Raw genomic sequence first — 122548 nt, 5'->3', positions numbered from 1 at the left:
TGACTGTGTGCGATCAATGCAAAAGGCCGACGTGCATGTCAGGATGCTGCTCGACAATGAAAAGAGCAGGAGAATGCAAAGTGAAACAACAGAAGCAACAACAACATGCTGCATGGTTCATGTTGAACTCACCCCGAGGTCCCTGATGGGTGGATGACCTCAGCTGCAAAGTCACTTTGACTCAGTGAATCAGGAATCAGGTAACGGGATCAGGCTTCATTAGGTGACTTCAGCCCAGCTGGCAGACAGCCAGGTGAGCTGGACGCACAAATGGACATTGATTTTTCAATAAGGGGCATGGAGCTGTCAGCCAACCAGGCCATGCTGATATCTTCTCTCGTGGGAACAGCCTTCTCCTGTTGATGGCATGACTGGCACCCAACCACAGGCCACCACATGGGTATCCACTTCATCTCCATCTCCACACATCTCCCTGGGCCAATGCCCCCTTACTGGGGTTAATGGGTATTTTGCTGAAACGCTACCAAATCTATAAAGCTAAAAATGAGCATGGGATTTGTTTGGTCTATCGATGGAATTGTTGTTGATGCCAATATCGCAGAGAATGTGTGTGTTGCGGTTTTCCTACATTGAGCAGTTGTATTCAAAGCTATAAAAAGGTTATTGGTTTAATGTTGTGGTTGATCAGTGATAAAAATAGTGGTGGGTGGTACAGCTGTGTAATCGTCATCACAACACATGGATTGTGCAATACCTTCAGCACTGGGATTAATCAATATACTGTAAAATAAAACCATCTTATTTTCATTGAATGCTTAGTTGTGCTCTTAAAAAGGTTACAGTATATCTTCTAGCAGATTAAAAAGCTAAACATTATCGCTATATCAGCCTATCAGTCACTGCCTTCATGCAGGGTCAATGGTAGAAAGGGTGCAGCCAAGCTAATCAATCAGAGCGTGGTGAGGTCAAGTCAAATGAAGCCATTCAAACCTGAAGAGATGAGTGGAATGTCGTAACCAGATGGGGAAACCCAAAGAACGAGAGGAAACTGTGTTGACTTGGTTTAAATCACCTCACACGGACAAAACTACAGTATTCTGCAAAGGAGTATACGGCTCGGGTCGCAAGCCCAAGAGAAGACTTACCAAGCACGACCCGAATGTTGGGCTTTTCCGTTTGGGAGCATGTGACCCAAACATTTCATAGCCAACGACTGCTGTGTGTAATTGTTCTGCAGATGATAAATAAAGCCTTGAATCTTGAAGTTAAAAATTTAAGTTGTTTGGGGGTTTTCCAGACTCGACGCAGGCCTGATTTTATGTTAGCCTGTTCCTGACACAAATGGTTATTGCTTGTTTTTCCTGGTTATAAGCACATGCAGTTTAGAAAATGAAGTAGATAGTCCAGCCAATGTCACAGAATTCAACCTGAATATTATTATAAAAATGTCTAAATCCGGACCAGGTCCCAATGGCCTTTGGTATAAACATTCTGTTTTGCTGTATCAAGATGGCAACTGGTGTAAACACAAGCAACCTGCTCCTCCACTTGACAAAAACACAATGATTGTGCATATGAAGAGGCAACCTGCACCCGGGCCAAAACCAGCGTCCAGGCACCCAGCAACAGTGGAGCACATCCCAAAACCACACCTTTATCACTCCAAGCATCATTTACCACTGCCACACCACTACAAGACTTTAGATGGAAAATATAATTAGACAGCAGAAGCTTCTACTCTCAAATCTTAAGAATGAAGAAATACAATAACTTTTTCACATTTTAATTAAATTCCGTGGCTTCAAAATTTCTCAGAGCAGCCACAACAAGATACCTGATTTAATACTGTGGCTGATTGTGTCTCACTGTTATAACTGACTACTATTCCACCGAAAGGTTACTCCAATTACAAAATGCTCCAAGTTCTCAGTGGGGTGAAAGAGGTAACAATCATGTTTTCCTCTCAGGTCATCCATATTTCTCTATTTTGGTTGTCTGTTGGCCTTCTTTGACCGAAGCCAGATGGGGTCGTTCACCCGTGATGGTTTCCATCTATCAGGCCAACCTCTGGTCTGATAGACACCTCTACGAGTTCAGCCATCGCTTAGTTGCCCTTATTCTGAACCCCACAGCCAGCAGGGCATCCAGCAGGGAAGAAGGTGGAGGAGAGCCAGAGCTGACTCTACCTACTGTATAAGACTCCAGCATGCAAATGTTAAATGTCGAACAGAATTGATTCAAGGAGGACAGCAGGAATGAAAGAGAGCAGAAAATGAGTCACAGCACCAATAAAGATAAAGAGATGAACTTATCCTGAAGTCATAACTCTTCTGCTGGAGTTTTGACCTTAAAGCTAGAGATGCACAATGACAAGACTTGGTTTCTTTATCTGGAGAAGTCTGAGTTATCAAACACTGGCTTGTCTTTGTGCAAATTCCTGTTTGGTCAGTTTTTTCGATAGTTCTAATACCACACTGGCATCCTCAGATTTACCCTGACAAAGAGTCATGGAGCTACATGTTAAAACCAGAACAAAACACTGAACTGCTTGAACTTTGAAGAAAAATAATAGCTATTCAGAAATGTTTGCAACCAACCACACTTGAATCTAAATAAGTAATTGTTCAATTTTCCTCAAAAGCCAGTTTTCGTGTCAGTTGTTGGTACTTGGTATGCATGAATGACTGACTCTGATGTAACACTGTGGCATCTGTTAAATTCATTATAGTGGCAGCCAAGTAAAAAAGAGAGGTTCAAAATCTGATCCTGCTTGTTGGGCTCAGTTTCTTCAAATTACCTATGTTTTAGCAAAGAATAAGCAGTTCTTATTACATGAATAGCAGTTTATACACGGAAATGTTAAACCAGGAGATTATAAATCTTTCTCTCTGACACGCACGTCCAGCTGAGCAGCGCTTTATTTAGGAAACAAACATCCCTGTAGTAGCAATTGGCCGCTAATAAAACTTCCAGTTTGAATTGGATACCGGGGCTGTAAAAGAATCACCTGCAGGCTTTTGGAACCACTTTACCCTCACACATCAATCAAGTCACAGTTTAGTGCTCGCACTGGCCGGATTTTAATTTCTCTTTGAGCTTTATTGGAATTTGATTTGCCAAGATAAAGTTAAAGCCATTAATCTTGCTCTCCTCACGCGTCCCAACCAATAAACTCACTGAAATGGGCGCAAATGTCTCTTTGCTTAAAACCTCTCCAATGTGAATGAGTGTGTAGGTATTTGCTGACACAATTTTGTGCTTTATTCAAATATTTGCTGTCAGAATCGAACACTGAATGAAACGGCTGCAGATGTTTGAAATGTGGACAAAAACCACAGCGGTAATCGCTTTCACAGCTTTCAGCGTAAGCCCAAACCATTGGGGCTGAAGGAGCTTTCTGCATGTACTACATTCGGAGAAAGTACTAACAGCCTAGCTACTGTATGAATGATTCTTCCAAGATCGATTTCCAGTTTCTCCAAGATTAGAATTTTCCAAATATTTCAGAATGATCCCAAACTCCAAGTTAGCTACGTCAACCTTTAAAAAAGTTATATCGCACGTACTTACTTATATAAAAGAAAATAATAAATCATACCCTTGAAAACCATTAGCAGGCTGTGGTGTGCTGACTTCATATCTATGGGAAGTGGCTCCGCTCAGTCATCTTTACTCAATTGTTTCTCTTTGCATCTTGGACACGTAGTCCTCTTCCACAACTGTCGACATCAATTACCCATGGCTTTCCCCTTCATCTACATAACCACCACCACCCCACCCCCATCTCTGCGACAAACACATGTGCACCCACACTTTTAAAATTACTCTCAATTCTCTTACGTTGTCCTAGCGTGGCCCGGGCCCAGGAGAAAAGTATCTGCCACACTAGTCGCAAGTGGAAGCTGCAGCAAATTCGAGTCCTCTGGAATACACTGCCACTTTTCACCTTGCCTTTGCTTATTACCAACACATTTCTCAAGCAAATTTTTCCAAAACTGTCCAGATTCTTGCAGCAATTAAAGCATTTCTCTCATTCCCCCCTTGCTTTCTTCTCCATCCTTCTGGCAAGAGGCATGAGCATGTTGGTCAGGTTGTTTCAGTGTTCCTGGGCCAAAGCTGACACGACCAATTGGGGGAGGCAACTGTGATCTGACAAGTAAGAGGAACAGAGGATTAAAGCAAGGAGGACGTCTGGGGTTCGAGGAGCAGTGAGAATCGAACAGGGCGTGCCATTGTTTCTCAACCAACGATCGCTTTTGGCAGCTGCTGCGCTTTTTCTTTCCTGAAACCCAATGATCCGTCCTACTCTGGCAAAAGGCTCATAAAAACGACATAGAGAGATTACAGGGAAAATAAGAAGCATTTGTGTGGCTTGAGGGACTGTTGGCGTTTCACACTGAACTGAAATGTAAACCCTCCTCTGGGGTGAAATGTTGATGCCGAGGGGAGGAGTGCTGTGACGTGAGCTCGGAATGCTCTCTGTAAAAAGGATGAGTCACTCATGTTTAGTACAAGTGTACCTGATAAAGGGAAAGTTTTACATTATATAAAGATGACCGAGCAGTTGGTTGCAGTTTCATCCAGTTTTTAATATTTTTAAAGTGCGACACTTTTGGGATCACATGGACCCCTGGTAGCACTTGTTCCTATTGGCCTCATAGACAGACAGGACTCCGAATTATTCCAAATGACGGGAAAATTTCCACTGCGTGTCTACTTTGTTTCCATGGGCCTTTATAGAGTGGTCAGTGGGATTATTTTCCTTGATTAAACCTTTTTCCATTTTTGACTCAACTTCTCCTTCTTCATGTCCCATCCAAGCTAATATTCAAGAAGCTGCATTCAGACATGCACCACGACACTTAATGTGATAGATATTCATCATGTTTGTGTCTGTCTTGTATAATCATGTTAACATAAAGGTCACACTGGCAATGTAACTATGTTGGACCTGGTAATATTTCTCCCTGGACACAAATTAATGTTGAAGCGTGAATGTTGAAACATGCATAGACATGAGGGAAATTAAAGATGTGAGCGCTCCATACATCCATTCATTCAATTACAATCACAGAAAGAAATTGAAAGGAATTGAAAATGAGTTTATGTTTTTGGGAAACACACATACGTACTTTCTTTCCCAGGGTTTAATGAGTAGTTATATTTGTTCGCTCTATATGGATCTTAAAGCCTTGATCTGTACATCAACAGCAATGCATTGCAATACATTATAGAGATCAAATTAAAACCTCTCGCCTTTGGCAAAGAAGGATGGAATGTTGATTTGGTGCAACTAAAGAAAAAATGAAATAATTGAGTATTGACAATTTATAAATAGCTTAAACTGTATCAGAGCTACTACTGCTTCAAAATGTGACATTGGCAGCAACACGCTCCCTGATTGGTTAGATTTGTATCAGAATCAAAATCTTGAACTTGGTCCTAAAAATGCTAAATTCCATCACAAATGTGAAATCTTACATTGACTGGTTACATGTCTGAAAAATATTGATAACATTATTATTTGCATCATGTATGAAAATGCATCTGCTGTGCATAGGCTAGCAACCAATTTGCTAAACCTACGGTTATAGAGGGAAACTGTTGAATTGTTTATACACTTCTGCTTTTGTGTGAATTAATTAATTAATTAATGTGAGCATTGTCAGTGCTTGAAGCTGAATTATATCATTCACATAAGCTGTTGCACTACTTTAAAGATTTTTCCAGTTTGGGATCAATAATGCACTGCTATCTGTCTGTCTGTCTCTCTGTCTGTTTGTCTTTAAAAAATCACATACCTTTTTTTCAAGCCTCACAAGCAGAATAAAAGAAAAGCAGTCTATCGCCTTGTATTTAAATCTGCTTCAATGCAAACTCCATCGTGGTTATTTCTACGTCCTGTCATGTCTGACTGAATACAATTCTTAGCTTTACTATCAAATTCAACTCATGATGGTTATAAATGCATAATTTTCATTGCACCAAATAATTTGTCTGGGAAAAAGCAATCAGGATACAAGTTGAGTGGCTAAATCGCTCATTTATTACAATAACAAAACAGCCATTTACTCCTGCCAAGTGTTCCATGTCATATGTGCCTTGGACACTGATTAAAAATAAATGGACATGGATGAGGCTCTGGCCTCGGTGCATTGAAAGCAATGGTGTAGTTAGGGAACAATACACTTTATCATTGAAACCGAGGACGGAGGGAGACAGAGGTATAGGGCAATGGAGACAGCCTGTGTTTGACTCCTTTTAATATTGTTAACTGCTTGTCCATTTTCATTTGTTCCTGGCTGGCTTGTGTGTGTGTGTGTGTGTGTGTGTGTGTGTGTGTGTGTGTGTGTGTGTGTGTGTGTGTGTGTGTGTGTGTGTGTGTGAGAGAGAGACAGAGAGAGAGCATGTACTATGTATAAGAGAAAGGAGACAAAGGACAAACACAAATTGAACTGACAGCTCTGGACAATGTCAGACCCATCCACATGAGAGTGCATACTTTGGAGGAGATCTGCTCATTATGTATTACTTTACTACTGCTTTCCTGACCATACCAAGCTTCCATACATCATTAACAAACCAGGTACAAATCCTGTCTTATTCATACAGCCAGGTGTACCGAGGGCACAGCAGGACAAATATAAAATATCCTAGCAATCACGCAGCGAGCAGGTTTGACGATGTCCAGGTCGGAAAGTGCTAACTCCACTTAAGGTCAATAAAGTTAATCATAAAAGGCTATTTATTTTAGAGTTCCGATGTTTGGTTTCCAATTCTATTTTCTCACGGGTAAGGTTTATGCTAAAAAAGTGAAACACAAGTGGCTTTCTCTTAAATATAAATTGTCTAAATGATGTTGTTGAAGGGGCTTTTTAATGGACCTTAGAGGATACTCATACACGCCAATATAAGGTCGGAACAGGGTATGGGGTGGCTGGTGTCTCTTATAGCTGTGCAGGTCCTCAGAGGGATCAGTGTAAATCGACGCTGAGCAGGTAAGAGCTCATTGTGAGTAATTAGGGAGAGATGAAATTGAATGCGATTCCTCCAGCAGTACAGCATACTGCGCTGATGTAACAGAGCCCTCGTCAACTGAACGCCACAAAGCCAATATGAAAAACATCTGTTTCAACATCTCCCACTTCCCAAAGCAATGGGCTGAGTGTGTTGTGGCACCGTGACCTTGACAGGGTTCCGTTTCTAATCATCTTCAGTGGCTGCTTTCGTGCTATGCCTCTGTTTCCCCCTGAGGCAGAATTATGGAGGTTTGCTATGGTTCTGTTATGACTGCTGACCATGACCATTACTGCTTACAGTCAGCCAGTTTGCTCGAGGTAATTCTCTAACATTATTACTGGTTGGGGGGTGAGGGTAAGGTCTGTGTACTGCATTATTGGGTTGTTCTCAAACGAGTGTAATCAACACCATTTCCAGAAATTTCTTTCAATGAATAAAGGCCAATGTATGCTTCTCCGTTTTGACGGACACGGACAGATAGGACCGCCCTCTCCAACGTGGAACACCCTCTCCGTGCCTCTCCGAGGCTCCTCGGAGAGCTTTTCGTGCAGCTCTCATTTTTCTAACTACACGTCGACAGCCCACGGATAGCACTTGGCTGTGATTGGTCCGCTAACGCCAGCATTTCGGAATGTAAACTTCCTGCTCCATTCCCTACATCACAATAAACCAAAATCACAACTACGACTCTATGATTAATGTGACAAGTGTGTTAAGCCAGCGGCGTTGTCCGGCTGACGGTGGCTGGTTAGAGCACTTACAGCATGTGTGTACGGTCACATACGGTTATAACGAACTTTGATAACGGGGGTAGCGGGCTAGCCACCATGCTAACTGCGGTGGGAACAGCACAAAAACCCGCTGACTTTAATCCCACGGCTCTCATGACACTGTTTCTCAAACACCGTCAGGTTAGAAGCAAACACTTGGTAGTAGTTAGTATCGGGTGTCCGTGCTGACTGTGTGTGGAAGCTGGGGGGAGCTAGCTGCCTCCGTGTAGCTTCAAGCTGTTGCAGCTGTTGAATTAGCAACGCAGTTTGGAAACAAGACCGGGGAACCGCTGCGCTAAGACACGATAACATAAGCATTATGACTCGCTGGGTGTCACTTTATTCAGCAAAAACTGTCGCGTCATCAACATCCCTTTTCTGTTAGTTGCCATCGTTCACTGTGTGTGAGGAGCCGGGAGGACATAAATAAACCAGCGTGGACTTCTTCTATATACCTCATGAGGTAGGCTTGTCTAAGCTCGACTTCTGTTTCGCCATCTACTGTTCTGGCGGTGAATTGTTTTCACAACAAAAAGGCTCGTAGAACTATAAATCAAAAAGGGTCCGTCCGATCCGTCCGTCCGTCATTCCGAAACGGACTCGGAGAAGCATACTGAGGCCTTAAGCAAGCACTAATTAAGTAGCATTAACAGAACGTTTACAGAGAATATGGACAATTATTCTGGACCTTGGCTTTGGCTCCAGCAGAGGGAACTTTGGGAACTCACAGAACAGAAGGCGGAGTTTTACGGTAGTTTTTTAAATAAAAGTTTTTGACAACTTGGATGATTTGTGTAGTTGCATCCTTTTTTTGACAGTTTTAAACCTAATGGGTGGCATTTCTGTCAAAAACGGAAATCACAGTGCAACGGAAATCAGATGGGACATCTAACTCAGCTTTGGTGACAAAAGAGTCACCAACAATAGATTCACCAATAGTTCATGTAGAGAGCTGTATATGGTACAGAACACCATTATAAAAGAGACAACCGTAAAAGAGCAAAAAGGTTTGTTGTTACTGCCATTTATTAACTGTAAATAAAGAATAGACGACATGAAAGTGAAGCCAAATTGATCGCCCCCTGCTGGCTGGCTGCAGTATAGGTTACAAATCCTGTTTCGTCTATGTTTAAGGGGCCATATTTTACACCTTTCTGGGATTTAGTTTGAGGTATTGGTACCCCTAAGATGATATATCAGTGGTTTAAAGTCTAAATAACTGCTGCAATGTGTATTTCCATGTCCTCTCTTCTGCCTCTCTCTGGAGCTGCAGACAGAACAGGCTGTTTCCGCTTGCCTCCTGAGCCCCTCCTCTGATTCTCTGACTGCTCTTTGAGAGACAGGAGACTAGTTCTATCAACGATCTCACTCTGGCGCATTTATAATCTCTCTGGTAAACACAGCTGAAAGTCACGTTATGTTTGGATACATCTATGGAAGACCAGCCACATATTAACAGTCGGTTACAAAAACATATTTCTGAACGGTAAGTTACACCGTCCTCATGTTTGTTCAAGTTTTAGCAGGAGAGTCGGCCAATGTAGGAGTAATGTCCCATGTTACAGAACGGAGTTTCACAACGGAGTTTCAATATGGAGTAACATAGACTTTACTCCATACAGAGCTCACCGACACGGCACGTCAGAACAAATAAAGCATAACCGCTGGTCTCGAACAGTAAAGTTCTTAGGAGGAATGTGCACGGATACATTCTGTTCATTGCATCCCTCCACGCTGCAGTGTTTCTTCATTGTTCTTTGTTATGGTTAGCCTGTGGTAGCTAACAAGTTCCTAACTCAGCAACATGTCTGCTTGTGTCGAGTTTGGTGTGGGGTAGGTAGGTTTGGAGGCTGGACTGTTACCAGCTGTTGGGGCAATCCTGAATGACATCATAAGGGGGAGGAAGTATGAAACAAGACGTTTCGATAACATATTTCTTAGAATGGACTGAGTGAAAACGTCCGCAGAGTGACAATTTTCATAGTTTAAGGCTCCCTACCGACCCCCTTCAAGTAATTATGCAGTAAAAGCCCAGGAAATTTATTTTACACGATATGGACCCTTTAAGTGGATGGGACATGGACCAAAGTAAAAAGTCAAAGTACAACTTCTACAGGTGCACCATAGAGAGCATCCTGACTGGCTGCATCACCGCCTGGTATGGCAGCTGCACCGCCCTGAACAGTAAGGCTCTACAGAGGGTGGTGAAGTCTGCCCAGCACATCACCAGGACGGCGCTACCATCCATAGAGGAACTCTACACCCAGCGGTGCAGGAAGAAGAGCAGCCGGATTATTAAAAACCCTTTCACCCCAGCCATAAACATTTTTGCCTGCTGCCGTCTGGCCGACGGTACCGCAGCATCCGGGCCCGCACCACCAGGCTCAGAGACAGTTTCATCCCCCAGGCCATAAGACTTAAACTCTTCTCTGTGACATATTTGCATATTTGCACTATTGTTGTTCTATTTTATTTTATTTTATAGGTTGTAATTACTTGAGCATTGTTAGAAGAGAGCCTGAGACTCAAGCATTTCACTGCCAGCGACTGCTTAATGTTATTGTTGTGCATTTGACAATAAAAAATCTTGAATCTTGAATCTTGAACATATAAAATACATTTCAACACTGTTACCAACATGCTAGCAGTGGCTAGTTAGCATCCCTTAAGACTTTTTGAGGTGTACAGAGACATAAAGTTTTAAAGTAATTTTACTTTCCAAACTGAACATTTTAAATGTCTCTCCTGGAACCGTCACCTTATCGTGGTGGAGAGGTTTGCGTGTCCCTATGAACCTGAGGGCTGTGTTGTCTGGAGCCTTGTGCTCCTGGTAGGGTCTCTCATGGCAGAGTGGTCTCAGGTGAGGGGCCAGACTAAGAATGGTTAAAAAAAAAAACCTCAATGAATAACGGAAAAAGAGGAGATGTGACCCGGCCCGGAGGAAGCCCGGGGCCCCCGTCTGGAGCTAGGCCCAGACGGAGGGCTCGATGGCGAGCGCCTGGTGGCCGGGTTTGCCACGGAGCCCGGTCGGGCATAGCCCGAACAAACTACGTGGCACCCCCCCTCTCTTCATCCCATGGGCCCACCACCTGTGGGAAGACCCGTTGGGGTCGGGTGCGCAGCCACATGGGTGGCAGCGAAGGTCAGGGGTCTCGACGGACCAGACCCGGGCGGCAGAAGCTGGCTCTGGGGACGTGGAACGTCACCTCGCTGTGGGGAAAGGAACCGGAGCTTGTGAGGGAGGTGGAGCGCTATCAGTTAGATCTGGTGGGGCTTACCTCCACGCACAGTCTCAGCTCTGGTACCGTACTCCTGGATAAGGGTTGGACTCTATTCTTCTCCGGAGTTGCCGAGGGCGTGAGGCGCCGGGCGGGTGTGGGGATACTCATAAATCCCCGGCTGAGCGCCGCGGTGTTGGAGTTTACCCCGGTAGACGAGAGGGTCGCCTCCCTGCGCCTAAGGGTTGTAGGGGGGAAAACTCTGACTGTTGTTTGTGCGTATGCACCAAACAGCAGCTCAGAGTACTCGGCCTTCTTGGAGACCCTGAATGGAGTCCTGTATGGGGCTCCAGTAGGGGACTCCGTAGTTCTGCTGGGTGACTTCAACGCCCACGTGGGCAATGATGGAGACACCTGGAGAGGCGTGGTGGGGAGGAACGGCCTCCCTGATCTAAACCCGAGTGGTCGTTTGTTATTGGACTTCTGTGCTAGTCATGGATTATCCATAACAAACACCATGTTCGAACATAAGGGTGCTCATAAGTGTACCTGGTACCAGAGTACCCTAGGCCGAAGAACAATGATCGATTTTGTGATTGTGTCATCTGATCTGAGGCCGCATGTTTTGGACACTCGGGTAAAGAGAGGGGCGGAACTGTCAACCGACCACCATCTGGTTGTGAGTTGGATCAGGGAATGGGGGAAATTTCCGGATAGACCTGGTAAGCCCAAACGAGTAGTGCGGGTGAACTGGGAACGTCAGGAGGAGGCCCCCGTCCTAGGTATCTTCAACTCACACCTCCGGCGGAGTTTTTCTGGCATTCCTGTGGAGGTTGGGGGCATTGAGCCAGAGTGGGCGGTGTTCAAAGCCTCCATTGCTGAAGCTGCGGTGGCTAGCTGTGGCCTCAGGGTCTTAGGCTCCTCAAGGGGCGGTAACCCTCGGACACCGTGGTGGACACCGGTGGTCAGGGAAGCCATCCGATTGAAGAAGGAGGCCTTCCGGGATATGATATCCTGGAGGACTCCGGACTCGGTTGCAGGGTACCGACAGGCCCGAAGGGCTGCAGCTGCTGCCGTGTCGGAGGCTAAGCAGCGGGTGTGGGAGAAGTTTGGAGAGGCCATGGAGAAGGACTTTCGGTCGGCACCAAAGTGTTTCTGGAAGACTATCCGGCACCTCAGGAGGGGGAAACGGGGAACCATCCAAGCTGTGTACAGTAAGGATGGGACTCTGTTGACCTCAACTGAGGAGGTCGTCGGACGTTGGAAGGAACACTTTGAGGAACTCCTGAATCCGAATAACACGCCCTCTATGTTGGAGGCAGAGCTCGAGGTTGATGGTGTTTCGTCGTCAATTTCCCTGGTGGAGGTCACTGAGGTAGTCAAACATCTCCGCAGTGGCAAAGCCCCAGGGATTGATGAGATCCAGCCAGAAATGCTAAAGGCTCTGGGTGTTGAGGGGCTGTCATGGTTGACACGCCTATTCAACATCGCGTGGGAGTCGGGTACAGTGCCAAAGGAGTGGCAAACCGGGGTGGTGGTTCCCCTGTTCAAAAAGGGGGACCAGAGAGTGTGTACCAATTATCGGGGTATCACACTTCTCAGCCTCCCTGGTAAAGTCTACTCCAAGGTGCTGGAAAGGAGGGTTCGGCCGATCGTCGAACCTCAGATTGAAGAGGAACAATGCGGTTTTCGCCCCGGACGTGGAACTACGGACCAGCTCTTCACTCTCGCAAGGATCCTGGAGGGGGCCTGGGAGTATGCCCATCCGGTCCACTTGTGTTTTGTGGATCTGGAGAAGGCGTATGACCGGGTCCCCTGGGAGAAACTGTGGGAGGTGCTGCGGGAGTATGGGGTAAGGGGGTCTCTCCTCAGGGCCATCCAATCTCTGTACTCCCAAAGCGAGAGCTGTGTTCGGGTCCTCGGCAGCCAGTCAGTTTCGTTCTCAGTGGGAGCTGGTCTCCGCCAGGGCTGCGCCTTGTCACGAATCCTGTTTGTGATATACATGGACAGGATATCGAGGCGCAGTCGTGGTGGGGAGGGGTTGCAGTTCGGTGGTCTGAGGATCTCGTCACTGCTTTTTGCGGATGATGTGGTCCTCATTGGATCATCGGCTTGTGACCTTCAGCACTCACTGGATCGGCTGGCGGCCGAGTGTGAAGCGGCTGGGATGAGGATCAGCACCGCTAAATCTGAGGCCATGACTCTTAGCAGGAAACCGATGGATTGCTTACTCCGGGTAGGAAATGAGTCCTTAGCCCAAGTGAAGGAGTTCAAGTACCTCGGGGTCTTGTTCGCGAGTGAGGGTACTATGGAGCGTGAGATTGGCCGGAGAATCGGAGCAGCGGGGGCGGTATTGCGTTCGCTTTACCGCACCGTTGTAACGAAAAGAGAGCTGAGCCGCAAGGCAAAGATCTCGATCTACCGGTCGATCTTCGTTCCTATCCTCACCTATGGTCATGAGGGCTGGGTGATGACCGAAAGGACGAGATCGCGGGTACAAGCGGCCGAGATGAGTTTTCTCAGAAGGGTGGCTGGCGTCTCCCTTAGGGATAGGGTGAGAAGCTCAGTCATCCGTGAGGAACTCGGATTAGAGCCGCTGCTCCTTTACTTAGAAAGGAGTCAGCTGAGGTGGTTCGGGCATCTGGTAAGGATGCCCACTGGGCGCCTCCCTTGGGAGGTTTTTCAGGCACGTCCAGTGGGGAGGAGACCTCGGGGAAGACCCAGGACTAGGTGGAGAGATTATATCTCAACACTGGCCTGGGAACGCCTCGGGATCCCCCTGTCAGAGCTGGTCAATGTGGCCCGGGAAAGGGAAGTCTGGGGCCCCCTGCTTGAGCTGCTCCCCCCGCGACCCGACCCCGGATAAGCGGATGACGATGAGTGATGAGTGAGATGAACATTTTAAATGTTAATGGTAACTGGACATATTATAATAGTACGTTTTTAGTCGTTTTGACTTCTCAAAGTTTACAGTACAAGTCACCCATTCACATACACATTCATGGAGCACCTATACACAACACTTTTGCTATCGCACCATTCATGCATTGTCTGAACAGCCATCTGGGACAATTTTGGTTTCAGTGTCTTGCCCAAGGACACTTTGGACAGCAGACATACTAATTGGCCTGTTTGTTGATGACCCTTTCTAACTCCAGAGCCATTGTGCCCCTATACAGATGTGAGGTTGTCTTATTAACTTATTAATTTCACTTTTAGATTTTGTAATCCTCTCATTTAAAACCCCTGTGTTCATGCTCAAATAGCATTCAACAAATGTCATGGTGTTCTATTGGTAATTTTATTGCAAAAAAAAAGAAGTGCAGAAGAAAAAAATCCAAGAGCAGAGGAGAAATCCGAGAGGAGACATTTCAAGCAGGCATAGAACGAAATCATTGTGAAAACAAATAATGTGGCACAATCTGCAGACTGAACTTGCACTAAAACAGAGATATAACATGGCAAATTGAGACTGATTATAAATCTGAAATGCTTCTGTATTAAAACTGAGAAAATAGACAAATGGGAGAATAAGGAAAGTCCTCAGACCAGCCAGATGACGGCTTGGTTCCTCTGGGTCAAATAAAGCCCCAGCATCCTGTTGGAAAATTTACTATACTCACTCTGTTTTGGGAAGATTACTGCAGTAGCATCAACAACTTGACATTTCTGTTGAGATTTTCGCATGGGAAGCCATAAATATGTTTTCGCTGAAATCCAACTGCTCGCAGCTGCTGAATTGACTATAAGTTACTGAGGAGAGACCCTGGGGTGTGTTGAATAGTTTCTGGAGAGTTAGAAAGGTAGAGAGGCACACTCACACCATGTCCTGTATCCTCCCTCCGTCTAATAAGCGTTAAGACACTGTAAGATGAGAAACGACTGCCCAAAGCTACCCGATCACATCTGTAATTTGACTTGGAGCAGTGCACCTCTACCAAATTGCCTTTGCGTTAGATGAGGTTTTCTCATAGATCATATTTAGTGCATGACTTGTGGCATTCTATGGTCGCTATACCTATTTGTTTATGAGGAGAAAATAAGTCTAACACTGCCATATTTAGATCATATTCAGTCATGTATTTTTCCTGAGTAACTACTTAAGAAAGTCATTTTATACTTTCCACATCACGCTGTCATGCTTTATTTCACTCAGAAAACATAATAATTTATTTTCTGAGTGTTGTTTCAGAATGAATTACAAATGCTGTAAATCAAACTCTGTTCGGCTGCAACAGAAACTTAACGGATGAAATGGAGGGAAACACAAGTTTGGCCTCTGGGTATTGTTATACATTCTCGTTGGTTTTGAGGGCCTATCTTTGATATTTTCACATGTTTCTCTTGGGTTTTTGGGCCAAGCAAACAATCTGGACCGAATGCTGGACAGGAGGAGTCACCGGGAAACCCAAATATTGTTTCACAGAAATCCAATACGTGGGTACAAGTATGACAGCTAATATGCTGGCCCTGTCCTCGCTGTGCACCACCCACAGAGCGGCAGCCACTAGCATGTAAAATCCAACCCTCTGTGTGGATGACCTCACAGCTCCGACTTCTGCTTAGGCCAAGGTGTCCAGCCAGCGTCCAATAAGCCACCCCATAACTCGCTAACACTCTTTTCATTCGTCCTCCTCACTCTTTTGGAATACAAACACCACATAGCTGCAGTAGGGTGCTGAGCGTCAGTTGGACATTGCACTAAGTGTGTCCAGATTAGCGTGGGTTGCGGCCTGGCGCCTCCATTGTTCTTCATTGTTATTTCAAACCCTAAAAAAAAAACACATGCAGGATGGTTTTCGCTGGCCGAGCCATCGGTGAAAGTCGTGTGAGCTCTGGTGCAGAGGTCTTTCTTCCAGTTACGTGGCCCCAGACTTCCAGGAGGAGATAGCCACACCACTTTTTTGCTGCGTCATAGCCCTTTGTCAGGCATAATTACAATGTCAGTCTGTTTAAGAAGCAGTCTACCGGGAATGCGAGGGCCCCATTACTGCTTAAAGATCATGTGCTAGGGGCCATGGGGGCCATAAAACACTCATCTGCGACCAGCAGTAAAAGAGGCAGCAGAGCAAAAAAATGGCACTGTGACAACATAATATTTAGTGCAATAATAATCGCACCCCTTTTGCTTTTAGTGCATGTATGCTTGATTGATTCACTGCCTTGAGGAGAGAACACATGGAAATGTACTTGTCACAGTGTGTGTCCATGGCAACACAGTTTCCAAAGACTAACCTTACTCATATAGTGCCAAAGTGTGTCTTAGGTTGGAAACATGGAAGATAAGAGGTGGGTGGGAGGTGTCAGATATATACATTCGATCTCACAGCATATTGCTCCTCATGTTGCAACTTTTGTGTTATGGTCACATTTTGTTATTAAAATGCAACTTATTTCAATACATTTTATTGTAGCGGAGCAAGAAGGTGTTTAATATGTTTCTGGGGACTTTCTAATAAACCGGCTGTCGGGCAGTTTATGGTCACATGTGACAGCTGGTTGAATAAATCTTGTAGCTTTCTAATTATAGTGAGATAAATTGGCTCGGACCAGGCACCTCGCCACTTGTCTTTCATTGTGCTTGTCACCATTTCACCATCCTGTTCTGTTTAAAAACTGGCATCATTAATACAAAAGGTCCATGGACACAATAACACGGGCCAAAATAAAGGCCACAGGATCAAAGGCTGAGTGAAAAGTGAAAATAATTAGCTTCTTATTATAGAACTCGTGCAGTGTCCATTCTAAACCTGCCTGTTTAGAAAGGGCTGCTCTCTTTGGCCAGTGTTAAAGCTCTGGAGCTACTTCAGAATTATTCCACATCAGTGAGTCCTCCAATGCAGTGTCAATATTAGATTGTTTTCATGCTGGATGTTGCATGCAGAGATTTGTATATACACTCTATGGTGCAGAGTGCAGTTAGAAAACTCTGGGTTCATCCTACCTGGTTCATCTGCAAAGAAGATTTTGTAGTCAATGTTTTTCATAAAAAGGAACTGTAATTTGCTTCATTAGTGTTCATGTATTTGGTTTACGATAGAAGGTTAGATGAACAGTTTGTGAGATATGCTTAATTGAAATAAATTCATATGACACTGGACAATTCCTGAACCTGTTGTCCTACACAATTAGTTGATCGTTGGTAACTGTCGTTCAACACTTAAAGGTGGGGTAAGTAATTCTGGGGGAATGACATTCATATTTGAATTCAAGACCAAAGCTAGCACACCACTCCCTACACTGGTCCTTCAGAAGCTCCAGCCCCCCACATCCATGCACGTTCAATACCAAAGCCCACCAGATCTCTTTAACGTACAGAACAAAAGGTGATGAGCAGTAGTCTCTCTCTCTCTCTCTCTCTCTCTCTCTCTCTCTCTCTCTCTCTCTCTCTCTCTCTCTCTCTCTCTCTCTCTCGTAGCAAATCGGTAATTTACAGCCATCACTCGCTGCACATGCACCTTATGTGACCATTTGTAAGGACTGAAATATAGTAAATCAACGATTTCAGTTGTTGATCAGGGCAGTAAGGTAAATATCCAAAAATAAATACTAAAAGTTAATTGCAATAAAAACCACTTATATTTGAAGCCCTCCTGATATGACCGAGATGTGACTTGAACCTGGGTCACTGCTATTAAAGGCAAAAGTACATAGCCCTCCACCACCCCAACCACAACAGCCTTACTTTCCACTGTGCTATTTCTAGCTATTTCTATGTCAAACCACTGCCTGTTTCTTGTCATGTAATCCTTTTGTGGTGGGAAAATGTATTTCTCACTTGTACAGTTTAAGATGTTGGACCCTTTCTGCCAAATTTTAGGACACCACACTCACAGGATTTATTGCTCATTGGAAACGATAACAGTTCATTTCATGCCCTTGATGCCATTTAAAATGGACAAGAATAGCCTGGGATTTTCCCAAGATAGAAACAACTGTAAAGCTGAAGCTGAGGTAGTCTGAGATGTGTTACTTGTCAATCATCCGAAGGAGAGGAATAGCGCCAAGCAGTTCTTTAACTTTGTGGAGCTGGATCTAGAGCACAGGCTGTTGCTTGTGATTGAAATGGATGTGAATGGAGACCCAGTGCTTTATTTCTACAGTCATGTCAGTTTCAATTGGAGCCAGAGCTGTGCAAAGATATGGTTCAGTGTGGTTTTTAAGCAAAAAACAGAGTCTGTAGCAGTAAGGCAATAATAAATTGCAAAAGTAACGGTCAATAACTATGAAACTCATGCAAATTGACAACTTAAATACATATTTTCGATTGTCCAATCTGACAGAACATTGCGTTTAAATTAAATAATGATAGAGCAGAAGGTATTACTTATTGAAATGTAATATTCTGAGAACTTTATAGAGTTCAATCTTCTGTTCAATGTTAAAATCATGAACGTCAGCGGGTCAGGATGACTGTTGAATTCCAAATTTCACCTCAGTCAGAATAAACAAACGCATTGAACTAAGATTCTATCTTATACAAACACACATGGCCGACACCACATGGAATGCTCTAAAATATCTGACAGACAGTGGAAGATTGGCAATTTTAGAATAAGAAACGCTTGAACCCTTCATCCAAGCAAATGTTCGGACTGGAGGCCTTTCTTCAAAGTCTTGACAGTATGCCACAAGAGCAGGCCACAGCAGAATAACAGGTCAATACTGACTGTTACTGCTACGATTGGATGGTTTGTGGTCTGACCATTGAGATGACAGAGCAAAATAACATTTTACTGGGGTTCATAAATGGATGTTTCAATGGCTCCTCCATAAATCCGTAACGTTGAAGGAAAGAACGTTAAAGACAAAATAAATAGATTCAGAAGAGTCTCCAGCACATGTCGGAGAATTAAACATTACAACTGGTGTGATACAGACAATAAAGCCAATAAAGATCAATGACTGGTAAAGGATTATTATGTAGAGAAGATACAGGAAGCCACATTGCAGTGGATGACTGTCAGACTCCTCTTTGCCTGGAACACCACTCAACCCGCTCAGTAATAAAAAAGCAATCTCCTTCTGCCTTGCGCCTATTAAAGTCAAATTTAAATAAGATAATTTGTGAATACACTTACGTTAAGTTTACTATAATTAAAAGTAGTCAGCTAGTTTTAAAGTGAGTTTTACGCCCTAGACAAAAAGCACCATGATGATTTTAGTTAGTTTTGTCTCATCAGTCTTAATCAATGGAAAAAAGAAACCACTTTGGTTTTCAAATTATGATTTCATCCAGCTGACTTTAACAACAACATTAGGAGATCCAGGTCAATCAAACTAAGAACCTTCTACAACTGCCCTGTGAATAACAATATTCAACTTTGTCAAGACTTAGGTCTTTGCCAACAAGACACATTTTCTTCATGTGATTAATTGCACATTATTAATATTTTTCAAACCTGTATTCAGTTCATGCATGATTGGAAAATTCAATGAAGGAAAGAGAAGAATAGAATAGTGACATGAAGGCTTTCACTTTTCTGACAGGTCAATTCTTCCAAGGGTTGTGTGACGTCACATTTTGAAGCAGACAACTTCCTCTTTAATGTGATATCAAGTTTGTGTTGATTTATTCAATATATTTGCCTTCAGCAATTGCTGACAGCTACTTTTGTCTTTAAAAGGTTAACTCCTGCTGAAGAAGATGAATGAACCTGAGATTTTTTTTTAAACAAAAGGGACTGTGATCAAATGGGGGCGGCTGGTTAAAGCTCCTGAACCAAGCATTGAAACTCACCAAGATCACCTCTCTTCAACTAAATTGGGTGTATACAGGTTTGGCCTTTTTTTGCAACATATTGCCTGATGTTGATTCTATCCTTCTTTTCCCAAGGTGCGATTTTTTTTTTAATCCATTATTAATAACACTTAACCAGCTGCAGGTCTGACATTGTTGGCCTGCATTTGTACCATTTGTGATTTCCCTCTGCGTTGCTCCATATCATGATCTGAATCACAGCGTAACGTGCAGAGGGCTGCGGTTACAGGATCGCCTGTTGCTGTCAGTATTGACCATCTGGTTATTTGCTGTCAACACAGATGGAATAGAAACAGCCAGTGCTGGCTAGACACATCCTCTGTATAATGTGAGGTGAACACAGCATGTGAGCCGGTCCTGGATCTGCCAATGACTCAGCAGGCGTCAAAACATGAATAGTGGCATACCAGCTCAACAGCACGCTATGTCTGTTGTAAGTTGTTATCAGGAGTGACATTTAAAACCACTGACTGTATATCACCATTGCTACGTGAGCTTGATAGAAACAATAATAAAACATATAAATGTTTATAAGGTTGACGGTACATCCTGTGACTCCTGGAAACGCCAGTCAACTGCCGCTAACCTGGATTCCAGAGCCTTAAATCTCCCTCTGTTACATGCATACTATAATTATTTAACCTCCGTTTATAAACAATAGCTAGAATTTAACTAGACATGGTGTAAACAACACCGTTTCAAGTTGAATATAAATGTCAGGGCTTGCGGGCACTAGGACGACACCACACGAACAGTATGGAAGCATGTTGTGTTTTTTCTGTTTTATAACATATGAAGCTCTAGTCCAAATTTACTTCAAATGTATTGGATTTGGCTGCCACACGGTTTAGAAGTGTTTTTGGGATCGAACCCTTGTTGAGTAGATAATGAGTGAATTTCAATTTTTGGGTGAACTATCCCTTTAATGAGCCAAAGCTTTCAAATCTGGTTTTCTTCCCAAGTTAAGTCTGTCTCGGGTTAGAAGCGTGATCAACTTGCCCTGACTCTCGCTGTGTATTTTCCTGCTGCATCCTTACATTGGGTCAGTCAGATATTTTGTGTAAATATAAAGGTTATTAAAACTCACAATGTAAAAAAAATCATCTTTTCTATCTCTGCGAGTAAACCTATGAGCCCAGATGTTATTTTTTAAATTCTGGCCTGGTCAGTACATTATTTTTGTCCTGAACCATTAATCTATCTCATGTTTTGAGGGGAAAGTCGTTTTCATTTTTAAGTAACAGATAACACCCGCTGGTCCATCTCTACTATACCCCCTGCTTCAGGTAAAAGTTAACACGCACATGTGGAATTTAGCCCTACGGTGGTAGGAAAGATGATCTTCTGAGAAGTGTGGCGAACTCCGCAACAGAAGCCCAGCTGTGACCAATATATAACCCAGCATGAGTCATCCTGCCAAGACCCCAGAGATATGACGCCTCCTTCCACTGTCCTGTTGCAGCATCTACCCTCTCTGATCGTCTTCAGATGTTCCTCCTCTCCCTTAGGGACAGCGAGAGGGCAGAGCAAAGATGGAGCAGAAACAAGGAGAATCAGTCAACTCCGGAAGGCTCAGAGGGTTTCACTTTATACACTGGTTCCTGAACCTCTGATTGTCTACGCTAGAAATACACTTCAGCACGGCCTTATCCACTCAGCAACGAGAGAGAGAGAGAGAGAGAGAGAGAGAGAGAGAGAGAGAGAGAGAGAGAGAGAGAGAGAGAGAGAGAGAGAGAGAGAGAGAGAGAGAGAGAGAGAGAGAGAGAGAGAGAGAGAGAGAGAGAGAGAGAGAGAGAGAGAAATGGTTGTTCTTTTAACATGAGATAATAATAAAGAATTAGGATAGATAAAATGATAAAATCAATTAGGGTTTGATAGATGACACCATCTCACTTTACAGACACACAGGGGTGATGAGGACCATCTGGCTGACCATTATCTCAAAGAAAAACCCCCGGCAGGTCCCAGAAGCTCCCAGAGCACAGACAGATCCCATGGAAGGTAACCGAGTTGTTGAAAGTAAACAAATTTAGCTGTTGGCGTTTTATGTTGCACTTGCGGTTCGTGGGTTTTCATTAGAGCTGGAAGGACATACAACCACAGGTAAATAAAGAAACTGCTGGACGTCTCCAAAGAAGATTTGGACCAGACCTACAGACAGGACAAAGGAAGGTGAAGACCCACTTGTATTCAGAGAGACTCTATGGATTCAAAATCTTTATGAAGTCATGTTTTAAATCCTGGGGTCTGAACAATTGATCTCACACTTGATTTGCAGCTGAGACCTTAATATCTGTAATGTGACAGTTATATCAACTCAAGGGGAACATCCTTATATGTGTCTTTTGGGGGGGAGTTCTCAGTGATGTAAGCTGTGCTGTGTGATGCGATGCCACTAACACTAGTTACTACTCACAGTCTCCCAGAGAGTGAATGAAAGCATGCACATCCAAACCTGATGCTGGATGGATAGCAAATGAAAAGTAGAAGTCGTCAAGAAATGTCCGCACACCAGTTGAGGCTGCCACGAAGTTTTGAATTACCTCTAAGGTAACCCTGAGCCCAAAATGTATTTGCCTCCCCATAAATGTTTAATATGGAATAATAACAACTACTATGTTGATGTGGACAATCATTTTCCACCTATTCACCTTATTCTGAACAAGATATTACGCCGATTATGATGTTGCTAAAAGAAGATTTAATTCATACATCTATCTACATGTTACAGAGTATAGTCACATTATGTCCACTACATATATACTGTATGTTATATATGTTAAATGTTCTTGCCGGAATTTGAAACCCAACCTGATATATTGTAATGCATAATGATATTGTACATCCGGTTGATTGTTTCGTTTTGATTTTGAAAAGTTTTAACTTTTAGTTTTATCCACCTTGTTCCATCTTGTAACTGCTGCATGTTGATGTCTCAAAATGCTGTGTGAAAACTCGATTGGACGTCATTGTGCGAATGAATGAAAGCCTTTATTGTCAGTGTACAAGATAATACAACCAAATTCTTGGTGCTACTTCTGATCAGTGCAAGATACAAATTAAGAGTTACAACTGGTTAAAACAGACTTTAACCCAGACACAAATAAATATATATATACAAAATATAGAGATGTTTTCTACTATTTCTATGTTTTGCATTTATCTGGTATTGCACTTAAGAGTAATTTGAATTAATAGCATGTTAACTGTCAATGTTGTTGTGAAGTGATCTGATGGCCCATGGATAGAAAAAGTTTTTGAGCCTGTTTATTCATACATATACATGTCAACACAATGCCACTGAAATTGGACATTCGATTATTACTTTGTTGTATGACATTATTCTGGTTAAGCTAATAAGAAAATGCTGTTTACATGGCAGTGTCTAATTCAGTTGTCGTAACTGGGTTAATATTAAAATGTTGCTGTCCATGTAAATGTGTCTGTTGTAGTGTCAGTCTGATCTCTGTTCCTCCAGCCACCGCTTTTCCCGACATCTCCTCAGACCTTCTTCTAACATCATCAGTTTTTAGTCCGTGTAACTATCCCTGTGGTCGTCCTGTTGCCAGTTCATCTGTAAGCCATTGAGAGTCATTCTGTCATGAAAAGTGACTACTGACTGGAGGTCTGAATTTGAGTACCCTGCCTGCGCTGCTGGTCAGCATGTCACAAACACATTTACATTGTTATTTATGACAATTACTCCTAAAATCCAATACCTTCATTGGTACCTTCTGCCCTAAAGGATTAATGCAAGGATACTGCATTTTGTTTCAGTTTTAATGTCCTTGTATGTTTGGTGGCATATGCTTCAAAGACCAAATGTACTAATGGTCATCTTTGCCAGGGGTCTACAACTCATCCTGCCAAGCTCTGTGGAACTCAATTTGAAAATATTAAGTGGAAGTCAGTTTGGAATTTAATAAGAAATATTGTGTTACCGACAAAACCAGAGAATTTCATTTTAAAATTAAACATTTGATTTATCCTTTAAGCCTTTCAAGATTCACAGACGATATTGATGGAAAGTGTGTGTATTGAAGTAATGAAGCTGAGACCCTCATCCATTTTATTGATGCATATGTATTGAATTATTTTAGTTAGATGTAAAATACAACACTGAGACATTTTGAGTGGTTCAACTATTCATTTCAAAGACAGTTTTTATTACAATGAAAATTATATTGATTGTAAAAGACTATACTGATTTGTTTGTATTGGAAATGCTGCATGAGTTAGGATTTTATAAAGAGCGGGATTCAATGTGCACAATCGCCGAGACCCAGGATAAATGTGAGTGTTTATTGATAATAATGGGCTGTAAAGAGATATGGGGAGGCTGACTTGGAACAAAGAGAACTATGGACCTACTGAGGAGACCAGAGTCCAGGCTCCAGGTCAGAGTGTTACCACGGAAAGAGGAGTGTGGCGGCGGAGCTTGCTTATTGTGACAGGTAACTAAAGAGCGCATGAACCTGGCAGACAGTAACAACCATGATAAGCATAGAGACGGGCCGCCACAAAAACAAGTCTGTCAGAACAAAAGCTGGAATCAAACAAGTTTTGGCTGAAGCACAAGAACCATGATGTAAAAGTAGTGGTGTTCAGACTGTTCCCTACTGTACTGCAGTCAGCTGAGGGAGTTGATGGCAAAGTCCACAATCCTATCAACATTTCACCAATTCAAATGGACTAAAGAAACGAAACACACAACAATTCAAAATGTGATTCAGACACTTTAGATCAGGGGCATTCAATTATCAATATTTTGACCTATGCTATAGAGTGATGAACTGAAGAATAGTAAAAAAAGGACAAAAGCCTACACTTTTTCTTTAACGTCCTTGCATGTGTCTAGTTTTGCATCATGCATTTATGTCCAATTAGCCTACCCGAATTTTGGCTGAGGATGATTGTTTGGTGTGAACATGATAAAATAAAGAATCTAGAATTACCGACCTGATGTTTGTTGCCAACCAGTGTCCGTGAGTTCAGACTTAACGATTCTCTCTCGTGTAACATCAGAGGTCCAACTCAGTGTCTTGTAGCCATGCCCTTGTCTCTGGTCCCACGTCAAAGAGGCCGGCTTCCGAGGGTGGTCTGTGTAGGGGGCAGGTGGTCATAATATGTTCGACAGTCTGTTCAGGGGCACCACACTCGCATGCAGCGCTGTCTGCCAGGCCCCACTTCTTCATTGAAGATTTTAACCGACCGACCCCAGTACGCAGACGGTTCAGCAGAGTCCATTGCCGGCGTGGAAGAAGGTCTCCTGTGGCTCCATCTCCTGGATCCAAGATGTAGTGGTGGATTTGGGTTGGCCCAGCCCTCTCCCACTCCTGTTTCCAGGCTGCCGCCAGCCATCCATCTTTGGACAGGTCCTCAGTGGTGGACCGGAGCAACTCTTGTGCCGCCTTGTTGTAAGGGTGGCGGTACTTGAGTCTGCTCAGAGGAGCTGCTGTCTCTGTGGTGTCATGGAGGATGTGCCAGTCATGCTTCCGTGCTTTCCTTGCCAGGACGAGAGTGGCAGCCTCTCGTCGTAGGCCAGCCGGTGCGATTCCTGCTAGGACTGGCAGCAGGACGATTGGGGTAGGCTTCAGGCATCCAGTGATGATCCGGAGGGCGTTGTTGATAGCCACATCCACCATTTTCGTGTGTGGACTTCTGCTCCATACTGGGGCACAGTACTCCGCTGCTGAAAAGACCAGGGCTTGGGTGGATACCCGTAGTGTCTTGGCAGTGGCTCCCCAGGTTGTGCCAGCGAGTCGACGAATCAGTGCGACCCTTGATATTGTCTTTGCCCGGACATCTTCGAGAAGTTGTTTGAAGGTCAGTGTCCAGTCCTGACGCACACCAAGGTATTTAGGCGCTTGCTGGGACTCCAGGCGCTTGTGGTCGGTGTATACCTCCAGTGCCCTCTTGGCGTTGAGATGGTATGCTGCTGTAACAGTCTTGCCGGTGCTGAGTTGCAGGCGCCACTTTCGTAGGTAGGCTACTAGGACGACCATGTCTTGGTTGAGACCGTCTTCCATTGCCTTCCATGTGGGTCTTCTCAGCATGATTGCGAGATCGTCTGCGTAGCCGTACTTTCTGGATGCTGTGTCTGGTAGATCATAGATGTAAATATTAAACAGCATCGGAGAAAGGACCGAGCCCTGTGGGACACCGTTCCGTAGTCTTCTTAGCCTACTGCGCTGGCCATCGCTGGTCTGTAGGACAAAACTGCGGTTAGACAACGTCTCCATGATGAATTTCACCATATGTCGAACGGTTATTGTCCTCAGCAGCTTCAGGTGAAGTCCGCGGTGCCAGACGGTATCGTACGCGGCGGTCAAGTCCAGGTACACTACCCCAGCTTTCTCATTATCCTGGAAGCTGTCCTCGATGTCTTGAGACAGAAGTGTAACCTGGTCCACTGTGGACCTACCGCGACGGAAACCGGCCTGTTCCTGTGGAAGCTGTGGGTCAATCACTGGCTCAATGCGGCAGTGGATCATTCTTTCCAGGATTTTAAATGGAACACAGAGCAGCGATATGGGTCGGTATGCCTTGGGGTCTTCCGCAGGTTTGTTTGGCTTTGGCAGGGCGATTACAGAAGCACGGCGCCAGATCTTGGGCAGCTTGCATCTCTGGTAGCAGGATGAGAAGAATGCACAGAGCCAGCTGGATGTTATTGTGCTCTGGAGCATAACAAACTCTGGGTGGATGTTGTCACGTCCTGGAGCTTTGCCTGGCTTGAGCTTGCTCATGGCCTTACTGAGTTCGTCTGCTGTGAATTCTCCTGAGAGGTTGGAATCCGCACTGGCCACCCTGGAGAGGGAAGTCACCTCCTGCGTTATCAGACGGGCAACATCTTTGTCTGCGTCTGGGAAGCGACCGTTTTTCAGGAGCTCGGACGCGATGGCATCTGCTGTGACTGGGCAGCTTGGGGGCTTTGTGCATCTGCCTGTTAGCCGGTTGATGGTTTGCCACGCCTTCCGACTAGAGTGGGTAAAGTCAATTGACTCAACAACTTCAGTCCATCTGTCTCTGCGTGTGGTGTCCAGTCTCTGAAGCAGTGCTTCTGCAGTCGCATCCACATCTTCCCTGGAGATAGCCCTCTGGTGGGTGCTCAGGAGGCGGCTGCACTCCTCGTCCCAGCCAGGGATGTAGTTCCTGTTGTAGCCGCGTGGGATGGTCTTTTTTGCCGCTCCTAGGAGGACCTTACAGTAGGCTTCATAGGCGGTGTCCACGTTGGCTGCATCAGGTTCTGGCAGACTAGCAATCCTTCTTTCTGTCTCCTGAGCAAATGACTCCCAGTTGGCCTTTCGAAAGTTCCATCTTTTGACAGGTTTCCCTGGTACCGGTTGCACCAGTGATGGGACTTTAATGATGGACGGTCGGTGGTGTGAGCGGGGAAACCTGTCTAGGACGCGTCTCTCCGGTTTCGGGTCATTGCTCCGGCACACAGCGAAGGCCAGGTCCGGGTTGGTAGAGGTGTTCCAGCGTGCAGAGAAGAAGCTTGGCGGCTCCTTGGGGTCGTACAGTAGCAGGGCATCGGTGTTGGAGGCCCATTCACTCAGCGCCACTCCGTTTGATGTTGTGTAGTTGTAACCCCAGTCTGTGTGTTGACAGTTGAAGTCACCTGCGTAGATGGCGGGGGCAGTTATGGGCGGGAGTGACGTAGCAGACAGCTCTGATGGTGGGGGCTTATATACGTTGATGACTGAAGTTTCCTGGATTTTAGTAACCAGCCACTCGATGTTGGAGCCTGGTGGGGATTGGCTAGTGGCTGACCAGGTTAGTTCAGTCCTCACGAAGGTTGCCACTCCGTGCTGCTTGCTGTGAATGGACCCTGCGAGATGGAAACCTGGCATCTTGAGGATGTTATTGTTAGTGCAGTGTGTCTCCTGCAGGAGTACAGCCGCTGCCCCATTGGAATCAGCCAGGTGACGTACGATTTCGAGTTTGGCGCTGGTGAGGCCCTCGACGTTGAGTTGGAGCACTGGAAGACCACGGTTTTCGACGGTCGGGATGACCGTGCGTCCTGAGTGGGGCGCTTCTCCGTTCCTTGGCCTGCCAGCTCTTTGTTTGGTTGGCGACATTCGTTTCACAAGTTGGTCTTGCACCATCTCTTGTTACTCACAGGGAAGGCCGCGTGAAGGCTGTCGTTAAGTCGTCTGACTTAACGATTGACAACTGCTGATCGATTTTCCTCATAAACAGGCTTTTATCTTTGAGTTCCAAAAAACATTAGTAGCTGGAAGATTCAGGCTTAATATTATGAAGTGCGAAGTCGACTTAATAGGAGGAGAGAGAGATCAGAATATTTAAAATCACAAGTGTTAAAAAAATTACTTAGGGTCAAAACCCACTGTAACATGTAACTAATTAACCCCTTCATTCAGGGCAGCTTTGAGATGTTAAAGCCTCTACAACAAACATCGACACTACATTTTCTACATTTACTATTTATTCTGTTAATTATTATCAGTTAACTGTGAGAAATGCGATCCATTACCTGACCTTAAATGTTATAATTAGCTTCCGACTTGCAGTGACACTAATAACAGCTTGCAGAGATAAAACTCATGGGTGTTGGTCTTGTCTACAGCTACAGCCGGCACTCACATCTCACAAAATGATCAATCTTCAAATGGTTATTCTCTGCTGAATATATATTTATTTATGGCAATAAGAACTTTAATATGACTTAACTGTATACTAAAAAAAATTAGATTTTATATACTGTGCTCCAGATCATAACTATAATGGAATTTAACAAATTGACTTAGTCCTCATCAATTGTTTATGGCTCTCGCACTGAGATGATAAAACTGGAAATCACTTGGATTTGGCCCTGAAAAAAAATAATACATTTAACGTTTTATCCTAGCCTTGGTTTCCCGATGTTCAGCCAAAGTCAATGGTCACAAGTTCAAAACATCCAAGACTGAAAACAATGATGAAATAAATTGTTTTACTGACGTTCAACAGCCGCCAAACTACGTTCAGAGGAGGCCCAATGTGTTAGAGCATTCAGAGCAACTGATGGTGTACTGACTTGTGTTCCCTGTCGAGACTGATTAGGATCAAACGCCTTATGTTTTCAGAGAATGACACAATGATACTCACATGTCCTTCTGGGTCATATACATTGCTTAGATTACCTTGGTACTCTAAATCACCCTTCTCCTCTCTCCTCTATGAAAAACAGAGAAAGAGAAACAGAGTGGATGAAATAACATTTTCATACTACACAAAACGATCCGTTAGTTTTGTTCGTCAGGAGACTTCTGGTGGAAGACAGATGCAAATGCAGTGTCGTCTGTGGTCTCGAAATGTGATGAATTCTAAATATTCACATATTTTCCCGGACACCCTATCTCTTTCGTGCTCCGCTACAGCCAGCAGGCCATGTGTATTGGGCTTCACGCTTCCCAAGCCCCTTGCCTGCTTTCTTCTGACCACGACTTCCTAACACAGGACCCCCGCCGTTCAACGAGGCCCTCGGGCCAGACCACTCGTCTTCCCAACATTTATGGCTCTGTTTAGTAACTCTGAGCCTTTTACAATTGAGCCAAACACTCTCCAGGAGTCAGATTTGACCTGGAGACTCGGAGCATTCTCACAGATTCAGAACAGGTCAAATCTCTCCGGTATCTTTCTGCACCATTGTCAATTTATGGTGGTTTAGGTAAAGATTTGCAATGTAATTGTGATGGTCTTTAAAGTTGAAATGCCTCCTTGAAGCACTCTTGGACCAGCACAATGAGCTTGGTGTACTTCTAGAGTCTTCTGATAACAGCTAATCGCACCTCTCAAACACAACTTTTCGAAGGATTGCCTTGAAAATCTGTCCAGACATTTCTGAGCTACATTTTAAATGTATGGAAAAGATCTTTAAAACTGATAGATTAATCCAATGAGCTAGATGCCCATATGATATATTTGAATTGAGTTCTTCTAAATTCTAAAATTATGTTCTAATACCTAAAAAACTAATGACACTCCCATCAGTGCTCCGCCCATAGACGGTATGTAAACATGGACACGAGTCTCAACTTCCTTCCACTGTCACTATCCCAGAGGTCGCGTCAGTCCACTCACAACCAATCACGAGACAGTCTCAGCTGTCATTACTTTGTCTGTTCATTTTAAGTTTCGGCCTGTTTTTGTAGCATCAAATAACTTATATAAACCAAACTTACCTGGAAAATTAACAATTGAATATACAACAATGTGTAAAGAGTGACCTAAAATTTGAGAGAAAAATATTTATCATGTATTTTGTCTTTTTAGTTTGGTTCATGTCCCATCTGTTCACATGGCGGAGACTTTATGTATGACCTATATTTACTATATTTACAGTTGTTAGTTGGATTGTTTGTTTGTTTTACAGTAGGACTATTCAAAATTTATGGAACAGATTTCAACAAAACTTGGTAGAGGGATGGGACGTAGGTTAAGAAAGAACTTATTCAATTTTAGCCAGATCTGGACAAAGGGACAGATCCAGGGTTTGTTTTTACATTTTCATCAATATTCCAGGTAATAATTAATGTATCATGATGAATCAAATCTGACATACTGAGGGGAAAGTTAGTTATGAGTATGTGCAATTTGGTGCGGATCAAAATAATAATTCAGATCTTGCAGATTTAATTTCATTGAGTGCCATGCAAGTGATGTCATGTTAGCATGTTAATATACATAACTTAGATCGTGATGATTTAGCAGGTAAATTGCTGCTAAATTGTAACATTTGATATGATATTGCTGCTTTGACCATATTCCTATTTGGTGCAATGCAATTATTCTTAAGTAAAGTCACACAGCCGATGGCATGGCTGTCGACTCTGAGTCAGGCTAGTGAAATCAATCATATATGTCACAAAAACATTCTTGCATAGCAAAGTATGGTCAGTTGGACATCTCACTTCAGATGGATGATCTGTGGTGTCAGGTAACGACACTATCTCTACAGCAAATACCAGTCAATAGAAGACAGATGGTGCAACACTCTGGAATTTGGTCATCCTTAATAACTTGACCCACATGCAAAACCACAATTATCATGGCACTTGGATCCAGCTAAGATGTTTAATTTTGAAGGACCACCATGATCAGACCGTGTGTTGTGTGTGTGTGTGTGTGTGTGTGTGTGTGTGTGTGTGTGTGTGTGTGTGTGTGTGTGTGTGTGTGTGTGTGTGTGTGTGTGTGTGTGTGTGTGTATGTGACACGACTGCCAAGCCTCAGTAAAGAAAGCGTGGCAAAAGTGTTGGGAAAGAGACACTGCGGGTGTTGATTCTCAGAAATTGGACATTGGACATTTCTGAGAATGTAATGAGCCCAGTGTCCTCAGGTTGGACCACTGGTGTTATAAGAGATCATGTCAACAGGTCAACAGGAAAATCCCGTTGGATCCTCATACAGCACTTTGACACTTCCTGTATTGAACCATCCGGTTCATTGAAAGACAGACAGCCACTGAATAGAAGCATTCAATAAATATACATTCAAACATAACAGTGACCATAAACGACGGATTTGAAAGTAAAATTCCTCATGAACTTTCTAGATTGGCTTTTACAGAAATCCTTATTAAAAAAGATTCAACCAGCTACAAGATGAATCGTGTCCATCAAATATCATATTTGATTTTATTTATTCTGCCATATGTACAGGACAGAGACGGGATTGAAATGCAGTTCCTCTCTGAACCCCAGAGTTGACATATAAGTAGACAGAACATATAAGTACGCAACATATTATGTGCTCAAAACATAGTACACAGTACAACATAGAATACAGTCATAAGGCACATGGTGGATTTTAAGACTGAGGGACTACACATCCCATAAATTATTGTTAACCCACAGGCGGGCAACTGACACTTCAATTCATGACTTGTCGTGACTTCGACCCCTTTGGACTCTTTTCCTCATCTCTAAAAAAACTGCATCATGTTAAAAAGAGAAATCATCGCTGCTCTACGGTAAACCTGATGTAACGCTGAACCATCCGATTCCAGCCGATATGACTACTGCAGTTGTGGTAAACATTCCCATGGTAACATCAAGCTCCTCCAATCAGAGATGTTACACCTAAGGATTGTGGGCAGTGTAGTAGTTTTTATTAACATCGCGTATAAATTCTTAAAATGTAGTTGATATCGTACAGACTCTACAGGGGCATATAACATTGTGTCACAATCTCAAGCTTGTGGCTTCTAGGTAGCTTTAGTCTATCTCAGATGGTTACAATATGGCTGATAATCAAAATCTCTATTCAGAAAAGGAGGTTTTAACTTCTGGAACCATACTCTTGAGCTCTATATTGTATCATTAATTACAGTTTCTAATGTCGCCTTCGTTATAAATTTGTTTTGCCTTACGATAACAACCACAAATGGTATGTATTTTTTATATTTGCGGGGTTAAATTACGGCTTAGAATTAGCATAAAAATAGGTGAATATAGATTATACATAACCAACATTCAGTGTAATTCAAATCAATATATTATATTTTCCATCTCTTCTGTTCCCTTTATCTACTACTGTTTTAAAAAAGCACAACATGTAAAGCATTTGTTATATATTAGTGTGTAAGGACGTAAGTTTACCTGCACACCTACAGCAGGGTCTCCAGTTATCACTAACATATTGTGACAAAGAATGTGCTGCGGTGCAGCCCACTATCGTTGATGTTATTCCTCCTTCCGTGGTTTGAGGTGGAGATGGTCTCAGTGGCTGACCATGCTGGTACAGTTTTGACCAAAATAAACATGCATAGGTTACACTCGTTGACAGAGTGTTGCCGTTTTGCCGATATTTTCAAATGTGGCTTGCGGCACTCAAGAGCAAGGCTGTCTATGCCATCCCTGCTGCTGGAGCTAGACGTCACCAGATGAAGAGCTGTAACAACAACAAAAATTGAGTAGTGATGAGAAGACGATCTTGGAAACGACACTTCTTAAAGGTTATAGAGGTAAAAACAAAAATAAATTACAACCTTTTATCGAGGATAATTCAAGTGTATACACACACACACAGACACACACACACACACACACACACACACACACACCGTTGGCCGACACACCGTATCACATTTCAATGTGTGAAAATAAAGAGATGGCAATTTATTCTCAGTCGCACATATAATATTAAAGATTAATTCAAGTCAGGATGGATTTTCAGAAAAGTAACAGTAGCGAAAAGAAACATCAGGTCATTACTATCAGTAGAAGACATTGTAACTGCTAAAAATAACAGTACCAGCAGTTGGGGATTCACAGCCTATGGCTTGTTGTCAGTCTAACTCTCTCACTTCCAGCATCCATATAAAGCTCTGGCTTCCCACTTGACTGGCTGATGATGAGTGACAGCATCCCTGATTCCCAGACTCCAGAGCCGTCTGGTAGGGAGAGAGGAGGGTGGGCTGAGGGTGCCAGTGAGCAGGATCAGGGCATCTGCTCTGGATGATTTGGTTCAGGCCGCACAGGAAAGTAACACACAAGTCACGGCTTTTCAGATCCTCCTGATGATGGACCATTTGGATTTCTTGTTTTAGTGTTAACAGACTAGAAACACTCGTTCCAACCCTTAAGTCTTGGTAATGTTCAACCCTTACAGAGGGTGGGTACGGCAATGACGTCTGTAGTAGCAGCGAGGAAAAGTAATGAGATGGAATGTCTCACCAAGTGCCAACCCTTGATCTGTCAGTTTGAATTATGTTGGTGTCTATGGGACAGTGTCTGTTGGATTCAGTCTGTTTCATAAATCTCCAGGGAATAGCCCTCACTAAAGCAGCATGGCTCCTTTTACCCTTTATATAGTATATGAGATAAACTGATCTGCATCATCTGATCGCTTATTCATTTCCCCCCTATATCATTTAGCAATTTACAAGTCAAATTCAGCTTTGCAAATGAAAACACACCACAATCAAAGTGTGTGCTTCCATCTGTCTAATTTTGAAACTTGAAGCAGCATTTTCCTGCTTCAAGTTCTACCCACCAAGCTTTCAGGTAGACTTGCAGACTCTGCTCCTCTAAGGGCTTGATAAAACTCCAACAATGTATCAAAAGAAAATAAGAACCATAAGAGTGTTGACGCACGAGGGCAGGACAGTTGTGCTCTCAGTCGAGGAATTTAATAATTTTGGTTTTTTAATCCCACTTTGTTGAGATCTCTCGAAGGAAAAATAGGCCAATTTGGGCTGCAGGGGAAACCGGACCGGTCTCCATCTTGGACTGAATCATACCCTCCACAACAAAACAAATTTGCATCAATGATTATTTTCCAAGAAAGGAGAATAATCTTGCAGAAAGTTTCCAGAGGTAATAACAGAGTAATTATTGACAAACAGTCACCACAAAGGTAACCCTACCCTTCTGATGAGTATGCATCATTCGGCATGTGATATGTATTACTTGTCCAGATCCTCATAAGTGTGGCATTGCTGTACGACACAGTGTGCTTAATGTGAGCAGGCAGGGACGCTTGAGATTACTGAGCTCTGCTAAAGTGTCTCAGTCGCCAAAGAGAAGGTAAACTATATCAGATCTTGCAGAATTTGATATCTTAAAGAAAAACATGATCTCTTCCTTCGGTTCACTGTGGTGTTGGACCTCTGGATGTGCTGATACATAGACACAACACCCTGAGTGGTGTCATTGAAGTAATTCTACCTAAAGCCTGTGTGATAATATTAGGTTAAAAAGACTGCCATGAATCCTAATATTGACTGTATATAGGGTGGATCCATAGCAACAGAAAAGCACCAATACAATGATGTGAAGATATTTGACTGTACTTATCAAAAGTAAAAGGAAAAAGGTATTCTGCAGAAACATTTACTTTATGCTAGCTTGGGTTAGTCCAGTGAATCAGGGGTGGATCCACTGATAGGGTCACGAGGGGCACTGGTCCCATCTTTTTTTAATAAAAATTAGTAACTTAACAACAATAATAACAAACAATATGACAATTTTTTAAGAATGTTTATTTTCTAAGCTTTTTTAAGAACACAATGTGTTTGAACAAGGAACACTTTTCAAAGTATACTCAATGATGTGTGGCTTTGCTCAAAGCTATAGAGCTAGCAGTAAACAAGGGTTGAGTTTCGTGTGCACCTTACTGAATCTGAAAGTGTGCATAGTTTTTGGACATATAATTGACACCTCTGGGTAAATTGAGACCTCTTTATAGCCCCTGAAGTGTTATAGCTATAACACCAGTGGTTCCACCACTGGTGTTATAGCTGCTTTCTGCACAACAAAACAAATGTGAAAATTGTGGGAGTGAGCCAAAGCAGCAGAGGTTTTGTTAATATCTTGAAACATTGGGGGGCTTGGCCCGGTATGTAGGCTTTCACAAAATGAAATCAAAACAAATGAAATTAATGCAATCTGATTCCTCACTCACCTTCATTATTACATTTATTTCCAGTGGCAAGAGTAGAACCACAAGAGAAGTTACAGCAATATCAACAATATCGTATTATTTCCATGGGGAAAACAGGACATGACCTGATCCAACTGAGTATATATATATATATACAGTTCATATATAATGTTTTGAGTTATGGGGCTATTCATAAAACATTTGGGGCTGTAGACTGAGACGCCGAGGCCTAACGGCGCCTATGTGAAGCTGTAAAGTTTCAGCCCAGACAGTGAAACCAACCACTGAAAGTCACTGTAAAGCTCCTTTACAGGAGAGCTTCAGATTTGGATGATATCTCATAGTGATTGACCCCTCTGATTGTTCTTCGTGGGGATTTGACACATTGTTATTAGAAAGACATCGATTACAGTCCTTAAATGACCAGATAACGTGCAGCAGCATTCTAGATATTCAACCAGCAACCATCTGAAGTATATTTGTTGTCTGCCTCCACGTTGTCTCTAATTATTCCTTCTCTGAGTTGCCTTTGATTCATAACTGATGAATAATTAAGGATGGACACAGTAGACATTTGCCAATGGTGATTATAATGCTGTGTGCTTTCTGCAAAGTGAAACCCATCTCTCAATGAAACGTATTACAATCGAATGCAGCAAGATGGACTCTGGAATCTCACCTTAAAGCACCTATAGCCTGATTTAAAGTGAAAGTTCCCACTTTGACCAAAATGAGTGTGTGGTGAAACTAGACTCTACGGTTTGGCTCTCTCAGAAACCAAAGGCAAACTTTAGCCAATACTAATACTGAGGGAAGGTCACACAGGGCAGCCACCATTTAACTGATCAACTAGGTCATTTAGTAAAGGAAAGAGTTTACACCTATGTTGTTGATTGAACGCCTACAACAGTAAATGTTTAAGTCACATTAACTCTCTGCATATCTAGCGCTCCTGGAATGGAGAAATACATAATTAGGAATGCTAAATGTCTGCAGTCCAGATGAACAAAGTATCCATTAAAATGCAGCGATAGGTAATTGATTCGTGGCCTACGTTTATTTATTTTTTGGCAGGGATTCTAACTATTCATTTTGTCGAGGATCCAGCTCCCAAACCGAGGTCTTTTCATTTTGTTTTTCTATTAGTCTGTTGGCTACACCTCACAGTTTCAAGCTTTCTCTCCATGTTTGTGTTCCTTACTTTAAGTGCCTCCAAGAGCAAAGAACACTCCACATGCAGAAATCTTCCCCAATTAGCATTTATTAAAAAAAATCAAAAAATCCCTACCTGGACGTATAAGTGGAAACTGGCTCCAGGATTTACATGGGTAAGAACTGTATGAATAATAGATTCTGTTTGGTTTACAAAAACGACGTAAATGTCTGATAAATGTTCCAGTAGCTGCCAGCGAACTGGAGAAGCACTTTGTCGTTGTGCTGTGGCCCACGTTGTACAAAGTCCAAACGCTGTGGAATGAGGAGTCTACTGCTGTCTGGAAGATAGAGACTGAGTGGAACCCATCACCATTACCTTGGCTGTTTGTGGTCGTCCGCCTGCCATATCCTTCTCCCCACAAGCAGATGGTAGCACCGCTAGCCTGCCAAGTTTACACTGATGAGAATGTGTGTGTGTCTCACAAGTATCCGTTGGTGCATATGTGTGTACGTGACCACACATAAAATTGTACGTGGCAATAACACGGTAGAGTTCATTCCCATCCATCGCGAAAGGCAACTTTAAAAATTCCCCCATATCTTCCACAACAGAGGGTGCACTCTGTGTTTTCGTGTCTATTACAGATCGTGTCATGGTGAAAGAGAGTGATGGGTCTTGACTGGATATATGTGAGGAAGGATGTAATACGGTAACCTTACTGTGCGGCAAAAAGTGAACGGTGGGTAAGTGAATACCGTCAAAGCCAGTCAGCAGACCACATTGCATGTCAGTGTGTCCTGCAGATTGAGGCTTGAATCTCTCACTCATGCCATCATTTCCACATATCACACACACCAGGCTGAATCAGACCCCTTTTCACTGGTGATCCCTGTGTTTCTTTTAAACCTCTTTGAGTTTGCCAGTTAACATAGTTGGGGGAATAAACAGTGACCAACCAACCCAGAGACAGTGGAGGAGACAAATGGCTACCATGAGGACAGAGCAACCAGCCAACTGATAAATTAAGCCATGCTTGGCAGCAGCTCTTAAAGAGTCCATATGGATGTAATTAATAACACCACCCCATCTCCTAGAAATAACGTTTCTATATAACATACCATGATAACAAATACATTTTGAGGGAGTTCGCTGGTTGGATAATGATCAGAGGAAACACAGGTTTTGAAGGAATGAAGCGCTGCAGCTGAAGTAGCACCAGCAGGTGGTTGGGCTGAACGGTGGGTGTGCAAAGCTCACCACTGCCATGGGACGGTTTGAACACATTTTTGACACATTATGTCTGAAGTGACTGGAAATTATTATTGGTATTTAACCAGACAACAAATCTGAGTATCAATAAAAAAAGTTGAAATCAAAAGTTGTAATCAACTAAGCGGATATGCAAGATTACTTGGTAGAAACGATGATACAGTATGAGCATTTTACTAACAGTGTCAGCGTACTGGTGATTTGCCTAAAGCGTGCATTGGAAAGGTTTGCCATTTAATATACTTGCTGTTACAGTTTAGTAACGATATGTTTGCATGTGACTAAAAAGGAAAATATGCTCTTTGACTCAGAGATAAAAGCTTTGGACTGAATCTCAGGACCTGAGGCGATATACATCACAGTGTAACAGGTAGTAGGATGCTGAGCCTGGAGCTAACAGCAAGCACTGTCGTATTAAGTGTTACTGGCCTGGCTGGTACCTTGGTGTGTGACCTGTGACCAAGACCTAGTTGTTTAGGAAGGGGAGAGTGTGTCTGTGTAGATTTGTGTCGAGCAGGAACATGCCGAGAGTGGGCCGCAGGAGTTGGTCTTGTGTGGATAGATCATGGTGCAGCTTATGAAGCTGTATTGGTCTGTACGGGGGTGTTGTTCCTTGATAACGTGCCTACTTCCCGATGTCCTCTGGTCCCAAGCCGAGAAGCTGGAGGTGTGACAACAGGATTCAGAACTGACTTTTTGGGAGATACCGTTTGTTTTCTTGACAGATTGAGATGACACCACTCTCATATCTGTCAAGGCCTCTTTCTAGAAACATTAAAGACATATTTCTAAATAAGGGTCTGTAAATGTATTCACTTTCTCTTATGGGTACGTGAATGCAATTAGTTGATTAAATGAGGTTGGCCATTTGGGAAGTGCCCTCATTCATTTTGAGAGTCAGATGAGAGGGACATGACTGCAGTGTACAAATATGTCGCTGAGGCCGGCCAGGTTAGCTTGGCTTAACTTGGTGCAATGCCATGGAAACAGGGAGAAACAGCTGAGCCGGCTCTATCATAAGCTAAGAAAATCCACCTAGCAGCACCTCTGAAGCTCACTGACAAGCACACTAATCTGAGAAGGTTGATGCCACTGTCACATCTGTAAACTAAAAATAAGGCTACAACTTAGTTAAGCGCATATACACTGGATATAGGAAATCAGCTGGTCTGGTTTTGTCAAAGCATGAAATGGAAATTATCCAGTAAAGTACTTTAGTGACTGTACCACATTTCACCATTGTCACCATGGGGGTAGTAAAAGTAAAAAAAAAAGAAGGCAGTACTCTCATACTATCAAAGCTGTAATGCACAGGAATGTGTGTCCTATTGTTCCCAGTTGGAATGAGGCTTGTCTTAATGCCATTGTACTCCTTTGACGGCAGCGTAGTAAAACAGTGTTTAACATTCCTGGATGGTATCATGTCAGTGCAGACACAGATGAGCTGTCTCTCACTCCCTATGGAATAAAATAACATGTTTTAGCCTGTTTGTATTCATAAACCCATATTAAACCTTGTCTGCACAACCCCAGGCCTCCCCTGCTTCCACATACTCCCAGTCTCTGCTGCATCCCACTCTGGGTATAAAATATCCCTCTGTGGTTGACATTAACATTCACCCAGGAAGTTCAATCAGTAGCCAATTCTGGTTTTCCCTCCTTTTTGTAATTAGGCCCCGGGCCTTGTGTGGGGCGAGCCCGTGCATTCTGGCTGAGAAGACGCTCTGAGAGGGGATTTGCGGTTTGGGAAGCCTGGGCTGGAGAGCACAACTGTCTATTGGTGCCAGTAACTTGCCCCTCTCTGATTTGACACATGCGCTACACTGTGACTGAGTTTACAGACAGGATGCAGCCTCGACATGCGCACGGGTCGAGTCCTCTGACAGGGAGCTTGGAGCTGAGAAACCAGAGCAACAACCAGGGGCCAGTGGAGGCTGCAGGATATCCTCTGGAAAAAGATTGCAGCCGTCTGGAGCCTCCTGGTCAAGAGGCTTAGGGGTACAAGCAGCGCCCAAAGCCAAGAGTTTTAATTCCACAGGCTCTTCATACTGCTGAAATTACCACATAGTCTCACACACACACACACACACACACATGCACACACACACTTGCATGCGCCTACAAACTCAAGCTGACACAAAGACATGCCTGCACATTGTCTGCGCAGTTATAATCACACTTTCATAACCACAAATTCTACTCCCCTCCCACCCTCTCATCTCTTTCTCATGCACACACACACACACACACACACACACACACACACAGCCTGTGCACAGAGATGCTCTTTTGCCTTGTGAGAAAATGATTTCCCAGTGTCGATCCCCCAGGAGAAAGAAAATTAGGTTCATGCTTTTGTGATTGTGTAGGAGCAAATAAGGCAGGATCAACGAGGAGACATTGTGCAGTTACCAGAAAGAAAAGCAACACTTCGCTAGGTGACCCCCACTGTTCATATGTAGTTCCTGCATTTCATTACACAATTAAAATCTTCCCCTTCCCACACCTCCTTATTGGTATGTAGTAGAGCACAGTATGATGGGGAATGCATGGATGGAATTTGGTCGACTCTCAGCACCGTATCCAAAGCAAAAAAAGACCTTCTTTGATGAATGCAACCGTGTCCAACATTATTTTCCACAAAATGTATTCCATGGGGAAAACCGAGTTAATTTGACATGACAAGCCAGGCAAATCAATGCAAATACACTCGAATAACAAATGGGCTTTTATTACGCGTGTACATGTGTTGATATTCAAAGTTGATTGAAACTGATCAAAGGCTTGGTTCAGCGTGGCCGATTATTGTGAATTAGTTAAGTGAGTTTTGGATGGCCAACGTGCGTGGCGAATGGAGGGGTTATCTCCTTGCAACTCTCCCCTACATGTCAGGTGTTGTTTGACTGATCCGTCCCGCTGATCCAACTCTCTGATTTTTCCTGCATCTCCATTCCCAGAAAAAAGGGAGTGGGTCAGGCAGTCCCTGCCTGTAGCCAAAACACTATTTCATCACCAGGCCGTTTGTGTCACTGAACAGGGCAGGATTAAGACTGCATGCCTCATCCATCTTTAGCACTCCCAGCATTTCCTTCTAAAACAGACAGAGATGGATGAGCTAGCTGGAGCCCTGCTCTCCTTTTCCACTCACTCCTTCACTTTGGGAAACCTACCCTGCTCCTGAGCATCATGGAGCAGCTCAATACTGCTTCGTACACTTGCAGCCCTCATGTTCCTCTTCCTTTACTTTGACCCCCACCCTCACTGAAGTGTCTCTAATTCTACCTTCACTTCATTCTCCTTCATTTCTCCTACCTCTGTAGCCTTTTTTTCTGACTTTTCCACAATGTAGTGCCCCCTCCTCAAATGCTAGGTTGAGGCTATGGCATTACTAAAAAGGTCTGACAATGAACCTGTCGCCTGCTTTGGATTAAAGTGCAATTAAAATGCATTTATTCACTCATGGTTGTGCAGAAGCCAGGGGGTCACCAAGGTCATTAGGATTCATCCTATGAAGACCATGAATGTCTCTACAGAATTGTGTGGTAGGGGAGAGCGGGGTAATGTGGGACATTTTTTACATTTGCTCCCCTCTAGGCAAGCTAAAATAATATATCAGTAAAATTTACACATTTCCCATTAATTCAGGATATTTTCTACCATCTGAAATGATCAGAATGTCTTCAGGACAAAGGGAAGTGAAAATATGATTGTTTTTAAAAAAGTGGTCTTGTGTCCCACTTTACCCCAGCTACGGGGTACAGTGGTCCACTTACTTTTTCCACTTTAAAAATACCATAACAACACATGTTGTAATAATTAAAATCCTGACAGCTAGATTGACAACCACTAATATCGGACTAGTAACAGAATCATGGGGATTGGTCAATTAAGCAAATTTATGATTATTATGATTCATGTGATCTCTTGCTCACCCTAGCTTACCTGCGCATCGTTTCTCTGTCCAATTGGCAGACACAGGGATATTATTTTGTCTGCGTATTCAAATGCCAGTTCACAGCACTTAACTGGAGCAAGGCCATGGAACTGGTCAGCTAGTTGTTTCAAGTGTTTGGCAAGCTCCTCCTCCATCTCATCTGTGAATATTCTCTTTACCTCAGCTACTGCACCCCAGGCTACTGATTTTACTTTCCCTTTCTCTTTTTTCTTTATGAATCTTTTGAGGGTTGTCTTGTCAATATTTCTAACCCTTCCAGCTTTTCTTAAGGACTTCTTTCCTTGCATGACCTCAGCGGCTGCACTCTCCATCTCTGCGAGGGGTGTTTGGCCCCAGGTTGTCTTCCTGGTGTAGTTTCTTGGCATGATGGCTTTTCTACAATGTTTATGACATTAAAAATAAAACATATATAATGTAATATAACACAAAAATATGTTTAAGACTAAACTTAACATGTGCTTCACCGTTTTAGAAAAACAACATCTCTTAGCAATTCAGGCTAATCTTCAGCTAGCATCAATCACATGGTTTTATATGTTGGAAGTTCACCAACATGTATGATATAAGTTTTTCTACCTGATTCAATTTGTTTTGACACAACAGTTGATTAAGTTCAAAGCAAGAAAATTTACTTTTACTTTTTGGTGAAAAAACATACTTTCCACAGCACCAGCACCAACTTCTCCTTCATTGCAAGGGGGAATGGGAGGGGCTTGAAAACATAATGGTCACATGACCACATATGTGTTCCGTTGCCTAGATACAGGGGGTGTCTCACATTACCTGATGTCCCACATTACCCCGCTCTCCCCTATCCACCAGTAGATTTGTTTTAGATATTTCACTGGATAAGTCTGAGTAAAAGAGAGAATGTTACTTGTGGTACAGGCCAATTCAAAGGATAATCAACTTCTAAGGTTGATCCTGAGGCACAACAAGTATCTGTACAAAGTAAAATGTGTGTGCACCCACTAGTTGATTGACACAGAGAACCAAAACTGCCGGTAGCCCCGGAGTAGAGATCTGGAGTTTAGCAAAAGCCGTAGTTATCTTCTGGTGAGATTTCATTCCAGTGTCTGTGGCTTTCACTAAGGTTGTCGGGTGGATGGTAAACAAGTCTATTTTATTATCTTAATAGTAGCAGGTGAATAATTCCAAGAGGACGAACCTTAACAGAAAAAAGGATCCCATTACCGTAGAAGCATTTTGTATCTCATGCCTTGGACAGTCGTACCTCACTATCATCCACCTTGCCTTTGATAAATACGCTGATCAGCCACAGCTTTATCCCGGTGAAAGCTTATCATCCCGGTCTCATCCTGTTCAGCTAACCTGGCCACTGAAGAGCAGCTGAAGACAAGCAAACCCTCTCCTGGGGCTAATCTCCCAGGGAATCCAGGATTACGGGCAGCACTAATAGCGACTCCCCTTCACAAATTAAGCTGAGCCAACAGCTTAGTGGGGTTAGAAGGTTCCCTCCTCGCCTTGCTGTCTCTTGGTCTGGCTCGGTTGTCCAGGTATGGACTTACAAGGTATTCATAAGCTGTGGACTACTGGGAGAAAGATTGAAAAGGCTGTCAGGAGCTGGAGGTGTTGTAAACAGGGAGAAGTGATGCTTGGGTTTATTCTGACTGTACAGTGCACACAGGGGCCAAGATGCTATTTTCCTTGACTCTACAAGGATATGTTTGGAAGCTCGAGGAAAGGGAAATCTTTATTTATCGGATTCATGACTGATAAGTGGTGCGTAACCCATATTTTTTCCTTGCTCAGCAAATCAGAGTTGCAGACAGGCGAGAAATAACATTACATACAGGTTAAGTCCAGTGCATGACAATTGTAGCCGACTTCCAAGTGCATAGTCATTCATTGCTGCACAGCCAAAGGTTTTACCCAACTCAGTAGTACTTCATCCAGACTACAGATGGCACTGTTGCCTCAGTATGGTTGGCATTGGAGAGCAATACCTCATAATGACTACCCATCAAATTGATTGACATTTATAATTTTTAAATGATAACTTTATAAGTTCATAAATTACCGTTGCATGAACCAAGATTTACATTGGAGCTACAACAAAAAGGAATAACTTTGCCCCAAGTCAAAAAGTTTTCACCCTGTACCTCTTCATGTAGCCTCAGCCCCTTTCCTGTAAAAAGTAACTTGGTTTATGCTCAAAACGTCCCCTGGCTTTCACTGGTTCCGCCAGATTGGTGAGACAAATCAAATGCAGGCTCATTCATCCACTGACCAAGGCCAGAGAGCATTAACATTTTGAGAAAATGGCTTTTCACACTCCGGGCTGTAAGCTGGTGACTTCTCAAGTTAAAGGCTGTCCAAAAAAAGACCATAAACGCAACACTCAAGTTTTCCATCAGCTGAAGAGTGAAGTTATGAGACAATTGCAATGACTTAATAAACAGGAGAGATGGAAGTTACAGCTGACCCTGCACGGATGAGCGGCAACTTAAGATGATCATTCGGATCAATTCAAATTCAGCATTTACAGAACCAAGTGAACTGAGTGTTGTGCTCCAACAGCAGAGGAAACCAGGGCTGCCTCTCGCTGCACTAAGATGTCTTTCTTCCCTGCCTGTCATGCATGTTCCCAAAGATTTTTTTTTCTTTCCAACTTGTGGCGTGTTAATTACTGGCAGCATTCTCCGAGGCTCTCTAAACTGAAATGACAGAGGTGTTCTTCAGCGTGCTGAAGTCGGTTCAGCTGCTGGCTTGGGTAATTGAAAGGCAGGATTTCCCAGCTGGAATCACTGGGGAAGAAGAGGCCCCTGTTGCTGCCTTCATAATGACAAATGTCCCTCTCATCCCTTCACAGTGTAGTTTCAGCAGGTTCAAATGTGTCAGAGTGCTGGAAACAACGTGACGTAAAGGCACATGGAAATCCCCAAAACAAAACATTAAATCTGCTACTACACTTTTTTCATTTTCGACTCCACAATTAGTTCAAATTTTGTTCAGACATTTTGATAAATTTCACAAAAGGAAAAACATTGTTTATTTAGTTAAGATGTGTAATTTACAGACACAACAGAGACGATAAAGCACTTCAGTGTGAACAGGTGCGATCTCCATACTGTCTTTATAAATAGCAGTTACTGTACAGCTTGTTATCTTTACTGGTCACATGGCTATAGCTATGATGTGGTAATTAGTGATATCAGTTCAAGGTGAAACTAAAAGACAGAAAGGGATGGGAATAGGTTAGTCCAGTCTCAGGAAGAGCACAGGGTTCATACTATTAACTACTTGTTGCAGTTGTAGGTACCAGCTGGGTGGGAAAGGAACGTCTTCCATTGAGCATGTAAAGTTTACTCAATTACAGATCCAAAATAGAAAGAAACAGTTAATTATCTGGTTCTGGTCACATTGCAAGACTATTTGAGCTGCCAAGTTGCTCCAACTGAACAGAAAGGACAAAGACGGGCGCCGGCTCCTAGGACATGGTGATCTGCATGGACTCCAACATCTCCTCCACTGCCTTCATGGAGCATTTGTTCTCCTTAGTCCCACGACCGGCCAGCTGCATGTCAGAGATAGAGGGTGAAAGGCAGAGACAGAGAGATAGCAGGGGAGAGAAAAAGAGAAAATCAGCTCATCTGCCAACTAAAGTAATGAACAGCCAAACACTCTTGAACACATCCTCACAGAGGCATTGATAAACTCATCCACCGTACACCACGCTCCACTTACTGAGAGAAAACATCCCTGTCCCAGAGGCAATAAGGATCTTGGAGTCAACAAGTGTCATTAGATAGAATAGGTAAAAAGTCATGAAAAGAATTAAAAAAAATGTTGCATAAATGCCATTTTTCAGTGTGTGTGTGTCCGTGTGTTGAAGTGTCTGTGTACGCTCAGATAAGGATGCCCACATTTGTCCACTTCCATAGCCTCTAGTTCAGGAATACATAACACTGCCTTCTAATTTTAGCATCGTGTCCACGGGGGTTCACAGGAAGTGCCGCAAATTATAATCCACGAGCACATACAAGATAACTCATGCATGCGCACACAGGCACACACTTTCTCTTTCCAATTAATCTTGCCAACAGACGAGGCATCCCCTCAAAACACGGCAAAAAGAAACACAACTTCCTTAACCTTGGGCAGGGGACCAGGAATATAATGAAGGGTGAGTCCAATTAACCTCATCTCTGCACATTTGTCCACCATCATAAATCTTTATGAAATGTCTCCAAAGAGGTATCAAAGTGCTGCATTAGTTGTGTTATAACACATATGTCCGGCAGCGCCATCATATGCAAGCTTTGCCATTGTAGTCAATGTGAACTGCGACACATTTCCTGCAAGTTTCAGTCTGCCATGACATGACAGCAGGTCACGGCGCTACGAGGCTGTGTTAGCTAACGAATGCTAACGTTAATGGAATATCTTTCTCACAATGACAAAACAAACAAGCTGATGTTAAGATGCTATAAGCTACATTTAGGATGTTAGCCTGTTGAAGTTCAACTACAACAAAACAAAATTGTGATACTTAATCTTAAAGTACTTTTAATGGTAATATCAGAAAAGACTTTGTGGCAGATAACAGTAGCCACTGATGGAGCTTGTAAACCACCCATTAACACCCACTAACATCTGGCTTTTGTCTGCATTGGGAAACAATCAACAATAACTTCCGGGTCAAATGACTGTGCAAAGTTTGAATCAGCTCCGGCTCCTGTTACAAGTGATGGAAACAGGACACCAATGTGAACACTCAAATTTGGCAAGATAGTACGGAAATAGAATGCCTTAATTTCCAGTGCGTTCGAGAGGTCGAACATCATTAACTGGGGGAAAACAGATAAGCAAACTCCTCTACTGGTGATGGCAAAGGAACTCTTCTTTTTTAGTTAAATCTAAAAAAAGACAAGGAATTAATCACATCAATCAGACACTCCATCACGTACCAGGTCACAATCCAGGTACACAAATTCAACAAATATATGCAGCTCTGTATTGGCCTTGGGGATGATCAAGCAGGAGACAACTGCATCATAGTCTCCTTAAAGTTAACTTAATATGCAAACACCATTACCATGAGTCCAACATCGGATACTGTTCTAACCACATGGCAATACTGTCCCTGAACAGAGCAGATCCTACATGTCCTCAAGGTGAGAGAGGAGCCTCTAGACATGGTGTCCTCCCTCAGACTGAAGCAATGACACTGACCCTCACAACACAATTAGTTCAACACTTAAACAATTAAAGAAATGTAAGTACTGTGCTTTCACCAATGGTGGCATATTGATTTTTTAATCCCCCCAATACACCAACAGATCAGACTCATCCTCTAAATGCTATCTATTTGTAGAATAAAACACCCTGACAGTTTAATCCTACATTCATCATGAAGCACAAATTATTATTGCTGTGACACCTAAATTCGATAAACTTTTGGTCTTGCACAGGCTTTAAACAAACAGGAACTAACTTTACCCTATACTCGATTTACATGGCAAAACTTTTTTCCTTTTTCCTTTGCCAAACTCCAACTTAGAGAGGGTAGTTGGCTAAGGTGTGCAATTGGCTACGTAATTTCCAACTGTGACTCATTCTTCTAGATTTAGGGCGTGCGTGTGCGCATGTGTGTGTGTGTCTGGTAGCTATAATAATTAGTGTATTTCATTGCCTTGCTGCCTAATGCACCATTACCCAGGGCCCGGTAGTCAATTATCTCCGCAGCCTGAGGTGAGACCACCACATTAACTCCTGCCCTGTTCTAAAACAGTAGGAGCAGACCAGACAGCTCCACATCTATTTAGAGCATATGATAATAGAGTCGTGACGCAGCGGGAGACCGTGGTCCGTGACAGAAGAGCTAATCAGAGAATCTGTTTGGAGAGTTAGGGCAGCAGGGCAGGAAATGCCGGGCTGCTTTAAAGCCTCCTGCACCTATAACCCACACATCTACAGGTCTTTTACATGTCAGCCGACCCAACCAAGGTAATTACTTTTCTTTTTTGTTTAAAGAGCCCCAGTCAGTTGTGACCTCTCGCTGACGTCTGCTCCCACTTGCACTCACCTGCCCACCTTTTTCTCACACTGAGGTATGACAATCACCAGGTACAAGAGCCTAATAAAAGTGGACGACTGACACGAGCAACGCTTTAAAGGGGCTATCAATCAGCCAGCACAAGCCCTCAGCAGCCCGCAGCAGTATGACTGAGGCCAACACCGCCACTCCTTTTCAAGATCTCATAGGTCAGTTAACTGGGGCGAGGGAGCAAAACCATTAAGGGGGCAACAGTACACCTTGTCATTTACCTCTTCTAACAGAGCAGCCATTAAAAACAAACATAGACAAGTTGACATGTGCTTGGAGCCGAGCTTGCATACACAAACTGTACATGCACACTCACAGTCGAGTTGAGATCCCAGTACAACCCCCTATTACCAGGCAACTTAAACAAATACAGGAGGTTGTACACCAGGGCAGGAGCAGAAGGGTGGGATGCAGCTCAGATCATGTTCCCCGAAGGACCAAGGCGTAACTGTCTGAGGTGTCTCATTATCAACAGCATGGGGTCAAAACCATAGTCAACTCTTTGACAATTTGTAGACTGGTCTCAAAGAGTAGCACAAGTATATCAGTCTGAAATCATAACAACACAGCCATAAACATTTTCCTCAGGGCCACTAGAACATGGTCGATCTATCATGTTGATGCACACGTTAGCTTCCCTGGCAATGATTTTAATGAAACTTCATTAACTAGTTAAGGCTTTGGCTGGTAATCTGTTTCAGAAACACTTTTCATTTTATTTGTTCAAATCCTCTTTACGTCCTAAAAGCCTTCAGTAATAAAAAGTGTCTGACAAAAGACGGTGTCTGTGGCCCTTGCAGGAATGCAATAAATATGGTCAATCGTTTCATTCAGCCTGAATTCACTGGTGTAGCCATCTGACACTAACGACATGTCTGTCACTAACCAGGGTTCATAAGACACAGTGTTGGGCCTCAGCTCTTATCATCAAAAATTATTTTGACATCTTCGTCTGTGTCCTCTAGGTGTATGACACAGTTTTTCTTTCTGAGGTATTTGTTTTCTTTTAGTTTTTTCCCCCTCTGTCTCATATTGGAAACGCAGGAGGAAGTCCACAGAAAGTCCAGAGGCTCTCAGTCAGACATTTGCGTTAACACACACAGCCCCTCTGGAGAATGTCCGGTTAATCTCAGGAGTTCCCTCCATGTCCGAAAGCAGATATACACTGGTAAAGAAGAGATGTTGGCCGGAAGTTAGTGAGTCAGTCACTGAAAAGTCAGCTTCTAACAGCTGTCAGGCAGCACACGTTCATGACTTTGGGGGTATAGCTCCAATGGGAGGGGGTGAGATGTATCTGTGGAATTTTGTTAAGGTATAGGCTGATCTTGCTAGCTTGTCCAGCATTACCAACCCTAATTTTACAATAATTGTATGGTGTGAATGAGCAACTAGGACTTCTCTATAAAGCTGTCATATTCACTTGTAGTTTGGCTTTTTTGAAGCAAACTGTTCTTACTTGATTCTTGCTGTTCTGGGTTTGTACCCTCATAGTTTTATGCACTTATTGTAAGTCGCTTTCCATAAAAGCGTCAGCTAAATGAAACGTAATGGACTGTTGCAGACACACAATAGCTAATTCACAACAGCCAACATCATCAATCTCACACGTGTGTCCTCTGCCTGTGGTTAAACCCTCTCTCATGCCTCCTTGGCAATAAAGAAAATATTTAGCCAAGGAAAAACACGTGCTACACTACTGGTTACGGTACTGTCTAATACCTGTAATGAGTTTCAGATGAAGTTGCAATGCTGCTGCAGATCTGTTTCCAAGCTTTTTGATCTACTTCCATATATCCAAGCAACTGGCATTAATGAATTCATAATCAGCTTGAAACACAAATATTAAATTTGTTGTAATTAGTGTGATATGTCCACAAGAAATAAGGTCGGCAGCCCTTTTACCTTCTACTCGACATCAGATGTCCAGTCAAAGCCTGATTCCTATAACGCTTCACTGATGTCCTTCAAAAGTTTAGACACTGCCAAGTTTCCTAAAAATATGATTTTCAAACACTTTGTCCCTCTCCCTCTTTGAGGCGCCTGACAAGATGAAACATTTGCACTTGGAGATATCTATCATGTCCCCTGCTGGGATCAAACACTTCTTGAGACGGTGAGGTCAGCAAGCGGTCTGCTCAAAGTGGCGAGTATTGTGGAGCGGTCACATTTAGTTGACCAATTCTGTTGACCAAGACCGCCGCTGCATTTTTCTTTTATTAAACAGATCTATCTCTGTGTATTAAGTCTGAGCCTGAACAAAACAGGCTACACCTCCTTGGTCATGACGGTTCATTTCCACCTCAACTTGAGCGTACAGGAACGAACGGGAGCTTCTCTTTCACAGGAGCTTCAGACACTCTCTGTGACTTTACTCACACACACATGTCTGTGTGCTCGACATATGAAATGTGTCTATGAGGCGAGGGGAGCCAAGTGCGGTGAGACGCGGTCTTTAGAGGCTCAGCAGGGAACCTCTCTCTCTCAACAGGACCCACACAGGCTGAGCAAAGAACCACTTATTACATGTTTAACTGTCGGAGCCCAAATAAGCAACACATATGGGCTCGTATGGCAAAATAAGATTTCTTTTAAATATGCTTTAATACTCAGGGTGCCATAACAACGTCGTAAACCATTTTAGTTAAACAATCTAAGCGGCTCCTCACTTTTTCCCCTCAACACTTTGCAGATACTAATATGCGGGCACACGTGTACACTTTCAAATGGACAGACATCTGTTTATTAGCCCCTAGTAATGAAGTTTGAGCAACACCTCTCTGGGAAAATAATTGAGATCGTTGATTTCATTTTAAACACCGTGAGGAAAACCATGCACGACTCAAGTCTAAATTCAGGCTCGTGATTTTGCTGCGGATCTTCAAGGTTCAGTTCAACTTGAAGATCACTGAAGCAACGAATTAGACAACTCCCTGCTACAGTCTAGCATGACTGCCGTCCTCGAAGAATCCGCTTGTGGCTCTGTGAGAAGCTCATCTGTGAAGCCAGGGTGTGGGATAAAGTCTTACCAGACATTGTGGCCTTAAGTCAACACATCAACAGTAAATGTACCCAGACACACTGAAAGACACCAGGGTTGTAATTTCAGCGCTGCGAGTCAAAGGCATCCATCAGGATTGCTGTGCATTCACGGGTCACTTGGTGGTTGTGAATACTTTTTGCATACTATGCAAATGAGGGGGATTTCTGGATGTTTGGACATTGTGTGCAAATACCCCATGAAAGCTCAAACACAACAGAAGAGTCATAAAACAATATGGTCGGTGGTTTTCAGTGTCTGGTAAAATGAATTTTGATGTGGGAAAAAGTGAAAACTCTCAGTCGTAGATAGACACTAAAGATATGGAGGCAAGAAAAAATATATTTTGAATATAGATGCTGCTATATCAAGTCTTATGATGACTCACCTTATAAGCTCTATTTATTTGAGTGCCAGCCCAGGCAGCATACTTCATATTGTCCTTCTTCACCTTGGCACTAACTTTAGGACTGGCAGCGATGTGACTTGCAGACTAGAGGAAAAACAGAAAGCGGGAGGAAGAAGCAGAAGGAGAGAAGAGGGAAGAGGGGTGTTCTTATATCACAACTTGGTGAAACAGCAATAAAAGGCGTAATTTAGATGAATGTGCAACCACTCTTACCATCTACCACTCCACTAGTCATTGTGGCAGAGTGGAGAGAAAAAACAGACCTTGGCCTGATGACACAGGAGAAATCATTTATGGGGGGAAAAAGTGAGCGTTTTAATGCTTCATGCGTAAATTGTCACTTAACGGGGGCCTAATTTCTCCAACACCATCGATTCCTGGGGATGAGAGGGCCTGGTAAGTCTTCGAAAGAAGGAAAACCCGGTGAACAGTGAGAGGAGCGCCATGTGAATCACGGTTTCTGCCTGCCCCCACAGCTCCCCTCTGAACCACAAATCCCATGTCTTTCCCATGTTCCTGCCATCATCTCCACACAGCAAACCCCAGAGGGCTTACCCTGCCGGCACTTCAAAGCCCTCGCTACCAGCGTGCTGAAACTTTAACTACACACCAATCAACCTGGCCCTGCTTTTTCTATAAAATGGTTTGGCTTCTGTTCTTTTTAGTAAGCGTTTTCTTTATTTCTATTTTTTTTTTTTTTTCACTCGGGAGAAACCTCAATTTAGATGATGTCAACACAGACAGGCTATCCCCACAGAACAGTGTGCACCATTATGGAGGGGAATCCCTACGCTGTGTGAGTGTTGTGAGTAACTAACCCACAACCCAACTGTGGTCAGTGCTAGCAAGTCTTGACTTAGATGGTGAGAGATGGTGAAAGTTCCTGGCCTTTCACTGAACCTCTTGCACCTGTCAGGAGACGGTCCTTCGATCAGAGCTGACAATGCGCAAAACTTGCTCTTCAGACAGATCAGTGACTGATAATGGATAAAAGCCCCCAACTGAAGTAGATGAGAAAATAACTAAACATTTTATTAAACAACGTTTTTGATCCAGAGCAGGATCTTGTCAGATCTTTTTCCTGAAGTATCCATTAAAAAGTAGAGGACTTGTCAGGAAGCCGTGCAGGGGCTGCTCCATCTCCAGACAAACTTGAGAGGTAACAGAAGAAAATATCTGGGTTTGAACCCTGCCCTGCTCCTCCTGTACGCTGCTTAAACCTCTGGGGTGATTTCACAGTGTCCGGGTTTGCTGGGAGGTGTTCGGACCACCTGAAGAATCTCATTGCTGCTTCGAGGAAAACACTGGGCCTCTCTGTGTTAGACCTGCTTCCACTCTCAACGCTTTATTCACTGCACTGCTTTGTTTGTGTTTTTATGTCAGCTCTCAGTTACATGTGATACATTGGTGCGAGCAGACAACATCCTATTTAAACAAATACATGGAAGAAAAGGTAGTTTGGCAAATACTACAATCAAACTGGCACCAGGTCGGATAGCTTACAGCAGTTGTCCTCTCTCTGTGTCTCTCACGCTCTCTCTCTCTCTGGGCCTACTTTATTTATTTAAGTCATAAACATAAAGAAGGTCTCACTAAAGGGGTATTATTATAAAGTAAAGAGCTCCAGAGGGGCAGACTTTTCCTATGCTGGAGTTCACCGTCTGAGTCAGCAGTGAGCTGACCTGTCTGACAGCACCTTCTTTGCTCCCCCCCAAAAACACATTTACACACACATACATATGCACTACAGTGTTACTTGACACACTCACTGGCCAGCCTCAACCTTGACAAACCACAGGGTAACAAAAAAGGGTTCTGCTGTTGTTATTTTTTTCGCTTTTTCTTTTCACTTTCTCTCCATGCAGAGCCGTACTCACCATGTACAGACCAAACAATGCCCTCATGTTTCGGTTGTTCAGCCTCAGCGCCTGGGCAAAATACTTTCTGGACAGGTCCAGGTTTTCCAGTCCCCCCTGAGTGTACTTCACCTGTGTGAAAAGGCATTAAGCTGTGCTGAGGGGCAGTTCAAGCAATGACAGGAGAACATCTGAATAAGCAACACTTGACAACCCCATGTAAACACATCTCCCTTCATGAACTTATATTCCCAATGACGTTAAAGTATGTCAGTCAGTGTCTCTGTTACTGAGAAAGGCACCCTTCACAGAGCTCTAACATATATTCCACAGTTTGCCCCATGCATGATGTCGGACATCCAAGCGCGTACCTACCTCAGCGTACTGCTCACAGTACAAGTGATTGTGAGGATTGCTCATCATCAGCTCCTCCAGACAAAACGCAGATTTTCCATAGCTGTGGAAATGACAAGAGAAACAGTAAGCCGATTGATACAGCTGTGGATATGTCATCCTTTAGCTTGCTCAACTGTGAAGAACAACATCTATGGCCAATAAATTTGCAGGTATAAATCTGAATTGAAAACTACATGGGGCACGGGTGCGACAGACTTATAGCCCACTAGATGTTGCAGAGATCCGTTAAGATCCACCACATGACTAGGTTTATTTAAAGGCTTACAGTAAAGGTTAGTCAGTGCAGACAGCTGGAAAGGTAAAAGCCTATCTAGTATGGTGATTCTTCCTCCTTTGGGGACACTGAGGATCAATCTTTTTCGTCTGTGTGTTTTTTCAGCCTTTAATGTGTAGTTAACTACCTTCCTGAGGTCAGCACTACAGTAAGAGCTGGCACACTGTGCCTATACTCAGATGAGATCACTTCTCAGCAGCAGACTGCTGAGCTGTTGACCTCACACTAATCTGCTGCCACTCCATTTCTAATACAGTTTCCCCTTCAAGGTACCAGGCCAAGTTGAGCTGAAACACAGTATATCACTGGAATACAAAGCAATAAAACGTCTACGCCCCTAACAAATGGAAGCGCACACACACACACACGCGCACGCACGCACGCACGACGCCGTAAAATAGGGCTGCACTGGCCTTCTGTCAACACATTCAAACTAATTCAAAGTTACAATCATTTTTGTGTAGCCAATGGTTCACTTCTGAGCCGATTTTATATGTTTCTGAATAAACATTAGCGTTAAAAGACCAAAAGAGGTCTGCATGTGTCACCGGGCTTCTCAAGATAGGGACCTCTTTGTCACTATGTGCCTGCGACAACATGAAGAACTTATCAGGCTATTTAAAGTCTGCCAAAGTAACTAGCAGAAAGATTAACAGCATAGGAGGGGAAAGGAAGGTGCAGACAGAGAAAGAAAGAAATAAACAGGGGGAAGGGGTTGAGTGGAGGGGGAGATCAGAGGGCTTGGATGGTTGGGGGCTGCTTACAATTACCACTTCCTCTCCATAAAAACTTTCAGATGTGCTCGTGCAGTGGCCGTGGCCTGCAACAGAGCCTGCTCCATCAGCCATCAACTACAATCTTGTAACGGAGCCAGACCCTCACCTCTTGCGCTCTTCCTCCGAGCCATCAAACCCCACCGACACTAAGCTACTCCCTACGGCTGCTCCTAAGCTCCCTCTTTACCACAGCTCTTGAGTAAGGTTGTAGCCACCATCATGTGCGAGACTGTAAGAATCGTATTTGTTTCTTTTGGAGGTTAGTAAAAACCATCAGCAGTGGGCTTTCCCCCATTTTAATACCACATTCTGACTGCATTTAAGACAAAAATGGATTCAGACTGTCTAAAGCATGTTTGAAAAAATTATTACTATTTATCCTGTAATTTTGGATGACCAGTCCAATTTTGCTGAACAGTCTCACAGGCTGGGTCAGAATGAGCGCCAATTGCAGATCCCAACAGCGGCTCCATGCAAAAAATAATCCCATGTCTAAATATCTTTGGCGTGAGGATTGTTTTAGAAGTGTCAACTCAGAGGATATTAATTACAGTTTGAATGTGTTAACACTGATGTCTGCTGCAACCCTAACAACCCTGCAATGGCAGTGCAGAGACACACTGCTTTGTTTATTCTTAGCTCCCAGGGTGTTGTGCAGTGAAGGGAGGAGAGCTTATTTCTCTTGCTCGCTTCTCCATCAGCCTCTGTTTTCTCTGGCTTGGGGGGGAAAGAAAAGTGCCACCACCTTCTCCTGGGAATTTCACAGCAAGTGCTCTCTCTCTCTTCCTTTCTCGCAGCCTCCCGCTCCATCCTTCTGGAAAAAAGGCGATAATGCCAGGCTATCCGGAAGAGGAGGAGGAGGGGAAATGGGAGTTTGTAACCCAAAATAAAGAAAACAAAGAAACGAAATTGACACGCCTATAGATAAGGGGCTGTGGGAGTGAATGGTGTGATATATTAGAAGTGTGGGGATAAGCTGGGAGATAATCCGCTCACCCCTGGATTTCCTCTGACTACTACAACAAGAAAGCCTCTCAGACAAAGGCATGAAATATCCAATAAGTAGCCTTCTCAACGTGCTACACATTCCTGCTCCCACTACTATAGTATCAGAGCAACCGTGCAACCGGGGTTAGTGCGCGTGCATGCCCACGTGCACACGCACCCTTTTTTAGAATATAGGACAAGACTATTTCTTAAATCACCATGCTGGACACACCAGAACAGCCAATAGTTTAACAGTTCAACTAAATATGCAGCTTCAGCCACTTCTGAGCCCAAGACTATTAAGATAAAATGTGACAAAGAACTAAATGGCCGAATGGCACTCAGTAGAGTTCATAAAAATAAATTGGTTGAGTAGTTTTTGAATTCTGCAAACGACAAACAAACACAGAAGAAATGATTCTTGGAGGAGGCAATATATTTTTTTTGCAATGCTCCAGTCCGTCTGGCACTTCTCCTTAGCAACTGAGATATCAGTTGGGGGTCTGGGAGTCTTTCTACTCTCACATTCAGGAGAGGCGACTTAAGACTGAAATCCTATTAAACTACTCTTATGTGACAAACATGGACAGGGCTCCTTTGAGACCTCTGGCTGAGTTAGGAATCTCACCGCCTTCCATTGTGGCCAGTCCAACGACCCTCTGGAGATCAAGCCATCAGTCTGAAGTTTTAAACTGACATTCATCCAAAACATATGGTGGCTGCAAACGGACAACTAATTTCGAAGGAAGTTTGTATATGCTAAAATATATCATTAAATGTATAGTTCACATTAAAATAATTAGAATCACAGAAACAAACATCAGCTATACAGTATGAATTTTGCTCTGCAGGGTGTTGGACCTATTCCTTATTCATTTTTGTTATACTTTGCCTCTATGAGGAAAACATTCATATTCAAATCAGTTGTTCTAGTGTGTCCAGCATGGTGATACTATGCCAGTGTGTTTAAATGGATATGAGAAGGAGCACTTGTGTTTCTTCTTTGGCTTAACTATTCAAATAAAGGGTGTTTTTTCGAGATTAAACAGACAACTGCATTGGCTGAAGATCATTTCCTGCATGTCCTGACCCTATTATTATCTTTTCTAGTGCTTTTTATCCCACTGAGATATTTACCATTTCTTCCTTGTTTCTCTGATGATTTATTCTGTGATTCTTGCAATAAAAGGTAGATTACGTTATGTAGTAAAGTCTAACACAGATAGGCTGTAATTACAAAGGTGGCTAACATCATTACAAAAATCTGTATTTTAAGAAGGCAAATAGACAATTAATGTAATTTGGCCCTCCATATCAGAATTTGAGGTAATCCTAGATCCCTTATATACTACAGAAAATATAAATAAAATTGTTTTTTAAGTTGTAGAGCTGGATAACAACAGTTAATGAAACTTCAAAATCTTACTTGCTGACCTCTTTTAACTTGTCTTGCCAAATTCAAATTTTCCCTGTTTCATTGTCACAATTCATTCTTGGGGTCCATTCAAACTGATTTTAAAATATGTTGTATAAAAAAAAAAGTATTTACTCATGTTCATTAATGTAGAGCTCTGATAACTCGTGCCACGCTTCTTGGTCCCCAACAAACCTGTAAACACAAAATGGCAATAAGTTCCGTTGCTTATAAATTCATCAAGTAGAGTGAATTCAAATCAGGGAATCTATCTGTAACATAGTTAAGTAAAAATGCAAGTACAATATTACTTATTACAATACCAATAATGACAGTCATTCAACTTTTGAGGTAAACGAAATTAATTTGTAGTACTTTATGCACAGTTGTGCCAGCTCAATTGAAAGCAGAGTAGTTTTTTAATTAACATAAAAGCCAGGGGTGGTAGGAGTTTTTTTTTACCCTCTCCCCGTCTTAAAGAAATACTAACTGTTCCAGATACTCGTTGAGCTCCCGGATGGCTTCGGCGCTTTTCCCCTGGGCCTTCAATATGGAGATCTTACGCTTCCTTGCTGCCTGTAGTGTAGAGAGTAAACACAGGATTAGGACCTCACCATCTCCAGTGTTTGTCTGGAAGGGGGGGGGGGGGGTCAGATAAGGAGTGAGCGCAAGAGTTCTAAGTTTCAGTGTCTACATCTTTGTATTTTTAGTGTTGGTACTCTCATGAGACAAATAATTCAGATTCTTCTTATGATAATATATAAGGTGAAACAGCATTTAAGTGTATTACAACAGCAACTTTGTAAAAAGGGTGCAGATACATAACAACTTATTTAACTTCAATCATATTATAACTAAGGAAGTGAAATGTATCTAAGTCGACCAAGATGTAATGGGAGATAGTGGCCAACAGGAGATGGACACGCACATTATGAGTCAAAGTGTAGGAGTTGGAGTGAGTTCAGTGGCTGAGATAGAGTGGTGAGTCATACCCTAAACAAGTGGGGAAAATGGCACACTCCCCAAAACCCCAACGTCTTCCTGCCGACACGGCACGCAGCGAGCACTCCAACGGCCCAACTTACATCAGCTGAAAATTGCTTTCCTCTTCATTCCGATGTTGAAGTGACCTCAAGGTGGATTAGATTCTCATCAATCTGAATTAGAAAGTATTACTCCTGCTGCTCTGACTTTACCAAATGTCTTACCCCAATCCTCCTCCCTCCTTTGGTTGTGAGTGAAAACCTTAACAGGAGGCTGCCACTCCATTAGGAGTGCACCACCCTACCACAGCCTATTTTATTTATGGACTGGCACTTGATTGAATGGGGCTTCCTCTTCTATACTCATAACCAGAGCTACTGATGACTGTGTATGAGTCATGTCTTGCGGGCTGTAAAGCTGGACCTCTTCTGACACATCCATCATAAGAAAACAACTTATCCATCAAGCTGATACAACGACTTAAAGAAAAACTGAAGCCTCAACTCACCTATTTTTGTTTGATGATTAAAATCAGATAGAAAACTATTGAGCAACAATAAACAGTGAAAGGTCATTATTTTCCCTTTTGTGTCATCTGACTACAAAAAAAAAAAAACTTGATGCTATGTGATATTCAGGAATTTATACTCACTTCAGACCAAAGTATATGCATGTGGGATCTTTTCTCATCCAATACAAAATAAGAGAAAGCAGAAAAAGTACAACAAACTCTACACTGATGTTAAATGTGGAGTTCCGCACTTGTGCACTCCCACCATCACCACACCCACCTCCCTTTTTCCCCAACTTTTTTTCCTTTTTTCTTTTTCCCAGATAAAGAACCATTTGGGGCTCAAAGGAACATATGGAAGTTGGTAGCCCTAAGAGTCACACAGCACTTTATTAAACGAGAAGCAATTCCAAACCACCTCTCTCCTCCTTTCTCTAACTAATGATCCAGAAAAACCTGGCAGTGGGTCTGATCCCTCTGTTGTCATGATTCCTTTTTAATTAGCGCTTTGAGGAGGCCTTAGGAGTGAAGAGTAGATTATTTACATCACCCCTGGCTTTTTATGACCTACCGCAACGTCTCTTTATAATAAGAAACATCACAACAAGTGTGGCACACATAGCACACCCTATGTAGGTGAATAAGGGAAGAAGTGTCAGACTAAACAAATGTTTTATGATGCTTTAAACTTTTCTTGTATACAAAGGCAATTAAGGTGTTTATTTTCCACTATGACCCTTTACAAAACATATTTAAAATTTTTAAATCAAGCTCTTCCCTTACTAATTGGAAATAATTAGCATTTGTGGTAAAAAAAAAAGTCAGGACTGAGGCTTTCAATTTCAAATAACCTAACCCTGACAAATTAAATCTTGTTCTACGATAAATCTGTAATTGCATTTGCTTGTGGGTCAACCTCAAGAGTCGTCCATATGACCTCAGTGGCTTATTTTAGAAATCCTACCTGTTTATATTGAATGATTATGCTAAAATGAGAATATTGCGATTAAATTTGAAAGCAACGAATGAATCTATCCATTTGTAAACAAATGATCATTTGGCACATGTGTATGCAAATGTTGAGGTCACTTCGTGATCTAAAATAGTCAGAAGAAGAACTAAAAAGGTGGAAAGAAAATTGCATTTACGCACGCAGGCAAGAATTTTGCCAGATCATTGCTGTAGGTATTGGAACATAGCAAGCAATGGAAGGGCTAAGAGTTTGAAACATTCTTTGGACACCGCCATGGCAAAAAAAAAAACCTTGAGCAATTTTTGTTGATTCAACAATTTTGGTTAATGGATACCACATCTATTCCACAGCCTGTAATTACAACAGCTCAGTTTCCAATCTCTGCTTCGCATTCTGGGATGCCTCGCAAGTCTTCCTTGTGGTCGCCAATTTTCCGCCATTTCTCAGGCCCATCCCTCGCCCAATTCTTAAGAGTGTGTTGGACAACATGCAGGGAGGAGATAGCCCTCGCTGCAAAACCTGAACGATGTCACCATGTCATCGCTCCACCTGCCACTGCTACACCCAAGTCATTAAGGACAAGGATTGTGGGGGGGGAAAGGGTTTAAGGTTAATATCCCATGGACAGAGAACCTATTTGTCTGTTTTGTTCCATTCCCACCCCCATGTTTGACGGACATCCTACACTCGCCAGGGTGGCAGTATCCAGCATTCAGAGACCAGGAAACCGACCGTTCCCTTTCCGAGGATGTCTCTGGAATCCCCTGAGGATCTGTGCTGTGTCTGGGAGGTGCCGTGGGATTCACCGAAATTACAACTCCCATTGTAAAAACAGTTAAGGGATGCTAAAGCAAATTGTTGCACACTATGACAATGACTTAAAAAAAAAAAATAAAAAAAATAAAAATTAAAAAAAAAAAAATCGCTTGAGCAGCACACATTTTGTATATGAAAAGGAAAGTGTTACAAGAAAATGACGCGATTTGTGGTTTTTACTTCAATCTTGTCTTGGACAGAATATTCGGGACCGAATATCTTCAGATAATTCACTGCAAATTATCCTTATGTTATTTTCTTATCAAGCCTAATTGAGTAAAGTAGAATATCACTAAACACAAATGTTTTTGCAAGATGTTGCTTTTTTTAGCATCGCTAAAGATGGATACCCCAATCATATTGGTTGGTAGTCTTTCAGTTAGTTGTATGGCTTTTGTTCTTGCCAACATCAGCATCAATAGAAATGCACATACTTGCTGGACAAAATAAAAAATTAAAACATTTCATAATTTTTCTCCAGCCCTTCAAACGGATTTGTGAAATACTCCTGCGACCTGAGCACTCTTTTAAATGAAACTGAGGGAACAAGCCCATGAAAACAGTCCTATCCCTCATTTTAAAGTCTGACGAGCCAATCCGACTTGCAAACTTCCAACAGCAACAAAAGTATTAAATAAACAAGATGGTCTTAACAAAGTAAAGGTGGGAGTTACTATGGTGGGAGGCAGCAGCTGTGGCAGAGCATGGTGGGAGGCGGGAACATACAGATGAGGAGGCTGTTCCTCTATGCCACAGTGAAAGCAAGCAGGGAGGGTGGGGTACATTAAAGAGAGGTTCATATTATTAGAGGTTTTTTTCAGTAAGGCTTCTATTTGATTAGATTAGACAGCTGAAGATATGAAGAATCTTCACATGGCATCCAAAGCAAGGACGTCTATTCTGTTGTTTGTAGCTAGAAAAATGTTTAACCCATCTAAAGCGATCCATATGTCAGCGTGGTACAGGAAACTCATTGAACATCTTTGGGGTGAGGGGGATGGGTACGGCTAAAATAAATAAGGTCATGGTTTCTTTTGAAAACCCTTTAAAAGATTTATTTTCTTGCGTGTCCTTATGGAAACAATTTACAGCAGGTACATTATGTTTTGAGATGGTGGTGTGGGATTGGCTAGACAAGTCATTTCACAGAGATGAATAGAAAATTGGGGAGAGAAGGAAGCACAGAGTGCTTCGGAGAAATTAGGGTTATTCTGGGCTCGTCTGCGTCTACCTATCAGCAGGACTTTGTCCCCAAAGCTGGTAGATGACAACAGAGAAGCCGGGACAGGAGCTCAGTCGTTGGTCCAGAGTGGGGGTCTAAAAGGTTCAGTAAATCACTGTCTTCAAAAGGCCAGTGCCTTATTTACACTTTATTTTCACCAAACATGTCTGCCACTGACTAAGACCATGAATCACCCCCACCTCCCCTTAAACACTTTTCAGTTGTGTGGGTGATAGGCTGATCAGCACTGCGGTTGAGGTCAGGGAGGCCAAGGGGAGTTTAACTTAGCAAACTCACACCACTGACACCAAAGTGCTTTGGCAGATTTAAAGCCCGCCAAAAAAGCTGAGACCACAGAGTGGAGCAAAGTAGAAGGCTAAGCAGAGAGATTTTCCCCCAATCTGTCCCGAAACCTCAGTCTTACCGTGTTGGTGGGGTCATCTTGAAGAATGGAATCATAGTGCTTGTTGGCCTCGTCATATCTTGAGAGAAAGGGAAAAGAAGACAAAGTTGTTTGTTATTATTTTATTTTTTTAAACCAATCCCAGATCCTAGTCCCCTGTTGGCTAAAATTAGGTGGTGGGGAAATCCAACAGAGTTCAAGGTAGTCAAGTTTCTGTATACAGCATAGCAGGTTCCTGTGATTACAGTGACCCTGTTCAGAAATCAGTGGTGATCTAAAGGAGGAAATAAATACTCATTTAAGTTTAGGTTGCTGGTCACGCAGCCAACATTGTGAGAAGCTTATATCACTTCACACTGAGTCATGAAATCAATACAAACAGAGTGTACTGTTTTGAAGTCTGTATTTTCATTTGATTGGATCCAGTTTGATTCACCTTTAAACAAAATCAAATTGCTGCTTTTACATCTTTCCAGGTCCAGAGCTACTGCTCAGGTCCAGTTGTCTGTCTCTTGGCCCGAACATAATACGACAATACACTCATATGAACTTGATAAGCAACAATATCTTACACAATAAGCAGCCTAGCCTATACTCTTGGACTGCACCACATGATTCTGTTTAACGAGGGGAATTTATGAGCTGTAAAAATCAAATCATATGGTAAAGAAATCTGGGAATCGGAGGCATGTGAACTTTACTTGTCATATCCAATCAAGCGCTGACGGATGAGTCTTCAACTTTTGTTTCTATTGGGGGAAATCTGCAATGCTAACATTTTAGCAGTCAAAGGAGGGGTTCAGTGATCAGAAACTGCCCCGCCCACAGCAAGCAACAGACAGAAGCAACTCTGGTTTCCATTAACGCTGAGCAGCCCCACTTCCAGCGCTGCTGCTTCCCTCACATTCACTTTATTACTCAGCCACACTTTGGGAGATTTCAGATGGCACCAGGCAACCACTCACGATTTATTTAGGAACCGTGTGTGTGTGCGTGTGTGTGTGCGTGTGTGTGTGTGTGTGTGTTTAGGACCTTGCCGTTTGAAGCTGTGTCATTCAAGTGTAGCTCTGTCTGCTGCCAATTAGATCCCAGTGTGCCGTTTATTTAATCTGACAGTGCCGAAGCAATCACTCTCAATTATCACATAAACTCTGACATAACCGATAAACCAGCAATGGTGATCCGGGTGGGGAATGTGAGTGAGGAAGTAAACACATTGAATTACCCTTACTTCAGAGCAGACTAAAATACCCCTCTTGTTTATCTTTCTTGCTCATGCTCCTTTCTGCTTCCTTTTTTACAAACTGCAGATTCAAAAATAAAACCCATCATTGAGGGAGGACGACAAGGGCCCGTTGCAAAAAAATTAATTGTAGCACATGTCAATATTTAGGGGACATACTCGCAGCCCAGACACCGAAACAGGATGTCGAAAAAGCATGAAAATAAGGAGGGGTAAAAGATGAGGAGTGACAAAATAAAGAACAGAAACCAAAGAAGATTGAGGGACCCCCACAATAACAGTGGAATCTGACCACTTCCATCCCGGGAATCCCTAACTCAGGCATAAGGGCCACAGGACTACCCAGCATTGAACCTTTCCTCTCTATGTTCCCCTCCTCTCCTAAGGAATGCTGGGTTATCCCACATAAACACACCCTACCACACACACCCAGACCGTTGTACCACTTAAGACCTGGTAACTGTTTCTTGCCCCCAATCCTCCCAAAGTATCATAAATAACAGCAAGGTAGTGCTTTTTTGTCAGCCCTTTGTTCGGTCCGATGCTTACCGTTCCAAAGCTTCCAGCCTCATGCCCGATAATCGCTTCACTCTGTGGCTATCTGGAAACTGCTTCCTCAGTTCCTGCAGACAGGTCTGTAAGGATGTGGGCAGAGGAGAGACCAATTACAGATGGCTGTAGCTAAACTTTGTGTTACACTCATGCTCTCACACGCTTACTTCGACAGATACTCGTGATTTTTCAACCTGAACCACCTGCCTTGAATTGTTCCAGCTAAACAAACCTAATACAGTGATACGCAAGCAGGCTTTCAAAAATAAACTTCACAGTTTATATGTTAACCATTTGGGCTACCTTGCCTGCTATTAATCGAGTAAGGATACTCTCCTTCCCCCTCTATTCAGAGCTTTTTTTTGTTTGATGAGAGAAGTGTAAGAGGTAAGGAATGGTTGCAATCATATTCAGCATTATCCTGAATGAGATGGAAAAGTCTGCAGCGTGATTTGAATCGTTTGCGCTATCCATCAGCTCAAGTCTGGTCCTTGTGCTTTTCTTAAACGTTTGGCAGCAGAGCTGAGAGGATAGCCAACAGACAACTATTTCTAATGACTGAGTTCTGCCTTCTTCGTTCTCTATGAGTCATTCTTTTTGCCAAAGGATTTGTCACTTCCATACTGATTACAGATGAACCATTTCAATTACTCTGGCCTCTTGTCTTTTTTTATCCTGTGCACATTTTACTTTTTTTCAGAGATATAAATATTTCAGAACATGAACTCAGAAACATCACATTAGGCTTTAGGAAGGCAAATAGATCTTGGGGGGAAAAAGGCAGTAAATGATGGCCAAGTTCAGCTAACATTTGAAGCATGCTTCTCCTCTCATTTGCTACACTCTCTAATTCCAACTCTCAGCAAATTGTTTTTCCAAAGTACAGACAGAGTAATACCATTTGGCCAAATGAAAATCAGATTTTCACATTTGGCAAAATGGGTGCTGCAAAATTGGAATAGCTCTGAGAGACCGTACATTTGCTTTTGAAGCTCCTGGGTGTGTAAGGAAGTACAGTAAAAACTTACCAGAGCCAAGTCATCCCGACTGCAGTCCAGCGCTGCGATCATCACCTGCTCATAAATAATCCATACTGGGCAGAAGAGACACACACAAAGAAGACTGTGTTAACGCCCTTTCCTTTCCACTGTCCGATGCAACATGAAAAATGATGTATTGAACGTGTACGTCTGTCCTCGTCATCTGCACACAAACAGGCATCCACCAAGTGAATCAACAACTGAAGAGTTCATTCAAAGAACTTTCTCAATTCATTTTAATGTATTTGCCAGCAGTGTAATAAATAACTTATTTAATTGCAGTAACAACATTACATTTAAGAAAAATTGGGTTGTTCTAGCCCTATTAGGGAAAATATGTTTTTCTGCTTGTTATGATGACCTCTCACTTTTAAAATTAAGTTGAACTGAAAATGTGAAACTGAAAATGACCATACACCTGCAAACCCTAACAATTCTCCACATCATTAGATGACATCCTGACACTCTCTACTAACACTGGTGACACATCCAGAAGGGGATGTTAATGGTACCAGAGGAAAAGAGGTGAGCTACATTTCTACGTAAAAACATGTTAATGTTTTGTGAAACTAGAGCAGCTGAAGAAACATTTCTTATCCTCTTCTGTGAGCAGAGTGACTGTGTAAACCATTATTGAGCTCACATGGCACAACACATTTTTACTTCCAAATGGTTTTCACTAAAAATAAAAAATATAGATTTAGCAATTTCAATAAATACATCAGTGTTTTCCAGTCACTGATTTATTTATATTGGCACAATATTATTCCAAGAAACTTACATATTGATTTTTCAATTTTGTATTACTATTTCAAATTGGTAAAAGCTAATTTCATTATAGAACTGAAAACAGCTTATTTATTCGCTCTGTCTCTCTTTGCTACACTCTATTTCTCTCTCTCTCCAACGAACACACACTAACTCATCTGTAAGCCTCTCTTCTTTGTGTGCACTCTCAATTAAAAGATGAGCACAAGCAGATGGAGGAAGAAGACAATCAGAATAGAGCTCAACACTGTGGTTCAAGAGTGTGGTTCAATGTCATGGACAAGAAAAACACTACCCACAATCCTCAGGTGAAATAGTAACATCTATGATTATCGGAGCTTACTATAACAATGGAAATGTTTACCAAAAATCGGATAGTTCAGTTTTACATTTACCAAAGAGCAGCATTCATAAATTCCCTATTTAACACGCATGTTTTTAGATATGAGGAAAATTGAGTCCAAAGGGTCAAACATATACAACAAGGAAGAGAGGGTCAGGGGGGATATCTGCAGCTGATGAAGAGAGAGATGTAAGAGAGGAGGAGGAAAGCAGCCAAGATGCTGCAGTGGGAGAGCTAGTGGGGGAGACGCAACAGGTGAGACTGACAATAAACAGATAAAGAGCTTTGCACAAGTATTGTTTGATTAAAGCATTTGTAAATTATAACTTTTGCAGTGGTGCACCTTATATACAGTTATATTGAATAATTATGTCTGCAAAGGTATTGTATACATCAACTACCTCTACAAATGGAATCAAATTCTGTGGGAAACACTATTAATACAATATAAAGCAAGGTTTGGTCAAAGGTTATGTGACATTTTCCCTCAACATCAAATTCTTGAATGGATTTTTACATTTTTACATTAAAGTCAAATAAATGTTTGTAAGATGTTGAAGTTTCAAATCTCCAGTTTCAGCCAGTAGCTATAACAATAGTCAATTCATAAAAATATATTTCTGTATATCTCTGCAGCTCAGCCTTTAAAACATACTGTAAAAATTCACTATCTTGCTATTTTAATGCTGATCTATACATAACTATCCATACATACTCTACTTATATTAGAAACCTCTGATTTATCTATTTTCTCCTCCATGATTCATCCAGAGATTTATTTAGGGCAGAAACCTGTTTTCAAATAAATAAAACCTATATGAAAGTCTGAAACTGTCAGCGTTGTTCCATTTAAAAACTAGCACAACCGCCAACACAACAATTCTATTAAAAAAATAATAAGTTTTGTCTTTTTATGTATTAATCTACTTTTGGTAACTGCTGGTAAGACATTACATTATACTGTGTTCTGTAAAGTAGATTTAGACAATTTTAATTAATTAAAAGTTTAAAGAACATTAAAAACATTTTTTTTAAATGAAATGTTTAATGAAGCATTATAATTTTGTCAACTGTAACATTGTATCAAACTGACTAATGGCTTGGCTACAGCAGCCTATTAATGGAATCTGTAAAACATGCTTGACAGACTGCTCTGACATGTTCGGCCCAACAAACATCCTGTGTTAATTGAAAAGAAAAAGAAAACCAAACTCCACCCCGACACTGGCAGGTTATGACAAAACAAACAAACGCTTGAAGTTTTTCTTGTCTTTAATGATGCCAACTCTTGTTCTGATAATTGCCATCCCATTTCACAGCCAATTTAAGAGTTGGTTTCAATTAAACCATGGCATGTAAGTGTGTATCCAGCCCTTTAAGGAATGTATGAATCATGAGAATGGGGTAAAAGGGAGAGTTTTACAGGGTAATGCAACAGGACAGAACTGTAGGAAACCGTGACTTTTGAGATGTTAATGGTTGGTAGAACTCACTGTTGCCCAATATATAAAATGAGAAAAAGAAGCATAATGTACTTACTAGGCAGCAGAGATTCCCTAAAGGAAACTGTTCACACCATTGTACTTGGCCCGTTACTTGTGTCAATGATATCCCTGCTTATTGTACATCTACATATGAATCATCTTTCGAATTAATTTTCTACTTTTACCAATTATCTGCTTGTCTTGTGAGTACTCATGTTCTATATTACCAAGCTAAGATAAATACAAATATTAACCTGATCCCATTGATCCATTATTCAACTGAAGTATTCTTCCTTTTCCCTTCATAATCTCCAGGTTGTCTGTATTATGAAAGCGATCTTGTACTTCAGGAGAGTCTTTCAGTCATGCCTGTGCCTATTTATGTTTGTCCAGATGAACGCACAGTTAATAAATTAATGTGGTCTCAGTCTCTGTAAATATTATTATTTATTTATTTTTTAACTGGAGGTTATACTCATCTCTTACTCTAATTTGTAAGCAGCTTCAAGGGTAAGTGGATAAGCAGTTCGTTGTGTTTTTACCAAAACAGACATGTTTTGTTTGCTAACAAGAGTTGATCTTTAAGGACAAAAGTATTTCTAAAACAGGAAGTTTAAACATGTGTTTGGAGCTGGGCAGGAAATCAACATCTAGAATTCTAATTATGCATTGTGCAAGCCCAGTGAGGAGGTCAAACACAAACTTGATCAAGTATTTAAAAAGGAATAATATGGTGACATTTCCAGATTATAAATATCTAATTTGACAGATAAGAAAACTTTTACCTTGATATAAGGGAATTATATTTGGCCATCTCGCCCACCTGTTTTCATGTGTATCCCTTGTAAAAATGCTGTAGACTTACTGTATGTGCTAATTGTTTTGTCTTGAAACACTTACTGTCATCTCCCAGTTTTGATGCATGATCGCTGATGAGTTCCTCGCCAACATCCACTATTTGTTCACTATTCCTGCAGTTGTCTTCTCTCCATTTGCGGAGCTTGTCTCTCATCTCTGTGGCATAAGAGATGAAAACCATCAGGACAGTGGTCTGTATCAACACATCTGTGTAAAGTCTGGTACTGCAACTCTGGGAATGTGCAACACACGACTGAAGCTTTGCTGTGATATCGTTTGCATTGAATTGTCACCATCATTTGACCTGATGTGGGTGATGCAACTTAATGTATCGGGGATATTCAGACACCCTGGGGGACTGAATAGATACGTATGTATATTATCGCATAATGTGTCAAATTAGAACAACTTCAAACCACTGTGATGATGATTGTGCTACGTGTACACTCATACGTGCACACGACGTGGCTGTAATATCATTATTACATCACTGTAGTTATTACTGCCGTTCAGTCACACAACCAGAGGTCTATACAAACGTAGCTGCAGCTAGCGTTAGCAGGAGCCACCATGACTGGCTAACCGGCTACAGACAGGGAGTTATCCGACTAAAACACAAAGCTTTCTACACGAAGCACGAGTGATGTCACCAATAACTCGTTTAACAAGACATCTACTGAGCCGGTGTGCGTTCACTGAATGACTGGATGAACCCGAGGAGTTAGCAGACAAGCTAACTAGCATTAGCTACGCACTTCACGTTGCCTTGTTCGCTTGTGTTTTTTCCGTGTGGAACAACGACGACTCTCCCCCATGGACGAACACGGGCGCACATGCTCCCACACGAACAGTAATCCAATGGTCTCAATGGCACATGAGGAGAATCTATTTTATATCCAGTCTTACCTTCCCAACCCACATCGTACAGTTCTGACACAGACGCCATCTTTTTTTCTTTTGACAACATACGTCGTGAGCCTACGTCACAGACTTCACAGCTTGGGCCATCAAAAAAAATATATATACACTCCTGATCAAAATCTTAAGACCAGTTAAAAAATTGCATGAATTTGCATTTTGCACTTTTGAATCTTAGGAAGGTTCTCAGTAGAGTTTCAAAAATTCAAAAAAGAAGAAATGGGAACAAGAGACCAAAAGTTGTGAGCAGGCAATTTATTGAAAACAACAATTTAACTGAAGCAGGCTGTTCATCAGCTGATCAAAAGTTTAAGACCACAGCTAAAAAAAAATAAAAAATTACTGACTCAGTAATGAGTAGCTCCACCATTATTGTTGATCACTTCAAAAATTCGTTTTGGCATGCTTGATGCAAGTGTTTCCAAAAGGCTAGTGCGAATGTTGCGCAGAGTGGTGAAGATGGCTTCACGAAGGGCATCCACTGTCTGGAACTGAAGTCCATTTTTGTAAACTTCCCTTGCCATCCATCCCCAAATGTTCTCAATTGGATTAAGATTAGGGGAACACGCTAGCCTGGATGCCAGACGAATTTAGCCCCGCCCACAACAGATTTGGTCGGGCAGTTCGGTCTGGGGTCGCTCCATTGGGAAAAAATTATGGCCGGACCGGGCCAATCAGATTGTCAGGGCGGGCTTTATACGATGATTGACAGATGATCAACTGTAACGTAATCAACCACGTCATCACAGTGCCCTCGGGTTGAATTCGTTTTCAACAAACATGCCTGCCGCTGGCGAGCTGAGATGTGTAGATGCTGCCATTGAGTCTGTTTTAGAAGACATCGACAGCGCATTCATTTTGAAAGAGGAACACAGAACGTGGAGGCGACGCCAGAGCACCGCGCTAATCCCTATCGCCCCGGCGCTTGGCTGTTCACAACGGACACTGAAGCGACGCTTAACCGCCGGGCAGCGCTAATAATATCACCCGTTGATCCAGTGGATCGCTGCACGGCTTTGTGCCAGTCACCTCGGAGGCTGAAGCACCACGCTGCGCCAAGGCTGCCTCGCGGTGCTTCAGCCTCCGGTGTGACCGGCACAAAGTTTTAACATGGGAGTGGATGGGAGCCAGCTGTTATTTAAGGCTTGGCGCTGCGCTGAAGCGTCCGGTGTGAACCCGGCGTTAGTAAATAACTCACAATGCGTTGCTTAGCATACGTCACATACTACGTTGCTCTGATTGGTTGTAGGTCTATCCAATTGAGCGAAGAGGAATTTTACTTCCTGGTCAGTTGAAACACGCCCCATAATTTTTTCCCAATGGAGCGACTCCAGACCGAACTGCCCGACCAAAATGTTGTGGGCGGGGCTAAGTTCGTCTGGCATCCAGGCTAGGAACACGCAGGATTGTCCAAAAGAGTGATGTTATTCTCCTGGGAAAAAGTCTTGGACAGACGGGCATTGTGAATTGGAGCGTTGTCCTGCACAAAAACCCAGTTGTTACCACACAGACGACGGCCCTCAGTCAAGAGGGATGCCCGCTGCAACATCTCCACATAGCCAGCTGCTGTTTGACGCCCCTGCACAACCTGGAGCTCCATTGTTCCATTGAAGGAAAAAGCACCCCAGATCATGATGGCGCCCCCTCCACTGTGCCGCGTAGAAAACATCTCAGGTGGCATCTCCTTGTCATGCCAGTAACGTTGGAAGCCATCAGGACCATAAAGGTTAAATTTTTTCTCGTCAGAGAATAAAACTTTCTTCCACCTTTGAATGTCCCATGTTTGGTGCTCCCTTGCAAAGTCTAAACGGGCAATTTTGTGGCATTGAAGGAGACGTGGCCTTTGAAGACGTTTCTTGTTTTTGAAGCCCTTCCTTCGCAGATGCCGTCTGATGGTTATTGGGCTGCAGTCAGCACCAGTAATGGCCTTAATTTGGGACGAGGATCGTCCCGTGTCTTGACGGACAGCCATTCGGATCCTCCGGCTCAGCGCCGGTGAGATTTTTTTGGGTCTACCACTTGATTTTTTTGCTCCATAACCCTGAGGATCTTTTAAGAAATGCAAAATGACTGTCTTACTGCGTCCAACCTCAGCAGCGATGGCACGTTGTGAGAGGCCTTGTTTATGCAGTTCAACAATCCTACCACGTTCAAAGACGGTGAGCTTTTTTGCCTTTGCCATCAAGAGATCTTCACAGTGTGATTACTTGACAGGAAATGACATGGAATCCAAATTTTTGCACAGATTTTGGCTTTTAAAGGCTGTGGTCTTAAACTTTTGATCAGCTGATGAACAGTCTATTTGAGTTAAATTGTTGTTTTCAATAAATTGCCTGCTCACAACTTTTGGTCTCTTGTTCCCATTTCTTCTTTTTGCATTTTGAAGCTCTACTTAGAACCTTCCTAAGATCCAACAGTGCAAAATGCAAATTCATGCAATTTTTTAACTGGTCGTAAGATTTTGATCAGGAGTGTATATATATATATATTTATATATAATATGATATAATTATAATAATAATGCATTTTCAATGCATTATTATTATTTATTATTATTATTATATTATTACTATTATTGTCTGAGCCTACAATTTATCATTTTCAATGCATTATTATTATTGGTAGTAGTACAAGCAGTAATAGTAGTAGAAGTATAAGTAGTATTTAGACCATGCTTTTTTCTATAAGGTAAGTGGAGTGGTTCATTTAAAAAGCTTATTTATTTATATCAAACAGCATGACTTAATCATTTTGTTTTTCACTTGTTTATTTAAAAGTCTATTGAAAGTTAAGTTTGTAATAATAAACGAGAAGAAGAAGAACAACAAACTCTCAATATATTATTATTACCAGTAGTAGTAGTCGTGGTTGTAATGGTAGTAGTAGTAGCAGTAGTAGTAATCGAGGGAGAAGAATATGTAGTATTTAGACCATGTGTTTTTTGTTCTATAAAGTAACTAATGTAGCTCATTTAAAAAGCGTATATTCATATCAATGGCATGACTTAATGATTTTGTTTTTGACTTTAAAAATCTATTTAAAGTTTATTAATATTATTAATGATAATATTATTAATGATTAAACAATATTAATGATAATCATAACAATAAAGCTATGACCATTGCACTTTCAGCAGCATGCAGCATAATGGTAAGTAGGTTACAGCATTTAATCCAGATGATGTCTTGATCATTCCTCTCCTAGAAATTGGCTGGGAAAGTTGTCTGAGCCTACAATTTATCAGTATCCTCTGAAATATGAATTTGTGCTTTCCAAGCACATCTACCATCCTGATTTCCCTCAGGAGCTTCTGTGAATCTCATCCCCATGCCGCGTCTGCTCCCTTACACACTTCTCTCCTACCACATTAGATATTTGTTGCAGTAAAAACTTGCTTACAGAGACATTTCAGTGATCTGATGTCATATATCCAGAGCGCATTGCCCACAGCTACGCTTTGTTGATGTTCTGTTGTGAGGGCCCACAAGGAAAAGTTTTATGTTTAAAGGACCCTTATTTTGAAAAAAATCTTGCATCATCAGTTGCAGGCAAGAGCAAGTGCACATGAGAAGAATGAAATGTCATCAACTCTTTCATGAATACAAATAAAAAGAATGTGTACAGTTTAAGTTACGCTCAGCTTTGGTGATTTGTGCACTTGTAATTTTCAAGTCTGCACATAGCAGTCAGTTGATCTGTGGTTAGGTTTTCACTGCAACAAGAAATACCAAAAAAACCACATCCAAACAATCATACACTGTCCTCTGGGGCAGAGGGCTTCCCCTGTCTGCCAAGGTGCCACTGAAGGCCAGGCCCTAATAGTGGTCTGCAATAAACACTGTGCAGTGGCTGTGACTTTATGGTGGCATGAGGGGAAAAGTGCTCCGTGAACAAGCTGTCTCTAACTCTGAGATGCAGCTGTATGTGGTGGGGTTGAAAAAACCCTCTTGACATAAGGCATCTGTTTAACTTGGAGCTGCGCTCTTGTACAGAAATGTCACAATATGGGAGATCAATTGCAGCCATCTGAAAACCCAAATTGTACTACTTGACTGTTGCTTGCGTAGGTTTCCATGCTCTGGAAGCCCCCACATATGGCACATGGGACAAGCATATATATATTTTCCTTTTCAGTCTCCATGTTTGAAGAAAAAAATAAATATTCCAGTAGAAACACTTCACAGCCGTTATATTTTGATTTCTGACAGAAGCAATCAGAGTTGGCAATCTCTAAAATGAACAGTTATGGACAAAAAAAATTGAGGTAAGGTTGAGGTGCTCTCTGTGGTTTTGAAATAGTTCCTGTTCCATCTACATTTCTTTTTTGTTGGTGTTGTACAGAGGTTTGCGGAAAATGAAGACAGATGTAATTAGCAACAATGTTTGGACTCAGCCTTCTGGAGCCGGCAGCACCGTGTTTACTTTGAAACCTGATTAGGTCTCATGTCTGACCAAGTTGCTTTCACCTCGTCCCAAATAAGTCTGTACAGATGACTTTAGCACGCTTTGCCTGTGATGGACTCCCTCTATTGCACCTTTGACCTCACCCATATCCTCTGTGCAGAGGCCCCGAGCGGGAAATTATGACACACCACAATTAGGCGTCCTCACTGCCTTGCACTTCTCCGTCCTGGCTTCAGTGTCAAGAACAATATTCAGCCGTTTTCCAGAGCAGCACCATGCTGGGGGATGACATAACTTACACCGTACGGAGCTGAGGACGTACTGCTCCCCTGACACCTCATGCAGCTTGATTGCTTATTGTGGCTGGGCGTTTAGTCTAATTTTAAAGCGCAGAGCGTTTCTGCGCCCTCTCAGCTAGTCTACATCGAGATTGGACATTCAGAGAAGTCGTGCTGGTCTCACTTTCGTTCAATTATTTCCAGAATGGTTTTATTCAGCAGTCTCCACTTAGCTACATAAATGCACACAATAGCAATTATTACAGACATAGGAAAGAAGAACATGCACACCCCTCCTCTGTGCAGGAAGCCTGCAACTAAACAGCATAATCAGTCATAATCATTATCAGATTTAACAGTTTTTCTGGTTAGAATGCTCATGACCACAAATTTGGAGATAGTGCCATGTTTTCTGTAATGTCATGTTTTCAATGAAAATTGCAGAGCAAGAGTGAAGTTATGCATAACAAGAGGAGCGAGCATGGGAGCAGAGCTTGTTGAGGAAGAATTAGCAGTTGATCGACTTCCCAATGCATGTTTTGGGATGCTACTGATTGTTGATGAATTGTTGACCATCCTCATACATTACTGTATATGCCACTATATATAATGTATATTGTATATTACATTATATCCGTACAGGAGAACAGTCAGTGCCTGTCAAAATTCCACAGATACTTCCTTCTCTCTCTAAGCAGCAAAGCAGCACCCAGGGTCCTGTTATAGATAAAGGGCCAACCAACAGTACAGTGCCTTGCATAAGTATTCACCCCCCTTGGACTTTTTCCCATTATGTACTGTTACTAACTGGAATTCAAATAGACTTGAATAAACTTTTTCCCGTTTGATCAACAAAACATGCATAGTACTTTGGAGGTGCAAAATAAATTTTATTGTGACACAAACAATAATGAGAACAAAAAAGTTGACATCTGTTGGGTGCATAAGTATTCACCCCCCTGTGTCAATACTTGGTAGAACCCCCTTTCGCTGCAATTACAGCTGCAAGTCTTTTGGGGTATGTCTCTACCAGCTTTGCACATCTAGAGATGGAAAGGTTTGTCCATTCTTCTTGGCAAAAAAGATGAAGCTCAGTCAGATTGGATGGAGACCGTCTGTGAACCGCAATCTTCAAGTCTTGCCATAGATTCTCTATTGGATTGAGGTCTGGGCTTTGACTGGGCCATTTTAAGACATTAACATTCTTTAATCCAAACCATTCCTTTGTAGCTCTGGCTGTATGTTTAGGGTCATTGTCCTGCTGGAAGATGAACCTCCGCCCCAGTCTCAAGTCTTTTGCAGACTGCATCAGATTTTCTTCAAGGATTTCCCTGTATTTGGCTCCATCCATCTTTCCCTCTATTCTGACCAGTTTCCCTGTACCTGCTGAAGAGAAGCATCCCCACAGCATGATGCTACCACCACCATGTTTCACTGTTGGGATGGTGTGCTCAGGGTGATGGGCAGTGTTGGGTTTTCGCCACACATAGCGTTTTGCATTGAGGCCAAAAAGTTCAATTTTGGTCTCATCTGACCAGAGCACCTTCTTCCACATGTTTGCTGTGTCTCCCACATGGCTTCTGGCAAACTCCAAACGGGATTTTTTATGGATACCTTTCAACAATGGCTTTCTTCTTGCCACTCTTCCATAAAGGCCAGATTTGTGGAGTAGACGACTAATAGTTGTCCTGTGGACAGATTCTCCCACCTCAGCTGTGGATCTCTGCAACTCCTCCAGAGTAACCATGGGCCTCCTGGTTGCTTCTCTGATTCATTTTCTCCTTGTCCGACTCTTCAGTTTGGGTGGACGGCCTCCTCTTGGTAGGTTTGCGGTTGTGCCATATTCTTTCCATTTTCTTATGATGGATTTTATGGTGCTCAGAGAGATGTTCAAAGCTCTGGATATTTTTTTATAACCTAACCCTGCTTCATATTTCTCCACAACTTTATCCCTGACCTGTTTGGTGAGCTCCTTGGTCTTCATGATGCTGTTTGTTCAGTAATGATCTCCAACAAACTCTGAGTCCGTCACAGAACAGGTGTATTTATACTGAGATTAAATTGCAGACAGGCGGACCCTATTTACTAATTATGTGACTTGCAAATGTGACTTGTGAATGCAATTGGTCGCACCAGATCTTTGTTAGGGGTTTCACAGTAAAGGGGGTGAATACATATGCACTCAACACTTTTCAGATTTTTATTTGTAAATAATTGTGAAATCCATGTAATATTTCCCCCCACTTCCAAATGATGCACTATTTTGTGTTGGTCCATTACATAAACTCACGATGAAATAAATTTTAATCTGTGGTTGTACCATGACAAAATGTAGAAAAGTCCAAAGGGGGTGAATACTTATGCAAGGCACTGTACATTGTAGTGTCTCAATTGGGACTTTCATATCTAACTCAGATGCGCCCAGAGAGAGAGGCAGCCATTTCATCTCTCACAGACTTCAATTATTTTGAGTATTTCACCAGTGGCAAGAAGTAAGGACACAAAGTGATTTCGGAGGATGCGAACACCTACATGTAACAAAGAGAGTGACAGAAATTCTAGCCATTCATGGATGTGCTGTTCAATTGGTGAAGTCAGCAGAGTAAGAGATATGGGGATGCTGTGGAGGACATCTTCAGATTTGTGGGGGACAATTGCTCATGTTACTCTGTTAGCGTTTGTATATCCACTCTCTGGTCTCCTTGATGCATCAAGTCTACATTAAAACCTTCTGCATAAGACATCAGCTGCTGCCTGAGTTCTTCTTTCACCAGCTTCCAGAAAACTTCCATACCACTGATGTGTGTGAGCACAAGTCACTCCTTGTATGTTGTGCAGACATGTGCTGCACAGATGTTCTGCCATGCTCTGTGCCATTGGGTACTCGCTGTAAGTTTATATTGTTTTCTGGCCCATAGGCCTGGTCGATAACCTCCATCCCGTTGCCATTGAGTGGGACAGAGCTGAAGTAGGCACTGGCCTCTAAATCAGGAATGCGGGCCGCTGATTTATAACCTGACACACACTCTGAGCGAGGTGATGCATATCTAAAAAGTTTACAAAAGAATAATTGAAATTCATATGAGATGCTGGAATTTGGTTTCAGAGCAGGGATGCTTGGCTTTGCAACATCCAGCACCAGGTCATTTGTCTTCAGATCTTATTGATTTATATTTTGACAGATATTAGACCAAGGCCAGTGGTGGGTGTCTTTGGCAGTGTGTTCTCTTCCCTCTCTCTTCGAAACCTCTGTTGACCAAGAAAGCTTTCAGGGAACTGGAGAGTTGAGGTTTTTCTTGGAATATTTGGCCCTTAAATGCAGCACCCTTCAAGCTTATCCCATTGAGGCTAAGGAGCATTTTCGTCAGCGTAAACAGTGATGGATAACTCTTTTGCATGCTGAAATGTCTTCATGACAGCATATAGCAGTGAACCTGGATATCATGTGTGGTCAGTACCACCGCTGGCTGAAACTGCTTCATCCAACAAAACACACACAAGCTTTGATTCACAGAGACAGAAATGGTAGACGGCTGTTTATGTTTACTCCACTTGTATGGACTTGAAGCTGCGATAAGACTTTAACCTAAATTCACCAGCCTGCTGGGTTGTTTCTTCTTAAGTCTGATTTTGTGCTTTACTGATGGTTTCAATTGCTCACTGCCCATTTTCGCAACCCTCTGCAATTCCTGGGTTTGGCTTTGATTCTCTCTACAGGGATGCATGAGCAACCTGGCACTGCCACTTTTACAAAACAATGGCTGAGTTTAGTTCAGACCCTGATAGTCTACAGTGGTTAGATTTGTTTGGTTTACAAATATCATTATGTAGGCGATATTTTTGAAATGGGTGTGGCAAAATGCCTCAACGGCACCATTTAAGGAAAAGACCCTCAGTTAGCTTTCACTGATCCTTACAAAAATCGGGACACCTTTGTATCATAACCAGACGCACAAACAATTCTGAAGTGCATTGTGAAAAACACAACAGGAAGACCTCTATTTTGGATTTAGTGGCCATTTCTGCCATTTTCCAAATTTTTACTTTGACAAACTTGTCCCAGGGCTTTCATCAGATCAACTTCATGTTGAGATGAATGTCATCTCAACAAGATGGAGCTATTAACTACCTCGAATTTCGTGTTTGCGTCACACGGTGTGACCGTGGCGTGGCGTCAAGATTTGATTACACGCCGTCAAAACACGAGGTTGTGTATGTCAGACATAAATGGTCCAATCAAGTTAAAACTAGACATGTAAGACAAGAGTTCCGGCCTGATGACATCTACACAGAATTCAGAACTGAAGAGCAAAGCACCCCCTAGTTAGCCTGGATGCCAGACGAACTTAGCCCCGCCCACAACATTTTTGGTCGGGCAGTTCGGTCTGGAGTCGCTCCATTGGGAAAAAATTATGGCCCGACCGGGCCAATCAGATTGTCAGGGCGGGCTTTATACGATGATTGACAGATGATCAACGGTGACGTAATCAACCACGTCATCAAAGTGCCCTTGGGTTGAATTCGTTTTCAACAAACATGCCTGCCGCTGGCGAGCTGAGATGTGTAGATGCTCCCATTGAGTCTGTTTTAGAAGACATCGACAGCGCATTCATTTTGAAAGAGGAACACAGAACGTGGAGGCGACGCCAAAGCACCGCGCTAATCCCTATCGCCCCGGCGCTTGGCTGTTCACAACGGACGCTGAAGCGACGCTGAACCGCCAGGCAGCGCTAATAATATCACCCGTAGATCCAGTAGATCGCTGCGCGGCTTTGTGCCAGTCACACCGGAGGCTGAAGCACCACGCTGCGCCAAGGCTGCCTCGCGGTGCTTCAGCCTCCGGTGTGACCGGCACAAAGTTTAAACATGGGAGTGGATGGGAGCCAGCTGTTATTTAAGGCTTGGCGCTGCGCTGAAGCGTCCGGTGTGAACCCGGCGTTAGTAAATAACTCACAATGCGTTGCTTAGCATACGTCACATACTACGTTGCTCTGATTGGTTGTAGGTCTATCCAATTGAGCGAAGAGGAATTTTACTTCCTGGTCAGTTGAAACACGCCCCATAATTTTTTCCCAATGGAGCGACTCCAGACCGAACTGCCCGACCAAAAATGTTGTGGGCGGGGCTAAGTTCGTCTGGCATCCAGGCTACCCCCTAGTGGCATTAGGAAATGTCTTGTTTTTTACATGTCTTACACTTGGATGTATTTGTCCTCAACCACTTACCTCAACCATGTCAAACTGTATCAAATGGATGTCAAGACATTGATAATGTAGGTATAAGGTGACTGTAACTTTTCGTCAAACGCTATATCAGTGGCGTAGAATCTTAATGATTTGCCAAGAAAGAGTCAATATTGACACATGAATGATATCAGCTAACAATACCAACACCTGCTGCTCATTATACTAGTGGCTAACGATAGCCCTAAAGATACCAAGACCTGCAGCTCATCTGATGCAACAATAATTCTTGAGAGAGATAGTGGAGTAAAAAGAAGCCACAGTGATCAGGTATCAGCCAAGAGGTACACAGACCTCCATTTTTGTAATGAATCTAACATGTTATTAATCCTCAAACACAAATATATTTTGCAGACGATCTATGATTTTGTTGCAGGAAAGCCTAACATAATAACTTCCTTTGTGATTCTTCCATATCTTTTAGATGGTCAGAGACAGGGACATAGGAAGTAGGGGTGCTGGGGGTACTGGGGTGCCAGTAAACTTTTAAAAATAATTTCCCTGATCTTATTTACTTGGGGAAATTATTGCCATGACCCATGACCCTGATCACTTTTGACCCATGTTGTGTATCAAAGGCATCAAAGAATAACACTTGATTGTGACTCACTACATACAGACTAATAGATTTGTTCACGTCAAAAACAGTTTTCTCTCTTCAGATCTATAAATCTTTCACCTTTGCATCAAAGACATCAAAGGAATCTAACACCACTGTGACATAACATCAAACCGACAACAAATAATTATTTGCTTAATGAATCCTTTCAAGTGTTCTTTTATATAAAGGCTTTATATCTCATTCACACATTCACAGTCCCGCCCTGATCAGATCCATGTGTCAATATTCACTCATCATTACAGCGCCACCTGCTGGCGACAGTCAGTGACATGTTTTATACTTTGATGCACTTCTCTTGGCTGCTTTACAATATGCAACTCAGAAGAGCTCAGTCAGGTCATTGGATCATGGTCAGAATTGTGACATTTCCTCAAACCGTGTAAACATTGAGGTGCGGCGAAGGTTCATCCTTTGCCAAGGTGACAATGTTGTCATTACTCCATTGTGCATTGTCCTATCACCACCAAACTTCTATCTCATGACCAGAGTCCAAGAACAGCTCCATGTGTCAATATTTCCTCAGCATCATAGCACCACTACTGATTTGCCATGAGACAAGAAGTAGGGTAGAGCGGGGTAATGTGAGACATTTTTTACATTTGCTCCCCTCTATTCGAGCTAAAATGATATATCAGTCAAATTTACACATTTCCCATTAATTCAGGATGTTTTCTAGCAATGGAAATTATCAGAATGTCTTCAGGACAAAGGGCAGTGAAAATATGATTGTTTTTAAAAAAGTGGCTCACTTTACCCCAGCTACGGGGTAAAGTGAGACAGACCAGAGAAATCAAGGGAGTTAAGTGATCCACTTACTTTTTCCACTTTAAAACTACCATAACAACACATGTTGTAATAGTTAAAATCCTAACAGCTAGATTGACAACCACATATATTACAAAACTAATATCGGACTAGTAACAGAATCATTGGGATTGGTCAATTAAGCACATTTGTATCAAATGGATGTCAAGACACCCTAGCTTACCGGCACATTGTTACTCTGTCCAATTGGCAGGGACAGGGATATTGTTTTTCTCTGCTTATTCAAATGCCAGTTCACGGCACTTAACTGGAGCAAGGCCATGGAACTGGTCAGCTAGTTGTTTCCAGTGTTTGGCAAGCTCCTCCTCCATCTCATCTGTGAATATTCTCTTTACCCCAGCTACTGCACCCCAGGCTACTGATTTTACTTTCCCTTTCTCTTTTTTCTTTATGAATCTTTTGAGGGTTGTCTTGTCAATATTTCTAACCCTTCCAGCTTTTCTTAAGGACTTCTTTCCTTGCATGACCTCAGCAGCTGCACTCTCCATCTCTGCGAGGGGTGTTTGGCCCCAGGTTGTCTTCCTGGTGTAGTTCCTTGGCATGATGGCTTTTCTACATTCTCTATGTTTATGACATTACAAATAAAACATATGTAATGTAATATTACACTAAAATATGTTTAAGACTAAACTTAACTTGTGCTTTATTGTGGGGTAAAGTGAGACAGTGTCTCAATTTACCCCACAGCATTTGTCCCACTTTACCCCGAAGCCACCGTTTTAGAAGAAACAACATCTCTTAGCAATTCAGGCTAATCTTCAGCTAGCATCAATCACATGGTTTTATATTTTGGAAGTTCACCAACATGTATGAAATAAGTTTTTCTACCTGATTCAATTTGTTTTGACACAACAGTTGATTAAGTTCAAAGCAAGAAAATCTACTTTTACATGCAACAAACACATTTTTGTGAAAAAACATACTTTCCACAGCACCAGCACCAACTTCTCCTTCATGGCAAGGGGGGAATGGGAGGGGCTTGAAAACATAATGGTCAAATGACCACAAATGTGTTCCGTTGCCTAGATACAGGGGGTGTTTCACATTACCCGATGTCTCACATTACCCTGCTCTCCCCTACTTTGTAAATCCACTCTGCATTATCCAACCGTCTCCCAAATTCTGACCAATGCCACAATCCTGACCTGAACATGTCCATTTGTTAATATTAGTGCAGGGTCATAGCGCCCTGCACACATTTTCAGTGTGAAAATGTAGTTGTTGCTACATTGTCCAATCGACTTAAATTGCTCACGCTACATCAGAGCCCCTACTTGAACAGATCTATTCTAGTCTGTATGTATTAATAGTGATGGCGCCACCTACCGGCAACAGGAAGTAAGCTTGTTTTACAACTATTATTAAATTTACATACAATTTTCACTGTTTGATCTGCAATTGATACTGTGGACCGTAAAGCGCAATTAGCAGGCAAGGATCGATGTCTCCTGACAGACGCACAAAGTAACGCGATTGTCCTTCCCAAAGTGCGCAGAACCCATGCAACGCGGAACCGTGTGCCTGCTCACCGATCGCTCTCTCACCTTGAAGATTTGAAACAAGAGAAACCAATGCAATAGTGGCCCTTGTATCAGTGTTTAAAAGACATGATTTATTGTCATTTTGGATTTAATTGGTGGTATTTAACTTATCTGAGAATGTGTATTGGCTTTGCCTGCACCAGTGAAGATTTTTCCCACTGCTTCTTAATCCGATATTGTGCAATGACAAGTATTATTTCCTGCACATAAAATGCAAGCAAATAACTCACATTAAACTATAATTGTCAATATGATGAAGACTTTTTTCTTATTTTGATGAAGAATTACTCTGTTTTGATTATTTTACATTCAAGGGAGAGGAGCTGGGAGGTTTTCTTGCTTAGTAAGGGACTGTACAAAAGTTATTGTACTTTTAAATTTGTAGAAAAGTAAGACCCTCTCCATGTTTGTTTTTTTATCATCTCTGGACTTAGAAATATACAATGTGATACAACATGTACTATTTGCAGCATCTATTGCACGTCTGTCCGTCCTGGGAGAGGGATCCCTCACATGTGGCCCTCTCTGAGGTTTCTGTCTTTCCTTCAGGTAAGTGGACCTTTGTTGTCATGGTTACAATTATAGACACAAAGTTTAAGTTGTGGAACAGTCATAGAATAAAGAAACAATGACGACTATCAGTTTCACAAAGGAAACAATTTATGGTTTGCTGTTTGAAAGCTCTCTGTTTGTTATGCACTCATTATATTAAGTCACCTGCCTTTCTCATTTGCTCTGGTAATAAATTACAACAGCCACCAAGCCTACGAATAAAACCTAACTGATGTGTAAAAAGCTGCTTGCATGGATGCTCTTATTTTACAGGACAGTAATTTAATCATGCAACCCAATTAAAACTTGATATCTTATCACAACTTGTATCACAACTTGTACCACCAATGTACACATAAATGACAATCTCATACAGAGACTATTCCCTTCTGTTTACAGTAAAGTGCACTTAAATGAATCATGGTGCATATGGACTTTTTGATATATTATATTTACTTATATAGACTTTTTGCCAAGTCAACATAAAAAACTGTGGAACAACACAACAGCTTAACTAAAGTAGGGAACCTTGAAGTTAGTACTCAGCTAAATCTGTCCAAAAAGACAAAGCGTATTTAGGGATGTTATGAGGTTGTAGGTGTTAGGAGAGAGGAAGAGATGAGTCTGCAAGACATTCTTGAAGATAGAGGGACGCCCATGCTCTATTAGCATAACTTGTTCCACCATTGGAAGAACCACAAATGAGAACAGTCTGGACTGTGATTGCCTTATGTGCATGGATGGCAATGCCAGACCAAGTTCCTTGGAGTAACTGTACTATATAGTAATTATATTGCAGAAGCTTTATTTTAACTACAATTATATATATTTTCTAAGTCTATATATATATATATATAAGTCTCAAATAAAATATTAGGGCTACGTTGTAGAACTGACAGGCCCGAGCACACGCATTTTGAAGCCTGTTGTGGTTAGTGGAGAGAGCGATCAATGACCAAGCGCACGTCTCCGCATTGCATGTGTTTTGAGCACTGCTGCAAGGATAAACGCTTCACTTCCTGCTTCTGTCATGCACCGCTGGACCACGCTCACTAATCACGCATTACAGTCCACCCCATCAGGTTAGACCCCATAGTTAAAACTTTATCTAAATCGAATTTAGTTTTAAAACGAGGCTTACCTCCTTTTGGCAGTAGTTGATGCTATTGCTATCACTATACTAGACTAATAGATCTGTTCAGGTCAAAAACACTCTTTTCTCTCTTCAGATCGTATAAATCTTTCATCTTTGCATCTAAGACATCAAAGGATTCTAACATAACTGACACTGTGACATTAAAGCAAACTGTGAATGAGGTTTGAGGCTGAAAGAACAATGTACAGAGGAGAGAAAATAAATCCCTATTTTTTGGCGAATCATCAAAATGTCCTGATGAAATCATATATACCAAGGTAGTTTATATCTCCATCTTGTTGAGATGACATTCACAGAAGTGGAAGTCGATCTAATGAAAGCCCAAGGACAAGTTCATCAGACTTATTTGTTTGTTATGAAAAGACAAACGTCCCTATTGATCTTAGTGCCGGGGCTTCACTTTAGGGGGCGCTAGTCAGTTATTTTGTCACGCCCATTCCTTAAAACCATATAAATATCTTCAGGGGGGTGCTGTTGTTACACAAATGTATTTTGAGGGAGACTTAAGCATTAACACTGAAGTTACAGCAATTTCGTGTTTAACGGCGAATTGATGAACTTTGACGCTGCGTCACTAATATGGGGTTTGACGAAAAGTCACAGTAATCTTTGCCATTATCAATTTCTAGAGACACTTTTGACACAGATTGACATGGTTGTAGTTAGTGTTGAGGAGGAGTACTTCCAAGTGTAAGATGTTCCAAAAACAATACATTTCCTGTTGCCACCAGGGGGTGCTGTGATTTGTATTCATAATTTCTGTGTAGATGTCATCAGGCCGGGACTCTTGTCTTACATGTCTAGTTTGGAGTCGATTGCACCATGTATGTCTGAGATACAGAACATCGTTTTTTGATGGCGTGTAATCAAACTTTTACGCCATGCCACGATCACACCATGAGAGGAAAACTCGGAATTCAAGGTAGTTTATATCTCCATCTTGTTGTGATGACACTCATGTCCATATGAAGTGTATCTGATGAAAACCCTGGGACAAGTACGTCAAAGACATTTTTTTGAAAACGGCCAAAATGGCTACTAAATCCAAAACAGCGGGCTTCCTGTTGCGTTTTGTTCGTTTTTTGTTCCTTAGATTGCGCTGTTAAGCCATTTGGCCACGCCTATTTCAAATAACTCCGGAATACAATAACTTTTTGGGGTTTTGAATTTCCTGCAAACTTTGGTAGAAATTTGAGCATGTTTAGGCTCTGAAAAATCCCAAAAGGGAAATACAAATCCTTAGAAATACAATAGGGCCTCCCACCGTAGGTGCTCTGGCCCTAATTAATTCAAATACATGTACTTAAAATAGTGTGCAAGAATGTGCAAGAGTAACAGTGAACGGTAAAGTGAACACAAAGGAGGCTTCAGCAGTAGAAGCTGTGGTTTCTGTCTCCTTTTTTTATAATAAAGGGAGCTGCCACTGAGCCGGAGCTGACTGTGTCAGAAGCACCCAGTAAAACAGCAGCTGGCCGTGGTGAGTGGTGTCTGTTTATGACTCATTTCTACCTGCTGTCAGGCAGCAGGGAGAAGTGAGAGCGGAGGAGAGAGAACACCACAGTAACAAGGGCAGAATTGTGTGAGGATGCAAGACAGTGCTGTGTGGTTGTCAAGAAAACCGGGTCGCAGTGAAACCTATTCCAAAGGGGTCATTGAGTAGCTGATATTGGCTGTTTTTGGTCTGGTATATGGTCAACACATGGGTACCTTTACGAGGCAGCTTCTGAAATGGAGGGGGAGGGAAAGAGGATGGTTCATATGCACAGAGACGACATTCTAAACTTGTGGAAAAGTTAAATGATTGGAAATGATCTGGTTGTTTTCATTCAGGTTTAGCTGGCTGGTGTAAGTGTGGGTTATTGGTGACTACATTTGCCCTAAGGTGGTTTTAGTCTCATAAAGAAGTCACACACTGGCTTTTAGGAGGAATATCGGTGGTGCCTGGAGGAAACCCTACATTTTCACATTCAACAAAACATTCACTTGGATCCTTCTCATAACTGAACCATTTCACTGAATCAACACCAAAATTAAATTATGAGAATTTTGAAAGGTTCACAAGACACAGTCGTGCATCCTTCTCCAAGACCAAAAAACACGGATTGAGGTATTTTGGGCTGTTAAGATTTTTTTATTAATCAGGTAATCAGGGAGGCATCTGATCAGTAAGTCCCAAATGTATTCTGCAGCACGACAATGAGCATAAACATGCAAGCAGAGCTATATTCTAGAAAAGACAAACAAATCTGGTATGACATGAAGAAACTGACACTGCCCAAATACACATTGGGGAATTGGCAAGTTTTCAAACCTACCTGTCAAGTATCTTAAAAGACAGAACGCACACAAACCCAAAACTTCTTCACAGCTATCTCTGTTTATAAAGTCCACACCATCATGTCACCAACGTTTTACACTCCTGAGGAATGGATTAAGAAATAAATAAAGTCACTGAGCCATAACATTAATGGGTCCTGAACACTGCAAAAAACATGGGAAGCAGGATTTGATTTAATTTTATTCTGTCTGACTATCTATCCATCTATTTATCTATCTATCTATCTATCTATCTATCTATCTATCTATCTGTTAATCTGTCTGTCTGACTATATTCTATCTATCTATCTATCTATCTATCTATCTATCTATCTATCTATCTATCTAACAGCAGTCTAAAATCAGCATCACATCATATGAATTATCGAGGATCCTGAAGGCGTCTCTGATTGGTCCCTCCCTCTGTATTCAGCTGCATCACACTTCCGCTTCCCTTTCGACGGAGCAAAGATGGCGGAATACGACCTCACCACCAAAATTGCCCACTTTTTAGACCGTCATCTCGTTTTTCCTCTGCTGGAGTTCCTGTCTGTCAAGGAGGTACGACCATATCGACACATAAACACTCCGCTGCGTGTTCTAGTTTATTTTAGGAGAAAATAGTGGGTTTTAAGGGGCGATGGAAGCCACGCGCGCTATGTGCTGGGTCACATTTTCAGCAGCTGTGTAAAGCGCTCACGCGTATGTAACCGGAAGTCCGTATTCTGTCCTTCAAATTAAAACGGAAAAGCGCGCCACCCTCGACAGAAATATAAAAAATGTTATGTAACTGCATATTATAATTTACTCGAACATATACGCGATGTTTGATGTGTGTCACGATGATAGGAAATGGCGAGCCACACATTAAACCGGAATAATTAATAACATTTTCCACTGAAAATCACACTGCCGGAAGTAGTGGTTGTTCACCGTGAGTGGCTTTAGTAAAATCGGCCACACGCTGCCTCACTCGTACAGTAGAAATAAAACCTAAGAAATGTGGTGTTCCAACACTTTATAATTGTATGTTGTTCTCAGATGGTTTCTCCAAACACGTGACTCCATTTTATTAACAGATCACACCGCAGTCAGCGATGTTTCTGCCATGCTCACCCAGGCTAAGCTAACCCTCAATACATATTAATGATATTAATAACATCAATGTTATTGAATATATGTTCCATTAACAGTTGAGAAGTGTTGATCAGATTCACTTTCATCTATTCAACAAGGCTTATAACACATTTATTCCACTACTACGACAGGATCTCTGAAACATATGTTAGCATTGGCTAACCATAGCAGGCTAACCATAGCAAGCTAACACGAGAGTGAATTCAGTTGCCGATAAAGACATAATGTTCGCATAAATCATAGCCAGCATATCATTGTGGCTCATCCATGTGAGCATGGTAACACCATAAAATGAGATATGTATACACGCTTTAGCTTTTATAGGGTGATACAGTGCACATAGGCCTCGGGAGTTCAGCCTCCACCTTTAGGGATGAATGGAAAAACGGGTTGAAAACCCGTTATCCACATAACAATTTGTGCCTTGTAAATTATGAAAGATAAAAAAAAATGCTAGGCAGCAATTTTTGTTAAGCTGTTTTCAAACATGCTTTGAACTCTGGATAATTTCCGGAAATTATACGGCGGGGCTGTTTGTGACAACACAAATGTCCAAGTCAGTTGCTAGGGACATTCTCCGGAGTTTCTCCTGCCATCCTGCAATTAAAAAGTGAGCCCATGTGAGAATACAGCAGATTTATTATACAGAGATACTCTGGAGGATATACTGTAAATAAAAGCACATGATCCCTGCAGCAGAATATATAGGTTACATCCTGCATGCGGTGGATCCCCTCGCTCCTGGCATTTCAGTGTTTTGTACGCGTCTGACCAGAGAATCTCATGTTGCATATTTCACTTATGAAAGGCAAACTCAGGACATAGTCTCGACCCCATTGTGGGGACATTTTCCACAGTTCATGTTTGAAAATGGTTTTATTTAGTCAGGACCTCCTGGTCAAATATTAATATTGTACAACCCCCCACCTCTTCCTCTTCCTCCCCATCTTTGTTTTCTATTACCGACTGTTTCTTAGATCTACAATGAGCAGGAGCTGCTTCATGGAAAACTGGACCTCCTCAGTGATACAAACATGGTGGACTTTGCCATGGATGTGTACAGGAGCCTTTTCCTTGATAAGGAAATCCCCCAAAGTAAGTGTTGACGCTTGGTCTTTATACATTCCTCATCCACATTTCTCCTGCCCGAACACATCATAACAGACATCCAAAAGGCCCGCTGCCCTACACCACATACTCCACTCAGAATTGATTTAACATTCAAATTTGGTTTTACTGCATTTACATTGCGGGGTCACACACACCATGAATATGTTGTTGCAGTAGCTAATGACTCTTATCCTCCCCGTGTTAGCTCTGAGGGAGAAGAGAACAGAGGTGGTGGCCCAGCTCAAGCAGCTGCAGTCAGAGACTGAGCCCATTGTGAAAATGTTCGAGGACCCCGAGACCACAAGGCAGATGCAGTCCACCAGGTGAAGTTCCTTATTTTTCTTCCTCCTTATTATCCTGAAAATGAATATATCTAAGATGTGAAATTGCTTGCTGTACTTCCCATTATTCAAAGATGTTTAAAACCCGTTATTTTAAACGGTAGAATGCAAATCAGTATTGTAGAAGGACTTTGTATTTTGTGTCCATAGAATTTAACTTTTAATAAGGCGTTCAGCCATGTCAGTGCTTTAGCTGAGCAAAGTCAGCAAAGTAAAAAGACACAAACTGGTGTGGTTAACTTTATTAAGACTGTTTCATTGTCTACACTGATAAGACATCTGTTTATTTAAGCCATAGATTTGTAGGTAGGGATGTCCCGATACAACTTTTTCACTTCCGATACGATACCGATATTGTAGCCTTGAGTATTGGCCGATACCGATATCAATACGATACGATATAGGCACAAATCATACATATATTTATTCCTTATTTTGTTGTGTGGAATGTTAGAAAAGGCTTGATAAAGTGATGTTACTGTTACTGATGTTGTAGTGATATAACAGAAAACAATAGTCAGCAACAGTAGGTATAGGAAAAACTGACCCATTTATTATTAACCAATTGGTTACATAAATTTTAACCTTCAACATAAGAGTATTACCTCAACAAATCCAATGAAAACAAAATGTTATATTTAAAGTGCAAAATAACCACTGGTTACCAACATCATTATACAATTGAATAGAATAAATAAAATTTTAAAGTGCGAACAATTCAAGTTCACTTCAGTTATTTTTCTACTGTCAGCATATGTTGGAAACAACTGTGGGCAGGGACAAAAACAACAAAAACTATAGGAATAATGTAGCGAGGTTCGAGGTGCTCCATTAAGCGTTTAAACCCGACATTACTCACCACCGACAGGGGCTGGTCATCAAGCACAATAAACTGGGCTATCTTTTCTGTTATGGCCATTGCCTTTTTGCTGTCCCGTGGTAGTTTGTCACGTCTTGCAAAGCTTTCGGCCAGCGTGGGTTGCTGAAGCGAGCCAGAGGCTTGTTGCTTCGCCTTGCTGCTCTCGCGAAAATCCTCATGTTCTTTTTTGTGGTGTTTTTTCAAATGTGCGATGAGGTTGCTTGTATTGAACCTTCCCGGTTCTGTCCCTCCACGGGACACTTGCGCCTGACAAATGTTGCATTTAGCTGCAACGTCTTTGTCCGAGTTTACGGTAAAATACTTCCACACAGCCGACATCACTACACCTTGCTGCAGGCACACACGTTGTCGTTGTTGTGATCACGTGGGCTGTGCATGCTGGATCAGAGACGCTCTTCTTCCGCGGCCGGCACCAACGTTAATTAAGGGGCATTACCACCTACTGTTTTGGAATGTGATCAAACCAGAGTCACCTATTATAGAAGTTCTGGAGCGGTAAATGGACAGCTTATATCGGAGCGCTTATATCGGAGTTTTTAGATTCAGTCCGATAAAATCCGATATTCACTTTTTTGGCTGATATCGGACTGATTTCCGATATCAATATCGGATCGGGACATCCCTATTTGTAGGAACTGTTCTGTGGGATCTGAAGATGGATAATAACAACATGGACTTAGCACATGTCTATGTTATTGCTAGTCTGCTGTCAGTGTGGACTAAGGAGGAAATCTTTTTGGATGGGGAAGCGTGAGCCTGTCTGAAGTTGTTAATAATTTTGTTCCTCATACCATTGGATTTTTAAAACAATAGAAAACTCATCTGGGGTCAATTAAGAATTCACTCTAAGGCCAACAGACAGGCAGCAGCCTTATTTCACCATTATGTCCTAGATTATACTTGATGTAATTGCTTGTTTTTAACATCGTGTCTGGATTGGATGATTATCTCGTACTGAAGAGAAATGGGTTGATATTTGAACCTCAATGCTCTGTCCATTCGGTTTAACACACACAGATCCATAAAGCTTTTCACCGGGTAATATAACCTATTGTCCTCTTTACTTTTATTGAGTGGTTAGTCAGTAGGCCGATGTGCCTGACGACGCATTATTTTGAAAACTACTGAAGCCAGAAAACAAGCCAAGCCATCATAGTAAATCATTTTATTATCATATCTATAAACAGTATGTCATCATTACACACCATGGATTATGATGGTCATTAGGGTGATCAATGATTTGGGATCCAATTTGTTTGAGGAACTTGTTAAAGGGATAGTTCAACGAAAAGTGAATACTAAGTGAAAAAAATCACTCATTCTACACACCACTGTGCCGATGGAGGGGTGGGTGAAGTGTTTGAGTCCACAAAACTCTATAGGGGTTAACAGTGTTGCAGCCTAATTCAATACAAATACATGGTGAAAATGACGCCGTCTTGAGTCAAATATTATTGTCGGGGCTTCAGGACACTTGGATGACACCACATGAGCAGTACCGAGGCGTAATGTTTTCTTTCTGTTTTTTTATGTTTGAAAAATGTATCACCAGTTACTTTAATTGTACTGGATTTGACTGCAACACTGTTTACCCCTGAGACCCCAGAAGTGTTTAGTGGACTCAAACAATTTACCCACCCCTCCATTGGCATAGTGGTGAGTGGACAATGAGTGAATTTTCATTTTTGGGTGAACTATCCCTTTAAAGCAATAAGACCACTTTTTTTTGTCAACCTGCTGCTGTTGGCTCCTTGACTTTTTCAGTGCAGAAGGTGGCAGTACCGCTGCTTTTTCGTGAACAGCTCCCTCTTGTTGTACATCTCAGCATCAGGGTCTCATCTACATTTTAAATGTAAGATATTTTCTGTCCAAGTGCACATATTGTTATATTAGCTCATCCCCAGTCTGATTTTAAAAGAAATGTATAATCTGTAAATGACAATGTGTGGATGCAAAACCTTTTGTGCTCAACAGAAGGAAGAAGCTAAATTACCCCAAAGTAAAACTATGATTAGCCAAAAGTGGGTTTCAGGCTTGAAAAAGCAGAGCTAACGTACACCAGCAGGTTTAAATCTGTTTAAAAGGGTGATACCAATCCCACACTTATTTGATCATCACAATGTGAACAGAAAATAAATTAAGAATTCGAAAAAGTTGCCATATAGTAAATATTTTTAAATATGTATTTTAAACTCTTGTAAATTTAATTAGATGGGGGGAAAAACTCACTTAATTGTTGTTTATTAACATTTTTTTTTCATAAAATGGTGATTAGCTGTTTTAAAAAGAATTGGTAATGAAGTGGAAGGTGTTATTAATATGCTAAGCAGTTTGTTTTGATCCAGGTTGCGTGGAATGTTTAGATTTATCGTTATTTTCTTCATTTGATTAAATTAATTATTAAACTAAAGGTTGGGTTGTTTGGTTTCGTGTAACATCTAATATGTAAAAATAGAATTTCTTGGACTTTTATAGAGCACTGTAGTCTAGAAGTGTGCATCAGAATACAACTTTTTCCATCACTAAGGCAATTTGGTTTAGTGCAATTGAAAGAATAACCAAAGTTATTGCACTGAATTGGTCTCATGTTTCTCTGGAATTTTTTGTATATTTTTTCCAGTTATTAGGCCAAGGTTCATGTTTCTATGTTCAACAATAAACAAACCCGCATAAATTCAATTTTGTTGTACTTCTTAGGGCTGCTCGATTATGAAAAAAATCACCATCACGATTATTTTGGACAATATCAAAATCACGATTATTTAAACGATTATTAATATGTGCCCTTATTCTGAAGTCTATGCTTTATTTTTTCAATCACTTCCGGTTCCGGTAAACACCGATGACGGCTGCGTGCCTTATTCCTCCGTGAAACCAGGATATCGGTGCCCGGTTATTCAAACCCATAATGATGGCAACCCTAACACTCGTTGACCGACTGACCGGCGCGGAGAAATGCAGGTCCGGTCTGACCGGTCTGAACAGCCAGGCGGGAGCGCACTTGAGAATAGCGGTGCGCGGCGCGACTGCTACATGGTCTGCTGCTGCTCTCCCTGCTTTTCCACTTGTGCTGTTTTTTTCACCACCGATCACCACACACAACTTGCTTCCTTCACTTTACTGCTGCTTGAGAGTGAGAGCCAGTCAGCTGGGCCGCTGAATGCTTTGGGGGAAGTACTGAATTGCGCATGCACGTCTCTTTCGAAAAAATGCCAAATAATCGTTTCGACTCGATTATAGTAGTTTGGAGATCGTTTGACCCCATAATCGTAATCACGATTAAATTTCGATTAATCGAGCAGCCCTAGTACTTCTTGAGAGTTTTATCCGTAATGACGTTTTGGTACTGACATATCTGGAAAGTGAGTGGCTCATACGTATTATCAGGGCCACAGAGTGACACACCACCACACAACAGGAAGTAATTCCTAAGTCTGTCCTTCATTAGCCCCCAAGCAGGAGACAACTTTTCCTAATGTGGTGCAGAAATCTACATCAGTCTAAATGAAATTAACTAAACACACATAGCCCAAGCCAGCAAATGCACTCTTACTTTCAAATTCAAAAAGTGCAATTAGCCTAAAATGACACGTAGTTTCAGTGTGGTGTCTGCACAAATACCAAGATTTTATTTCAGAGGTAAAGTTGTTAAATGCTGCTGGGATAAAATGGTTAAACACCAGAGCATTCCTTTGTTTGGACAAAGTCATAGAGACTCAAAGGCTGTTCTGAGAAATCCGTATTCACATTATTCAGCAGACATAATTTGTTAGACATGGCTAGTATAGATTTGTAGTAGCCAAACCAAATGTAATAAACAGCCCATCACACTGTTTTAAAAGTGAAATGGCTTGATTTAGTCCAGAAGTGGAAAAATATACCTGAATGGGGCTCCAAACACCAGGAAGTCGGCCAAACAGCGACTCAAGTTAAATGGACTCTAACTACAGGAACTTTCTTGCTCTTTTTTTTTGCAGAGATGGACGAATGCTCTTTGACTATTTGGCAGAAAAGCATAACGTAAGTTGGCCTGATTTGATGACACCTCACTTCTTCACTGCAATTTCCCATGGCTTTTGTGTGAACCCATGGTTGTTTTAGGGGTAAAGTGGGAGGGGCAGGCTGAGCAGGGAAATGCAGAATTACTTCCCAAAACCCTTAACTCATTTTCAGGGTTTGCAGTTGCTTGCACAAATTCTGCGGACATTTACATTCTGTGGTGAATTGTTAAGAATAAACGGAGTAGCTCGAGACTCATGGATAGAGCCGCAAGAATGCCGGAGGTTCTATATTTACAATGATGTTTGGCTTCTTACCCTCCCCTCCGTCGGTCCCCTCCCACTCCGGTATCCCGCTGACCTGCATGCTGTCCTCAGTGCACCTCTACACAGCCCAGGCTCAGGGCCCCACAGCCTGCTGTGGGAAAGGCTTGGCGGCCTGGAGCTCTCGCTGCCTGTCAGTTATACTGAACCTAAGTGAATGGGCCTGGTGTCAATACACGTTGCCCTTAGATACCGGACAGCAGGAAGGACGGTTAAATATAGGAAGAACCGTAGGCTTGAAATGATAGCCCTATATATATTTATGCATTGCTAATTTAGTTCACATGACCACTTCTTGGCAGATTTGTTGCAAAAGTTAAATTTTCTCTCACCATGGCAAAATACCACTGATATGATACAGCAGTGTTTACTCTATATTCATTCAGCACTTGTGTACCACCACAGCAGGGAAACTATGTCACTACTACAGATAAATCCGACATAAAAATTTGATTTGCTATTTACTTACAGCAATCTTAATATTTTGTTTTCATTTATTTGGAGTTTAAAAAGCACCCTAAGCCTGATGGAAACACCAACAGATATGACACAAAAGTGGAATTTCCTTCAGCACAAGAGCTGCATTAAATTACAGAGGAAGCACAATGTTTCAATTGAAAATATGCTCATGTATTGTCTGACTTGGTCTGGCAGTAATTCACATTTTCTCTGTTTGTGACATCGATATACTTGTATTTCTCTTGAAGTTTCGTCAGGAGTATTTGGACACTCTGTACAGATACGCCAAGTTCCAGTACGAGTGTGGAAACTACTCGGGTGCTGCAGAGTACCTTTACTTCTTCCGCGTCTTGGTAAGTTTTTATCACACACACATCCAACACCAGTAAACACTAATGGAGAGGTTTGTTGATAGCTGTACACCTTACTTCACTTAACAGAGTATCTCTAGTGTTTTATTATCCTTCATTATAAACTGTCATACGCACTTTATGATTCGTCAGAAGGCAAATGCTTGTACAGGACAAGAAAGGAACACTTAGAAGTAATTGAATTTGAACAGCTTACGTCATTGCCTCTTCAATTCACTGCACGTCGTCTGTATTAGGAGGAGACCGCTGCTCTAGGACTTGAGTAGGATCTTTAACTGGGCCAAGTGATCAGTGGCGGACTGCATAATCTGTCTGTAGTTTTCTCAAGGGGTGGGCCTCAGTAGACGGTGTATTGATTTGAGTACTGTGGCCAAGAGTCCCTTGTCACGACTTCGGAGCTTATGGTGTGCTTAGTTATGCATGGTATGTCTTATTGAGCAGGAAGAGGGTCCAACACATTTTGCAAGGTGTTTCTAGGACCATGTGTGTGCATGATAGAGAGGGGGAGTGAATTTTCTTTCCTAAATTTAACATTATAAGCTGAAATATACAGACAGATTTTTGAAAAAAAAATATTTGGTTAAATAATTTCCTAGACAAATGTTTTCAAAAACCAGATAATGCCAAAGTATGTTTTGCAGGGGAAGATAATTACAGTTCACAGAGAGCGCTGGCAAAATAGCTTGTTAGTGCACATGCTCACCCCTCTATCTCCTATATAAACAAAGAGCCTTTTTGCCTGGATTCTGGAGTTTCTGGTTTCTCTTCATTTTCCCGCAGAAAGGAGTAGAGGATGGTTAGTTGGACTAGGTGCTGCTCAACTACAATGACAAAGGCTGGAAAACGTTTCCATAGCCTCAATCAAAACATTTGACCAATTGATTAACGTGTATTTCTCGTATTCAATAGTCTTTTTTGTTTTAATTGTGTGAAAGGAAGCCTCATCATTTTGTTCATGATCAAGCTATTTAAACCCTAACCCTTTTAGATGAAAAACTAAGCTGTAGACCATAGCAGAGGCAGCTGCTTCTCTCTCTGTTATAATTCATATTTTTAGAGACATAAAAATCTCTGGAGTAACAGACCCTATCAACCCCCAGATGTTTTAGCAGGTGCTGATGTGCTGTTGACTACAACCAGTGTTTTTTCCCCCCAGATAATTTAAACCATTGTGCATCCTTCAAATGATACGTGATGAGGACTAAGGTCTAATATACACTATTATTGTGTTATTCTTTTGAACAGATATTTTCCCTTTCGTTATAAAAACACATTGTTAACACGACCCTTGTTTTTAGAAATATCTCTGATCACAACATCTACAAACGCTCAAACAAACATGTCGGCCCAGGGGGTGGCAATTAACTGTACATCAACAATCCGGCAAATATTAGAGAAAAACATTGAGAGCCTGCTCAGTGAGCTCAGGTCCAAGTATTATTGGGTGAGACATAAACCTCTAAATGTTGGTAATTTGATACAGTAATGATAAATGTACCTGCTAACTTTTAATAAGACCGTACAGTGTAAACCAAACGTAGAGAAATTTGCACGTAACCAACATTTTTGCTGTTTCTGGCTAATGCTTATTCCTCAAAGAAGCAGTGGGCATGTGAGAATTAAGCTGTGACATCATCGTTTCCCAAACGTTTTGTAGTACACACGGATACATAGAGAAACTGTACTTGCACCATTTGCTTGACAACAAGAGGCCCAAAGTATAAAGAGGGTCTCAGTCAGCAACTGCAGATGTTCCGAGGTTCTGTCCCCTTAACTTGTTGAACGTCCAATCACAAGTCACCAAGGAACTTGACGAAGTGAGCCGAAAGAAACAAAACCTAGAAAAACACCATGAATAACTACAAATAGAACAAAGACAACAATAGAGACCTACATTGCAAAGATGCTGAACGCTGTGAACCACTTAGTGAATATGAGATCATTTACAGTGAATCTTTAAGCTTGTATCTGCCTTCCTGTTTGGGTTATTGTGTCATTTAGACTGAAACCAGATTTACAGCAGAAATAGAGGCAATTTTTGGATCTCAGGATTACACTGTTTTGGTGTAATCTTGCATCAAGTGTTAGTAAGTTCAAGTCAACTGAATGGCCTATAATGACCAGTGGAACCAGCCTGCATAGTCAGTGGTTTCCCAGTGTCACTCACTTGTCCTCTTGCTTTTGTTTGTCTTTGGTTCAACATTTAGCTTTGCGGTAAAGCCAGGACTCGTGCCAAAACCAACCCTGAAAGAATGGGCAAGAATAAGATCAACATTTTTTCTATTCATTAGAGTGAATAACATTAAGACCATCTTTTGTTCCTATTATAATTGACATTTGATACTGCACTGTGTTGCCTCTTGTCTTTCGGATGTCAGTGACTCTGGCTAGTCATGCACATTCAGTATGCTGGAGTGTCCTCTCCTGAAAAACTTGGCAGTGGCTCACTACAATGATGAACTCACTTCACTTCAAACAACCCACTTAACCCAAAGCAGTTGGGTACTTCATTTGATGGCTTTTTCACCAATCTGCTCAAATGTGTAGAAGGAAGAGTTGCATCCGAAAGTAGTTCACCCAATTGTCCACTCCCCCCCCCCCCCCCCCCTAAAAAAACGGGCCTTAAAGGAAAGTCTTCAAAAGTTAGCAAAGGATGTGTCTCCCTTTTCCAGCAGTAGTTGTTTATGGCTTTGCAGCTCAGTCTAAATAAACCAAAATTGCTCTAATTGAGGTATGTTGTTCGAAGTCCAGCATGCTGAGCATAGAGGAGGTTTTTCTGTTTTTACCCCTCAAATTGTTAGACCCCTCATTTTCAGTTCCAGCGAGATCAGGCTCTGTAACTATATATCTGTTTCTTCCCCCTACAATGCAAGAGGCTTTTTAGATGAGGGGGGAAAGGTAGAAATGGATTTCATTAGTGGGAGCCTGTGTACCGCACTCCCCCTCCCCTCTTTTGGGTGTTTTGTGGACCTCCCATCCTAACAGGCCCCTTGTCTGTCTCTCCCTCCCCCGTATGGGAGAGGTGAGGCTCCATAAAGTCATTTAACGTGGGAAACCCAGTCAATTAAACGAAGGAAGCCAGCCTTGCAAAATCCATGCCTCAGGTCTTGTTACAGTGTGGCCTAGCCCGAAAAGAGCAACTTATTCATATCATCACTTAATGCAGGGATTGAATGTTAAGAATAAAGATTGAGTGTCCTGTCGAATCCCCAGCACAGTAAATTTATTGTTGCTGGTCACTCAGCGAAAATGTGCCCATTTCACAAACCAATGGAAACTTAAGGTAACTGCTGGAAAAACCCAGGTATTGAAACTTTTCTAGCGTGGCCACTAGTGAAAGCCAGACTGTGTGTGTGTAGAAAGCTGCCATAATGACCTGGAGGTCAGCCAAACGTAGCAGGCAGGGACTTCCAAGAGGGAAAAAACTAACAAACAAAACAAAACAGATGAAACTTTGACCTTTCTCCTGGCAGTGTAGCTAGCCTTTTCTCCTCATGTTATAATACTGTTCTCTCCCGTGACTTCTGAACTCGTGAAAAAAATAAGTCATTCAGAACCCGCCTTAGTCATTCTCTGGAATAAAATGAACTCTGACTGGATAGATGAACACATTGTCTTACTGTGTTCTCCTTTTGGGTAGTACCACAAGAGTTTTCCAAACATTTTTCCTCTTACCTGCCATCGTCTCTTACTATAGCAGTTCACTGAAATGTTGTCGGAGTGCAACTGGTCTTTGCCAAGTTGAAAAGAAAAACCCTTTTTATATCTGAATAATTTTACCAATTTGTGGGGTTCCAGCGGAAACCTGTTCTTTTTTAGTGTTTCCTCCACTTGCACATCTGTCGTGTCTCACAGTCCACTCCACTGGCTGTCCGTCGGCGTACGGGGGTGTGTGGTTAGCATCTAGGTTTCTCTGGCCGCTCAGCAGACACCCACCCTGACTTCCTGCTTGACTCATGTCACTGTGTCTGGAGTTTGGTGTTATCGTGGACTGCTGTGGTACAGAGTTTCCCATGAGCCCTCGGGTGTAGTCCTATGTGCACAGGTTCAGAGGCACTCTCAACCTGTCTCTCATTACCCATTCTTTTTTGTTTGTTTTAACCTGTTCTGGAAATCAGAAACAGTAGCCTGTGACATTTTTCAGTGATTATCTCCACAAAGATGTGTCTTGTTAGTATCAGTTCATATTTCAGCCTAATTACCTTGCGACAACGACAGAGTGGTCGAGAGTTGCTGAAGGTAATGTAGGGTTTTTCTTTCAATTATCTCCCTCATGAATTAAGTTAAGTTTGCCAAAAATCTAATGCAAACAGTTTGGTTTTATATGGAAAGTTCACTAAAAGTTGAACTTTGACAACCAGCACAGAACATTTCTAAGTGTTACTTCAGTCTCGGTATGAATCTATTGCATGTTTTAATTAAGGCTGACATGACTTTAATTAATTTTTACAAATAAAAGGCCATAAAAAGTGATACATGCTCTTGAATTTAGATTAGGTCACCACAAATATTTCTCTACTGTTCCAGATGGAAGACAAATAATTATTCCATTATGTTCCAGTATGCGCTGCATCATTGGTTTGTTTCCGTTTTCAAAAGTCATTCAAACTTGGGACAATGGGGAATCTAAAGTACATAACTGTATTTACTTGAAAGAAGTATATTATGTCGTACAATGTTACCCTCACTCAATATTATTATTCTGTAATCTTTTTAAGCTTATTAATTGATTTAAAAGACTTATCTTCTATCAATTAAATTGTTTTGGCATTTTGAGATCTAAAACATTAATTTAGGTCTTAAAAAGTCTTATTAAGCATTACATTTGACTTTAAAAATGGTGCGAGAACCTCTGTCTATCTGAACCTCTGCCTCATCAGTTTTAATGATTATGGGACCATGATGCTAAATCACTGGTTCGTTCTAAACTTTAGTTTAATGACATTTGAAATGTTTGCTTTAACTGGGCCCAAATGATAATTGGCATTGATTATAAATCTATCTTAGCTGATATGCAATTGAATTTGAGGACCTTCACCAAGACAAGATCAAGTAAGCTCCACTGCTATTAAGATGGTTTACTTCCAGCAAATTGTACAGACGGCGTAGTGACACTCAAGCTTCAAACATGCCTTCACTCGATGTGGTCATTTTAAAGTATCAATTTTTTATGGTCAGCTGCAATGCAGTGGTTGTCATATCTAAAAGTGAAGCAAATTAGTTTTTTATAAAAAGATAAACAGTGTTTCATGATCCATTTCTCACTTTCTGTCAAGCTCCATTCGCTTAGGATGCCATAATTTAATCAGGTTTTCCAGTATAAATAAGAAAAGCTACTGCAGCGTGCAGCTGTGCCACTGATGCCAGACAAGCAGTGGCAAGCATGGTCTGACAACTTATGATGGTCCTGAACACATGCTTTTAATCAGAAGTTGTATCTCAAAAACTATGGAAAATGTTTTTGCGCTGTAATGTTATGTAACACATATTTTATCAAGTGTCCCATGTTGTCCTTTCCCAAGGTCCCATCTACAGACAGGAATGCCCTGAACTCTCTGTGGGGCAAGCTGGCATCTGAGATCCTGATGCAGAACTGGGAGGCAGCCATGGAGGACCTCACCCGCCTGAGAGAGACTATCGATAACAATGTAAATGCCCCACTTCTCAGAATTTGATACCTCATCTAGATTCCCTTACATAGACTTCATATTGACATTTCACTTTCAGTACAGCTCTGCTGTGGCATTTTATTCCTCGACCACACACTCATCTGACTACTTAGGAACTAGGATTTGAGTATAAAGTGGTTGTCTGAGTTTGATTGATGGTCATCTAGGAGTGAGAAATGCTTAAAGGGATAGTTCACAGAAAAATGAAAATAACTCATCTGCTCACTAATATGCCGTTAGTGGGCTTTGGCGATTTTTTTGTTTTAGTCGACGAAACACTTTTGGAGTTTCAGGAGTAAACAGTGCTGCAGCCAAAGAGACAACTTTTCAGACGTGAAAAACATATTCTATTCTATATTGCTTGTGTGTTGTCATCCAGGACTGAAAAAGGGGTCCTGTTTAATTCAATTGTATTGGATGTGGCTGCAACACAGTTTACCACTGAGATTCTTAAGTGTTTAATGGAATCCCTCCATTGGCATAGTTGTGAGTGGATACTGAGTGATTCTTCATTTTTTGGCGAACTTTCCCTTTTAAAACCTTTTATTACTGGTACCTTTTTGAAGAAAATCACAGCGGCTGTGTTAATTTAGCTGCTACGAAACAAATTCACATTTAGCTTTTTTATTATTTTTCAAATCCTTGTATTTTTCTTTCCTGTCCAGACTGTCAGCTCCCCTCTCCAGTCTCTTCAGCAGAGGACATGGCTCATTCACTGGTCTCTCTTTGTCTTCTTCAACCACCCCAAGGGCAGAGACAATATCATTGAGCTCTTTCTGTACCAGCCACAGTAAGTACATTTATCAAATTAATTTGTCTAATTTCTTGGTTTTGCTTGCTCTTTTTACACCCAGGAAATTAAAATTTCATGAAAGCTTGCCTGGAAGGAGTTTTGAAGATTAATTTCCCCTAAACAAGGGTGACAGGAAAGGGAACATTCTGTAGCTTCAAGTACACTAAAATGAACTTGTAGTGATTCGTCATGATTCATGATTTGAAAAATCCAACTAAAAGCTGCCACTTTATGCTTTGGGGAGTTTATAACAACTCTTATTGTTTTGTTGATTAACATACTTTGTCTCCCTGAAGCGTTTTGTGATAGATGTAGTGTGTGTGTGTTATTAAATTATCCCATCTACAAATAATTCTTGATCCTGAAAGCATTTGTAGTAAAAGTCAGTCAGTTGTTTTATACGTGAACTTCATTTAGTGAAAACCATTTGCTTAAATAACACATTTTTGGGTGGTGGGCTTCTTTATGAACCCTACTGGTATTTTTTTAGGTGTTTTCGTGTGGTCTGCTTACTCTCCAAGTCGAGCGAGGCCATGTTTATCGCAGATCGGAAACTTTATACACTGTGTTAAAAATTTGCACACCACCTATTTTGATGTCTTTGCTCCTTCCCCCTGTTCTGATTGCAGGCTTGTATAATTGTACAGATGATTGGGCTCCACAGACAGTATGACAGGCGACCACAACACAGCACACTCAAATGTCTGGTTCCCTGAATTTTACTCCCGTTTTTAATTTTATTGTGGATGATTAAGGAGGCCTGCCCAATAATTACTCATGAAAAGCTCACCCAACCATCTGTGTGGATAAACTGAGGTAGTTTTGTGTGCTTTGCAGTTTCACAGTCTCGAAACCTCATGTTTTCCCCACTGAGGCTTGGCTCAGCTCTTGTTTCCCATCTTTTGACCACTACTTCCTTTGGCTTAAGCCGGTGACCAGTGGCTGGCCTTCACTTCCACATTTGACCTCCTTTACCCCTGCAGTCAGCAGATGTTGATCCAAAGCTTTGTGTACTGTTGACACTGGCCTCAGAGCCACTAAATGCTCAGCAACTATGGTACAGGTGCAGCCTGATGAAACACTATCGCAATAGTATCAAGTAATTTGATTGTAGGGTTAGTTATCGCTTGGGTCTTTTCCGATTCTGTTGCTAAATTATACTTTTTAAATGGTACTGGTGCCGAAACAGTGTCTGAACCAATGCCTTTTCCTTTGAAAAAACAACATAAAACAACGGTCAACTATAAGAATGGCGTTTTTTATAGTTGAGGCGAATTGGACGTTGAATCTCTTATGGTTAAAGTATATTTAACATAAAAATACAAATACAAGGTACTTGTTCTAATAAAAGTAAATATATATATATATATATATATATAAATGTACTTTTTATATATTAAAGTGTCTGAACATGACCTGAGCCCGAAACAGTTAAAGTAAGCTGCACTGAGTTTGTGTTACTCTCTTGAAGACACAAATGGTTAGTTTGTTTTCACAGATTACAGAAGAGCAAGCTGAAACATATAAAATCGCCCACGATCTTCGAGCATTGGTCCCCAATAGTCTGTCTGTATGGACCCAGACCTGTTGTTAGATTTTGACAGACCGTTTCTATTTGATCCTGCGCATTTCTTTCCCCCGCATTTACAGTAGTTCTGTTTGAACCTGCGCAGCCTTTTCCGTCTTAACGTTGGTAAATCCTGGCAACACACGGTAGAGTTTACTACACTGAACAAGAGAAAGTGGAAACAATGAGGAGAGTTAAAGCTGTCTAGTTGTTAATGTTTGTTGAGATTGTTTATATGTGAGATTTGGTTCTAGAAAGAAAAAAGAAGAAATGGGGAAACTCAAACTACATCTTTTTACATTTTTTTTCTCAAATTAAGCACTTAATTTTTGGATTTTAGTTGAAATGAGAAAATAATATTTATTTTATTATAGAGAACACTTCAGTTCAGTGTGAACATTTATAATACACTTCATTGAAATACTATTGAATTATTAATACTTTATTTTATGTCAGTTTTTTACTTCATACAGACATTGATACAACTACTAGGCTACTTCAACAACTATCAGTGGAGTTATAAAAAAAATAATCGCTAGATTAATTAAAAAAATTATGGTCATAGATAATTCGAAAAATAAATAATTTATAGGTGCAGCCATAATACTGATACCCAGGAAGATACTTTATTCTTAATACAATTTTCAATACGACAGGGAGAAAAAAACAACCAAATAAAACATATTGGCATTGCTGCCAACACAAAAAATGTACTGTGTCTAAGACGGGTTGCCCCCCCCCCCCCCCCGTTTTTTTTCATGTTGGTATCCGCCGCAACTTCCAACCCTCCTGTACAAAGAAGTTATATTAACCGAAGCAGTGTAAGTGCTGCAATAGCAAAGGGGACAAAGTCCTGGATTTTGGTACCCAACCGTACTTATCTGTATTTCCCGTTTCCCCTGTCCCTCTTCAGTGTTCTCCCGCAGCTTCCCCCCTTTAAAAAATGGACATTTTAACTCCTACTTGATTTCTTGGCTGCATGCCTCAGTAGCATCTTCCGTAAACCAGTGCAGTGACGCTTGTTGCTTCAAAACTCAACTCAAAAACCCCTAACCCCGGATGAAAGGATGAATGTTCCCTAGATATGGTACAGTGACTCATGCAAGATTGCTTGCTATTGGAGCCGCCCCTGGAGAGTGAGTAGGTGTAAGTTAATCAGGAACACAGCACGGAGCATTGCGGTCTTCCACGGGAGTCAAGCAACTACAAAGGGAGGGAGGGACAGAGCTCTCCTAAAACCCGGCTGACGGTGGCTTTGCCGAGCAGCCCACTTCTGTTTTTAGACCTAACATCACAACTGCCACAGGTCTCCTGTCCCTTTAATTGTTTCAGCAAATTAAACTGTTTCTCTGAACACCATGTGTTCCTCTGGACTCCGAAATAGGGGCCCTTTGCACTTCCTCTGTGCTGATTTAATTTGGTCAGTGGGGGTTAAAGCGGAGGGTGAAGTTCAAAGATGCATATTTAGAAAGCCATAAAGTGTTCTGATGACATAGTTAATGTTGACTGATTGCCAATTTGGACAAGGAAAGTGGCATGTACTCGTGTGTTTGTGTGTGCACACAGACCTTACATGTTGTTTTTACAGAACACAGTTTCCAGAGTTGGTGTGGGATTAGCATCAGCCTGTACCAGCGTTTTGTCTCTTGTGTTCAGCCCTTAGCCAGTTGACCTGTGGTTGAAACGTCAGTCCCTGATGGATTGAGTTTCAGCTACTGGGCAGGTCCTTGCTCACTGATCTGTATCTTCTTGTCAGGGTTCCCTTTTCCTCCTCCCTCTCATCGGACACTAATGAAAGAGACAACTTAAATCTGGGACCCATGTCCAGCAGGGAGAGTCCTGTTGTGACATTTATCTGTTCAGTTGCAAAAGCTTTTTCTCTTATCTAAATGCCAGGAGCCCAATAAGCAGCCAAAATGTTATATGATGTGTCCTTGTAAAGATCATGTCGGTGCTCTGATAAGTGATTACTTTTGTGCTTCCTCATTTCAGGTACCTCAATGCTATCCAGACTATGTGCCCCCACATCTTGCGTTACTTGACCACAGCGGTCATCACTAACAAGGATGTCCGTAAGCGTCGGCAGGTTCTAAAGGATTTGGTGAAGGTCATCCAGCAGGTAACACACGTCCTTTTCTCAAAGTTATCAGGCCATTGCTTATAGGCCACACAGGCTTTGAAAATATGAGTAACCAACCATGCAACCCAATAGCTTTGCTAACACTTCTTTTAAGAGCAGGGAGTGTGTTTTAGAGCTTGGATCCAAGCTGGAGAATCTATAAACCCATTACTTCTGATAGATGGTAGTGAACTGACTGAATGCAACGTACCAGATCTTTCTCTACCAATGGCAGCAGATACTTTAGCGATCTAAGCACCGTCTTGGGTTGTGGGTAATCACTAAAACATGTGCTCAGTGCTCTGCTCTATGGCCTCAGGTCAGGTTGCGACTCCTTCTGTAAGCATGATTTGCAACTGTTCAGAGTTCACAATGTGTTTCTGCTCAAGTCCCTGTAAACTGTTATGTTTATTTAGCTATTTTGCCCAGCAGGTGGTCATTTTGACTATATCGTTTTTTTAGTGAGTATGCACATGTTGATTTCACAACCTCTATTTTAGTTATTGTGAAAAGTCCTGTTTCATATTGGAAGTTTGCTTTATATATAAATACCTTCTGAACCTCATTGTGTATTTCTGGTCTATTTGCAGCCTAACATATATGAATCTATATTTATTTTTTCTTCCAGGAATCCTACACCTACAAAGATCCAATTACAGAGTTTGTGGAGTGTCTGTATGTGAACTTTGACTTTGACAGTGCTCAGAAGAAACTCAGGGAGTGCGAGTCGGTGAGTAACCACTTCAGTGACCTCAACATCATTAATTTGAATCTATGGTTCCCGAAACTATGAGAACAACTTCATTGTGCCTCTTTGTTAATAAAACACAACGGTCTTCTGCGGATCTCTGATTTGCAGACGTGACTCCTGAACTTTCACATGGAGCATCGTCGTAAACATGGTTTGCAATCGCGTGATCTCTGTCTGACCTTCCGCCTGTTCACACAGCTTTCTGTTTCCCGCATTCAGCGTGGGTCGGGTGCTGACAGAACAGCGATAGTCGGCGCCTTGTATCTTACTGTCAGAAATAGAGGTCTCCTTGGACACCGTCTCTGACTCAGACTGTAGTCAGATATTTACTATGGCCTGTAATTGACCCATGAGGCCAGTAGTTAACAGTAAAAGCTTTATAGCAAAATCTTCTACAGAGGCGTGCAGCCATTCGTTTAAAGAGGGAGATCTGGCTCCATTGTTTAGAGCATTTCTTTCAATTTCAAGTTTGTAATTGCTAAATTGAACTGTCGTCCTTGATGTGAGATAAGAACCAAAATAGTATACTGTCTTGTATGTTGACTACAATGCGGAGACCATTGAATTATGTGATATGATTTGGTGATAACATTAGCTCAATCAGGTGATATTTATAGCGCTATGAGAAACGATATACAACAAGCATGTCACAATTTTATTTCATCATATTTTATTATCTTGTATGCCTCTGTAGTTCTGTCAATTTGTCAGAATACTCCTTTCTTTATTCTGTGTCCAAACCTGTTCTAAAAAAACAATGCTGATTTAGTGATCAACTTTCTCAGTCAGAAACTAGCAACGTTTTATTTAGGCGTCCTTTTTTGTAAAAAACGAACAAAACTTGTTCCATTAATAGATACTGACGAGATTAATAGAGGGCTGATAATGTTGCGTGCTGCTGTAAGTGTTTTTGCTGCCACAAACACTAACTGCACATATTAATACACTACGAGATCTAAATATTATAACAGACTGTATCCTTTTTTCAAGCTGCCAAGTGGGTGTGTACTTTTTCTATGACAAAATATCAGTGAAAAAATGTAATACAGTTCCCTAAAGCACCATGAACTACAGACTCAATAATGACAAGTGTGTTGAATCAACACCCTTGATACAGTATTATAAAAGGGAATTATTAAACCTTTCTACAATATAAAACTGTTGTCAGTATGTATACTTGTCCTTAGGGCAGGTGTCTTGGCAGGTGTTATGCTATATGTACATTTTGTATAACTTGATCTAGTGCAGTGATTTTCAACCTTTTTTGAGCCGCGGCACATTTTTTACATTTACAAAACCCTGGGGCACACCACCAACCAACATGACACAACATGACACTCTATGGACTAACACAGTACATATAATACATATAGTTAGTAATATAGTTTCTAAATGTATTAAAAAGCACTATTTTAAATTATTTCAGCCCTTTATTACTCTTATCTTTTATGGAGCACAAATTGAATCAGATTTATGAAACAATCTTTGATTTAACTAAACTTTATTTAACAGACATATTATACCCATTTTTATCACAGTTGATATGGTTCCTTGGGGTCTTAATGAAATGTCTGTAACATATTTTGGTCAAAATACCACAAGGATAATTTAAAACAGGACCTTTTAACCCTGTCTAAAACAGATTGACCTGTTTTGAGTGCCAATAGTTACTCCCGCCGTTTATCTGCGCTTCATTGAATTTCTTCACTTTGACATTCAGAGCACTGGGCAGAAATCACATCGCATCAACACCCACCGTGGGCCTTCGCGATGCTTTGTTTTAATTAAACAGTCGGATTCCCCTGGTCCGCACCAGTTCTAAGTCAGCTGCTAGGCGCCAGCCGAGGCGCACTGCCGGAGGGGGCCCCCCCGCGCGAACGGAGGGTTCCCCCAGCGGGCGCCGTAGCTGAGGTGATCCGCGAGAAGGGCCCGACACGCGTCCAGAGTCACCGCCGTACCCGGTTCCCTCCAACGGCCCGCCTTCCGCACCAGTGACGGACACCGCCCTGCGGTCCAAGAGAAAGAAAGCCCCCGCACCACTGACGCCGTGAGGCACCGCGGAAGAGGACCTCCACCCCCAAAAAAAAACGTTGAGGCGTGCCACACACCGAGCCTCCAGCGGCGTGGAGAGGAGGGCGACGGGGCGACTGCTCCCCCAGCCGCAGCACGTGCCCAGCGGTTTAACCACAAATACCAATGATATCGGTGAAAGTCAAGTTTATTACCGATGTGCAGATGTCGGTAAACGAGGCAAATATCGGCCGCTACCGATGTTCTAGTGAGTCAATCTTTGCATATACACAGTAATCTAACTTTCCCAGATGACTTCATACTTTGGACCTGCAGGAACAAAGGACAAAGGGTCATTTGGGCACGTTTTCATCTTTTGCCTGTTGAAGAAAACCTTCCAAATGATGGTTCTCTCCCCAGGAGTAAACGTTTAGATGTCATATCACCGGTTTACTCAAGGTTCACTCAAGGTTCCATTTCATTTTAGCCTATATTCAAGTTAATACAAATAGTCTTGAGCTTCAGCGCTATTGAACAAATGAGGAAGTTATAAACAGACTCATCTGGGCAGATTTGGTTTTAAATTATACCCTTAAAGAAATCTGTTCATGTTTAGACAGAAAATCCGCAATATGTTCTAAGAGAAATTCGATTTTTTTCCCCCTGCAAATGCCTCCAGGGACCATGTCCAAATGATGACATGTACCATCAACAATATTAGAGCTGTATCCAATTTCAGCTTAGACATGACAGACGCCCTCAATCACCAACCTTGTTTAACACTTCATAGGAACTCCCTGGATTGGGCATGACCTTCCCTCATGGGGTTCTGTTTGCAGAGACTCCTCTAAGGTTAAAACAGATGCTCAATCCCTACTAAACCTGAGGTCATACCCCCAGTTATTCCAGGTGCTTTCAACACTGGCATACCTGTCAGTCTTATCAGAGCCTGTCCCGTAGGCACACAAAAAATGACCCCGCTCAGTTCACAAGCAAGTGTAGCAAGGTGGGTGGCTCCTAAAATGTTTTGCAGCACCTTTAATGCATTGCCTATGATGGTCTACAAACATTTTTCTAAATTGTTCTCTTTGAAGCCAGTGCCATTTCCCCCCTGCAGAAATTCACACGCAAGCCTTTAAATGGCACATTATTGTGGCGGTAAAAGGATTCATAGACCGTGCAGTGATTGAGGTAAATGGATACCCCACAGGGATGGGCTGTTGTCTTGATGAGCATTTGTAATGCATCAATTTTGAGCCATTGAGTAGAGTGGCCCCCATCTATTTACTGATTGCTGTAAAAGCAAGATGTGGGTATTGTTTTCGGCTGCCCTGTCGGCAGTTCACTATACCATGTACAATAGTTCAAGCCAGGGGGAAGGGGGTGAACTGTCTTGTACAAGCTGTGTAAGTTTTCTTTTTTTCTTTTTTTTTTCTTTCCCACTCCACCTGAATCTAGAATCACTGTCAGATGTTAGATGCTTGCATGTCAAAGAATGAAAAGTATAGGCCCACCTATAGTCAGACCCTCAGATTGTGCATAAAGGGCTCTTAAAGCCCCTTTCAGGATTTGTTTAAGCTTTGTGGTCTGAATCCCTGATGACACTAATTAGGGCATTTAACTCTTCAAAGTTTTATCTGCCTTAGATAAGCCTTGTCATAGCTGAAATGTGCATTGCCTGGTAGCGCTATGTAGTTGGAATTTATTCAAGCAGAACTTTGGGCAGATAGCAGCTTAAGCAAACCAAGAGCTGGTAATGCAATGAGAAATAGCACTCAATGGAGAGTTGGAATGTAGCATGCTCTGAGAAAAGGGAAAGTTTCACACAGTGGTACCTCTAGGACCATAGCTGGGTCCAGAACATTTTCAGAAGATGAATGGGCCATAGACAGTGATGTCAAAGAGTCCAAGGAAGGCCATAATTATGATGGGTAACACAAGTGAGACTTAATATACATGGCTGAGAAGCAGCACTTATCTTTGAGTTTCTATGAACTGGTCTTGCCGCTGTTGATGGATAACTAGCTGTTAAATTTGGCAATCCCGGACGGGAGAGTTGACACTCAAGTACCAGACCAGAAGACTGATGACAAGTCACAGATGATGTGGTCATCTCTGGGGTTGGCTCTGTTCTTACTGTACTGTCACATGTGGTGGCCACAGAATTCAATGATTTGTGGTTGACAGCAGTGAACTCAGAAGATTCTCCACACTTTCACCGGAGGAGCTGCATGTGTTAAGGTAAATGTCCGATTGAGGGCCTTCAGGGGGGGGTGTTGGCGATACTAAAGGCCGATTTATAGTCGGGTTTTACGCACGCACGCTACACGCCCTTCGCGTGCCCTCTGGCGGCTTGCGTGCGTCCGCCAATTTTTCTAACTATACGACAAAGCGACGCGAGCCTCACGCAGCCCGCAAGGCTTGTGATTGGTCTGCTTACTTCATCCCGTCCGCAGTCTAGTTTCCGGTTTCATGCCCCATAATACCGGCAGAAGTCACGGAAGATTTAGAAGAACGAATATGGACCAAATAGAAGAGCACTTGGCACAAAAGATCAGAAAGTATGACCACTTGTATAACCCGTCACTGACTGGCGGATTTGTCCGCCAGAAAAAGGCTATAAGGAGCTGCAGTGGCGATGTAAATAAACAGTCGACGAAGAAGAAGACATCTCTTATTTGTGTGTTTTGTCTTCGACAAAACACGTTACTCCGCCTAGTGTTCTGGCGGTGAATTGCGTTGCAACATGCGCAAGACATAAGAGAAGCATAAACCAAAACGAGTCCGTCGATGGAACTGCGTGGCCTTCCGCGGTTGCAGTCGCAGGACTATAATTCGGCCTTAACCGTTGTTGGTGTGTAAAGAAAATCATGTGATCTCTGAAGCAGAGTTAATGCGTCACTTCCTGCCTTTGCCTGCTCCACCTGGCTGCGCCTGAATAATGCTGACGATTTGTTGCTGTTGTGAATGCGTCTGTGCAGAGAACCTCCTGCTGCGTTGAACATGTTCTCCAAACTTTATCTGCAGGTCAATCTGAAAACGTCTTTACTGACTTTAAGTGGGAGCACTAAAACTTTGGTCATAACAAACCTTTTGCAAGGGTTGATTTGAACGTATGGTCCTCCCTGCCCTGTTCTGTATATGACAAAATTGTCCAGACAGGTACAACATATTAAAACGTGGGTTTCTGCCCTACATTCCAGCTTGAATATCCTAATAATGTTAGAAAAGGTTTTACTTCTGTGCATACTCAGTTATTTTTTTCCAAGTTAAACCTTAAACTTTTGCAATGAAGGATGTTTGAAGTAGCCCTAGTAGCAGACAGAAATAATCCATTGTGTAATAATTGTACTGCTTTTAAATAACATGCATTCTGTCTCTTAGGTTCTTGTGAATGACTTCTTCCTGGTTGCTTGCCTGGAGGACTTCATTGAGAATGCCCGTCTCTTCATCTTTGAGACCTTCTGCAGAATTCACCAATGCATTAGCATCAGGTAAGTCACCTAACAGAAACCAGGCTAAAGTGAAACGTAACATTTGTAAATCAGCAGTGAGTAGCAGTAGTCTCAATGGTCATGCTGCTTTGGGATGATATGGCAGCTTTTGAATCCTGACTGTAATGTGCAGCAAAAGTCTGGCAGACGTCCCTTAAGACTTACAGGAAGTCCTGTTTGCTATCTCTAGACGTTGTATGCATTCTGTCAGTAGGAAGTAAGACCATGGGCTTTGTGATCAGTGCAATTTAACTCATAGATAAGTGTTTATGGCCCGTCTGCACACAGCCATGCTGACCGCACACATCTCATGGATTAAGCATTTTGAAGTTTAACTGCTCCCAGGTTTCCACAGGTTGCTCTGGAGATCTTTTAAGACCACCTGTCCGAGAACAATTCATGAAAATGTTTCTGCCAGGAAGAGGCCAAGATAAGACTCAAAGCTCGCAGCTACTCTAATGCACAATAACAATTTCAGCTCTTTTTCTTGAGGGTGTTGGAGGTCAGAGGGTTCTGTAGGTCTCTATTGACTCCTGTTTCAAACTTTAGTTGAGTTGCATTATACTAAAAATTGACTTTGGATGCCTCCCCAAAACCAAGAAATTTAGTCAATGCTAATTATAGTGAGCATTAGCTGAGAGGGGGAAAGAAACATTATAGTAATTATCTGCAATTAAGAGAGATTACAGGATTTGGCTGCTTCTTCAAATCAGTTTTAGAGTGACAAATATAAAGGCAGAAGCGTTCACCACTCTCAGCCTTTAATTCGTTTTGAAAGGTACATTTAAGCTTGTTGCGCCATCTAATCTGGGATATTAGATGATGTTGCATGTTATTTTGTTATTTTACCTGTTCATCATTAATATATAGTACAGATTTCACCCTGATTTCAGAAAGCTATATTCATACTATGCTGCCCCTCGGGCAAATTGTGAACACTGTACATTTGAGGCAAGGTCTGCATTTCAAATATGGTCCATGAACACATGATATTCACTTGAAAGAGGGAACGAATTTCTTCTCTTGACACGAAAATGATTGCATTGACTGTTACATAGGGCCGTGGAGGTCTGTAGTCAAGGTTGAACCGTGGAACATGATCAGGCCCTGTCGAAATCTCCAGTTGCAGATTGTCTGGAATTGATTAGGAGTCCTGGTTCTTTTTGGCAGACTTACTGCAATTGGATCCATTTACTTGTTAAGTACCACAAAGGTTAGTGGTAACACTGAAAGAGGAAGTTGAATGGTGATATTTCTACTTTTCACCTTCTTTCTGTGTCCCCAGCTCTGTTTGTGGAGGTTTCTAACACAGGAACACAAATCAGGGAAAATATCAGGGATTTCTGTGTTTATTTCTGGTCGTGTTATGACGATGGACAGATCATGTCTAGTCTTGACAGACACCCGAGTTCCATGTCATTAGCACTCTGTCCAGAAGACCTCTGTATCGAAGCGTGTACCCAGATGAATTTGATGGCTGTATTTAATGAGGACATTTTTACAGCTGTTGGCCATGATGGTTTCACAGATATTTAGCTCGCCTTGTGCCCACAGCTTTAGACACGAGAACACCAGAAGTTGGCGTAATTTAGTTATTTTATGTAATTAAAGGCTTATGTAAAATGTACTGGAAGTGAAAATACGATTCAGCCTGCATCGCACTCTTAATTGCACACACACACACACACACACACACACACACACACACACACACGCACACACACACGCACACACAGACACACACACACGACTAGATTTTTCATTGTCCTGAGTGGGTTTCTAATCAATCTTTGTTTTCCCTGTTTGATTTACAGGACTTAGTTGTTTCTTGAATATTTCAGTGACGAGACCCTGCTTCGACCTCAAATGCACACTTGTCCTTTGACATTTTGAGTAAATGCTTGAGACGTGATCATTTGGGCATTTTCTTCTCCCCTCATCACTAGATTGTATTTGTACACAACATCTCACTGGTAGTTGGAAGGGGTGTCTTGTGTATTTGGATGTAACACTGAGGATCTTTCCATCTCCCAATTGAGTCATTAAAAAGACCACACGATCATTTCGGTTTCCCCGAAAAATCAATTTTACCCCAAGCTGAAAGTGAGGTTGCTCCAAGTGGCTCGGAGTCTCCCAAATGCTATCATATGTTAGTGTTTAACAGAGGATTCATTTTAGGAGAGCCATGTTAAGAAGGGGGCTACTTTTGAGAAGGATCCCCCTTTTTCCTTCCTCCTTTAAGAGCGTTAGACCCCAATCCCTGACCCCGCTCTTCTAGTGTGAGGTTGGTATTGAGACCCACAGGATTCCCCTAGCCTGAAGTCGAAAGCTCAGGAGCCAGAATAAATAAAGGGTCGAAATGAAAGTGATCCCTTCTCCCCCAAGGAAGGGGATCATGGTTGTGTAAAATAAAACCAGTCATGGAGGCCGTCTGCTCGGCTGAAGGGCCAAAGGATGTCAATAGTGTAGGTTGTCTGAGTCCGACCTATTCCCCCTTTTCTCTCCCTCTTTCTCCTCTTTTCTTGCCTGCACTCAGAGGTTTAGTAAGGGTAGCTGCTGTAGACCTCTCTCAAAGACAATGAGATAAAGTAGCCATGCTCTGATATACAAATGCCTTCCTGGGAGGAAAACATTGCCAGACTTTGTTGTATAAATTAGATTAGAGAAGTTTGACTGGTGCGGTCCAGGGCCCTGGGCATTTTGGGGTGCTCTCTGTTCCTGTGTTATTGTGGCAGATCACGTTTGGCGGGGTTAGGGGTTAGCTTAACTCCCCGTTCAGGAAACCAGATCATGTTTGTTTTGATCATCATATCTGACCTGGACTTGACTGACATGTGCCCCCACTTTAGTGAATTGTCAAACAAAACACCCAGTTCCCCTGCCCAGCAATCACTTAATCACAAGGGTAAAATCAGAACGAAAAACTATTTTCATACGAATTTGCCGTAGATTATTTGATTGTTGGTTAAATAAGTGTAGGGTTTTTCTGAGTATGAAAGAGTGCAGCTCATATTAGGCAGTGGCGGTTGTTATTTCCATTACTAAATAATTACCTCTGTAGCGAACGGTTATTCACAATGTCACTTCAACTTTGGTAATATTTGATGCAGGGGTCTGGGTCATGTTTGATTTCAATATTTCGGAAGCAGTTGTTCGTCCAAATAGCCAAATCATCAAGTGTTTTTCATCAGTCAAGGTGAGGTGCAATTGGCAGCAATCTAAGTGTAATAATTTATTCTGATTTTAAACTGTACCTTCCTGTAAGAAAAGTTGTCCGTAATGGAATATCTCCAAAATCACAGGATTTCTGTCATTCACTGATCTGGAGAAGATTATTCACAAATTTGTTCTCATCCCTGTATGTACGTGTCTCTCCAAATTTGCTTTGCTGCTTCTGAAACCCATCCACAATTCTGTAGCTATACTTCTAACTGGTTCCAAAACGTTTTACCAATTATTTGTTTATTTTTTCAGTTTTAAAAAGGTATTTTATCAGTAGTTTTCCTATATTTGCCCTCCTCAGTGCCACTTTGTCTCTTTTCCTCCTTGTCTTTTGCTGCTTTGTTCACTTCTTGTGTGTGTGCAGCAATTTGTAACTTTTTTAAAATAGAGCTTAATAAATAAATGTTTATTTTCATTGGTAACAATGCACCACTTGCTCGTGCAACATTTAGGACTGCAAACTAAAATCCTCAGTGTTAAAAGTGTCACGCTGTGATGCTGACATGTGTTCTCCATCACAGGCCAAACTTGCGTCATTAGACAGCTGACGCTTTTCCAAACTTGTTAGGTTCCCAATAATGATCCATTGGAGCAATTTTGTTGTCATGCATAATTTTATCCAGGTTTTTGACGACCTGAAGTATAATCAGATGTCCACCTCAGCTAGTGTTACTAGTTTTTTGATGGGAGTGACAGGTTGGTCAGTCTCTCGTTACCGTTTTCCCTCGTCTTCGCTTCAACGATCCACATAATTTTCTAACTCGTTATCCACCTCCTCCATCACCTCACTGTCGTGAAAGTGTTGAGAGAGATGCACTGTCACTTGGAGAATAAACCCTATGTTGCTCATTATGCTGAGGTAATGCTCTTTATTTGTTGTTTATGGTTTTAATGCCTCAACCAGACACTGACATCATTTCACTTCCCCTCTTTATGTGGTTTTGCCACCATTTTACCGCGTGCTAGTCTTATTTTTTCAGTTCTAGCCTTGAGGTAAGACAGACATTATCACAAATCCCAAGTAAGATTACTTTTCACCAAAAGAATGTCTTAAATAAGGTGACAGTTGAAATCAGTAATGTTGGTGGGATCTGTTTACAGAGCCGTTGCGTGAGAAGTAGTGTGGTCCTTCCAGATTCAAGCTTACTCACAAAGTGTGATTAATGGACCAGGAAGTCATAATTAGTCGAGCAAATTTTTTTATAGGTCTTATAACCCCTTTTACTTTGTGTATACAAACATAGGCCATACACCTATGACAAATTTGTACCTATAGTATTTGTGTAAGGTTTTTGAGGGGTTGCAGTGGTTGGTGTCTTGCTTTTGAGGTAGGGTTGCTGTAGTAATTGTCAGCAGTGCACAGAGGGGTTGGGGATATTTATTGGGGCCCTTATATGAAATGTGGTAGGCGTGGAGGGTGGTGGGGGTCAGACAGGAGGGAGGGGGCAGGAAATGTGTGTGGGGGGGGGGGATGGGAGGATGGGAGGGATATCGAGGGGGTCGAGTTATTTTGAAAACCACAAGGGAAGCCAGCTGCACTGGGTAAAGCTTTGGATCAAAGAATGCCAGCCACCCGCATACATCCCCTCCCTACGCTGTGACACATCCATGTCTCGCTGTATCAAAGAGCAGCCCAGTCTCCAACCTGGCTTTTATTTTGAGGGACAGTTGCTGGTCGGACCAGTTTGTCATGACAAACTTGAGTGGCCAGGCCGTGTCCTGGACATAGGAACCAAAACTGTGACCAAAGAAGCCCACAACATGGGGCAGAGCTCGCACTACTAATTGAGTTATTCATAGGAGTCTGTAAATCAAGCTCTCATTAGCAGAGGACCATTAGAAGTGTTTTGGAGTGGGCTTCATATTGCAAACCTTTGCCTGAAGGGCAATATGTTTGCCATTTATTAACACTGTCAAATGAAAATAGTGACTAGTACTTTGGCTGCTAATGTTCAACATCCATCATAATGTGGTGTTAACTTGATCCTATTACATATTTTACATAGACTGTTTATCGCTTCCAGACTGCAGCCCAGTTTAAGTAAAGTCCTGGTTTGCAACAGTCTAATCTTTACCGAGACTCAACAACTGTACATAATGTGTATGATTGGACAATATATAAATAATATTAAACAAATGTTTTGTTTCAGATGAAATTCTCCACTAATATCTTTTTATATTAAGCAGCTCTGTGGGGCTGAACTTCAGCAAAGCAGTGCTTTGGGCCAAATGTTAATATCAGTATGCTGAAATGCTCATTGTTTGCTTGGTATAATTGTTTAGCCAGTTAACATGCTAATATTTGCTTATTAGCACTAAACACTAAAGCTGCTTTCAGACATGCATTGAACTCTGGATAATCCGCTGTATGTGAGAACCCAACTGTCTGAGTCAGTTGCTTGCGGCATTCTCCAGAGGTTTTCCTGACTGCCCTCTAATAAAAACTCTGTAGAATGTCTGGGTGAGAATACAGCAGGAGATTATCAGCAGGATTCTCGGCAAGTGTGTGGGCGCCTTGATGACGTTTTTAACTGGCGACAGGTGAAAACGAGGTGTCATACAGGTAGAGGACGAGATTTGAAGACTTTTGGCGATAAGAGCTGATGCTGGTGTCAATGTGCTGTTATCAAATACATGTGGTCTCTGAAGCAGAATTGTTATATTTCATCCTGCCCCGTGGTGTCAGTGGTAAACTGCAGAGTTGACAAACCAACACTGCCATACGTAAATTAAGACCATGTTAGTGTTCATGCATTGACAAACACCATACGTTTTTACTTCCATGGCACCAGGGAGCTCCTGACCATTGGATGCATCCTTGGCCAGTCCAATACATTTTCAGGAGAATCTGAGCTCATCACTGTGACAGACCCCACTACCCTGTCTGTTGCCTTGTACCCAGACCCAGGTTCAAGCCCCATGTTTCTTGTTTCCTCAACAGCATGCTGGCAGACAAACTGAACATGACGCCTGAGGAAGCTGAGAGATGGATTGTGAACCTTATCCGCAACGCCAGGCTGGATGCCAAGATCGACTCCAAACTGGTGAGACCTTCTGTCTTCCTCCTCAATCAATCGGCCCAGTGCAGAACTAATGAATCAAAGCTTTTTAAACAGACCGTTTCAGCTTGTTGGTGGTTGTGATTGTCATTGTCGCCTTCCAGAAGCTCTACTGTGCATCTTGTGCAGGATAAAGAGGAATTATGCGTGTCCTGATATTTGTAATTGAAGGGTAAAGATGGCTGTAAGGACGTCGCAACCACAATATCTCACCCTTGTTAGGACCCTTTTGTGAGGCTCCATGTTGAACCTACATGTTTTGGCATACACATCACGACAGTTCTCTGTAATCAACAAATCATAGCCCAGTCCCTCCGAATGACATGGAATTATGTGGATGTGCCCACAGTGGATGTGACTGGGACCATGAGCACAGTTTGTAGGATTGTGTGTCTGCTAGACCAAATTTACTTGGCTTATTGGTGTTAACGTTTGTCTGTTCATATTTCCAGGGTCACGTTGTCATGGGGAACAACGCCATATCTCCATACCAGCAGGTGATTGAGAAGACCAAGAGCCTCTCATTCCGTAGCCAAATGTTGGCCATGAACATTGAGAAAAAAGCGGCCCACAACAGCAGGAACGAGGTGAGTCAATACACATACTGTACATACAAAATGCACATAAGGCGCCGCTCCCAGCTGAAAGCTAGTCATCCCTCCCTTACCGATCAGATTGCGAGAAGGTCAACGTGAACCCGGGGCAGTTCAAAGCATCTCAAATGATCAACTCAGAAGAACAAGGCTAAAGAATGTTGATGAACAACCATCAACAAAAGCTCTCTTTACACGAAATAAGCCAGTAAGAGCAAGTTTAACAGAGCTGAGGCTTTCATCCCTCCATTGCTCTTCAGAGGCCTAATGACAAGGTAGATTCCAAACAACCATAAAACGAGGGCCTGAGCTCAGTGACTCAGCTCAGCAACTTAAATAAGATGGACCCTCACCCTGGTTTTCGGTGAACATTACTCAAAGCCTGGAGTTCCCTGCACTTAGGACCTGTTGCAGATGTCTGGCTCAGGGTCCAGTCATCCCATTTAAGTGTGTTTTTGATGTTGACTCTGTGCGTTTTTAGTGGTATGTAGACGGCTCAAGTACTACAACTACACAGAATGTCATAATCGCACGCATACTGTGAACAGGAGCTGCGAGCGGTTGCTTCACACAACTCTGCAGTCGGTGAAGACATGCAGCATCTGTCAGAGCAGATTGATGGGTTGGTTTGCTCGCCAAACACCTGACTGCACCAAGGCCACCGAGTTGCAACAGCCATGTTAAATATTCACTTTTTAACTGTGCAGCTCTTTAGTGGCTGTGTTTTGATGTGCTCAATTACCCTCCTGCCTATTGTTTGAATATCTGCAGGAGTGCTACCATAACCCTGTCCTGTAAAAAAACAACAACCCTGCCCCCCTCATTAAGGAGTTTTTGTAATTAGACAAAAAGAGGCTGCAAACAACTTGCAGAGCACCACTACATCCTGCTGTCCTCAAGGCTACAAATCACTTACATATAGAGAACATTAACTGCCTACCATCTGGGCCGGCTGCTGAGGGTCCCTGTCAGCTCTCACAGCCACCCAGCACTCACCAACAGAACACACACATTACACACTCCCCGACAAGGAAAACATCAGTGCTTAACTGCTTGCACATGTATGTTACTTTTTCCCATTTCCCACAATCAACAAAAAAAAGTTTCGATTTGTTTCCGTGATCCACAAATGTTCTAACTTAACTTTCTCTCCATGCTCTTCTTCCAGACCCCAAATTGGGCCGGTCAGGAATCTGGATTTTAGCGGCACAACAGAGACGGATCCATCCTGCTCTTTGTTTTTACTACTTTTCTTTTTCCACACTTGTCTCTCAAGGAGCACAGTACTGTTTTGCACTTGGTATAAGTCATCAGCAGTTCAATAAAAGTGACCAAAAAAACATTTTCACCCATGATTGCCTTATTTCTGGACATTACGAATGGTAGTTGAGGTTTGAGCGGTCAGACTTTTTTGTATCAGTAATACTTGATGAAGTTTTAATGTGCGCAAGTGAGTCACTGAGTGGGACAGTTAAGACTGCTGTGTGTGTGATGCGGCTCATGTGTGTGCTGTAATGATGAATGGCTGTTTAGTCTGTTGGTTTTATGGTGTTTTAGTGGTTCGCTTCACCGTGGCAGGCCGAGTCTCGCTGAGTGGGGACGTCAGCCGAAGGGGGCAAACAGAGGTGCTGTAGAGTTACCAGTGGTCACACTCTCTGCCAGTCATCCTGCCCATCTGAGGACATACGGGAGCCATAAAGAACCATTAGCCAGACCGACACAATCTTTTTAATGTCCCACCCCACCCCCGCTTTCCTCTGCCTTCGACCTTCTCATAACTCAGTCCTCTGACTCGCCCTCCCTCTCTCCTCCAACGCAGTTGCTCACAAACAGACCTTCGTTTACTTCTACCTTCATGTAATTCAACTGTTTTGAAGGGTTTTTATGGCAGAACTGCACCTGCCTTATTAGACTAAATCAGAAGGGCAAAGGGTGTCTCATCACTTGAATGTGAGCTTGACTCTACAAACATTCTGCTTAACCGAAGCATGAAGAAGCGAGACAGACTGATGATAGACATTTTCCTTCTCTTAAAGTTACCATATTTTGGCCATTTACAGGTTCATAATTTTAATTTGGTCGTCTAGGTTTACATGGCGCAATGTTCGTCTGAAACGCTCCATTTTCGCTCTTGGCCCGCCTGCTAAAAAGCCCAGTCTGCGCTGATTGGTCAGCTGGCACACTGTTGTGGTGACTGGTCAACCACTTAGAGATAAACGCTTTATGGAAAACAATCGAGGAGCGCAAGCGAGGCGTTCAGGCTCTTCAGGAGCAGTGATTTAGGAGGGACGGACAGAGATTGCCCTCTGTAACCCAGGAAAACTTTTTACAAAATGTCTTCATTGAGATGTCTTCAAGGGAAAAAAGCGTAACATGGTACTTTGATTTCCTTCATTATATGATTAATCCTGTACCTTGAAGTTAAAATAAGAAAATATCCCTGTTTTTAGTTTTTTCAGTGAATCTTTAAATAAGTTTAGTTTTTGCCAACCCACCAGATATCGAGACCATGTGACCAGAGTAAAGAGCTGTAGAGCCACTTCTCGGTACAGTTAAACATGCAGATGAATTTATATTAGTATTCAGGATGCATACACTCTGAACCTTCAGCACGACTGTAGGACACGTGTCTGAGTGTTTGAGCTCATTACGTCCACTAAAGAGGTTATGTTTTCAATAATAATAATTAATGGATCTTGATGAAAGAAATCTGGCACATGTAGGAAACTGATATCCATGAGTGTGTGTCATTTAGTACAGCTTGATTGAATTTAAGGGCACTGTGAGGCCTTCGTTGAGGTATGAGCCCTAGAGTGCAATCCTGGTTTAGGGTGTTACCTGAAATAGAAAAAAGGGAAGTCTGACCTTTGAGGCTCCTGAAAAGCTGGGGTCAGAAGTTAAAGTTTTCTTGAACAATCGATTTTCAAGGCAATATAAAGAAAAAATAGGTCCATTGGTAATACTTGGAGTTGAACAGTCAAAAAAATTGTATCAGAAATAACCTCTTACTTGAAATATACATATATGACCATTCACATCTGGGCGTGTGCAAGCCGGGGAAAACAGAGAGCTGGTAGCTTAGTTGCAAAAACTACCAAAAAGCAAAAACCTGCAAATATTGAAAATTAAGATGAGGGATTTCTTTTCATGAACTGACGACGACGTGGAACTGTTACAGAAAGGAAGTGTTAGCAACGCTATGCAACCACCGCCGATATACAAGTCACAACTGATACAACCCGAAGAGGATATTCCTGTATACATCAATGTATCGTAAGTGTTTCTGCAGTATGGGCCATCAAGAACTCTGGAGTAGTGTGGACGCAGACGTAAACATGGTCCATGTGATTTAAAACTCACTTGTGTGAACGTAGCTGAAGTCCAAATGAGCCCCACCCCATCAAAACAGCGAGAGGAGCACATAGGAAAATCTCTCGTGCTACAATCAGAACTGTTTTGGGAGTACATTTTGTGTTAATCCTCAGACCCTATGATTTATTATAGAAGCTGGTTTGAGAAACAATTCTTTCACAGCCTGTTAAAAGAGCATATGAGCTACATTTTCACCAGCTCACATCTTCACATGTCACGTTACAGTAATTTTCTAAATTCTTTTGACACACTTTGAAAACCTGGAATCCATTCCTCTGTGAGTCCAACGTTTTCAAGTTGCATTTTAAGACTTGGAGAGTTGACACTTTCATATGTTCATATTCAAAAGACATATGGACTGAAAGAGGTTACAAAGAATTGCCCCTGAATGTGCAAAGTGTGCTCGCTTTTGATCTTCACCAACAGTTGGATTTATACCTACTTCTCATGGAAGTGTATAAATTTCCCATTTCTTTCCCTACTCAAGCTCCGGAGCTGCTCCCCACTGCACCATGAGATGAGGTTTTTGTCAACTAGACTTATGGTGACTATAAAATTGTGTTTGTACATGTGGCCCGTGACGTTTTCAGCTTTGTTTGTGAATGTCGTGTTGGATTAATTCCCTGCCTCTTTCCATTCGGAGCCACAAACACGGAAAGTTTGCTAAGTATAACCTGAACTTTCTGGAGTTTGCTTCGCTCTCATTCTGTCCTTGACATTTTGGAGATTCTGACTCTTAAATGACCAGTCTGGGCTGGATCTTTGTTTTTCCTGTTGTCGTCTCCTCCCCCCCCCCCCATAGTCAAGTGTGACAGCAGCCGACGCTGAAGACCATCCGGTCTAGAGCTCTGATGTACTCAGTGTATAGCAGCTCCCCTCATTGCTGTTATGGCACTGAGGGCTCCAGGCCAGACCATCCGAATGCTGACGTCACCTCCGAACCCCACCGACACCACCACCACCTCCCCTCCTCCTCTTTTCTGTGCACTGCAACGGTGAGGAGAAAAGGGAGGGAGGAAATAAAGTGATTGGTTTACCGGGCCCCCTTCTCCATGACACATCATGAACATAAAAGTGCCTGAGGCCTAAATTATCACGTTCACCTTAACCGTGCACTTTTCAGATGTTGTTTTAGAGAGGAATCCAAACCAGCGGCACTGCCTGCGGCTAACAGCCCTCCTGACCACAATCCCTGTCACTGCTCTCACAGACAAATAAATAAACAAAGGCAGGACAAAGGTCACTATAAGTTTTGGCAAGGAAACAACCATGATTCCTCCTTTTTTTTTTCTTTCTTTGTAACTACATTAGCGTCTTCCCACATATGTATTTTAAAATCAGTTCCAGTGATGAAATGGAAACTTTGGTTGTGTGTGTGTTTTATTGGACGTGTGTGTTTTACTGTCTTGAGGGTAGAAATCTCCTTTTCACTGGTTTCTTTGGTATAAAACCAGCGTCTAAATGAACTTTAGCCGCTCTAACATGGGAGG

At 42.1% G+C, this 122548-nt stretch overlaps 2 protein-coding genes across 3 annotated transcripts; one reads left to right on the top strand and one right to left on the bottom strand.

Moving 5' to 3' along the window:
- Positions 1-44476: 44476 nt before the first annotated feature.
- On the bottom strand, positions 44477-68931 carry emc2 (ER membrane protein complex subunit 2). Of its 2 annotated transcripts, XM_053431659.1 has the most exons (11): positions 68841-68931; positions 67977-68090; positions 64470-64534; positions 63439-63524; positions 61668-61725; positions 57228-57313; positions 56873-56932; positions 53245-53326; positions 52891-53001; positions 50993-51097; positions 44477-45035 (listed from the first exon to the last, which is right to left on the bottom strand). In XM_053431659.1, the coding sequence occupies exons 1-11, from the start codon at positions 68899-68901 to the stop codon at positions 44949-44951; spliced, it is 915 nt and encodes a 304-aa protein (XP_053287634.1). In that variant the 5' UTR covers positions 68902-68931; the 3' UTR covers positions 44477-44948. The 2 variants fall into 2 exon arrangements, with proteins under 2 accessions (XP_053287634.1, XP_053287635.1); XM_053431660.1 differs by lacking the exons at positions 44477-45035; positions 50993-51097 and adding an exon at positions 51226-51282.
- A 17282-nt stretch (positions 68932-86213) lies between these two features.
- Positions 86214-119028, top strand: eif3ea (eukaryotic translation initiation factor 3, subunit E, a). Its single transcript, XM_053431658.1, has 13 exons — positions 86214-86350; positions 87904-88021; positions 88242-88359; positions 93235-93277; positions 94287-94391; positions 99932-100057; positions 100744-100868; positions 104431-104557; positions 105186-105287; positions 110703-110812; positions 116976-117078; positions 117546-117680; positions 118855-119028. The coding sequence occupies exons 1-13, from the start codon at positions 86261-86263 to the stop codon at positions 118888-118890; spliced, it is 1338 nt and encodes a 445-aa protein (XP_053287633.1). The 5' UTR covers positions 86214-86260; the 3' UTR covers positions 118891-119028.
- Positions 119029-122548: the final 3520 nt, after the last annotated feature.

The sequence above is a fragment of the Pleuronectes platessa genome, chromosome 10 (assembly GCF_947347685.1).
Source record: "Pleuronectes platessa chromosome 10, fPlePla1.1, whole genome shotgun sequence".
In the NCBI taxonomy this organism is placed as follows: domain Eukaryota; kingdom Metazoa; phylum Chordata; class Actinopteri; order Pleuronectiformes; family Pleuronectidae; genus Pleuronectes; species Pleuronectes platessa.
Note: the sequence above shows the minus strand (reverse complement) of the source record. Positions and strands in the feature narration are given on the sequence as shown.

Bases quoted from the DNA above. Each gene is read 5' to 3' on its own strand.
- emc2 (XM_053431659.1), bottom strand. From the start codon at position 68,901: ATGTTGTCAAAAGAAAAAAAGATGGCGTCTGTGTCAGAACTGTACGAT. The intron at 61,726-63,438 runs GTAAGCATCGGA...CTTTCTCTCAAG, and splicing joins AGGCTGGAAGCTTTGGAACG to ATATGACGAGGCCAACAAGC. The intron at 45,036-50,992 runs GTGAGTCATCAT...TCTGACATGCAG, and splicing joins AAATAAATAGAGCTTATAAG to CTGGCCGGTCGTGGGACTAA.
- eif3ea (XM_053431658.1), top strand. From the start codon at position 86,261: ATGGCGGAATACGACCTCACCACCAAAATTGCCCACTTTTTAGACCGT. The intron at 94,392-99,931 runs GTAAGTTTTTAT...TCCTTTCCCAAG, and splicing joins TTTACTTCTTCCGCGTCTTG to GTCCCATCTACAGACAGGAA. The intron at 110,813-116,975 runs GTAAGTCACCTA...TTTCCTCAACAG, and splicing joins CACCAATGCATTAGCATCAG to CATGCTGGCAGACAAACTGA.